Raw genomic sequence first — 130,889 nt, 5'->3', positions numbered from 1 at the left:
GTCCCTTTGAAATGCTGTACAGAATAGTCAAAGTGCCCCCTTCCATCCACCCACCGCCATTACTCCCTAGGGCTTGTACCTGCTAACCTGACCACCCTACACCCCAACTCCTTCCACGTCTTCCCTGCGCTGTAGATACTCACTGTTTTTAGAGCAGGTTAACTGAAAGAGGACTCCAACACTATTGTATTGTGACACATTCTGCATTTTGGTTCCTCTTTCCTTGAGTTCCTCTTTTTATATAACAATAGAATGGAGTTATCTGTGGTATTACTGGTCCTCGTGTATTATCATTACTATAGTATTATTGATTGATTTATATTGAGGAAAAAGTTGTTTTCTGACTGTTTGGTTTCACAGGAGTCTCCCAGCATTGTTTCTGTTCACAGAGATAGTAGGGTTGAATCTTACCTGCTTCGTCATAAAATGTGAAATGTAAAGTTGAAATATATGTACTGTAAGTGGTCTCTGTCGATGTATTGAACATGTAATGAAAACAAATAAAAAACTGTCAGTATAGTCACATGTTTAATCAATGCATTTCTTTGCAACACTGGTTTTATTAAAGAAATGATTGACAATGTGTTTTACTCTTGCTTCCACTGACGCTGGAGGTGGTAAAGATCTGCACACAACAAAATCCACACTGTCAAGTTGTATAAAGTTTACCCAAAATGAACCTTGTAGGAAACAACCATCGAATCACTGTAGGCATACAGCATGTGGTCAACGGGGCTGTAGTTGAGGGACTGGATGTTGGTGGACATCTTCTTGATCTCCATACCGATGTCATAACGCTCCCGGCCGCTCACAGTATCAAAGGAGTAGAAGATCTCCTCTGCTTCCTTACTCAGGTACCGCGTGGCGTAGAGCACACCGCACGCCATAAAGGTGTTGGTCACAGCACGCTTGTGAGCTGAAGTGGTCCAGGTCCGGCCCAGGGTGGGAGGACTGTCAGGGATCACCTCAGCGAGGACCAGGTTACCAAAGTTATCAGGGGTGCTGTAGATCACCCAGACACCAGACTCATCAGTAGCCAGGTCCATGTCAGTGTAACCATAACAAGCATCCAGATGGCAGAAGTTGAACTTGCTGTTGAACCCAGTACCTTTGGGCAGGCCCACGGTGGTGACTGTTTTTGCTGTGATGTTGAAGCGGCAGACAGAGTCCTTGTTGTAGCAGTTGTAGTAGAGGGCGTCCCCATACATTACAACGTTAGGCCCCTGGATGGTGTTGGTGGTGGGGTTGGAGGAGTGAATCGCCACAGTGCCTGGAACACTGACCCCCACAACCAGAGAGCTCAGGCTGCTATAAAGTCTCACAAAGTTAGAGAAGACATTGCTTGAAGTCAAAGGCACTATCCAAAACCAGCTCTCCTTCCCTGCAGCAGGTTTGGGGTCGCGACCCCAGGAGCCATAAGCATATGAGGCACCATATTCAGTGACTGAATATGTGTTGGGACCAGTCACGCTCCGGAGGTGTCCCAGGGGACAGTTTCCTACATGAGACACAGAATGAACATGATGACAGTGACACTAGAGTATCAAAAACTCTTCAAATGCAGAAGGTTTTAGATTTCAATACAGCGTTGCTGTAGGCATGAGAAGACGAACCAGGTGCAGGTTCAGGGGGTGGGGCAGGAGGATGGTGGCCGTTCTGGCACTGGTCCAAGTCCCTCCTCAGACGTTTGTTAACCTCCTTTCCCCTGACCACCTGCATGTTGTCAAATTTCTCCAGCTTCCCCATCTCTTCTTTGAGCTCCTGCAGCTGGGAAGAAGAGCACCTGGTCATCCCTCAACACATATAATCCAACTGAGCATTGACACTTCTCTACAACACCTCTAAACTCATACTGTATATGGTAGTCATACATGTTCATACAGTATATGATCTAACTATAATGCATTTTTAATCCGATGTGGCATGACCATTGCTAAGGTAAAGTATTTCAGGCAACTTCTAGAGTAAAATAGATTTTGATCTCCAGTAAGGCTCCTTACCTGTTCAGCAGTGTCTGTGTTGAGGCGTTGGTGGCTGTGAGTGGTACTGTTGAGTTTGGCGATGAGGTTCTGGATCTCCGACAGTTCATTCTCTATGACCTGAAGAGACACCGTCCCATACAGATCCCCATCGTCCTCCTGCTCCAGCACTGACACATCAGCCTCCAGCTGGGGTAGACGCCTCTTCAGACCCAGCAACAGACCCTCCACCTCCATAGTCTACAGGTGAACAGGAAATACACTCTTTGGAAAACAAGGTACTGTGTAGAATCTAAAAGGGTTCTTTGGCTGTCCCCACAGGAGAACCCTTTGAAGAACCCTTGTTAGTTCCAGATAGAACCCTTTTGGTTCAAAGTAGAACTGTTTGGGGTTCCATGTAGAACCCTTTCCACAGCATGGAACCCATAATGGCCCTACCTGGAACCCATAATGGTTCTACCTGGAACCAAAAATGGTTTTACCTGGAACCAAAAAGGCTTCTCATTTGGGGATAGCAGAATGACCCTTTTATAGGGAACATCCAATATTACTTGATTTACTTTTATACACAATGAAATGTGAAATATCTGCTTCTTCTTATTTGATTCACAATGAAATTATGTGAAATATCAGAGATCTGTTTCTCACTGTTTGTAGTAATTGTTTTAGAGAAAGTGGGAATTTAGAAATAGGATTTTCGAAGCATGTCTCTTACCTGCTGTGGAGTGATGTTTTTAGTGCACTTTGAGGCACTGTTCTCTACAGTCTGCAGCTTGTCATGAGGGAAGGTTTGCTCAGAGTTCTTCAGGTCACACACACAGTCACTGGGCGAAGACTGGGAGAAATGAGAGAGCAAACAATATTATTATAATATTATATCTGCAGAACAATATTGACATTTATTTTTGTAAAGATTTGCTGTTGCTTATTGTTCCTACATGTCATATAGAAAACATGTATTCTGGGCTGAGCAGGACAGTGTCCTTACCTGAGGGAAGATGGAGACAAGACCAGTGAACATCAATATGAACACCAGAGAGAACTTCATGTTTGGCCAGAGGACAGTGTGAATGTGAGACCAGTTGCTCTAAGAACCATGTAAATATGCAAGGGGATCTGTGACTCTCTCTTGTGCAATACACCACAAGGCATGTGGTGGGTGGTGCTGAGGAGAATAATGGTAAGAGAAGAAAAATAGGGAAGAAAAAATGATGAGAATTTCATTTTTGGAGTATGTCTTGTGTGTGGTAAGGAAGAAATCAGGAACGGAAACTAAACATGCTTGTGTGACATGACAGCTACTTCTGTTCAAGAAGACAACAGGAGAGATGATAACTTAAACCTGATTATTCAAGAGCTTAACATAACTTACTCTCAGTTCCACTGTTTGCCACACTTGATTTGTGCAATTCAATTATGGGCTCTTCAGTGCGGGCCGTTCTACTGCCAGTGTTCGTCTGTGGAGATTGGATGGCTGTGTGCTCGATTGTATGCACCTGTCAGCACCTGTCAGCACCTGTCAGCACGTGTCAGCACCTGTCAGCACCTGTCAGCACCTGTCAGCACCTGTCAGCACCTGTCAGCACCTGTCAGCACGTGTCAGCACCTGTCAGCACCTGTCAGCACCTGTCAGCACCTGTCAGCACCTGTCAGCACGTGTCAGCACCTGTCAGCACGTGTCAGCACCTGTCAGCACCTGTCAGCACCTGTCAGCACGTGTCAGCACCTGTCAGCACCTGTCAGCACCTGTCAGCACCTGTCAGCACCTGTCAGCACCTGTCAGCACCTGTCAGCACGTGTCAGCACCTGTCAGCACCTGTCAGTACCTGTCAGCACCTGTCAGCACCTGTCAGCAACGGGGTGTCCACATACTTTGCCTTCCATAAAATGAAGAATGCCTGTTCTTTATCAATCCCATCTGATCTTTGGAGATGACAGATTCTAGCTATACACTGTTGTGATTAGCTTTATGTCTAGGTTCAGTAGAGATGTGAGGCCATAAGAGCCATTTTAGTGTTAAAGGATTATCGCTTTTAAAATATGAGGTAGTAGTGGGGTTATCTTATCTGGAAACCATCTGGGGCTAAGGCCGTCCCACTACACGAGACACATAATGCTTGGGTGATTGCATTACTTGAGAATGTTTCCTCAAACTCTGCATCCAGCTCAGAATCACTGCAGATATGCTGGTGTGTAAATGTATCCACAATGCACAGCATGTTTCATACCATAATTGTGGTGAAATGTGGATCTCAGCAAAGCTGGTTGTGCAGTAAGGGAAATGTGAATTGCACAGAGGTAAAAATATGGAACATTGTTCCCGTCACTGATTCCACCACAAACCCAGCACATGTCCATATTTTGGTTTGATGGTTTCATAACCTCTGAATTGACATAAACGGAACTGCCTTCTACAGCAAAAGAATTAACATCTGTGAATGTGTGTTAAAAATACAATGTTGTTCCTTTTCATTTCAGTGTGTCATGGGAACTCTAATGCTGCAGTTCTGCTCTTTGTCCACACTGCCTGTCTACTGTTTTATTTTTCCTATCTCATCTAATACATTTTTTAAAACTTCCACAGGTTTATGTTCATTGTTACTAAAGAACCTCAAATGTTCTTATTCTTACGTGCCATGTATGACTTATTTCTAAAGGATTGATAGTGTTTTTGTTGATGTAGATGTTTTTATTTGGGTGTATGCAAATAGAATAGCATGCTTTTCTATGCATACTGTGCATGTGTACACAAAGGGTAATGGTGATGACCAGCACATCCCTGGCCTCCAACAGGATGACTTGTATTCATGCCAGGTGAACAGTGTCTTGGCCCAGGTTCTCCAACAGGACCCAAGCAATTCTGAAAGTACATGCAATTTTTGCATGTGTCCCATTGCAAACTGTCACAAACATAAAGCTCTCGGCTACTAGTGCAAGCCTCTCTACACTGGCTTCCTGTTAAGGCTAGGGCTGATTTCAAGGTTTTACTGCTAAGCATTACATGGGCGTGCTCCTACCTATCTTTACGATTTGGTCCTGTCGTACATACGTACACGTACGCTACGGTCACAAGACACACGAATCCTTACTGTCCCTAGAATTTCTAAGCAAACAGCCGGAGGCAGGACTTTCTCCTATAGAGCCCCATTTTTATGGAATGGTCTGCCTATCCATGTGAGAGGCGCAGACTCGGTCTCAACCTTTAAGTCTTTATTGAAGACTCATCTCTTCAGTAGGTCCTGTGATTGAGTGTAGTCTGGCCCAGGAGTGTGAAGGTGAACGAAAAGGCACTGGAGCAACAAACCGCCCTTGCTGTCTCTGCCTGGCCGGTTCCCCTCTCTCCACTGGGATTCTCTGCCTCTAACCTTATTACAGGGGCTGAGTCACTGGCTTACTGGTGCTCTTCCATGCCATCCCTAGGAGGGGTGTGTCACTTGAGTGGGTTGAGTCAACCCCCCTTGGGTTATGCTGTGGGGGAGATCTTCGTGGGCTATACTTGGCCTTGTCTCAGGATGGTAAGTTGGTGGTTGAAGATATCCTTCTAGTGGTGTGGGGGCTGTGCTTTGGTAAAGTGGGTGGGATTATAACCTGCCTGTTTGGCACTGTCCGTGGGTATCGTTTGACGGGGCCGCAGTATCTCCCGACTCTTCCTGTCTCAGCCTCCAGTATTTATGCTGCAATAGTTTATGGGTGGGGGGGGGGGTTAGGGTCAGTTTGTTATATCTGGAGTATTTCTCCTGTCTTATCCGGTGTCCTGTGTGAATTTAAGTATGCTCTCTCTAACTCTCGCTCTCTTTTTTCTCTTTCTCTTTTTCTCTATTTCTTTCTTTCTCTCTTTCTCAGAGGACCTGAGCCCTAGGACCATGCCACAGGACTACCTGGCCTGATGACTCCTTGCTGCCCCCAGTCCACCTGGCTGTGCTGCTGCTCCAGTTTAACTGTTCTGCCTGCGTCTATGGAACCCTGACCTGTTCACCGGATCTGTAGAGACAGCAGGAGCTGTAGAGATACTCTGAATGTTCGGCTATGTAAAGCCAACTGACATTTACTCCTGAGGTGCTGACCTGTTGCACCCTCGACAACCACTGTGATTATCATTATTTGACCCTGCTGGTCATCTATGAACATCTGAACATCTTGGCCATGTTCTGTTATAATCTCCACCCGGCACAGCCAGAAGAGGACTGGCCACCCCTCATAGCCTGGTTCCTCTCTAGGTTTCTTCCTAGGTTCTGGCCTTTCTAGGGAGTTTTTCCTAGCCACCGTGCTTCTACACCTGCATTGCTTGCCGTTTGGGGTTTTAGGCTGTCACGTTGTGACATCAGTTGATGTAAGAAGGGCTTTATAAATACATTTGATTGATTGATACTATCCAATCAAAGCCACTTTGACATGATCCCACTCTGCAGCAGTAGGCCTAACAGGAACATGCTCGACCAATTCCTCTCTTTCTAAATGTTCAACTAAAGGGGAAATACACAAACAAATCTAAAACATTATTATTTCTTACCTCAAAATTGGTATTCTGATGTGATTTAAGCATTGACATGGACTCAGAACACCCATTTACATCGTTTATCTATTAATAACCATAATATTGAGAGTAAAAAAACTGAAAAAAAAATAATAGGACAGCAAAATTGACACAGAAAACAGAATTCCAGAAAATACAAATAATAATGTTATGGGGCCCCTTATAGTTGTTTATTAACCATTGTTTTGATATGCATGTTAACAGAAAACACATATCTTGTACACCAAGGACCCGGGGAAGAGTTGCTGGGTCGAAGAATGTGCATATTTGAAAGATATTTTAAAAATAGTAGCTTGCGATGTGTATTTCTTTAAAAAAGTATCTCTCATGCTAGAAAAGGTTGGAGACCCCAGGTCTAGGCGTTCCCTGGCCTGAAGTTCGACGGGGTTATGCATCTGGTGCAGGACTGCGGAGACTTCCTGCAAAAACATCAGGCACTGGTAAGGCGTGTAACGGTGGGTTAGGTGTGTCACAGTGGGCTAGGTGTGTCACAGTGGGCGAGGTGTGTCACAGTGGGCTAGGTGTTTTACAGTGGGCTAGGTGTTTTACAGTGGGCTATGATTATGTTCTGACATGGTTTCCTGTTCCATAAACAACATAACCATGGACATATGATCAAAATCAAAACGTTGTTTTGCGGTAATCAGTGTGCATTTTAAGTTGATTGATATTTGTATTTCTCAACTGATTGTTAGGTGATGCTTTCCAACAAGAGGCTTCCTCAGATCCAGGCCACTATTGAGAACATGATTGCTAGCCAGGAGCCGTACCAGTACCTGGTCTGTACACCTCCCTGCACCTGCGTCAGCTAGCCAAGGAACTGAGGGAGCTGGAGGCTTCATACACCAAGACAAGCCAAGTGATCAGACTCAAAAATGGACCAAAGAGGTACATACAGTATAGTTCACTTTATTACACGTCATCTTGGCCAATCTCTTTTTGTACGATTTTATTGGACCTTTTATAAACAATACAAAACATTCACATCATACAAACATCAACTACATCATACCTGCCCAGACCCACTAGACCACACCCCTGTCTCCAGCTCCCGCATCACTTTCCGCCACAAAGCCTCAAACTGCACCATTTTGTTTTTCTCTCCGTCAGCCACACACTTGACATTTTTACATAATAAAGCATTTGACCTTTCCATTGCAATAACAACGGAGGATTGGTTGATTTCCAGTTTTTTAAGTATACTTTTTTTAAAGATCGTGGACCAATCTAACACATTATATCAACACCAACCCTGCCTCTCAACTTAAAATTATATAGATTTATTACAACATGTAATAAGCAGTTATCAATGCATCTCAGATGGGTAAAAAATGAGACTTGCAAAGGCCTTTCTCTGAATACTCTAATGTGTCATGTGCTAATAATGTCTCTTCACTGTGTGTCTCCCAGATCGATACGGTGTGTAAGGAGATAGATACTGTAGGATACATTTGTCAAACATCTTTAACATGAAGATAGTGAAAGAAAAGTGCAGCTTTCTGAAGAATGGCATGGAGTCCTGTAGGACAATCCCAGATCAGTTCATAAATGAGTGTAAATGTGTGTTTTTGAGAGACAGCACAGATACCTTAGGCCAGCATTTCCCAAACTCGGTCCACACCCCGAAGACCAGGAGGGTAGTGAGGACTTCTACTATATTCAGCCCCACAAACTGGGGAACATCGTTTGCCGTTACAGCCCCTATGACAACTTCATGACCTCTAAGAACCAGGAGGACGTGTCCGTGACACTGTCCCTCAGCCTTGCTAATTCCATCCAGGGCTTCGGCACCGTGGTATGGTGAGGCAGTGTTCTATAGCTGCTGCGACTCCGCTGAGCTGGCCCACTATGACCTACAGACCAAGGTCACAAGTCGTCTGAAGATACCTGACGTCGGCTACAACAACCAGTTCCCCGACTGCTACTACAGCTGTAAAGACTGGATCGACTTTGCTGCTGATGAGACTGGGTTGTCTACAGCACTACTGTGGCCATGGGGCTGAGCCAGCTAGACAGTTCCTAATATTCTGTACACTCAGTGTAGAAACCGTGTGTGTGCTGTTTTTCTGCTTATCTTTATAATGTTGACTTCTTCCCAAAGAAATTAAATCACAACAATGTTAAATAAGGGTTGGCAAGAAGTAGATTTGAAATGTCTTGAAGTGCTATAAACATGATAAACACACTGAATTGGGCTCTAAATGATTTAATTCAGTCAGGCATTCATTTTTATTTCCTCAAAGCTACTGCACATACAGTGCAGCACAACAGTCTGAATTAAATATGGTTAAATTACACACAGGCACACACACACATACGTACACACAAGCACCCTGTGTAGCCTTGAAGTATCCATAATAGTGCTCTTGTTTCCTGCAAAAAAAATATTTAAAAACTAGTTATGAGCCGTTTGTCCAAAATAGAAAGTAATATTTCAATAACTTTTTTCTCTAAATATTGTACCAGAATCTTCTTAGGCTTGACTCCATTTACAGCTTCAATCTCCTACATCTCTGCATCCAATGACAGGCCTAAAGGACTGGGAGGTGAGCTAATAGGTTCACAGGGAGATTCTGGGTCATTCTGGTCAGAATCATCTAAAAACAGAACACCCTTATAGCAAAGTAATACTGTATAATGTCACATTCAAACATAGGTATACAGTAATGTATAAAAAACTGCTTCTCAGTAACCGATATCAGTAACCTAGTATGGTCAGCAGAGGGTGCTGGAGGAACTAATAACAGGGAACAAAAGAACACACATGAGAACATGTATTCAAAGCTATAAACACTGACCTGAGTCGTAAATCACCTGCCTCTCTAGGAGCTGTCATGTCTTCCTTAGTTTATACTCCAACAACTGCTGTTCTATACACATAAACAGAACACATGAATGAATACCTTATAATTCTATACAGCATTGTGGATAAGTCTGATCACAACTACTAAAGTAGGGCCTGACATGACCGACACACACTACTGTGGCCAAGAAACCAATGTGAAACAGACCTACTCTGTGCCATCGCTCTCTCTCTCCTTGTCCAACTCATTGTTTAGGGTGTCCACTTCCCTTCTCTGTAGCTCCAACTGAACGTGTTAACACAGATGTATTGAATGTACAGTTAACTAGCAGGGCTTTATATTCCATAAAATATCCTCTTATGGCTGGTTACTCTCACCTGTTCTCTAAGGGTCTTGACCTCTCTGACCAGCCTTGTCACACACACTGCCTGCTGCTGGTAGGCTGCCAGGGCCTTGGTCCTCCTGACAGAGATAAAGACACAACAATTAGTATCTGACAGGGCACAACCCTGACAAGCATGGCGCATCGTAATGTGTGGTCTTATGTTATGATGACACTCTCTCAGTGTATGATGACACTCTCTCAGAGAAACATTTTTATTTTTTATTTTACGAGGCAGGTCAATTAAGCTCAAAGTACGGCCTGGCACAAGGCACAAACAAAGGCAGTAATAATACTGAGACATTTCTGTGTAATCTATGTGTTACTTTATATACTCTCTGCTCTAAGAAACAATGTTAACCAGGGGTGGTCTGTATGAGCACAGCGGGAGAGCTGTGTGCTCAACACACGCCATCTCCACCTCCAGCTCCAGCTCCAGCAGCATCAAGGAAAACCCTGGGTTACGGCTCTCTGACTCTGAAGAACGAGAGGAGAGAGGACATGTTACGGCTTCATTGATATGGCCTGTACTGAGATCCCTGTGTGGTTCATGTGAGGTGGCTCACCAGTGGTGGAGGGAGGTAGGTAACTCACCGGTGGTGGTGGAGGGAGGTTGGTAACTCACCGGTGGTGGTGGAGGGAGGTAGGGCTCACCAGTGGTGGAGGGAGGTAGGTAACTCACCGGTGGTGGTGGACTGGTGGTGGGGAGGTAGGTAACTCACCGGTGGTGGTGGAGGGAGGTAGGTAACTCACCGGTGGTGGTGGAGGGAGGTAGGTAACTCACCGGTGGTGGTGGAGGGAGGTAGGTAACTCACCGGTGGTGGTGGAGGGAGGTAGGTAACTCACCGGTGGTGGTGGAGGGAGGTAGGTAACTCACCGGTGGTGGAGGGAGGTAGGTAACTCACCGGTGGTGGAGGGAGGTAGGTAATTAACCGGTGGTGGTGGAGGGAGGTAGGTAACTCACCGGTGGTGGTGGATGGAGGTAGGTAACTCACCGGTGGTGGTGGATGGAGGTAGGTAACTCACCGGTGGTGGTGGATGGAGGTAGGTAACTCACCGGTGGTGGTGGAGGGAGGTAGGTAACTCACCAGTGGTGGAGGGAGGTAGGTAACTCACCGGTGGTGGAGGGAGGTAGGTAACTCACAGGTGGTGGAGGGAGGTAGGTAACTCACCGGTGATGGTGGGAGGTAGGTAACTCACCGGTGGTGGTGGGAGGTAGGTAACTCACCGGTGGTGGTGGGAGGTAGGTAACTCACCGGTGGTGGTGGAGGGAGGTAGGTAACTCACCGGTGGAGGAGGGAGGTAGGTAACTCACCGGTGGTGGAGGGAGGTAGGTAACTCACCGGTGGTGGAGGGAGGTAGGTAACTCACCGGGTGGAGGTAACTCAAGGTAGGTAACTCACCGGTGGTGGAGGGAGGTAGGTAACTCACCGGTGGTGGTGGAGGGAGGTAGGTAACTCACCGGTGGTGGAGGAGTGAGGTAGGTAACTCACCAGTGGTGGAGGGAGGTAGGTAATTCACCGGTGGTGGTGGAGAGAGGTAGGTAACTCACCGGTGGTGGTGGAGGGAGGTAGGTAACTCACCGGTGGTGGAGGAGGGAGGTAGGTAACTCACCGGTGGTGGAGGGAGGTAGGTAACTCACCGGTGGTGGTGGAGGGAGGTAAGTAACTCACCGGTGGTGGAGGGAGGTAGGTAACTCACCGGTGGTGGTGGAGGGAGGTAGGTAACTCACCGGTGGTGGAGGGAGGTAGGTTACTCATTAGCGTGGTGTTGGTCCATTCATCCCTCACTTCTCTGATGAAAGACAGAAAGAGGTGGATGTAAACAACACCTGCAACACCATGGACTGGTGGTGGTGATGTGTTTCAGGGTAGCCTAGTGGTTAGAGTGTTAGAGTGTTGGACTCATAACCGAAAGGTTGTGAGTTCAAACCCCCGAGCTGACATGGTACAAATCTGTCGTTCTGCCCCTGAACAGGCAGTTAACCCACTGTTCCCAGGCCGTCATTGAAAATAAGGATTTGTTCTTAACTGACTTGCCTGGTTAAATAAAGGTAAAAAAAAAAAAATTGTGCAGGGCATCGTCAGTGAGTCCACAGCATGAGAAGAAGTCCACCGTGTCTGTGTCAGCGTGAGCGAGGAACGCATCGTAGGCCCCACACACAGACTGGGTCTTTAGTAGCTAACCACCACAGAGGGACACAGAGAACAAAAGTAAGCTTTTGAAATACTGCACCATCATCACAAACAGATGGTGGTAGAACTGGGATTGACATTTACAACCAAGTGAAATATTGCTGTGTGAAAAGCTGTAAGCCCTCTCATGGCCAGCAGGGGAGCTCTAACCACACACAGAGACAGAGCAGATCAGAGATGCTGAGGGACTGTGGCGGCAGCCAGTGCGCTGCCCTGATTTGGCTGACACACCCTAGCTCCTGACATAATAACAGACTGCTGGTCCATAGTTCAAGAAAATGTACATTATGTATAGTTCACTCTCTATGGTTACAGTAAACTGACCTTTCATTATGTATCACTTTTAGTTAGTAATATTATTTTTAACTGGATTTGCCTACTATTCTTTCATCTTGCTCCTTCCTAGTTTTCAAACCATAGCCCAACATTACAGAGATAATATATTCTAATTTCAGGTTCTCACTAAAGCAGGGTTTTACATAGCTGCTGGGAAATGATATGTCCCACTGAGCTGAGAAACACATGCCCCAGCCCCACCCTACCTCTATGATGTGGCGACCCACTCCACAGTTCCGATAGCGCTTCCTGGTAGCCATTAGAGATAACTGTAGCACCTTCTCTCCTGTTGACCTGAAAGGTAAAGGAGGTCAGTCATTTTTTGTTTTTCAGTGTTATTTGTTGCTTTCACTCAATGTTGTCTTCCTGACTCATGTCCTTATTTTTGCCAATAGCCATTACTATAGCGGTAATGCACATGATGACCACTACTATCATCCCCATTACCAGTAATGCTCTTATTCTCTGTATCGTGTGCATTAGTAATGGTCATTAGCTAGCTAGCATCTATGCCTGAGTTGATCACTCTCTTTATGGCCATTAATGTCTCGGTTAACACTGATTGTTATGTCCATAAGTAACCGCTGGGGTAATACCAGGTTAAAAGCTTAATACTTCCACATTAGATTAATATTCCTGTTTCTATTTTAGGAGCACATGCAATGGACTGGTGAGGAGCTAAAGCAGCAGAGCTGAACCACTCCTAAGCTGCAAACTATATTTTTCTCTCTGTCCTCAGCATTCACTTTACTGGACAAACTGTGAATGTGTGGAGGCTGGGATCAGAATGGCAGAGGGGGGAGGTGGGGTGAGCTTGGCTGCCATGTTGAAGCCATTGGCACGGAGATAAGATGGGAGGGTGGGGGCAGCAGTGGAAAGGGAAGCAGTATGCCACTGCTGCTGCTGCTCTCTCATTGGGAGGTAATTACACACTACCTCCCTCACAGCGCAGCATTCAGTTCAGACATCCTCTGGAAATAGACACAGGCGAGCTGAGAGAGGGTGTGGGAGGGATGCAGGCCACAAAGGGTGGGACCCAGACCTGATTTACAGAAGGGGACTTATAATAACAAGGCCTCTTTCATTTTAAAGATATAAATAAAAAAAACTATTTAAAAAACCTGGAGGGAATCCACTCAGTCCAAGAGTAGAGGATGGATAGAAATGTGAATGCCTACTAGCTAGACACTGTACCCAGTCTGTTCCCTATCCTAACTGGGCAATTGTGTTTAAGGGCATTTCCCGTATGTCCTTGAGGCTAAAACATTCAGTTTATTATGTCCTGCCCGAGTCATAAAAATGTGGGTTCAAGTAGAATGTTTAACAAATGGTTTATATAGTAAGTACCCTGATGTAAATGCATTTTTTTACATGTAAAAGCAGAGACAGATTCTTTGGAATTGCTACGATGTTGACATAATACTGAAAAAGGAGAAATAACAGAAAACACATTTGGGGGAAGAAATGTAGATGAAGACACACAAGGAAATCATGTTTCTTTGACAAAACCTCAGCAAAAAGTTTAGTATCTCTAAGTTTGAGGTGTCACCTGGCCAAAAACCTTCATACTTGATCATTTTCCTCCATTACATTGTGACTGTAATCATATTCATTTTAGCACAGTACTGTATGTCCCTTTGTATCTGATATATTGCAGCTGCCTTCATTTCATACTGCTACTCACAATGTCTTTAATTTGTATGCTGCAGCCCCTACGATGAGTGACTCAGCTCCCATGGCTGTGGGCAAGATCTGCTGGTCGTCTCCTGGAGCCTCTCTCTGTGCCCTCCTCTCCCGTGCCCTGACCAGGAACTCCTCCAGCCCCGTACAGAAGGTCTCCCATGCAGACGCAGACCTGCAGGGATGGAACACTGAACAGTTTAGACTCACAGGGATGGACTGACTCTGCCAAATAATCCTTCTACCATAAGAGGAATAAAGGTATAGCTAGGTAATAAGATGCTTATAAGACACTCTTAGAAGCTAGGCCTAAGAGAACTGACACAATGAAGACAACGGACACTATGAAATACAGACTATTATACACGCTAATGAGACACACCAAGGCACACAAGATAGTAAATGAAAATATAAGGTTTTTCACTACAAAACACAACCCGATGTGAAGCCATGTCTCTGACATGTCTGCGGACTGATAATTAATCAGCAAAATAGTGTCTACACACACTGCATTGAATGTCAGGGTTCTATACCATAATACTTTCATTCTCTGAGAGCTCTGAGCAGTAGTACTTCAGCTCTCTGGGACATCACCTTAAACTCAATGGTATTTCAGTGCTCAGAAATTGTGTGACTTCATAATGATCGGTATGGGTTTGTTTCTGCCTATGATAATGCCATAATGCAGGCAAGAACTGGGAAGTGGGTGTTTTTACATGGGCTCTCCCTTCCAGGAAATGTCATCTCCAAATCATCAGTGCTGATGGTAGTGGCACAGAGTTTCTAAACCCAGAGGCGCAACATCGCAAGACTTCTGGGAAAGCTTCCAAAACAGACCAAACAGACCAAGCCGGGGTTTGGAGTTTGAGCAGTCAATGAGATAATTCATTAGTTGTTAATTTTCTCGAAATCTAAAGGCACAAATTAGATCTCAGCCAATGTCTTAAGTAGTTGAACATGTTATTACTCCAACCTCGTGAAAGTGACAAACTGACACATTTTAATTTTCGTCAAAAACAACTTTACATTGAAGGAATTCCTTTGATTTGACAGCCTGCAAATGCCCAGTTTGGTGCAAGACGACCATTAGACCCGATGACGTGTTTCTATGAATGAGCTTAGCTAGCCAACGTCGCCATGACATCGCCTACAAGTGTGATCGGGGATTTCTATTGGAGAAGCAGTTTTAGCCTATCTTCATACTGTACTGTCTTTGGTAGTAGGGTCTGGTCTGCTCTACTGCAGGGGTGGGATAAATTCTAGGCAGACAAGTGACAGCACTTGGCTGACAGCAGTGTCCTCACAGCCCTGTAATCTCATTATCGTTAATAGAGTAGCTCTTGTTAGCCAGGTCTAGCCTTGGGTTTACTTTGCCCTAATTTGTCATTCTTGTCAATTAGAATCACATCAAAAGGCAGTGACACAACCTTACAGCTACCAACACACTCACACATGCACTCTCTCTCTCACACACACACACACACACACACACACACACACGCACACACAACCATTCAAAAGTTTGGAGTCACTGAGAAATGTCCATTTTTTGTCCATTAAAATAATATAAAATTGATCCGAAATACAATGTAGACAATGTTAATGTTGTAAATGACTATTGTGGCTGGAAACGGCTGATTTTTTTATGGAATATCTACATAGGCGTACAGAGGCCCATTATCAGCAACCATCACTCCTGTGTTCCAATGGCATGTTGTGTGAGCTAATCCAAGTTTATAATTTTAAAAGGCTAATTGATCATTAGAAAACCCATTTGCAATTATGTTAGCACAGTTGAAAACTTTTGTCCCTGATTAAAGAAGCAATAAAACTGGCCTTCTTTAGACTAGTTGAGTATCTGGAGCATCAGCAATTGTGGGTTCGATTACAGGCTCAAAATGGCCAGGATCAAAACACTTTCTTTCTTAGGCAGAGTTGCAAAGAAAAAGCCATATCTCAGAATGGCCAATAAAAAGAAAAGATTAAGATGGGCAAAAGAACACAGACACTAGACAGAGAAACTCTGCCTAGAAGGCCAGCATCCCGGAGTCACCTCGTCACTGTTGACGTTGAGACTGGTGTTTTGCGGGTGCTATTTAATGAAGCTGCCGGTTGAGGACTTGCGAGGCGTCTGTTTCTCAAACCAGACACTAATGTAATTGTCCTCTTCCTCAGTTGTGCACCGGGGCCTCCAACTCCTCTTTCTATTCTCGTAGAGACAGTTTGCGCTGTTCTGGGAAGGGAGTAGTACACAGCGCTGTATGAGATCTTCAGTTTCTTGGCAATTTCTTGCATGGAATAGCCTTCATTTCCCAGAACAAGAATAGACTGACGAGTTCCAGAAGAAAGTTCTTTGTTCCTGCTATTTTGAAGCTGTAATTGAACCCACAAATGCTGATGCTCCAGATATTCAACTAGTCTAAAGAAGGCCAGTTGTATTGCTTCTTTAATCAGGACACAGTTTTCAGCTGTGCTAACATAATTGCAAAGGGGTTTTCTAATGATCAATTAGCCTTTTAAAATTATAAACTTGGATTAGCTAACACAACGTGCCATTGGAACACAGGAGCGATGTTTGCTGATAATGGGCCTCTGTACGCCTATTAAGATATTCCATTAAAACATTTTTTTTTATCAGCCGTTTCCAGCTACGTACAATAGTAATTTACAACATTAACAATGTCTACACTGTATTTCGGATCAATTTTATGTTATTTTACTGGGCAAAAAAATTTGCTTTTCTTTCAAAAACAAGGACATTTCTAAGTGACCCCAAACTTTTGAATGGTAGTGTATATGCGCACAGGGACACACACACGCACAGCATATTGACACAGCAAGCTGACAACTCACAGTCCTAAGAACACACTGAGACCATTCTACAATTTACAGTGCCTTGCGAAAGTATTCGGCCCCCTTGAACTTTGCGGCCTTTTGCCACATTTCAGGCTTCAAACATAAAGATATAAAACTGTATTTTTTTGTGAAGAATCAACAACAAGTGGGACACAATCATGAAGTGGAACGACATTTATTGGATATTTCAAACTTTTTTAACAAATCAAAAACTGAAAAATTGGGCGTGCAAAATTATTCAGCCCCTTTACTTTCAGTGCAGCAAACTCTCTCCAGAAGTTCAGTGAGGATCTCGGAATGATCCAATGTTGACCGAAATGACTAATGATGATAAATACAATCCACCAGTGTGTAATCAAGTCTCTGTATAAATGCATCTGCACTGTGATAGTCTCAGAGGTCCGTTAAAAGCGCAGAGAGCATTGTGAAGAACAAGGAACACACCAGGCATGTCCGAGATACTGTTGTGAAGAAGTTTAAAGCCGGATTTGGATACCAAAAGATTTCCAAAGCTTTAAACATCCCAATGAGCACTGTGCAAGCGATAATATTGAAATGGAAGGAGTATCAGACCACTGCAAATCTACCAAGACCTGGCCGTCCCTCTAAACTTTCAGCTCATACAAGGAGAAGACTGATCAGAGATGCAGCCAAGAGGCCCATGATCACTCTGGATGAACTGCAGAGATCTACAGCTGAGGTGGGAGACTCTGTCCATAGGACAACAATCAGTCGTATATTGCACAAATCTGGCCTTTATGGAAGAGTGGCAAGAAGAAAGCCATTTCTTAAAGATATCCATAAAAAGTATTGTTTAAAGTTTGCCACAAGCCACCTGGGAGACACACCAAACATGTGGAAGAAGGTGCTCTGGTCAGATGAAACCAAAATTGAACTTTTTGGCAACAATGCAAAACGTTATGTTTGGCGTAAAAGCAACACAGCTCATCACACTGAACACACCATCCCCACTGTCAAACATGGTGGTGGCAGCATCATGGTTTGGGCCTGCTTTTCTTCAGCAGGGACAGGGAAGATGGTTAAAATTGATGGGAAGATGGATGGAGCCAAATACAGGACCATTCTGGAAGAAAACCTGATGGAGTCTGCAAAAGACCTGAGACTGGGACGGAGATTTGTCTTCCAACAAGACAATGATCCAAAACATAAAGCAAAATCTACAATGGAATGGTTCAAAAATAAACATATCCAGGTGTTAGAATGGCCAAGTCAAAGTCCAGACCTGAATCCTATCGAGAATCTGTGGAAAGAACTGAAAACTGCTGTTCACAAATGCTCTCCATCCAACCTCACTGAGCTCGAGCTGTTTTGCAAGGAGGAATGGGAAAAAATTTCAGTCTCTCGATGTGCAAAACTGATAGACATACCCCAAGCGACTTACAGCTGTAATCGCAGCAAAAGGTGGCGCTACAAAGTATTAACTTAAGGGGGCTGAATAATTTTGCACGCCCAATTTTTCAGTTTTTGATTTGTTAAAAAAGTTTGAAATCCAATATCCAATAAATGTCGTTCCACTTCATGATTGTGTCCCACTTGTTGTTGATTCTTCACAAAAAAATACAGTTTTATATCTTTATGTTTGAAGCCTGAAATGTGGCAAAAGGTCGCAAAGTTCAAGGGGGCCGAATACTTTCGCAAGGCACTGTACGTAATATACTCTAACAGTACGATGCTACCCACCGGGCACAGACATCAGTTCAATGACTAACTTTGATTTTTGATTTACATTTGATTGAGTTGTCAAATAATGTGAATTCAAAGTGAAATCAACCCCAAAAATTATACAAATTCCAGAAATTCCTTTAGGTTGATGACTTTTTCCAAATCCAACCAGTTCTCCACGTTGCTTCAACCATATAATATAGATTTTTTTTGCTTCATTGACATGGAAACCATGTTAATCCAACCAGTTTGCGCTCAGTGGGTAACATCTTTAAACAAAAAGGGTATGTCTGCCATGCCCTGCTATTCCAGAGCAGGGCCCCTTTCTCTTTGTAAGTGTCTTTCAGTCGATCCCATCTAAGGCATCATCCCATCTATGCACCATCCCATTCTCTTAACTTTATGGTTCCCCTGAGGATCCACCTTTATACAGTATTCATCTCTCTGTGAGACTGGTGAACTAATTGAGTTGTTTGGAAATGGATGCCACAGAGCATTACTTATTAATAGACTTGGTGGTCACTTCAACCCTGTATTGAGAGCAAAAAATATAATTGTCATGGTACTCACGGCAGAAATGCATTTGTAAATGACTGCATTTTGAGTAAATCCTTTACTTCATTAATTTGTTTATTTACGCTAATTTGTTAATTCATTCATTCATTCATTCATTTGTTTGTTTTAAATGCTTGAAATGTTAATGGCTTAGTGCAGCGTTTCCCAAACTCGGTCCTTGTGACTCCAAGTGGGGCACGTTTTGGTTTTTGCCCTAGCATTACACAGCTGATTCAAATAATCATCTAATCATCAAGCTTTGATCATTTGAATCAGCTGTGTAGTTTGGGAAATGCTGGATTAGTGAGACTGACGTTGGCATTCTAAGTCAGTGCTATATGGATCCATTGTGTATTAGTGTGAACTCATGGATCAGCATCATAGAAAGAGCAGTACATCTGCCAATACCAAGAAGAGCTTTGAGAATTCAGCAGTACTATGGTAATATAAGCCAATGTAACAGTGGGTCAGCAGCAGTGCAATGTGATGCAAGAGCTACTGTAGTATTGTACCTGGGCTCTGTGCCCTCCTTGCCTTCTTCATGGTCATCCGAGCTGTCTGAACTGTCTTCTGATTCACTGAACACTTGGAGGTATGATGCTCATTGCAGGGACAGGGGAGCTCACAGGTTCCCCTCGAAAAGTGGGCGGTGTTCTGCTTCTGTACTCTCCTAAAACATCTGGAGAGAGACGAGCAGGGGGAGAGAGAGAGGAACAGGGAGAGAGAGAGGTACAGGGAGAGAGAGAGAGGAACAGGGAGAGAGAGAGAGGAACAGGGAGAGAGAAAGAGAGAGAGAGAGAGAGAGCAGGAGGAAAGAGAGAGAGAGAGAGCAGGAGGAGAGAGAGAGAGAGAGAGAGAGAGAGAGGAGCAGTGGAAAGAGTGTACAAGCAGTGTAAAGAGAGAGAGGAGCAGTGTCAAGAGAGACAGGAGCAGGAGGAGAGAGAGACACACAGATTATACTCCTTATTGACCCAAATGGGAAGTATATACAAGAAAACCACTTTTTCCCAAACACAGTTTCTAAACTCTGGTGTCCAAACACCCAGTGCACCCTAGACCTTCTGTCTGAGGACCAACTAGGGTCACCCAGCCACATAATAATACACACAGGCACAAACGATCTGAGAGCACAGTGATAGAAAAAAGTGATAGAAAAAAGGTATTCTACTTCCTCCAACGCATAAGGTTATCTCCAGCCTGGTACCACAAAAAGACGTCCACCCTGCTACCATACAGCAGGTAAACGCAACTATTTCCTGTGACTATGCCTCAAAACCAAATGTTTACCTGGCCCACCACTCCACCCTGGACTTGAACAGCCTTTATGACCAGGACCACCTATACAAGGCAGCAGTGCCCACTTTCGCCCGGACCCTAAAGGACATCGCTCTCAAACGCAGCCCCAACACTTCACACAGCAGCAACAGCTCAATAGACACCCCACCCAGACCGGCAAGAGAGTGTCTCTCCCAGACCTGCAATTTCATGTACCAGATGCTCAGCAGGCTCTGCTCACACTTACTGGCCTGAGGTCAAACCACACGACCAACATTGGACACTTTATAGAACACAAAGCTATCATTATCTCATCCTGGAATATCCAAGGCCTGAGGTCATCTGCTTTTGGCCTAAAGAGCAGAGCAGGAACCTGGACGTCACCAAAGAAATCCTATGGTAGGTACACTTATAACTCATCTCTTGGCAGTAGTACTGTTGACTATTTTATCACTGACCTCAACCCAGAGTCTCCCAGAGCATTCACAGTCAGCCCACAGACACCCCTATCAGATCACAGCAAAATCACAGTCTACTTGAACAGAACAATATTCAACCATGAGGCAAAGCCAAAGAAACTGAGTAATATTAAGAAACGCTATAGATGGAAGGATGGTACCAAAAAACAACTAGGCAACAACAAATTCAATCCCTTTTAGACAACGTCCTAGACCAAATGTTCCACTGTAATAGTGAAGGTGTAAACTTGGCAGTAGAAAATCTCAACCGTATATTTGACCTCTCAGCTTCCCTATCAAATAAAAAAAATCAAACAGAAAACCGAAGAAAATTAACAATGACAAATGGTTTGAAGAAGAATTGACAAACCTGTCCAACCAAAAACATAGAGACCCAGAAAACCAGAGTCTAAGCCTTCACTATGGTGAATCACAAAAACAATACAGAAATACACTACGGAAAAAGAAGGAACAGCACGTAAGAAATCAGCTCAATGTAATTGACGATCGATAGACTCTAACCACTTTGGAGAAAATTGGAAAACACTAAACAAACAACACAGAGTTATCTATCCAAAATGGAGATCTGTGTGTAAACCACTTCTCCAATCTTTCTGGCTCTAACAAAGAACAGCAAAACGTATATGATCAAATGCAAATCTTAGAATCACCTATTAAAGATTACCAGAACGCACTGGATTCTCCAATTACCTTGAATGAACTACAGGACAAAATAAAATCCCACCAACCCAAAAAAGCCTGTGGTGATGGTATCCTCAATGAAATGATAAAACATACAAACAACAAATTTCAATTGGCTATACTTAAACTCTTTAATAGCATCCTTAGCTCTGGCGTCTTCCCCTATGTTTGGAACCAAGGACTGATCACCCCAATCCACAAAAGTGGTAAATTTGACCCCAATAACTAACGTGGGATATGCGTCAACAGCAACCTTGTAAAATCATCTGTATTATTAACAGCAGACTTGTATATTTCCTCAGTGAAAACAATGTACTGAGCAAATGTCAAATTGACTTTTTAGCAAATAATCATATCACAGATGTAACGGTTTTCTTCCGTTGAAGGAGAGGACCAAAATGCAGCGTGGTTAGTGTTCAACATGTTTAATAAAGACAAACGTGACCACTACAAAATACCAAAACAACAAATGTGAAAAACCGAAAGAGTCCTATCTGGTGCATAGACAGAAGACAACCACCCACAAAATACCCAAAGAACATGGCTGCCTAAATATGGTTCCCAATCAGAGACAACGATAAACCCCTGCCTCTAATTGAGAACCAATCTAGGCAACCATAGACTTACATAAACACCTAGACTAGAAAACACCCCATAAACATACAAAACCCCTAGACCAGACAAACACATAAATCCCCCATGTCACACCCTGACCTAACCAAAATAATAAAGGAAACAAAGATAACTAAGGCCCGGGCGTGACAACAGAGCACATATTCACCCTACACACCCTAATTGACAAACAAACTAACTAAAACAAATTCAAAGTCTTCTTAATATTAAGCTTTGTTGATTTCTAAAAAGCCTTAGACTCAATTTGGCATGAGGGTCTGCTATACAAATTGATGGAAAGTGGTGTTGGGGAAAAAACATACGACATTATAAAATACATGTACACAAACAACAAGTCTGCGGTTAAAAATGGCAAAAAACACACACATTTCTTTCCACATGGCGTGGGGTGAGACAGGGATGCAGCTTAAGCCCCACCCTCTTCAACATATACAGCTCTGGAAAAAATTAAGAGACAACTGCAATTTCTCTGGTTTTACTATTTATAGTATGTGTTTGGTTAAAATTAACATTTTAGTTTTATTCTATAAACTACTCACAACATTTCTCCAAAATTTCAAATAAAGAAATGATCATTTAGAGCATTTATTTGCAGAAAATGATAACTGGTCAAAATAACAAAAAAGTTGCAGTGTTGTCAGACCACGAATAATGCAAAGAAAATAAGTTCATATTCATTTTTAAACAACACAATACTAATGTTTTAACTTAGGAAGAGTTCAGAAATCAATATTTGGTGGAATAACCCTGATTTTCAATCACAGCTTTCAAGCGTCTTGGTATCCTATCCACCAGTCTTTCACATTGATTTTGGGTGACTTTATGCCCTGGCGCAAAAATTCAAGCAGCTCGGCTATGTTTGATGGTGTGTGACCATTCATCTTCCTCTTGATCACATTCCAGAGGTTTTCAATGGGTTTCAGATCTGGAGATTGGGCTGGCCATGACAGGGTCTTGATCTGGTGGTCCCCCATCCACACCTTGATTGACCTGGCTGTGTGGCATGGAGCATTGTCCTGCTGGAAAAACCAATCCTCGGAGTTGGGGAACATTGTCAGAGTAGAAGGAAACAAGTTTTCTTCCAGGACAACCTTGTACGTGGCTTGATTCATGCATCCTTCACAAAGACACATCTGCCCGATTCCAGCCTTGCTGAAGCACCCCCAGATCATCACAGATCCTCCAACAAATTTTGCAGTGAGTGCGAGACACTGTGGCTTGTAGGTCTATCCAGGTCTCGCACCCACTGTGAAATTTGGTAGAGGATCGGAGATTATCTGGGGGTGCTTCAGCAAGGCTGGAATCGGGCAGATTTGTCTAAACATCAGCGCCGCAGGTAACTTCCACAAAGCTGTGAACGATCTGAGAGACAAGGCATGAAGGGACTTCTATGCCATCAAAAGCAACATAAAATTCAACATACCAATTAGGATCTGGCTAAAAATACTTGAATCAGTTATAGAACCCATTGCCATTTATGGTTGTGAGGTCTGGGGTCCGCTCACCAACCAAGAATTCACAAAATGGGACAAACACCAAAAATATCCTCCGTGTACAACGTAAAACACCAAATGATGCATGCAGAGCAGAATTAGGCCGATTCCCACGATTCCCACTAACCACCTAAAAGGAAGCGATTCCCAAACCTTCCATAACAAAGCTATCACCTAAAGAGATTTGAACCTGAAGAAGAGTCCCCTAAGCAAGCTGGTCCTGGGGATCTGTTCACAAACACAAACAGACCCCACAGAGCCCAAGGACAGCAACACAATTAGACCCAACCAAATCATGAGAAAACAAGAGACAATTGCTTGACACATTGGAAAGAATTCCCCAAAAACAGAGCAAACTAGAATGCTATTTGGCCAAAACAGAGAGTACACCGCTGTCATGACGTTGCCCTCTTTGGGTACAGCAAGCCCCATCCCCCTCTCCCTGTTTCCTACACCCAGGCTGCTGTGGTCAGAAAGAGGTCGTAAATTCCTGGAGGAGATTATCTCCTCATGGCCACAGTATAGAGAGAGAGTAAAGTTTTCATAGAAGAGAACAAAGGAATTTCTTCCACCTCACAGAACATTTATGTTCTGGAAAAGGTATAAAAGATCGGTGAAGAATCCAGCTATGAACTGGTCCATTTGGTACAATTTTGTGAAACTCATGGGAGACAATACAGCCACATTACCATAACGCTGTTTATAAAATAGCCTCAGATATGAGGTTTACATCTAATTGTTGTAAAAGATGAATGTGTGAAGATGATACTGTTTGTAAAATTGTGTAATGTGATTTTGGACTGTTTAATGAAGGAAACTCCAATTCCCTTTTGAGTTTAACTAAATCAGAGGACCGCCCATGAGCATAGTTAGGACCTGGCGTCATGAGACAGCTTTTTTCTGCTCTCCCGAATAAAAACCCCACTTTGAGAATTTCTCAACAGACCATGTTGCTCTCAATTACGAGAGGACAAATGTTGCAGACCAGCTTACCTCGATAACGAGGGGGCCAAGGTTTGAGACCAGACTGTTGAATCTTTAACCATCCCACGTGGTTAAACTCTTAGACTATCGATACCGACAGAATAAGAACAAGTCTTTGATATTAATTACTAGTCTGCAGCTCGGAAATCGGTATCATTGAACGCGAAGACCAACAACCGCCGAAACATCTATTCTATAATGACATGAATGAATGTGACTCTGAACTATCCATTCTAACCATGACAGAGAGAGAGGACGGACACTCTCCAACAGAAACAAACTTTTCAACAGAGACCCTCAGACGACACACTTAGCATAAATATATATATTGATTGCAATTCTTCCCGAATGAGTGAGCGTTCCTGTGCAAAGGATTAGCATTTCAATTGTTATAATTGTCATCTCTGTAGTGACTTCTCAGCTGACCCCACTCCCCTTTTGTCTAACAAGCCATGCCGGTTTAGCCCACTAGGGCACATGAGGATTACTATTGCAACAACACATCATCAGTAGGGTAAAACTAACCATAATTTCTTGTAACCATATTTACTTTGTTTGTTTGTGTGTGCACTTCTGTGATTGTTTAGTTAGGTAATAAATAAATGATTTAAGACAATTGATGAATGGATGACTCATAGTGAAAACGGGGTTCGTGCAGATAACCAACAATTTACAACGTTTGGAATGAGACTAACGTGAGGTAAAGAAGAATTCATTAATCAGAAGACTATTGATCAGATATGAAAATATCTGAAGGTTATATTGGGAAAATTATAACTTTATAATCTGAATATTTTCCTTGGTGCCCCAAACTTCCTAGTTAATTACAGTTACATGATTAATCAGTATATTTACGTAATAATAATTACAGACAGTTATTTGATAAAGATTCATCTTCAGTTTAATGATGCCAAAGACACGACACCATGTTAGAATACCTGACCACTGTGACGGACCAAAACTTAAGGAAAGCTTTGACTATGTACAGACTCAGTGAGCATAGCCTTGCTATTGAGAAAGGCCGCCGTAGGCAGACCTGGATCTCAAGAGAAGAGAGGTTATGTGCACACAGCCCAGAAAATGAGGTGGAAACTGAGCTGCACTTCCTAACCTCCTGCCAAATGTATGTCCCTATTAGAGATACATATTTCCCTCAGATTACACAACTCCACAAAGAATTAGAAAACAAACCCAATTTTGATAACTCCCTTAACTACTGGGTGAAATACCACAGTGTGCCATCACAGCAGCAAGATTTGTGACCTGTTGCCACAAGAAAAGGGCAACCAGTGAAGAACAAACACCATTGTAAATACAACCCATATTTATTTTATGAATTTTCCATTTTGTACTTTAATTATTTGAATTTGGAAGATTACCTACACCATAACCAAATATATTTAATCTCAGTTTTTCCCAATTCCTGATAATTAATCCTCGTAAAAATTCCCTCTCTTAGGTCAGTTAGGATGACCACTTTATTTTAAGAATGTGAAATGTCAGAATAATAGTAGATATAATTATTTATTTCAGCTTTTATTTCTTTCATCACATTCCCAGTGGGTCAGAAGTTGACATACACTCAATTAGTATTTGGTAGCATTGCCTTTAAATTGTTTAACTTGGGTCAAATGTTTTGGGTAGCCTTTCACAAGCTTCCCACAATAAGTTGGGTGAATGTTGGCCCATTCCTCCTGACAGAGCTGGTGTAACTGAGTCAGGATTGTAGGCCTCCTTGCTCGCACACGCTTTTTCAGTTCTGCAAAACAAATTTTCTATGGGATTGAGGTCAGGGCTTTGTGATGGCCACTCTAATACCTTGACTTTGTCGTCCTTAAGCCATTTTGCCACAACTTTGGAAGTATGCTTGGGGTCATTGTCCATTTGGAAGAACCATTTGCGACCAAGCTTTAACTTCCTGACTGGTGTTTTGAGATGTTGCTTCAATATATCCACATAATTTTTTCCCTCATGATGCAATCTATTTTGTGAAGTGCACCGGTCCCTCCTGCAGCAAAGCACCCCCACAACATGATGATGCCACCCCCGTGCTTCACGGTTGGGAAGGTGCTCTTCGGCTTGCAAGCCTCCCCCTTTTCCCTCCAAACATAACAAGCGGTCATTATGGCCAAACAGTTCTACTTTTGTTTCATCAGACCAGTGGACATTTCTCCAAAAAGTATGATCTTTGTCTCCATGTGCAGTTGCAAACCATAGGCTGGCTTTTTTATCTCAGTTTTGGAGTAGCGGCTTCTTCCTTGCTGAGCGACCTTTCAGGTTATGTCAATATAGGACTCGTTTTATTGTGGATATAGATACTTTTGTACCTGTTTCCTCCAGCATCTTGACACATCTGTTGTTCTGGGATTGATTTGCACTTCTCGCACCAAAGTGCGTTCATCTCTAGGAGACAGAACGCGTCTCCTTCCTGATCGGTATGACGGCTGCGTGGTCCAATGATGTTTATACTTGCGTACTATTGTTTGTACAGATGAATGTGGTACCTTCAGGCGTTTGACAATTGCTCCCAAGGATGAACCAGACTTGTGGAGGTCTACAATTTTTTTCCGCTGTCTTTTCATTTTCCCATGATGTCAAGCAAAGAGTCACTAAGTTTGAAGGTAGGCTTTGACATACATCCACAGGTACACCTCCAATTGACTCAAATTATGTCAATAAGCCTGTCAGAAGCTTCTAAAGCCATGACATAATTGTCGGGAATTTTCCAAGCTGTTAAAAGGCACAGTCAACTTACTGTATGTAAACTTCTGACCCACTGAAATTGTGATACAGTGAATTATAAATGAAATAATCTGTTTGTAAACAATTGTTGGAAAAATTACGTGTGTCATGCACAAAGTAGATGTCCAAACCGACTTGCCAAAACGATAGTTTGTTAACAAGAAAATTGTGGAGTGGTTGAAAAAACTAGTTTTAATGACTCCAACCTAAGTGTATGTAAACTTCCGACTTCAACTGTAATATGACATTTGAAATGTCTTTATCTTTTCGAACTTCTGTGAGTGTAATGTTTACTGTTCATTTTTATTGTTATTTCACTTTGGTTTACTATCTTCTTCACTTGCTTTGACAATGTTAACATATATTTCCCACGCCAATAAAGTCCCTTGAATTGAATTGAAATTGAGAGAGGAGCAGGGGGAGAGAGAGAGAGGGAAGCAGGGGGAGAGAGAGAGAAAGGGGAGTAGGGGTAGAGAGAGGGAAGCAGGGGGAGAGAGAGAGAAGCAGGGGGAGAGAGAGAAAGGGGAGTAGGGGTAGAGAGAGAGAGGGAAGCAGGGGGGGAGAGAGAGGGATCAGGGGTAGAGAGAGAGGGAAGCAGGGGGAGAGAGAGAAAGGGGAATAGGAGTAGAGAGAGAGAGAGAGAGAGAGAAAGGGAAGCAGGGGGAGAGAGAGTTGGTGAGACAGAGAAATGGAGCAGGACATTAATAGAACAGAGAATTCTGATGTCTATTTCCAAAGAAGGCCACTTTAACCGTGTGAATAATAACCATACTGTAGAAAGTCAAGTATACCTGACTGTTGCCTGAGCAGGATTATAGTGTGCGTTCCATGGCTGCGTACCGTGTCATGGATGTCTTGAGGGCCAACATCAGGGAGAGACACATCAAACAGAGCAACCACTGAACACAGGATATCCGTATTATCTACCTATAGAAAAAAACACACACATACACACACATAGAGTACTGTTACAAAACATATTATAGTCATATTCAGAAACAGGAATGAAGAAATAGCCATTGTCATATCCTCCCCTTCCAAGACACTGATAGTTTGCAGGATTTGAAAGCATAATCAATTAAGAATGAGAGTTCTAAGCCAAGTAAAGGCCAGAGGCAGGAGGAATATTACTGACGATGATATGACAAATATGCAACAAATTTGTGTAAAAGACAAAGGGGAGAAAATATGGAATATCATAATGAAAATCGGAAAGTATTCAGACTCATTTTGTTCCGTTACAATTCTAAAATTTATGAAATTATTTTTTCCCTCGTGAATCTACACACAATACCCCAAAATGACAAAGCAAAAACAGGTTTTTAGAAATGTTTGCAAATTAATTAAAAAATAAAACTGAAATACCTTCATTTCATAAATATTCAGACCCTTTGCTATGAGACTCGAAATTGAGCTCAGGTGCATCCTGTTTCCATTGATCATCCTTGAGATATTTCTACAACTTGATTGGTCCACCTGTGGTAAATTCGATTGATTGAACATGATTTGGAAAGGCACCTGTCTATATATGGTCCGATAGAGAGTTCATGTCAGCGCAAAAAAACAATCAATGAGGTTGAAGCAATAGTCCGTAGAGCTCTGAGACAGGATTGTGTTGCGGCACAGATCTAGGGAAGGGTACCAACAACTTTCTGCAGCATTGAAGGTCCCAAAGAACACAGTGGCCTCCATCATTCTTAAATGGAAGTAGATTGGAACCACCAAGACTCTTCCTAGAGCTGGCTGCCTGGTCAAACTGAGCAATCGGAGAAGAAGGGCCTTGGTCAGGGAGGTGACCAAGAACCCAATGGTCACGTTACAGAGCTCCAGAGTTCCTCTGTGGAGATGGGAGAATCTTCCAGAAGGACAACCATCTCCAAAGCACTCCACCAATCAGGACTTTATGGTAGAGTGGCCAGACGGAAGCCACTCCTCAGTTAAAAGCACATGACAGCCCGCTTGGAGTTTGCCAAAAAGGGCCGAAAGACTCTCAGACCATGAGAAACAAGATTCTCTGGTCTAATAAAACCCAAATTTACCTATTTGGCCTTTATGCCAAGCGTCACGTCTGGAGGAAACCTGGCACTGGCACCATCCCTACGGTGAAGCATGGTGATGGCGGAATCTTGCTGTGTGGATGTTTTTCAACGGCTAGGACAGGAAGTCTAGTCAGGATCGAGGGAAAGATGAACGGAGCAAAAGTACAGAGAGATCCTTGATGAAAACCTGCTCCAGAGCACTCAGGACCTTAGACTGTGTGTCAAGCTTGTAGCGTCATACCCAAGAAGACTCGAGGCTGTAAGCGCTGCCAAAGGTGCTTCACCAAAGTACTGAGTAAAGGGCCTGAATACTTATTTAAATTCTCCCTCTTAAATTGTTTTGTTTAATACATTTCGTGTCCAGAAGATGCACGTTCATTCTCCAATTTCTGTCCCTAATGGTATTTTAAACTGGCGTAATTGAACATGATACCGGAGAATGATCCGATATCACTATTTCATGAATTCTAGAATCCAGTAAATTGTTGAGTGCATTTTTTGGAAATAACTGTGCCTTTTTTATTACTGCATCCTACAATCTTATTGAATGTATAATTTAGATCACCTGCTAAAATCATAGTCCCTGTCTGGATTTGTTCTAAAATAATTATATCTGAAAACATCAGAGTTGCCCCTGGTGGGATATAGGAGGAAATCAATGTGTATTTTTCACTGTGTAAGGTACAATTCAACATTACAAAATTGCCTTGTTGGTCCATGTGCTGGGATGTAAGGGAAAATGGGGTTTTGTTATTTATCAGGATGCCTACACCTCTGCTGCTTCTACATTAGGTGGCAGCAAAAGCCTCTTCAACCCAGCTCCTCTTTAAATGTTCAATTTCTCTTTTTTTTATAAATGTAACTCATGCTAGAAAACCACAACTGCTGACAATATCTTTAAGTGTTCGAGAACCATATACTTTTTCTCCCATCATGGAGCCAGTGCACATTCCATGTGATAAGTTGGATTTCTGTCTATCATTGAAGAACCAAGTAAAACATTTTAGCAGACATTACATGCTTGGGCAGTGGGCATTCCATAAAATGGGAGGATCATCGTATTAATACATAGTTATTGCATACATTACATATATAGTGTGGGCATTTGAGAAGACATTTAACAAAAAACACACAAATAAATAAGAAAAGTAAGTCTTTGTACCTGAGGAGCTATGCCTTTTTAGGGCCAACTCCTCTCCTAATGTACCAAAACTGTGGATACATTTTGTACAATTGTACATACTTTTGAAAAAAACTGCCTCTTAATTACTGTGGTTTGTTTGTTTTACATTATAAATTAAAGTATAGTGGCTGGTGGGGGTCTACTTGGGTTTAGTGGGTCCTCCGATAGACTGAAATGGGATGAGTGGAGGCCCCACACACACCTCCCAGTCACCCCATCCCAATCCCCCAGACATAGACCCTCTCCATTCTCACCTATAACCACCATTAAAATACATATTTTCCAGATGTTGAAATCAGGTTAATTTCCGGTTCTGATTGGAAGTTGAAAATACGTATTTTCTAGACTTTGAAAATAAATATTTTTTCCAGACTTTGAAAATACGTAATTTCTGGATGTTTAAATTTTCAGTTCTGAATGAAAGTTGAAAATATGTAATTTATAGACGTCTATGTTTGGACCAAATCAAGGTCGGTCCGGACCGCAACAAATCTGAACCAAACACAGACGTCTAATGTTTGGGCCAAATCTGAAGTAAACATAGACATCTATGACTGGTTCAGATTTGGTCCTGAAGGGTCCAGAGAGGACCAAAAAAACTGGGGTGTAGCCTACAGTGTCGGCAGAAATGTCATTTTCTGAATGTCCATGTATGTGGTAGGCCTAATGTTTGTAAAACACCAACAACAAAAAAGACACCCGAAAAGACATTGACATCGGTCCATGCTTACTGGGATATAGCCTACAGTGTCAGCTGCAGTAGCCTAGTGGTTAGAGCGTTGGACGAGTAACCGAAAGATCGCAAGTTCAAATCCCCGAGCTGACAAGGTACAAATCTGTCGTTCTGCCCCTGAACAAGGCAGTTAACCCACTGTTCCTAGGCCGTCATTGAAAATAAGAATTTGACTTGCCTAGTAAAATGCATTCTTATGAATGCTTTGTAAAACAGGCACTTACATTGTCTTTTTTAATCCTGATTCCTGTGATCAATTACTTGGGCAACTTAATCTCTGAATATCAGCTACCCAACTTTACAGGAGTTATCCTGAGCCTATTTGCAATGAGAATCGATGTGTTTACACAGTGGGAAATGTATAAGTATTTTATTTTTGGCTATGATCAGCTCATTAAAAATGGATAGATACAAACTTCATACCACTGATCATGACATTTTAGCCCTTGGCGTGAAACTCTAGGACAGCAGTAGTTGAGTAGCCTGATGCTCCATTCCATATTGTCCAATTTACTTTGACCTGTCCTGTTTTCAGGATGTGTTTGTTAACATGTCAACACATTTTTTATTTGATTGTGCCCCAGGTTAGGTTATTTAGTTGGAGAAATGTGCCGGATGTAAAAAGTGTCTGTCTCATTACATTGTCATACATTTAGGCCACAGAAAAGTCCACATACTCTTTTTTACCATAGACATGTTTCTAGATTATTTTTTTACGGAGCGTTGGTGGATCGCCACATCAAGGACAGGGGCACTGGGAATGGAAAAGTGAAATATTTTGTGCCCCTGTCTTTACAGAGGAAGATAGATTAAGTATGTCTATGAATAGGATGAGGGCAAACCAAAAACAGTAACACATGTACTCGACCCACACACATATGCATGAGAATGCAGACTTGGTGTCACGCCCTGACCTTAGAGAGCCTTTTTCATGTCTCTTTTTGGTTTGTCAGGGTGTGATTTGGGCGGGAATTCTATGTCCTTTATTTCTATTATTTGTGTTTCTATGTGTTGGTCGGGTATGGTTCTCAATCAGGGACTGCGGTCTATCGTTGTCTCTGATTGGGAATCATACTTTGGTAGCCCTTTTTCCCTCCTTTCAGTATGGGTAGTTAACTTTGTTTGTGGCACTTAGTCCTGTAAGTGTCACGGTCGTTCTTGTTTTGTTGGCGACATTCAAATAAAAAGGAATATGTACGCTCACCACGCTGCAATTTGGTCTCCTTCCAACGATGGCCGTGACACTTGGCTACACAACCATACAGTATCTTCGGATGTGAGAAGAGCAGGTATTCTATATGTTACATCTTGGTTGCTCAGCAACACTACCGTTCACAGAGCCAGGCATTACTGTCCTGTTTAGTTGTCCCAGAAGAGTAGATGCATTTGGACTATCAATCTATAATGCATATGATTGCCTGTGACAGGAATTAATCATAGAGTCTAGGGTATGATGAGACTTCTGTTTCCAACAGAAGAGGAGTGCTATGGCGGGGAGGGGATGGGTAGAGATACACACAATATCTTCAATGTGATTGAGGTATTGTCTAGAAGGGCGCAGGGAGTGGATGGGGTTGCTAGCACCTGTGGAACAACCTCAGGGGCATCACTGGTTCCCAGCAGCTCGTGGAAGTCAACTTTGATGAGTTGGGAAGTGAAGTCACCCCTGCTGCCGTCTATTTTGGCCTTGAATTTCACTGTGTGGAGACGGACCACACAACTATCCATATTCACAGGCTCTTCATTTACCCTGCAGGAATACCTGCCATGTTACCATTCAAGTAGAAGCTTAGCTAACAGCTTACCTGGTCTCCCAGATCTGTTTGTGCTACTTTGCCACTTCTGCCAATGACCATGTGAATTAGCAACGCATCACAACACAGATCTGTGACCACTGGCTATCATTGTTTCCTACACTGTGTACTACGAGCTATGTCACTTACCTGCCTGTTGCTGGTAGCCTACAAAAAACGTCTCTGTTATGTTATGATAACCATGGAAACACTGTATTAACCTGTGCTTTCTGGGAATTGAAGTCTTGTATATTTTACACAGCAAATCATATGGTAAAAGATCGAACTAGAATCCCACTGAGAAGTGTCATGCTAGATTGAAGATGCGGTTTTAGAAACCGTACATATTTTACTGGGTTATCATGGGATCATATAATAATGTAGTCATGCAATAATAATGTAGTCATGCAAACTCACGTTTGCATTTTTTTCTTAATTAAAATAGCAAATGTATAAATGCAATATATATTGCCTCATTCAAAACAACTGGGAACGGGGAGCTCGGAAATCTACGACTTCCGACATCAGTGCGTTCAAGTCAATTGGGAGAAAATGTTTTGGACGGTCATCCACCCCGGAATTCTATGCCGGAAACTTGGGCATCTTTCTAGAGCGCCGACTTTCCAACCAGAAGATCATTGACCTATTTTTTTTGGAGTTCCTAGTTTTCTTGAAAGCACCATATCACAAAACCAAATTTCCCCAACAAGCACCAAAGTGATCGTCATGAGAAGTAACAAGGTTTGTCTCTTTGCCTTGCGATTGGCTGTGGTCGTTTTGAAAAGGGTGTGGCATCGAGCCTATGAGCGATGACGTCAATGGAGCTGTTCATGGAGTGGTGGTGCTGGAAGGAACCTCACGTAGTCCAACAGCTTCTGCGGGCAAGAACTGGACTGTACCGTGGATTTCAGAGCATCAGAGGTTATTACCACGGTTCATATGGGAAGAATACCGAAGCGAAATAGGGTTCCACCTGTTTGAATACATCTGCGGGATCTGAAAGAAGTGAGTAGCTATGCTAGATCGCATGGTTTGAAAGGGAGCATTAAAGGGTTGGGTTTAATGAGGATGTTGCGTTTTTTTAACATATTGAGAACGTTGCTCATATGAATTATCAACCGTTCACAAACGGTCCTGATTGGTTAGGTTATCTCCGGACTGTAATAGCTTTATGAGTGCTTTTTGTAGCATATTTATTATGCCACGTCTTTCACCTCAATGCCTACAACATGGGATGATTTGACTGTATTTGCATGAAACCCAAAGATCGAATGTTCAAGGCAGATTTTGTGTGTGTGTGTGCGTGTGTGCGCGCGCGCGCGTGTGTGTGTGTGTGTGTGTGTGTGTGTGTGTGTGTGTGTGTGTGTGTGTGTGTGTGTGTGTGTGAGAGAGAGAGAGTAAGAGAGAGAGAGAGAGAGAGAGAGAGAGAGAGAGAGAGAGGAGAGAGATAGAGGTTCTTTTACACAGGCCAGTCTAGTAAATCAAACCCATGGAAACAAATATTTTATATGCGCGCACCGTTTCCTATAGCCTAGCTTACATCTATCTCTCTCTTCTACATGGCTGAGGGGAGGGCTGCCTCAACATTGCAAAATACGCTATCAGACACGTTTTGTTTCAGGCGGCTAGGAAAAGTCACTTGGACCGAGTTTGAAAAATGTACCCTTTAATAATACGTCATAATAACAGCTTGCAATGAATTATTAGGCCTAGATATCACCACTGTTTGCACAGAATTGCAGCCTATTGAAATAGGCTAGTTTTGTTGACTGGACATGACTACTGATTTAGCAGATTCAGTGGAAACACGATCTTTGATTTCGGGATGGTGATCTTATTCCAATGATAGGCGTGGCACAACTGCGGCTGACCTGGTGAAAAAGCAACGTGGTCTCAGGGCATTTCGTATTATTCTCTAAATGTTTTTACATTTACAATTTTGGTCATTTAGCAGAGGTTATTTTCCAGAGTGACTTACCTTTTCATACTTTCTTTGTCATACATAAAGCTGTGACAGGCCATTTAGTGTGATATATTACGTTAGGTTACATTATGAATGAAAAAGCAGTTAAACAATATCATACGAATTATAGCATGTATAGTATCATAGTATCAGCATGGTCGTACAATAGCGTACAAACTGGATGAATTTATTTAGGCGTTTAGAAGAACTAATGACAAAGGTTAGGATAATTTATGTAAAAGGTTAGTGGAACTAAAATGACAAAGGTTACGATAATGTATGTAGTTAGGTGAAATGGGTTAATTTTAGAATAAGGGTTAGGGGAAGGGTTAGCTAAAATGCAACAGTTGTCCCCGACACACCTTGAACACGCAACCTTTGGATTCCTAGACGCTGCAGAAAGTAACTAGACCATTAATAGGTATCATACGTCTTGAAGGTGTTCAGAAATACGTAAAGTATGTTTTGTATGGCTCTGAGGCCAGGTTGGAAAAAGAGTCGGGCAATAAAACTCTTGCTCTCTCGCTCTTTCTTTCTCTGCCTCTCTTCTTGAGGATAGACGCTCAAAGCTGAGTTAAAGCTGACAGGACTAGGGAGGGAGCATGATGATGCTGGTAGCTGACACGTGTGTTCTGTAATTAAAAGACAACCTGCAATTCCTAAATGCTTGGCTACAATAGGAAGGGGTTGTGTGTTGACTGTCATAAGTGTGTGTTTAGCGTAGCCTATTCTCCTTGTGCAAGGTGAAAGTGCCTCAGAAATAGGCTTACATAATCACCTAACCCCAAAAAGGTAGTCAGACTGTACCCAGCCAACATGTGTTCTTAGCCACAAGGGCCCCAAGTTTAAAGCCAACATGGGTTAAAGAATGGTTTTAAGATGTGGGCCCCAAATAGGATAACCACTTAGGACCCACAACGTTTTGTCCATGTTGGCCCCACATGTGGTTGCTATGTTGAGCTTTATGTGGGCTTTATGTTGGGCTTATTAAGGGACCTCAGTGGGCAAATGTCTAATAACTAGGGTTGCAAAGGTTCGGAAACTTTCCGGTAAATTTTCAGAATTTTCCCAGGAATTTTCCATGGGAAGTTAAGCTCTGGAATTTGGGGAATTTAACTTAAATTCATCAATAATGTTACCTTATAACAGTGAACCTTTTTTGTGGGATACACATAAGACAATTCTAGGTCTTGTGGGATATCTTGGTTAAACCATCCCCAGTTCAATGGAATTGCAACCCTCTGCATGCACAGTGTATTCTTCCATCACATGTGCAGTGCACTCTTCCATCACATGTACAGCTGATTCTCAAGATCCCACACACTAATGAGATGCTATTGAGCCCACATTACTACACTGTCTGAGCCAAGGATGACATGCTTTCTGGTAAATTCTGATTACAATACCTGGTGGGGTGAACATATTTTATATGACATACATGATTTTTTGTTAACTAGTAAATAGTAGCCTACAGCAAAGTGTATTTTAATCCTTTCTAACTTGTTAACAATTTCTGCTTGTTAGTTTTTGCTACCATGTGGGTTAGAGCTTGATTGAGCCTGCTAACTGAGGAGTGTTAATTCACCTGTTTCCATACATGTTTCATTTTAAATCATTTATCTTACAAAGGAGTTGTTTAATCTAACTTATTAGCTATTTATCTATACATGGTATTGCCTTTGCGTTTTCTTTTACAATTTTTTTTTCTAATCTTTAAAAGGAAAATGCCACGGGCACTATCTGATGTGTGGAGACATTTCACTGCAGCTAATGTAGAAGGAAACCCTGTGTACATTTGAAAATACTGTGCCAAATCATATGTGAAGAATGCAACAAAGAAGCAGAATCATCTGGCCAAGTGCATAACATTCCGTCAGCACTCACAACAAGTAACCTCTGACAAAAGTCACTCTACTTCTATCCGAGGTGACAATGATGCATCAGACAGCTTATCAATAGCAACAGCTCATCGTCCTCCTGGAATCAGAAGTTTTTTTGACTCAATGGAGGAACGTAGTCAGAGAAATACTGCTGAATGTCTTGCCTGAGCTGTGTAAGCAACTGGTTCACCTCTGATGCTCACAGACAATGTGTATTGCAAAAGATTTCTGAATGTTCTCTACCCAGCATACACCCCTCCAACCACACATGCTTTATCTACTAATTTACTGGTTGCAGAGTTCAACAGAGTTCAAGTGAAGGTCAAGCAAATCATAGAGAAAGCAGACTGTATTGCAATCATCTCTGATGGGTGATCGAATGTTTGTGGGCAAGGAATAATTAACTACATTATCTCCACCCCTCAACCAGTATTCTACAAGAGCACAGACACAAGGGACAACATACACACCGGTCTCTACATTGCAGATGAGCTGAAGGCAGTCATCACTGACCTTGGACCACAGAAAGTATTTGCACTGGTGTCAGACAATGCTGCGAACATGAAGGTTGCTTGGTCTAAAGTGGAGGAGTCCTACCCTCACATCACACCCATTGGCTGTGCTGCTCATGCATTGAATCTGCTCCTCAAGGACATCATGGAACTGAAAACAATGGATACACTACAAGAGAACCAAGGAAATGGTTATGTATGTGAAGGGTCATCAAGTTATAGCAGCAATCTACCTCACCAAGCGAAGTGAGAAAATAAGAGCACCACATTGAAGCTGCCCAGCAACACCCATTGGGATGGTGTCATCATCATATTTGACAGTCTCCTGGAGGAGAAGTAGTCTCTCCAAGAAATGGCCATATCACAGTCTGCTGATATGGACAGACCCATCAAGAGGATCCTCCTGGATTATGTATTTTGGGAGAGAGTGGTAAGCAGCCTGAAACTCCTGAAACCTATAGCAGTAGCCATTGCACAGATTGAGGGAGACAATGCCATCCTGTCTGATGTTCAGACTCTGATTGCAGATGTAAGAGAATAAATCCATACTGCCCTGCCCACTTCACTGTTGCTCCAAACTGCAGTTCTGAAATACATAAAAAAACGTGAAGACTTCTGCCTGAAGCCCATACACGCCACAGCGTACATTTTGGACCCCAAGCATGCTGGCAAGAGCATCCTGCCTGGTGCAGAGATCAACAAGGCCTATGGTGTCATCACTGCCGTGTCTCGCCACCTTGGCCTGGATGACGGCAAGGTTCTTGGCAGTCTGGCGAAGTACACTTCCAAGCGCTTTGGGATGGAGATGCAATATGGCAGTCGTGCCAACATATCTCATAAGCCACCTGGTGGAAGGGACTTTGTGGATCTGAGGCTCTTTCCCCTGTTGCCTCCATCATCCTCCAAATCCCTTCAACATCAGCCGCCTCAGAGCGCAACTGGTCCTTATTTGGGAACACACACACCAAAGCACGCAACAGGCTGACCAATACAAGGGTTGAAAAATTGGAGCCTAGCAACGAGCCATCCTCAACAAGGTTGGAACGTGACAGGGAAGATGAGGCCTCAGAGTCGATGGGGATCATTCAATATTCTCTTTCTTTTGTTGTTCAGTGAAATCATCCCATGTGAAGAGTCAACTCATTTAATTAAAGTTCAATTCGTAACTAAATTGTTTTTTATTTAAAAATTTGCAATTCTGTCTATGATAAGGTAAAGGGTTTATGTTTCTGTCTCCATATGATATGGTAAATATATCCAATGCAAAAAACATCTACAGTTAAATGGTATTAATATTAATTTACTTATATTTATGTTAGTTCCCATATATTCCCGTTAATTCCCATATATTCCTGTTAATTCCTACAGAAAGATTCCACCTCTGAATATTTCCCAAAATGTGCAACCCTTGTTATAACCATATGGGTGTCACGTTCTGATGTTTATTTCCTTTGTTTTGTCTTTATTTAGTATGGTCAGGGCGTGAGTTGGGGTGGGCAGTCTATGTGTGTTTTTCTATGTTGGGGTTTTGAGTTCAACCGAGTATGGTTCTCAATCAGAGGCAGGTGTCGTTAGTTGTCTCTGATTGAGAATCATACTGAGGTAGTCTGGGTTTCACTTTTGAGTGGTGGGTGTTTGTTTTCCGTGTGTGTGTTTGTTGCCACACGGTACTGTTTCGGTTTCTTTCATTTCACGTTTATTGTTTTGTAGTGTTCAGATTATGTCTTTAAATAAACGTTATGGACACTTACCAAGCTGCGCATTGGTCCTCCGATCCTTCTCGCTTCTCTTCCTCAGAAGAAGATGAGGAACGCCGTTACAATGGGCCCTAGGTTTTAGCCCAGGTGTGTTAAAGAATGATTAACACTTGGCCCCACATGTAGGATAACCACAAGGTGCACACAAGGTTTGGACCTCAGCATCCACATTTGCCCCACATGTTGTTTTCATGTTGGGCTTGATGTGGTTTAAGGTTGGGTTGGTCCCCAGGACCATAAGTGGGAAAGACTGCAGTGCAGAGAGAAAATAGTGAGGCTGATGCAAATTATATGCATTTATCATTTTGCTAATTTGCATATAATTTGCGTCACCATCATCATCATCACACTTTTTGCTCTGTACTGAAAGTGCTCTACCTTGAAAACTTGATTGCTAAAAAGCACAATTTTGGGGATTGCATTAACAGTGGTCTAATGAAGAACATACTACAATACTTTGTTTTTGTAAAACATCCCTTTCGGAGTACCTACCACTCCATTCAGGAAAGCTGTGGGTTACTTTTACTCCATGGCCTCCACATCCTGGACAGTATTCATAGTGTATTCAGACCCATTGTGTAGTGCTGCTGTTGCCATGTTACCATTGTCAGGTGCTGACTCTTCTTCATCCATTTCTGAGTCCATCTGCACATCAGAAATCTTATCTGCCCTTTTAAGTTTGATTCGGGCCTGTTCATAGATACAGTGCCTTGCGAAAGTATTCGGCCCCCTTGAACTTTGCGACCTTTTGCCACATTTCAGGCTTCAAACATAAAGATATAAAACTGATTTTTTTTGTGAAGAATCAACAACAAGTGGGACACAATCATGAAGTGGAACGGCATTTATTGGATATTTCAAACTTTTTTAACAAATCAAAAACTGAAACACTGGGCGTGCAAAATTATTCAGCCCCCTTAAGTTAATACTTTGTAGCGCCACCTTTTGCTGCGATTACAGCTGTAAGTCGCTTGGGGTATGTCTCTATCAGTTTTGCACATCGAGAGACTGAATTTTTTTCCCATTCCTCCTTGCTCGAGCTCAGTGAGGTTGGATGGAGAGCATTTGTGAACAGCAGTTTTCAGTTCTTTCCACAGATTCTCGATTGGATTCAGGTCTGGACTTTGACTTGGCCATTCTAACACCTGGATATGTTTATTTTTGAACCATTCCATTGTAGATTTTGCTTTATGTTTTGGATCATTGTCTTGTTGGAAGACAAATCTACGTCCCAGTCTCAGGTCTTTTGCAGACTCCATCAGGTTTTCTTCCAGAATGGTCCTGTATTTGGCTCCATCCATCTTCCCATCAATTTTAACCATCTTCCCTGTCCCTGCTGAAGAAAAGCAGGCCCAAACCATGATGCTGCCACCACCATGTTTGACAGTGGGGATGGTGTGTTCAGCGTGATGAGCTGTGTTGCTTTTACGCCAAACATAACGTTTTGCATTGTTGCCAAAAAGTTCAATTTTGGTTTCATCTGACCAGAGCACCTTCTTCCACATGTTTGGTGTGGCTCCCAGGTGGCTTGTGGCAAATTTTAAACATCACTTGTTATGGATATCTTTAAGAAATGGCTTTCTTCTTGCCACTCTTCCATAAAGGCCAGATTTGTGCAATATGCGACTGATTGGGCCTGATTGGGACTGATCATGGGCCTCTTGGCTGCATCTCTGATCAGTCTTCTCCTTGTATGAGCTGAAAGTTTAGAGGGACGGCCAGGTCTTGGTAGATTTGCAGTGGTCTGATACTCCTTCCATTTCAATAGTATCGCTTGCACAGTGCTCCTTGGGATGTTTAAAGCTTGGGAAATCTTTTTGTATCCAAATCCGGCTTTAAACTTCTTCACAACAGTATCTCGGACCTGCCTGGTGTGTTCCTTGTTCTTCATGATGCTCTCTGCGCTTTTAACGGACCTCTGAGACAATCACAGTGCAGGTGCATTTATACGGAGACTTTATTACACACAGGTGGATTGTATTTATCATCATTAGTCATTTAGGTCAACATTTGATCATTCAGAGATCCTCACTGAACTTCTGGAGAGAGTTTGCTGCACTGAAAGTAAAGGGGCTGAATAATTTTGCATGCCCAATGTTTCAGTTTTTGATTTGTTAAAAAAGTTTGAAATATCCAATAAATGTCGTTCCACTTCATGATTGTGTCCCACTTGTTGTTGATTCTTCACAAAAAAATACAGTTTTTTATCTTTATGTTTGAAGCCTGAAATGTGGCAAAAGGTCGCAAAGTTCAAGGGGGCCGAATACTTTCGCAAGGCACTGTAGCTGTGAAAATAAAACATCATTAAGCATTTAGGCTACTGATCTACCCCAGCATCCTGGGGTCGATTCTTCACTGTAGACGTTGAGACTGTAGACGTTGATACCCCTCCCTCTATAAAAATAAATAAATAAATACATTTAAAAAATGTAAAAATCCAAATAGCTTCACAGATCTTAATTGTAAACGGTTTAAACACTCTTTCCCATGCTTGTTTAATGAACAATAAACAATTAATGAACAAGCACATGTGGAACGGTCGTTAAGACACTAACATCTTACAGACGGTAGGCAATTCTCGTCACAGTTATGAAAACGTAGGACACTAAAAGAGGCCTTTCTACTGACTCTGAAAAACACCAAAAGAAAGATGCCTAGGGTCCCTGCTCATCTGCATGAACGTGCCTTAGGCATGCTGCAAGGAGGCATGAGGACTGCAGATGTGGCACGGGCAATAAATTGCAATGTCCGTACTGTGAGACGCCTAAGACAGCGCTACAGGGAGACAGGACGGACAGCTGATCGTCCTCGCAGTGGCAGACCACATGTAACAACACCTGCACAAGATTGGTACATCCAAACCTCACACCTGCGGGACAGGTACAGGATGGAAACAACAGCTGCCCGAGTTACACCAGGAATGCACAATTCCTCCATCTGTGCTCAGACTGTCCGCAATAGGCTGAGAGAGGCTGGACTGATGGCTTGTAGGCCTGTTAAAAGGCAGGTCCTCACCAGACATCACCGGCAGCAACGTTGCCTATGGGCACAAACCCACCGTCGCTGGACCAGACAGGACTGGCAAAAAGTGCTCTTCACTGACGAGTCGCGGTTTTGTCTCACCAAGGGTGAGGGTCGGATTCGCGTTTATCGTCGAAGGAATGAGCCTGTACTCTGGAGCGGGATCGATTTGGAGGTGGAGGGTCCGTCATGGTCTGGAGGCAGTGTGTCACAGCATCATCGGACTGAGCTTGTTGTCATTGCAGGCAATCTCAACGCTGTGCGTTACAGGGAAGACATCCTCCTCCCTCATGTGGTACCCTTCCTGCAGGCTCATCCTGACATGACCCTCCAGCATGACAATGCCACTAGCCATACTGCTCGTTCTGTGCGTGAGTTCCTGCAAGAGAGGATTGTCAGTGTTCGGCGAAGGACGACGAAGAGCCCGGATCTCAATCGCATTGAGCATGTCTGGGACCTGTTGGATTGGAGGGAACTTGCAGGTGCCTTGGTGGGAGAGTGGGGTAACATCTCACAGCAAGAACTGGCAAATCTGGTGCAGACCACGAGGAGGAGATGCACTGCAGTACTTCATGCAGCTGGTGGCCACACCAGGTACTGACTGTTACTTTACATTTTGACCCCCCCCTTTGCTCAGGGACACATTATTCAATTTCTGTTAGTCACATGTCTATGGAACTTGTTCAGTTTATGTCTCAGTTGTTGAATCTTGTTATGTTCATACACTTATTTACAAATGTTAAGCTGAAAATAAACGCAGTTGACAGTTGAGAAGACGTTTTTTTTTGTTGCTGAGTTTATATGACACCCACATAACCACACAACACAACTATGTAGAGTTTTCTTATTGCAGGACTTTGTCAGTCTTGCTATGTCACGACTTCTGCCGAAGGTAGCTCCTCTCCCTGTTCGGGCGGCGCTCGGCGTCGCCGGTCTACTTGCCATCACCGATCCCTTTTTCCTTTTCCTTTTCTGTTTGTTTTGTCTTTGTTTCTTTTTCAGACCTGGTTTAATTTGCGTTAATTTCTGTGTGTATAATTGTCACCTGTTGCCTGCCTAAGTTTTTGCGGGATTAGTCTTTTATGGTGATGTGCTCGGTTAGATTATACCGTTATTTGTTTTCATAGATTCTTAAGTGTATGAGTGTCGGAACTTTGTGTTAGTCAGTGTTAGTCAGTTAGTTGTGTTAGTCAGTACCGCTTTCTGGTCGAATCACTCTATAGATTTCCAGCTCGATTTCCAGCTCCTGTTGTCTTGCCTGGACATACAGTTCCTTCAGAAAGTATTCATATCCCTTGACTTATTCAATATTTTGTTGTGTTACAGCCTGAATTAAAATGGACTAAATAGATGTTTTTCTCATTCATCTACCCCATAATGACAAAGTGAAAACATGTTTTTAGAAATATTTGCACGCTTATTGAAAATGAAATACAGAAATATCTCATTTACTTAAGAATTCACACCCCTGACTCAATACTTTGTAGAAGCACATTGAGCACCGATTACAACTGTGAGTCTTTCTGGATTGTGCAACATTTGCACATTATTATTTTCAAAATTCTTTAAGCGCTGTCAAATTGGTTGTTGATCATTACTTGACAACTATTTCAGGTGTTGCTATAGATTTTCAGGTAGATTTAAGTCAAAACTGTAACTCAGCCACTCAGGAACAGTCACGGCCTTCTTGTTAAGCAGCAGTGTAGATTTGTCCTTGTGTTTTAGGTTATTGTCCTGCTGAAAGGTGAATTAATCTCCCAGTGTCTGGTGGCAAGCACACTGAACCTGGTTTTACTCTAGGATTTTGCTTGTGCTTAGCTCCGTTTCTTTTTATCCTGAAAAACTCCCTAGTCTTTAATAATTACAAGCATTCCCATAACATAATGCAGCCACCACTATGCTTGAAAATATGTAGAATGATATTCAGTAATGTGTTGTATTGGATTTGCCCTAAACGTAACACTTTGTATTCAGGACAAAAAGTTAACTGCTTTTCCACATTGTTAGCAATATTACTTTAGTGCCTTGTTGCAAACAGGGTGCATGTTTTTGAAGATTTGTATTCTGTACAGGCTTCCTTCTTTTCACTCTTTCAATTAGGTTAATATTGTGGAGTAACTACAATGTTGTTAATCCTGAGAGGTGTCCTTCCTCCCCGGTAACTGACTTAGGAAGGACGCCTGTATCTTTGAATTTACTGGCTGTATTGATGCACCAGTGTAATTAAAAACTTCACCATGCTCAAAGGGATATTCAATGTCTGTTTTTTTAATTTGACCTGTCTACCAATAGGTGCCCTTCTTTGCAAGGCATTGGAAAACCTCCCTGGTTTTTGTGGTTGAATCTGTGTTTGAAATTCACTACTCGACTGAGGGACCTTAAAAATAATTGTATGTGTGGGGTACAAAGATGAGGTAGTCATATACAATTCATGTTAAACACTATTATTGCACACAGAGTGAGTCCATGCAACTTATTATGTGACTTGTTAAGCACACGTTTACTCCTGAATTGATTTAGGCTTGCCATAACAGAGGTTGACTAATTATTGACTGAAGACATTTCAGCTTTTTATTTTTTATTAATTTGTAGAAATTTCGAAAAACATAATTCCACTTCCACAAAAATCTCAATTGAATCCATTTTAAATTCAGGCTGTAACACAACAGAATGGGGGGAAGTCAAGGGGTGTGAATACTTTCTGTAGGCACTGTATACAATTCCAACGTTTAGTGCCTGAATTTGAAATTCAGTCATGTGCCCCTCCCTCCTCAAACTATTGAATGCACATGCACCCTTCAAAAGATGTGTGACAGCACCCACTAGCTAGTCTGAGTACTAGTCTCTTTAGCTAACATTCCACTCCTTGTAAAGGCCACATTTCTTTGTCACATGACATGGAGAACAGGGAGTGGACTAACTGAAAGACTAGTACCCAGGCTACCCACTGGTGTCTGTTTAGGCAAAAACAATGTTGAATGGATTTGAATCTGCTAGTTCACTTAGCATATTGGCTGTTTAGGTAAAAAAAAAAATCTTGAATAGATTTGAATATTCCCGGTCATTCAGCATATTTGCTGAGGAATTTCACAAGCATAATATAATATGGATTTCTCATGCCTGCCCCAGAAAGTATTCCCAACTGTGTCCCATAGACAATCCCTGACAATATTTACATCAGAAAGCCCACTTACAACCCATTTCAAGTAGATTCAGTGCCTATTTTGAACCTACGGGTTTGCCTGTTCGTGACCCAAATGGTTTACCCAATTGGGTCCCAGTCATTATTCCTGAACAAATAACACCAGATTGCTCACTTTCAACCCATAAAAAATGATTCAGGGCCCATTTAGGACCCACACTATAACCCCATATGGGTACCAGCTAAGATAACCATTTTGCCCTTGCCCAGTTGAAACCCATGAAGTCCATATAAAACCCAGGTGTGGCCCACCTGGATATGTTGGCTGGGTATAGGACAGGATTTGGCTATGATGTGCTTATGTCCTACAGAGGCATTATTACAGCACAGATGGCCACATGTGATATATGTGTAAAAGAAAATACAGGCCCATATCTATTCAATATTAAAGTATAAATAGGTCAAGCTGAGTGGGTCCGGTGATGACAGAAAAACATGAATGTTCAATGTCACTGTCATATTTCTATACAATAGTCTTCATTACATAGGTCTTTTGCCTGGTTTTTGTCTGTGCTGCTCTGGATGGGGTGCATGGAGCCCTTAATTGCTATCAAGTGTGAGGCTGAATACATTGTCACAATTCGGTACAACTAAATGCTCTTATCGTTGGGAGTGAGAAATAAGGTTCGTAGAGAATTGTGTATGCTGCCAAGCAGGCGATTTTCTCAGCAAGAGGCTGCACTCAGTAATCAAAGGCATTGTCTAACGAATGCTTTTAGTGAAAGAGCAGCGATACGACATTGGCCCAAGTGTGAACCTCTACAGTCGTGGCACCAAAGGTTGTGACTGAACACAATGAGAGGGTGGGGCTCTCTGCCATTCTAGACCTACACAGCTTTAACTTTTTATGACACTGAGCAAGTTGACAAGATTCTCTCTCCCTTTTTCTATCTTTCTATCTGTAGGCCTACTTCCTACCTTCTCCCTTTCATCTCGTACATTCTGAAAATCTGTCTATTTTTTAACATCATCTCTCCATCACTTTCTCAATTCTTCTCTTTCATACAACACTGTCCCTCTCTGTCTGTCTATACCATCTCCCTTTCCTTGCCATCAGTCTGTTTCCATTCATAGTGCCTGGGTTAGGTTGTCTGCCAGCATGGCCAGTGGTGTGTAGCCTGGTGGTCCTGTGGGTGTGTTATTATACAAAGTGTGGTGGTCCAAAACACAGCAAAGTTGGCTCAATTTAATCTAACCCATGTCACAGTATTGCCATAGCAAACTAAATCACATAAATAGATCATGTAAAAATGCCTGGAAGAAACACTCCTCTCATTGCCTCCACTTTTCAGCGTAAGACGTTAGCTCGGACAAGCAAATGCAAAAAAATATTTTTCAGTTAGATTTGATTGAATACTGAGGTAGAATTCTTTATTGATCCAAGTAGTTACCCAATCTCCAAACCTCACTTGAAACACGTACACGGAACCCAAACCAGCTGCACGCGTGCGCCTTCGTGCGCCTTCGAGCGCCATCGTGCATAAATATATTTTGTCCCCCTACACCAAACGTGATCATGACAAGTAGCTTAAAATATCAAAATAAACTCTGAATCAATTACATTAATTTGGGAACAGGTCGAAAAGCATTAAACATTTATGGAAATGTAGCTAGTTAGCTTTCACTTGCTAGCTAATTTGTCCTATTTAGCTAGCTTGCTGTTCCTAGCTAATTTCTCCTGGGATTTAAACATTGAGTTGTTATTTTACCGGAAATGCACAAGGTCCTCTACTCCGACAATTAATCCACACACTAAACGGTCAACCGACTCGTTTATAGTCATCTCCCCCTTCTAGGCTTTTTCATCTTTGAACTTATATGGTGATTGGCATCTAAACTTTCATAGTATTACTACACCGACCGACAACACAGTTTGTCTTTCAATCACCCACGTGAGTATAACCAATGAAGAGATGGCACATGGGTACCTGCTTCTATAAACCAATGAGGAGATGGGAGAGGCAGGACTTGCAGTGCGGGCTGCGTCAGAAATAGAAAGGAGTTCTATTTTAGCCCTTGGCAACGCAGACGCTCGTTGGCGCACGCGAGCAGTGTGGGTGCAATAATTTAATAACATAGTTTCTAAATGTATTTTGCAACGCACGCGATGCAAGCGGTGTGGTCAGCATATTAGGCCTAACAAAAGACACAGGATTTACTGAAGTTCTTCTATTAGCTGCACATGACCCCTCTGATTCTATGGCATTTAGAAAAGACTACAGACATCTCTGACGTCATTCAGAGTGAGCGCTCAAAGCACACAGGGAAGGAACAACAGCTTACACGTTGGAGTTCAATTGATGATCACAGACAGTATATAAGATGTGTGCTCAAAAATTGTATTTCTTCAGATTAAGTCAAAAACAATTGTTCATAGCTAAAAGCTTATAGGGATTTGAAATGTAAGGCCTGAGCTCAGAGAGTTGGAACATCGGGCAGAAATGTAGTGTATATGTGTGGAAAATGTCCTGTCATGTCAGTAAGGAAGAAGCCAACTATTCAGAAATATTTAGGGGTTATGGACTTGGGGATGTTAGTGGTCAGTTTCTGTGTAACTTGGTTCTTACTGTATTCAGAAGGATTTTTTTTAATGGTTTTGCTGGAGGATTTTCATTTGCTAAAAATATTTGTGTTTTCGCTATGTGCACATATGCATGTGTGTGTGACCACCAGCCCTCAACTAGTCCTGTCTGACTTTGCCGTCCACTCGTCCATGCACTCAGCCACCCGCACTGCCAGGCTTGACCCATGCCATCCTCGTGCCATCCTCATACCATCCTCTCTTCTACAAAGCCAGAGCAGAGCTGTGTCATTTGGTGCAGTATGCTGCCAGCTGCTGGTCTGTGTGAGTGTGTAATTATGTTGCTATATGGTTGCTCTGGGTGGTGCTGTGGGCTTGGGAGGCACCCAGATGGTCTGGTGGGCCAGCTCTGGTGGAGAGAAGTTTCCTCCTCAAATCCTGGCTACAGCCTGATCACAGGGGGAGAAGTCAGTGTGGGACCTGGGTCTGGGTGGGGCTCCATCCATCCCAACACACCTCCACCCTGCCTAACCTATCAGATTGTCTTTCCTTACATAGAGATCACGCTCTGACCTCAAAAAGCTGGGTGGGCATGTCATCTGTGTTCTGTACATGCGTGTGTGTGGAGTGGTGGGGTGTCGTGTTAATTAGCCTACTACACTCTGTTGGCATGTACTGTGATGAGATATGGGGTTTGCTGGGGTGGTGGGACACGTAGCAGACTGCCTGCGGTCTCAGATATACGCAGGCCTAGAGAGCGGCTGTACGAGGGCTGCTGTATTGCATGTAGGACATAGTAGTGCTCTCTGTGGAGTGTGTTTACACAGTCCTTGAATGTTTATACGTTCTGATTGATGTACCATAGTGGAAAAGGTACAGACACTAAATGTCTCTCTCTCCATCTATCTCCCTCTTCTATCCTGTCTCTCTCTCCTCTCCTAGGGGGTCTACTCACCTTTGTTTGCTGTTGCCTGAACTTTGGGCAGTTTACGTGGCAACCTTCACTTCACACTTCAGTGATTAAGTGAACATGTGATCTATATCTGTCTGTTCTTTCTCTTTCTGTGTTTTTCACCTTTTGTCACTCCTCTCTATATCACTGTAACTGAGTAACTTGTTACCATTTCATCATTTGATGTACTGATATGGCTATATCTCAATGCTAATGGGATCTTTCAAAAAATGGTAGTTCCTTCGAGTGGCAGTTGGTTTAGTTTGGAAAGACCATAGATATGGAAAGACAATCTCTGTGTGCAGCTTTTTTGTGAAAGTCCTTTACAATGACTTACAGTACATCTACAATGCACTGGTTGAACAACCAGAAAATATCACACTCTCTCTCAAGTTCCACACCTACTGTATATGACATGGGCCATTTTAACTGGCTGGCTTTTAGTCCAACACTGGCTTGCTTTCCACACAAATACATATTTGCTCGATCGGTATTATGAATAGAAATGTATTTGTTTTCACTGTACGCAAGTTATCAGACAGAAACAAGCAGTTTTGACATTTCAGATCAGCTGTTTCTTTGTACATGACAAATATGGAACAAATCAATGCGACAACCAATCGATATATGTTTGTAGAAAACCAGGGCAGGGTTTGAACTAGGGACCACTCTCTATGTGTTTGTGTGTGTGTGTTGTGTGCGGATTTGCTATGTTACTGTAAAGAATGTGAGAATGCATGATGTCTGCCTGTGAAAGTATTTCAAGGGCAGGGGAGTAGGCTGCATGTTTACAGAAAGAGGAAGCTGGAGTATATTTTTGTGGTACAGTTTGGGCGTGGGGGTTAAAGAATGAGAATGATCAAATCAAATGTTAATTGTCGCATGCTTCGTAAACAACAGGTGTAGACTAACAATGAAATGCTTACTTACAGGCCCTTCACAACAATGCAGAATACAATAACACATGTAATAATAATATTATTAAAAAATATGGTAACACAAGGAATCAATACACATTGAGCAATGATAACTTGGCTATATACATGGGGTAGCATTACCAAGTCAATGTGCAGGTGTGTGACGAAATTGAGGTAGATTTAAGCAATAAGGCCCAAGAGGTGTGGTAAATGGCCAATATACCACGGGCTGTTCTTATGCACAACACAACACAGAGTGCCTGGATACAGCCCTTAGCCGTGGTATATTGGCCATATACCACAACAACCGAGGTGCCTTATTGCTATTATAGGCTGGTTACCAACATAAGCAGTAAAAATACATGTGTCATACCCGTTGTATACAGTCTGATGTACCATAGTGTCAGCCAATCAGCATTCATGGCTCGAACCACCTCGTTTGTACATATACGTAGAGGTAAGGTGACTAGGCAACAGGATAGATAATAGACAGTAGCAGCAGTGTGTGTGTGGTGACAGTGTGCCTGTGTCTACATGTTATGTGTGAGTGAGTGTGTGTGTAGGCTCTGGGGTGGGTCCAGCTGTGTGGCTGGGGGACGGGTCAAAGGTCAGGAGTCGGGACAGGGAGAGAGGGGAGGTCAGTGTGCAGTAGAGGCACAGCAAAAGGGCTACGTAGCATGTAGTGTATGATGGCACATCAGCTCCTTCTTATTGATCCAGCATGATCTAGATTTGAAAGGATATTTAGGGCAGCTGCCCTGTGGCAGTATGAGCCCATATAGGCCACAGCCCAGAGGCATGCTGGGTAATTCTGAATCATCATTGTAATCCCCCATGTGAGTACATGCCAAGCAAAAGAGGCCTCTTTATACATTGGCCAGCTGTAATACTCCACAGCCCCACTGTATGATATTCCAGGATTCACTCTCTCTTTTCCTCGCTTTCTCTCACGCATCCCTTTTTCTTCTTGGTAACCCTTTGTATGGTACATTTCTACTGTATACCTACTCAGTAACACTTACATTAGTTAGAATTTAGTCATTCTGGATTATTTTGGATTGTTTGTCTTTCTCACTTAGTAACACAAACATACACAAACATAGACCAAGGAAAACATGAGGAATGATTGTTCCTTACTAAGAAGCAGGTGGCAGGACGGGCTGATTGAGTTATAGTGATGATTTCATTGTGGTAATAGTGATGGCATTATCCATATCCTCTAACAGTATTAAATCCCAAATTACACCCAGCCCAGAGCACACAGTCCTGTCTGTAATAGAAAGGGTGATGAATGAAAGAGGGGGAGAGAGGGTGGAGAAACTGAAAAAATTGAACAAATGACCCATTCTGACCCAGTCTTCGACCAGCATAAAGCAACAACTAGTGCTGCTGGGTAAAACCCTTGAGACTGTTTGTCCAGACACAACTTAAACTGCCAATGGAAATCCAGCAGTAACAAAACACTAATAGACTGACCCTCATATAATACAATATTCAGAGCATTTGGCAAAATATTCTTATCTGGCCAATACGCTTTCTGGCTTTGGAAAGGCATAATGATGGGTTGTCTAATGAGGCTTTCATATAACTGGGAGTAATTGTTTTCAGTCCGCTTTTCACTTAGGGACTTAGTCAAATAGTAGTAGCCAATCTTATGACATTTAAGAATAAGAAATGCTTATTTATACCACATATGAGGACAGACTAGACAGGGGTCTGTTACAGACAGCTGAGTAACTGCATCAGAGTGTACAGTATGTCTGTCTGTTGGGGTGTAGATTTGAATTATACTTGCATGCTCTACAGCTGTGCCTCAGGCTCAGGGTTATGTGACCAGGCGTGTGTGTTTGCCAGTGTGTGTACAGTATTTATTGAGCTTTATGTATATTTACAGCAGTGTGTGTGTGTGTGTGTGTGTGTGTGTGTGTGTGTGTGTGTGTGTGTGTGTGTGTGTGTGTGTGTGTGTGTGTGTGTGTGTGTGTGTGTGTGTGTGTGTGTGTGTGTGTGTGTGTGTGTGTGTGTGTGTGTGTGTGTGTTTGTGTGTGTGTGTGTGCAGTTGTGTTGTGTAAAGATTTAACACAAACGTGTGTGGTAGGAGAATTGGAGGTGGGCAACATTCACCACCAAACACCGACAGGCTACGCTAGTGCAGTTCCTAGGTGCATGTGACTAGGTCACCATGACAACCGAAATCCCTTGAACATGCTCGGAGTGGCATCACTGGCTGGCTCTGGCAGACACTCCTGGTTTGGCTCAGCAGTGGAGGAAGGACAGGAGGCAACTTTCAAAGCATACAGGAAAGAGATCCAGAGAAGTTCCTTCACTCTGTGAAGAGGGAAACAGCAACTCTCAGATCCTACTGGTCTATTTTAGTTCTATGCCCTGAACACAGACATTTGTTCAGCATATACAGTGCTGCCAGTGTCTCTGGTCATTACTCACAATGTAGCAGCAGCATACACTCATACACTTTCCACTATTCGGCACCATTAATAATGAAACAGAAGGAATCCACCACAGCCAACTGGATGGGCTACATCGGTCTCTGTGGTCACTGGATACTTAGCAATATATCACTCATTAGTCCACTCTATCACGTTTGGACACGAACAGCCACGCACACACACATGCACGCACACACAGACACACACACAGACACATACACAGTCACACACACAGGCACACACAAACAAACACATTCACCCACTCATGGTAGCAGGTGCTTTGACGTTATCAGTATTGATCCAATGGAGAGGGACATTTGGTAAACAGATCCATGGGGAGTGGTTGAGGCAGGCATCCCAGTTGTTTGTCATGTTCATCCCCATTGTCTGGGAAGCAAACTGGTGAATCTCACTGAGATTGGTTTTGCCTCAGTTGAGTGTGTATTTTTTCAGGCAGGAAGGCCCCTTGGGTCCTTTATGAAAGATGGAAAAGATGATTATCAGAGTCATGTTTAACTCCAAAACAAACACAGGGTTGGCTAGCGAGATGAAACAGATACCACCCTGCTCAGCGGGGGATACATCTTACACAACATTGGCCGGAGCCTCCTGTAAAATGGAAAGATACAGTATATTCCTAGATTCCCTCCAGTAAACAACAGATAAGAGTTGATAAGAGTTGACAGTGAAGAGCAGAGCTGACTGCTGAGCTGGCTACTCTGGCAATCAGACAGGAGGGCTCTCTCAGTGTCACTACCTAACAGAGGTCAGGGCACTGCGTGTGTGTGTGTGTGTGTGTGTGTGTGTGTGTGTGTGTGTGTGTGTGTGTGTGTGTGTGTGTGTGTGTGTGTGTGTGTGTGTGTGTGTGTGTGTGTGTGTGTGTGTGTGTGTGTGTGTGTGTGTGTGTGTGTGTGTGCACATGCTATCTCTGTCTGTGTTTGTACGTGTGCGCATGTGCATGCATGTGCGTTTGCCCACATGAAAAAATACTAGTTTACTATATGATACTAGAGTACTTACTATAGAATTATATAGAATTCTGTAGTAAACTGTAGTATACTGTAGAATATTATACTCCACACTGTAGTATTCCTCAATCATGTTTTGTTCTTACTTTAGAATTGTGTAGTTTTAGTGTAGAATCCTATAGTAAATAGTACAGCATTATCCACCAAAACACTGTGCAGTAAATACTACAGAAATGTCAGCAAAAACACTACAGCTTTTTAACTAAAGTAATACTACAGTATTTAATTTGAATATACCGTGCCTATTCCCCTCCTCCTTATCCCAACTTGTGCTACCCATAAGGACAAACCTACATGCCAAGTATAGATCATTTGTTATGTTCCCTATGGGTTATAGAAAAGAGCAGAAGCGCTGAACGATTCATCCAGACTCCAGTCCGATCTACCTACAGGTTATGGATAATTTGCTCTTTTAGTTTCTATTTGTTCAATAGGTTTCCTCGAGGAAAAAGACCCTACTTTTATGTCAAAGATAATAAAACAAAAACACTATAGTGAAATACTACAGTATACTATAGTCATGTCCGCAAAAACACTACAGTGAATCCTATACTATATAAATATCGTAATACTACAGTATTTTTTCATGTGGGTATGTGGTCTTAGTGGCTGCAGAAGCCTTACTGGCTTGAGAAGTATTACTGTAAGCATTACTATAAACTGCAGGGTCAGGTAAAGTTTTCCATCTCATACTGTGCTCAATCTCTCTGACTATAGCATACTTCACGTTGTGTTCTGCCAAGCACAAGTAGTGTGTTCAGGCAGAGGTCATCACATTCAGTCCTGGTCTGGTCATACTGTAGATACTGTAGGTGCAGCATCCTGCCATGTAGCACCAGGGATGGGCACAGCGGGCTACAGTGGTGCCCTGTCTTCCCTGTCATCAGCAGCAGTAGACCCAGCAGAGGAAACACATCAATAAAAGACAAGATTGTTTCTGACTGCAAAACTCCTCTCTGTGAGTGTTCTTCTGTGTTAGGTTGTGTCACTGTGTATTTATATCTCTGAGAAAACTACAGATGTAGGATCTTAATTTGAGACAGTTTGCTACAGCAGGAAAATAATCCAGCAGCAACAGGAAATGTGAATTGTTTATGCGGATTATAATAAATTTACATTTTTCATTGAGGCAAATCAAGTCTCAAATTTCAACGTGGAAATTACAAACTTTAGAAACCTTTTTAAAACTCAAATACACATTTCCTACATTGGTAGTGTTTGTGTATGTATGCTTTATGTTTGTGTATGTGCAAATATGTCTATGAAACTAAAAGTATGCATAGGATAGGATATTATACCGTTCATACCAGTGGCTGTTGGTGCTGTTTAAGATTAGCGAGGGACAATTTGTTATGAGCATGGCCTTTTTTCTATTACAGCAAATTGGATGACTGTCATTCATATTCCATTCACCCAGCTCAACATCGATAGGTTTAGGCTACTACATGATACAAAACTTTGCCCTATACCCATCATGAGGTTTCTACAACCTAGCCTACAAATTAAACTTTATAACTTAGGTGCACAGGTCGAGAGACAAATTGGAGTAATCAAGTTGACAGTGACACATTCAGTACCGCCTTGCACACCCTTGCCTGCATCTAGCTGATCTGGATGTAATCATTAGTCCAAACAGTTGCAAAACATTCTGTTCTAAAACAAAGGTTCCTATTGGACAAATTCAGGTAGGTCCACCCCCGTTTCATTCCGTTTGCTTCCATTTAAAGAAAACAGAATCAGCGGAATGAATACACCCATGATCACCCGCACACACAGTTAACTTTCATAGCAGCCACATACAGCATCGTCACAATGCTCGTTGTATAATTTATTCTTCAACTTTTGAAATGTTTCACTATTTGAATTGTTATGAAATTCACTGAGTAGGATGGTCCTCCCCTTTCTCCTCTGGTTCATACAGTTTATGCTATGTGGCACTGTGGTTTGCATGTATGTGTATTTGTGGGTTAGATACAGAGATAGAGAAGATGATGGTATGTGTCAGCTCTTTCACAATGCAGTGATATTTTTTCTATCATCCACACTGTTGAGGATTATGATTAGTTGAGTCTGGATAAGACACAGGGTTACTATTTGATAAAACAACTGGTGTTTTACTCTCCACTTGATCCTGCCATCTGTCACCCACCCCTCCGATGCAGAGGTCAGGAGTCAATCTGCTGCTGTGGGGAATGGGCTCTAGGTTGAAGATGACAAGGTTAAGACAACATAATACTGTAATTCCATGTGGCTGCATTCGAAAGTAAACAAATTCATTGGACCAGTGCTGTTGATAACTACTAGCGCCATTGCTAACTTGCAACGCTGGTCCCATTTTTGCAAAACATTATGGGATATTAGAATCGTGTTGTCTTAACCTTTGTCATCATCAACCTAGAATGGGCTGGGTGATGGATGATGATGAGGACTGGAACCGGTTCTGCACTTTCTCTTCCTCTCCATCTTCCTCTGCTCTTCTTTTCACGATATCTCTCCTTTGCTTTCTCTCCATCTCTATCTCTCCTCTGCTCTTCTCTCTATCTCTCCTCTGCTCTTCTCTCTATCTCTCCTCTGCACTTCTGTCTATCTCTCCTCTGCACTTCTCTCTATCTCTCCTCTGCATCTCTCCTCTGCACTTCTCTCTATCTCTCCTGCTTCAGCTTGTGCGTGCAGATTTGCTTTGTCTAATTTCATAAAAAGGTCCATTGTTGTTGTACTCTGTTTTGATCATCTAGACACAGCATTAACACATCACCCTAAACAGTGAGATGGATTAAGCATATTAGATATGATTAAAATATATTACGCTAGTGTCACGAATCGCTGTCGTCGTGGAAATGACCGGACCAAGGTGCAGCATGGTGGGCATACATTTCTTTTATTGATAAATGTTGCCAACAAAACAAAGAACAACGAAATGACCATGAAGCTTACTTAGGCTATAATGCCACTAACAAAGACAACTACCCACAAATACAAAAGGAAAAAAGGCTGCCTAAATACAATGATAGACAGCTGTCCCTGATTGAGAACCATACCCGACCAAAACATAGAAACAAAGAACATAGAGTTTCCCACCCAAGTCACACACTGACCAACCAAACATAGAGAATAAAAAGATCTCTACAGTCAGTGCATGACAGCTAGCTGATTCAAAGCTGGTAGCCAAAGCACAATCAAAATTATCATTGCTAAAACAGTGCCTATAGAGAGTATTCATGCTTATTCCAAATGTTGTCATGTTACAGACTGATTTCAAAATGGATTAAATATATTTTTCTCACCCATCTGCACATAATACCCCATAATGACAAACTGAAATCATGTTCTTAGACATTTTTGCAAAATGATTGAAAATTAAATATAGAAATATCTAATTTACCGAAGGATTCACACCCCTGAGTCAATACTTTGTAGAAACAACTTAGGCAGCGATTACAGATGTGAGTCTTACAGGGCAAGTCCCTAAGAGCTTTCTACACCTGGATTGCGCTACATTTGTCCACTATTCTTTTCAGAATTCTTCAAGTTCTGTCAAATTGGTTATTGATCATTGCTAGACAACCATTTTCAGGTCTTGTCATACATTTTCAAGTAGATTTAAATCAAAACTGTAACTCAGCCACTCAGGAACATTCACTGCCTTAGTGGTAAGTAACTCCAGTGTAGATTTGGCCTTGTGATTTAGGTTATTGTGCTGCTGAAAGATTAAATAATCTCCCAGTGTCTGGTGGTAAGCAGAATTAACCTTGTTTTCCGCTAGGATTTTGCCTGTGTTTAGCTCCATTCCTTTATTTTATCCTGAAAAACTCCCAGTCCTTAACGATTACAAGCATACCCATAACATGATGCAGCCACCACTATGCTTGAAAATATGAAAAGTGGTATTCAGTCATTTTTATTGGATTTGCCCCAAACATAACACTTTGTATTCAGGACAAAAATTATATTGCTTTGCCAAGTTTTTTTGCAGTATTACTTTAGTGCCTTGTTGCATGTTTTGGAATATTTGTTTTCTGTACAGGCTTCCTTCTTTTCACTCTGTCAATTAGGTTAGTATTGTGGAGTAACTACAGTGTTGTTGATCCATCCTCAGTTTTCTCCTATCACAGCCAATAAACTCTGTAACTGTTTTGAAGTCATCATTGGCCTCTTGGTGAAATCTCTGAGTGGTTTCCTTAATCTCCAGCAACTGAGTTAGGAAGGACGCTTGTATCTTTGTAGTGACTGGGTGTATTGATACACCATCCATAGTGTAATTAAAAACTTCACCAGGCTCAAAGGGATATTCAATGTCTGCTTTTTGTTTGTTTTACCCATCTACCAATGGGTGCCCTTCTTTGTGAGGCATTGGAAAACCTTCATTGTCTTTGTGGTTGAATCTTGGTTTGAAATTCACTGCTCGACTGAGGGATCCTATAGATACTGTGTGGAGTACAGAGATGAGGTAGCCATTCAAAAATTGTGTTAAACACTATTATTGCACACATAGTCCATGCAACTTAGTATGTGACCTAAGCATATTTTTACTCCTGAACTTATTTAGGATTGCCATAACAAATGGGTTGAATACATTGACTCAAGACATTTCAGATTTTCATTTTTAATTCATTTGTAAAAGTTTTTGGGGAAAAAATCTATTTTCACATTATGGGTAATTGTGTGTAGGTCAGTGACAGAAAATCTAAATGTAATCCATTTTAAATTCAGCCTGTAACACAACAACATTTGTAAAAGGTTAAGGGGTGTGAATACTTTCTGAAGACACTGTACAAGGGATTTTTGAAAGCCAATTATGTCGCCTCAATATGAATAGTAGTAATTACAGGTGTGATGCTGCATTGTCTTCTGTGTAAGCACATAAGGTTCAGAATGGAGAGCTATCTCTGTGTCATTTGCACATCAAGATACCAATATGATTGATCTGAATGCTATGCAGAGGGAAATTGATGGGAAATTACTTAGATTGTTGTATAACATGCATATACATCATTATCATCTTGGCAAAGTGGCACATACTCTATATTGAAGACAGAATAGTTCACAGTTATTAATGCTTAACTTCAACAAGCACTGACAGTTTCATATAGCAAAGAAAATATAAATAAAAGTGTAGATTTTTTATTTATTTTTTGTTTCTCTGTAATATTACTAGCCACCTAGCAATTTTATGAAGTTGACTTTAGCTAGCCCAGATAGGTTCCCAATTTCACAAACTCATAACCAAGAAGTCATTTCAGGCTATCAATCAAGTTTGTGTAGTTAGCTTGTCTAACTATCTGAGCTGGCATGCCTGCTGGCAAGGTTGTTGGACTTAAGAAAATCAAGCAATAATTAAACGTACTGAATAAGATTCAAATTGCTTTCAGTCTTTTACCCAGATTTTAGCATCAATGCAGCATTTTATTTAAAGAACCATTAGTCAGGAGGATACAGACAACTCAAGAGGTATGCTTAGATTTGCAGACACCTTTTTTTAGGTAGAATTAAGCGTAATGATTATGGCTCAAGATTGCAGGAAACGGCTGTTTCAGGTGTCTGCAAAATGCTACATTCTCCAACCCCATGTCATGATGCCCATGTCAAGACAGCTAAGAAGAGTTCACATTGTAATGGTTCGTCATCGGACCCAAACATACTCCCAGTCGTCCCCACTGCCATTTCAGCCCCGAGGAGAAGGTCACAAACAGCCCCTGGTGGGAGCTGCTACTGCTGCTGCCTGCACTTCACTCCAACATGGTCATGGTCATAGGTCCAGAGACAGATGCAGTTAGTGTTCAGCCAGCCTCATCATAGGGCATACTCCTTGTCTAGCAGACAGAAACAGGCTGGAATGGAATGCTATTCCCTGTATAGTGCACTATTTTTGACCAGAGCCCTATGGGCCATTTGAGATGCAGACAGGGGCTGCAGTCCAAACATGTTATTTTTACCCCCTCAGCCCTTGAGGTAGCCACTTTCCCTCGGGAGAATCCCCATCGTAACCGGATGCAGTTTGATTGCCATCTTCAGTGGAGGTTCAATTCACTAACGTTGCCCCGTCTGCCCTTGATTTAGCTCCAGGGAGCGAGTGAACAACTTGGTCACTTGCGGGGTTGATATGACCCTCAATTCAATGCAAACTGTAGTCACATGTCAAAATCTGGTGGCTGCGAAGTGTCAGATATAATCAACAAGGCCGAATTTTTGGCATGTCAGAAAAAAGTATGAAGCTAGCTTGCTAATACTGTATATATATATATATATATATATATAGGCATTGATTTTAGCATTGACAAATTGACTTAGTCTCGTAGTGAGGAGCCTGTAAAACGTAGCTAGATTCATAAACATATTTTGGGGGAATTCTGACATTTATTGGAATAAATGACCAAACTATAAAACTAGCTAGCCAGCTATGGGTAACTGTAGCTAGCTACCTGACAGGAGTGCTAGCTATATACGTTATCTTACTAGGTATATTAATAGCTTTAGGTTGGTTGTTTTTAAGCTCAACATCAAGATTTTCACTAAGGACGCTGCCTCTCAGATCATAACTCTCCCTCGCTTGGGCAAGGGACATTTAAGGCACTTGGATGTGACGATGTAAAACGTAATTCAAGGGCTGAGGGTTTAGGGCCGAGGGCTGTCTACTTTGAGTTTGAAACTCAGCCAGGGTCTATTCGGGGTTGATATGATAAACATAGCTGTATTTACACAGGCAGCCCAATTCTCATATTCATTTCCACTAATTGATCTTTTGACCAATCACATAGATCTTTTCACATCAGATCTTTTTCAGAGCTGATCTGATTGGTCAAAAGACCAATTAGTGAGAAAAAAAATATCAGAATTGGGCTGCCTGTCTAAATGCAGTCCATCTGTCCTTGATGACATAATGCATGACGTTACACAATATGACAGAAAGTATGGCATTAGCCATAGTGACAAACTGTGAGGGCACACATGATGACACAAACAGTGACCTTACACATAATGAGACACCATGTAACCAGAGATGGTTTATAATCTTGTAACAGGCTTTGATGTAACCTACATGACCTAATTAAGAGAGCTAATAGCATCAATATATCAATTTCTGATCTATTGACAGTTTTTCTTGGCGTCAGTCCTAAAGGGACTCACTATCTGCTTTGGATGTGAAAGTTGTTATCATCAAAAATGAATTGACAGGGGCTGCATAATTCATTGGCAGGAGCTGCACAGTGCTTTCTTAACACAATTACATTTTTACATGATCCTGATCGATTCAGAGACGGGCATCTGCATTTTTCAGCATGTTTTTACAAAAATATAGATTTTTCCGCAAGGACATACACAAGATTCTACCCTCCACAACCTAACCTTCACTCGAAATCAAAACTCCAAACCTACAACCTGGTTTTGGACAAAATTACCAGGAAGCATTCCTATTACCAATGATTCTTATTTCCAAGGTCTATACAGCAAATGCTCTGGCAAAACAATGACCAGCAAAAGAAGCAAAGAAACCTGAAAACACCGTCCAACCTGGACCTGAGTGAGTAATATTTAGTCTGAAGCTACTTTTAAAGCCAAGAAGAAAAACACATTACAATGATATATTTTACTTTATAAGGACTGAATGCTAAGTTGAGGTTGCCAAGCTTCCTAGGACAGAACAGATCAGATCAATTAGCGCTCAAGTGTGAAGTGAGAGGTGTCAAAGTCTCCCAAATGCAGAGGCCTTTGAATCCCCTCCATCTGTGCAGAGGTCATTACCATACAGCAGCCCCTGGATTCTTCTCTATTTTGAACTGACATGGTGCCAGGACACTTCAATTGTAAATGACTTCAATAAGAAACAGTATTGTTGCTTTGATCACATCAGAAGATATCCTCCTCGCAATCTCCAAAATACAACAGCCACAGGACAACTCTGTTTGGACGTCGTAAAAGACCATTTGCTGAAACTGAAGAGATATAGCTAGCTAGTGTCGTGGAGGATCATTACAAAATGTAACACTTACAAGAACTTGTGAATTCAATATAGGCTTTTAATACAAACATATCAGAAGCCTAGATGGTCCGCGGGAACACACACTTTTCCAGAGCACTGGCTCTGATTTATACACATATAACATATGAGTCCATCCCACATGCAAATGAAGTTATTTCCCTCAGTCCATCTGCCACCATTATATCCCAAAGAATTGTCATTCATTAGTTTATTTTTCATTAATTCATACACGCCCTTCGTTTTACCTAAAACGACCTATAGTTTTTCCTACTAACTTATTTCACTTCCTCAACATAAGCCGGAATTTATACTATAGGATTTTTCACGCATACCCTTCGTTTTACCTAAAACGACATATAGTTTCTTACCTACTGACTTAATTCACTTCCTCTACATAAGCCGGTATTATCCTATAGGATTTCTACCAATATGACGAGACTACTGCCTAACCGGGTCAGCCTGTCTTCATACCCATACCCTTCATAACCATACTTCACCCACCCAATACTGGCCTCTATTTCGTATTAGAGCAATATCGTGGCATGACCTACCGATTCACAGACCCCCGTTTAGCTAGACGGAGCGTTTTTATCCGCAGGATTTATTTTGCAGTTGAACCCAGCCAAATCGGGTCAGAGTTCTTCCGCTTCCTATATATTCACCCAAACAGACTCTCCTGTCGTGAATATCCCACCCAAGCAGACCCCTTTTCTAATCTCTTTTAATAACGGGCGGTATTCGTGGATAAACTACTTCTTTATGCAGATCTCTATTCTTTTAGAGCTGTATTCATAAGTAACCTGTCCATTCAGTCCTTCTACTAACTTTATTGAAGCGGTATTACAGGATTTTTCTAACTACTTCTTTATGCAGATTTATTCTTTTGCAGATCTCTCCATTCATTTTACTAAAGCGGTATTACAGGATTTTTCTAACTACTTCTTTATATTCTATTCTTTTAAGCTGTATTAACCTGTCCATTCAGTCCTTCTACTAACTTTATTGAAGCGGTATTACGGTACTTCTTTTACTATTCTTTTAGAGCTGTATTCGGTCCATTCAGTTTCTTCTTTATTGAAGTGTATTACTGTAACGGTTTTCTTCTGGTGAAAGAGAGGCGGACCAAAATGCAGCGTGGTTATTTTTGTACATCTTTAATAAAGATGAAAATACAACAATCTACAAAACAAGAAACTTGAAAAACCAAAACAGTCCTATCTGGTGCCACAAACACAAAGACAGGAACAATCACACACAAAACCCAACACAAAACAGGCTACCTAAATATGGTTCCCAATCAGAGACAATGACTAACACCTGCCTCTGATTGAGAACCATATCAGGCCAAACATAGAAATAGACAAACCAGACACACAACATAGAATGCCCACCCAACTCACGTCCTGACCAACACTAAAACAAGGAAAACACACAAGAACGATGGTCAGAACGTGACAATTACATGATTGTCTACCTACTTTATCTGTTTTGACCGTATGGGCTGTCCCACATATGGCATTTCAGCCATAGAGCGCAAACAACCGCACCAGTCAGGCCACACAAGGTCTCCAAATGAATGGTCTGGTGAGTGGGGCAGTCCGAATCACACACACTCGACCCAAGTCGCTCGCTCAGGTTGATTGGGCTGCGTTGTACGCACATCCCAAAACAAATCCCGAGACAGTCGGGCCCGGCCAAGCAGAATCAGACGGAACAACTCCCCTCAACCAACTCAAACACGTGAGTCCGTTCGAATGGACTGATCAGAACGAGTGCATGCCCTCTCCGCTAAACGCCCGACACCCACAAGGTTCACAGCCCCTAGTCACTTAGTCCTTACACCTGCACATATATGTTTATTTATTTATTTTTAACAACCCCCAAAATCACACATGCATGCAATTCATTGAATTCAAAATTTTAAAGAGAGACCTACGTGATGCCCTTCTCACTGAGACAGGATCTCTGAAGAAATATATACAAACATTTCAACTACGTAAGAAGAAGCTTACCTTTTTATAGGTATGTGGCCACATTTGTTTGCAAGATTATCCAAAGAAACTATCACCAGCCCGGAATGTCACTCCGTAGTCCCTGTCCCTCCTGGCATGCTCGCCAAGTTATGTTGTGGAGGATCGTTACAAAATATAACACTTACAAGAACTTGTGAATTCAATATAGGCTTTTAATACAAACATATCAGAAGCCTAGATGGTCCGCGGAACACACACTTTTCCAGAGCACTGGCTCTGATTTATACACATACACCATATGAGTCCATTCCACATGCAAATGAAGTTATTTCCCTCAGTCCATCTGCCACCATTATATCCCAATCTGTGCATCCTGCTTGTTCACACCCAATAACACCCATATCTGCTTTCAGTCAAGTTATAATGGTGACAGGACCTCTTCATGTCCCCAAAATAATACATGCCCATCTTATCCTATGGGCCCCTTATGTTCGGCTTGGTGTGGTCTTTGGTATGTCTGTCCTTATTAGGACTAGTAGACTATGTGTCCCTTCTCTTCATGTCCTAAAAATATATGCCCTATGTCTATAGTCCATCCGTTGGTCATTTGGCTGACCCCCTCCATTGTATGTCCCTCTGACCTTGGTATGTCCAGCTGTCCTATGCTCTCATGGCCTTACTTTGGTTTCCTGTCCTATACAATAGACAATGCATTTTACTAGAATGGCAAATGCACTCTAAGTGTATCTTTCTCTTGTGGTACAGTATTATGTTTCCCCCTATATGTACATCATTCTCCCACACTAGTACCTCCATTTACACATGGGACCAAAATGGTGGACAGAGACTTGATAGCTACGTTAGCTAGCTAGCTGGGGTTTTCTACAAGGAATCTGCCTCCCGAAAAAAGCTTCTCCCAAGTGGGTGTGACACCTACTCCCGTTGCCTGCTGCACTGTTGATTCCACCTGGCGATCTTTTCAAGTTGTTATATTTGTTTCTTGTGCTTTGTGCTATTTGCCTCATGACTATGAACTTGCTTATTTACCCAACCATGGGACAGGCTATGTTTGTTCCCACACTCTGGACTCTGACTCTCTATTGGCTGCATCACCGCCTGGTATGGCAACTGCTCGGCATCTGACCATAAGCCGATACAGAGGGTAGTACGTACTGCCCAGTACATCACCGTGGCCAAGCTTCCTGCCATCCAGGACCTATATAATAGGCGGTGTCAGAGGAAAGCCCATAAAAATGTCAGAGACTCCAGTCACCCAAGTAATAGACTGTTTTCTCTGCTACCGCACGACAAGCGGTACCAGAGCGCCAAGTCTAGGACCAAAAGGCTCCTTAACTTCTTATGGCTGCAGGGGCACTATTGAGTAGCTTGGATGAAAGGTGCCCAGAGGTGCCCAAAGTAAACGGCCTGCTCCTCAGTCTCAGTTGCAAATATATGCATAGTATTATTAGTATTGGATAGCAAACACTCTGAAGTTTCTAAAACTGTTTGAATGATGTCTGTGAGTATAACAGAACTCATATGGCAGGCAAAAACCTGAGAAGAAATCCTAACAGGAAGTGAGAAATCTGAGGTTGGTGGATTTTCAAACCAGCCCCAATTGAATTCACATTGGGATATGAATGAAGTTGCACTTCCTAGGGCTTCCACTAGATGTCAACCGTTTTTAGAAACTTGAATGAGGATTCTACTGTGTTGTTTGACTGAATAAGAGCTGAATGAGTCAGCTTACTGGCAGAGAGCCATTTCCTGGTCACGCGCATTCCACATGATATCGAGTTGCGTTCCATTCCTCCTCAAGACACAAAGGAATTCTCAGGTTGGAACTTTTTGGAAGATTTATGATAAAAACATCATAATGATTGATTCTTTACTTATTTTGAAATGTTTCTACGACCTGTAATATAACATTTGAAGTTTTTGGATATGTATACCAAACGCGCTAACAAAAGTAGCTAATTGGACATAAATAACGGACATTATCAAACAAATGAAGAATTTATTGTGGACCTGGGATTCCTGGGAGTGCATTCTGATGAAGATCATCAAAGGTAAGGGAATATTTATCATGTCATTTCTGGGTTCTGTTGACTCCAACATGGCGGCTAATTGTATTATATTTCTGAGCGCCGTCTCAGATTATTGCATGGTATGCTTTTTCCGTAAAGTTTTTTTTAAATCTGACACAGCGGTTGCATTAACCTCTCTGAACCACCCATACCAGATCTGGGATAATTGTCATCAGCAACGCTGAATAGCATAGCACCACAGTCAAATAATATTACTAGAAACTATTCATATTCATGAAATCACAAGTGCAATATTACAAAACACAGTTTAGCCTTTTGTTAATCCACCTGTCATCTCAGATTTTGAAATTATGCTTTACATCGAAAGCAATACAAGCTTTTGTGTAATTTTATGGATCGCTCGACAAAACAATAAGTACACTTAGCATCAGGTAACTTGGTCACGAAAATCAGAAAAGCAATCACATGGTCCATGCACACCAAGACAATCGTGAAGAGGGCACGACAAAACCTATTCCCCCTCAGGAGACTGAAAAGATTTGGCATGGGTTCTCAGATCTTCAAAAGGCTCTACAGCTACACCATCGAGAGCATCCTGACTGGTTGCATCGCTGCCTGGTATGGCAACTGCTCGGCCTCTGACCGCAAGGCACTACAGAGGGTAGTGTGAACGGCCCAGTTCTGGGGCCAAGCTTCCTACCATCCAGGACCTCTATACCAGGTGGTGTCAGAGGAAGGCCCTAAAAATGGTCAAAGACTCCAGCCACCCTGGTCATAGACTGTTCTCTCTGCTACCACACAGCAAGTGGTACCGGAGCGCCTAGTCTAGGTCCAAGAGGCTTATAAACAGCTTCCACCCCCAAGCCATAAGACTCCTAAACATCTAGTCAAATGGCTACCCAGACTATTTACACCCCCCCCCATTTACACCACTGCTACTTTCTGCTGTCATCTATACATAGTCACTTTAATAACTCTACCTACATGTACATACTACCTCAAATAACTGGTGCCCCCGCACATTGACTCTGTATTGGTACCCCCTGTATATAGTCTCACTATTGTTATTTTACTGCAGCTCTTTAATTACTTGTTACTTTTATCTCTTATTCTTATCCATATTTTTTTGAAGCTGCATTGTTGGTTAGGGGCTCGTAAGTAAGCATTTCACTGTAAGCTCTACATCTTGATTTGATTTGTCCCCGAAGGAGGCCTTTTGACTTTTGGTAGGTCGTCATTGTAAATAACAATTTATTCTTAACTGACTTGCCTAGTTAAATAAAGGTTAAATAAAAACAAATAAAGAAATAAACATAATCATTTATACTGTCACGACTTCTGCCGAAGTCGTTGCCTCTCCTTGTTCGGGCGGTGCTCGGCGGTCGACATCACCGGTCTTCTAGCCATCATTGATCCATTTTTCATTTTCCATTGGTTTTGTCTTGTCTTCCCACACACCTGGTTTCAATCCCATTCATTACCTGTTGTGTATTTGACCCTTTTTACCCCTCATGTTTTTGTCAGAGATTGTTTTATGTCAGTGTTGTTTTTATGGTTGTATAGGTGCGCGGCGGGTCCTCGTATCCATGTTTATTTATGTATGTACATTTAGTGTTTGGAACATGTTTAGTGGACATATATTAAAAGACTCCATTACACTCCATTTGACTCTCCTGCGCCTGACTTCCCTACCACCTATACACACGACTCTGACATAAACAGTCTTTGTAGCACAGTCTTGCCCCAGGGCCTCTGCCACACACACTCCAGGTTGTGCTGAATATGGTTTGGTGGCTCCGGGGTTAGGCTGCGGCCAGTGACCCTCCAGTGTTGTTAAACCCTCAACTGTTTCAATGAATGAATTAACAATTCAGGATTTATTTATACAGAGTGGATTGCTTCCCTTTTTCACTCAACCTCTATTCATATAAGGTTACCCCAATGATTGCCTCCTGTGTCTAAAGATCGTTTACAGCACTGTTATTTGCTATGAATTCTGCTGATTTATAAACCATGTTTTGTCACTAAAACCAATTGGGGTTTTTGTTGTGTTATAATAAAATCATGTCTCATTTTGACTGTTTCAACACACAGACACACCCATGAATCTCTGTTTTGCTGTAGTACATATTATGGCATGCACATGAGCCTATCAGAAACAATGTATCTGTGAAGCAGTATTTCTAACCATTGGGGGACATTAGTGAAATTAAGACCCATTTTGCTGACCACACTTTTCATTACAGTGAGTCATTGCACAGCTAATTCCCCTTCCATTTATTCTCTCCCTATTTCTCTTATACATTCTCTCTCTCTCTCCCTCTATCTCTCCCTCTATGCTTCTTTCCTCCATCTTCTATCTGCAGGTTCTGATGCTGAGATAGTGGTGAGACCCACTTCTTCATAGATCCGACTCCCTGATGTCCATGGAACCTTTGTGACTGCAGCATTTAGTTCCACGTCGTCAAGATGATCAGCACCCAGAGATTATAGTTCATCCTTCCTCCATTGGAGGGCGACTGTTAAGAGGGGAGGGGGAGGATAAAGGAGCCTCCTGTCGTCAGAGAAAGAGCTTCAGAGCCTGCTGGTGAAAGCAAAGGGAACCATGTAGTGTCTTTTTCTCCACTCAGGGGGGAGGGTAGATTTGAGTTTAGTTTTTTCCCCATTGATTTTAGTGTAAAAGTGTTTTATGTGAGCCAGAGAAGAGATGGTCCTCCACACCTCTCCCTACTCTAGTGCCTTCCTACGGTGCCTCAGCAGCCTGTCATGGGGCTTCATCTTCCCCTGCTACTGGCTGCTGGACAACCTGCTGTCCTCCTGCGTGGCAACCTCTCTGGAGAAGCGTCGGCGCTCCCAGGACCCCTGCTCCTTCGCGACGCTGTATGTGCTGGTGTCCACCCCGCTCTACCTGTTGCTCCTCCTAGCCTCGCTGCCCTTCGCTCTGCTGGGCTTCCTGCTGTGGGCTACCCTGCAGGCGGCCCGCCATCCCTATCTCTACACCTACCGCCGCCCAGACAAGCACCAGGCCGAGCAGGGGGGTGTGGCGTCACTGGCCGACTGGAGGCCGCAGGGCCGCAGCTTCTGCTTCGGCAGTTCCAACGTGTGCCTACTGCCAGACTCCTTGGCACGCTTCAACAACCTGTCTGAGACCCAGCGCCGTGCCCGCGAGGTGGGCAAGCGCATCCGTAATGGGGCCAGCCGGCCGCAGATCAAGATATACATCGACTCCCCCACCAACACCTCCATCAGCGCAACCTCCTTCAGCAGCCTGGTCACAGGGTTCCGACGGACATCCTCCCTGGGCCAGCGGCCCGACAACACACCCGAGGCCGAGACTGAACCCGTAACCGACTGCCCAATACACACTGCAGGTTCAGACTGCCCAATACACACCACAGGTCCAAACTGCCCCATACACTCAAAAGGGGACCAGGGCTCCTCAGATTGTCCCGTCCATGTAGCTGGGGGAGAGGACACACCAGAGTGCCCCCTTCACACTGCTGGTTCTCAGAACAGCTCTGACTGTCCACTGCACACCACAGGGGCCCAGAACTCCCCAGACTGCCCCATGCATGCCTCGGGGGTCCAGATCAGTATCAGTGCCCCAGAGCCAGACCCCCCAGAGGCCGGGACAGGGAATCACCAAGGGGAAGGTGATGCAGAGAGCCTGACAGGGGGGGTGCCTTCTAACAACACCCTGTCCCACCGCACCTCCATGTTCAAGAAGCACACGGGTCGCAAGCGGCGCCACGGCGACGACGGATTCGACCACGAGATCTCTGCCTTCTTCCCTGCCAACCTGGACTTCCTGTGTCTGCAGGAAGTGTTTGACCACCGGGCCATGTCCAGGCTGAGGCAGCAGCTGCACCACTACTTCCCCTACATCCTGAGTGATGTGGGCCGCTACGCCTGGAAGGGCTGCTGCTCCCGCTTCAAGTTCCTGAACAGTGGTGTCATGATGGCTAGCCGCTATCCCATACTGGACGCCCACTACGAGTGCTACCCCAACGGGCGAGGGGAAGACGCCCTTGCAGCGAAAGGAGTCCTCTTTGTCAAGGTGAGGTGTTTTTTCTCTGTCTATCCTCATGATAGCATTGGCAAGTGCTGTAAATAAATCTCTGTCAGTGTGTAAAAGGCTGAAGGAATAATAATAATTAGGCTAGTACTTTTCAACCCGGTGAGTTTTACCAATGTGTTACTGCCTCTTATTGGGACAGACTTTTGGTGAAGGACTGAAATGTCCTCCAGGCTGCATCATCACTTCTGGCTGCTTTTTGAGGTTGGATCTGTTCCCTCTTTTGTTGGACAGATATATTCAATCTCACTGTCGCAGAAACTGTGAACAAAGCGAAGTTGAATTATTTAGGCATAGTCCCCTGTACCCTTGGCTTGGGGGGGATTTTGAAATTGAACATCTCTCTTGAAATCCTGGCAGACACCAGGACAAAAATGAATGTATTTTTATTCCTTTTATTCGGTCTCAAATAAAACTGTAGGCCTTAGTTTTCATTTGAGGGTTGCAGATATGTGTCTACCCTCTGTTCAAAGGGTGGTGTCATTTCAGCAGTTTTTGCTATTCCCATATTTTTGTATTTGATTATAATTAGGTGGGCTGTCTTTTTATACGATGACAGTATTTCTGAAGTTCTCAAACAAGCAATGTCTCTTTTTGTATGTTGTAGTGACACTAAAACAGCTTCAAGAACGACATTTGAATTAGCACAGGGCAACAGGAGCTTATTGAGCCTATTTGATCTTCCTTTTTAAGGATCATCTTCTATGACAGCTGTCTTTGGGCTTTCGAGTTGCTCCAAAACTACAGATTCACAACTTTTCCTAAAACATACATTAAAACATACATTTGGGCTAGAATGTTAGTCACTCCCATTCCCAGCAGTGAGCTATGGTAGTCTGCTGCCGTAGCAGCGCTGTGCCGTGTGCTGTGGGTGACTGACGAGGCACTGTGTGTTGACTTCATTGGGGAGAGTGATGACAGGCAGATCGGAGAAGAGTTTTAGTTCAGTGATCACTCATCTGCGTGGCTGAGGCTGTGTGGCTGGGGCCTGGGGCTGTGTGGCTGGGGCTGAGGCTATTGTGGTTGGGGCTGGGGCCTGGGGCTGTGTGGCTGGGGCTGAGGCTGTGTGGCTGAGAATGGGTCTGTGGCTGTAGCGATGGCTATGTAGGGAATAGAGTGCCATTTGGAATGCATCCCTGGTTCTGGCTGGGCTTCAGGTCCTGCTGGGGCAGCTCAGCCTGAAGGTGGTGATGGATCTGAAAGACGCTAGGAGGTTGACAGGCCTGCTAGATACCTTAGGCACCAAGTAGTTCTACCACTCTGACACCCAGGTTTGATACCTGCCCATGCTAGCTATTGCTTCAGATAACAAGCTCACATGGTGTTGCCTCTAAGTGCCTCCCTCCCTCTTCCCCAGGGTCATTCTGGGTCACCATCTCACTGTCTCCAGAGCTGTAGTATTGACCCCTCGCTGCAGGGTTCTAATACAGCTTGATCCCACAGACTAGCAGGCTTCAGCAGTAGCAATGTGTGCGTAAAATCACAGAGGAAGCCAAGCCAGTAGAAAAGCCATATTACAACCTATGTTGTGATATTTGCATTGTTTGCTCTATAACCGTTAGTTCATATGCCACAGTGATATACAATAAGGCTGTGACAACAAAACGGCAACAGTCACACAGTGGCGGAATAAATTCAACTAAACATACATGTGTTTCATCACAAAACCTGAGAGCAACATCTTTCCGCTGAACTCCACAAAGCAAATATTGCATTTGACAAACTGTTATATGACCATCAGCATGGTCAAGCAAGTGAATGTTTTCGACAGTTTACTAAACAACTAGTGTGTGTGTGTGTGTGTTTGTGCTTGCACAAGTAAAAACATTTTTTTACTCATCCTACTTGTAGACTAGTTGAGCTCCAATACCATCCTCCACTCTCTATGGCTCTGTCATAGGCTACCTAGTTAAAATGATTGCTAACCTAACTTTCCCGCGTGGGTAACAATGAACCAGCTAAGTTAGCGAGCTAGTTAACCTGAGCCTACTCGGCTAGATATTGAACTTCAAACCTCTCAGGCCAGTTAATTTATGATTAGATCATAATCATCATCATAATCATTGGCCTGTACAGAGGATTAAGTCAAAACCACATCTAAATCCCCATCTCCATCCATGGTTTAGGAAAGTGCCGATTTAGCAAGCTAGCTACTGCAGGACATCAACACAAGCAGGCCAGAAACTAAAATTACGTTTTGCTTAAGATGTGATTTGATTGTTTTGAAGCCAAATCCAAACTGGCCTCCCTTGGGGGCATTTCGCTGCACCAGGACAACCCACAGTTGAGCTCAGCTCAACACTGATTGGCTAATTAGTTTATAATTCTTTTATCAACCGAGGCCAAATGCTTGCTGGCATCAATCATCAAATGCTACGGCCGCAACATGTCATACTCTTTTGGTCCAGACAGCATCAGATACATGGACTACACATACTGAGACAGAGAGGTGCTGTGATAAAAAAATATATATATTGGTGAAATATTTGGGGATGCCTGGCTTCCCTTGGCATCCATGAATACATGCCACTGGGCTTCAGAAACAATTATGTATCCCAGGGATCTTTCTCTCTAAGCTTGGGAGTCTTGTGACCAAATCAATATTACATGGTCATTTCCTCCAACAGTCTATGGTGTAAGCAGACGTACATGAAGTGAAAGTGGCAGATTTCACTTCCAATACAAAGTGACAGACTCAAACATTACAAAGACATGAGCTCTGGAGGCAAAAGGAAGGAGGGAGGGAGGGAAGGAGGGAGGAAGGGAGAGATATGGGGAGGAGAGTGTGCATAGATATTAACTTAATTAAAAATGTCTCCCTGAAGAGTGAGCAACCCAGTAATTAAATAATTTGAGTCTCAACAATTAGCCCTCTATTTATTATTTAAAACCGCAAAGGACAAGGGTGAAGAAGTGTGTGTGTGTGTGTGTGTGTGTGTGTGTGTGTGTGTGTGTGTGTGTGCGTGTGTGCGTGTGTGTGTGTGTGCGTGTGTGCGTGTGTGTGTGTGTGTGTGTGTGTGTGTGTGTGTGTGTGTGTGTGTGTGTGTGTGTGTGCGTGCGTGCGTGGTTTGAATTACAGAGAAAACCTCAAAACAGGGCCAGGCCCACTCAAAGCTCACATCAAATGGAAATCAATTAAATAAATAAACCCGTAGCTTCTCCTCTCAGTGCTGAGGTCGACTCCATTTGTTGATTTAAATCACCTTCCCTCCTAGTGGATAAAGGGCTTTGCTGTTACTTTGCATGTGTCAATGTGAAAGTCTATTTAAGCATTAAACACAGTAATGGTGTACTGTAGAGGTATTGCCCCCTCTCTCTAGCCTCCATGATGAGAGAGACAAAGGTCTGGGTGCAGGGGAATTTAAAGTGGGTCACATATCTAGTCCTTTGGAATCACATGGACCTTTTACTCTGCTACTAGTTTAGTCAGTTCCAATTATAATAATCATCATTATAATATATTTATTTTCTCACACAGCCTACGTAAAACACAAACACACAGCGACACACACACATGTGCACACACACACATTTAAGCGCGCACACACACACAAGAGGCCCGAGACACATACCCCTGATTCCCTTCAGGCCTGTTGTCAGTTTCAGAGCACACACTTACCCAAGCATGGATAAGCCTCTGAAATATTCATACACAGGGATACAGTCAGGGAAAGAGAGAGGAGATGAAAGAGAGAGGGGGGGGGACATGGTGAGAGGGTTGGGGAGGCTGCAGCTCCAGCTCTACAGACGGGTCAGGGACAGTACAGTGTGTCAGGTTATGGCTGGACATAGAGTTTACTGCATCTTAACTGAGTTAATGTTGCAAATCTCTGTGGGGTGGAAATGTCACTGAATGTATTATGTTTGAGATCTAAAATGTAAAGCTTGCATTTCATATTAAAGTCTAGCTAAGTGGGTTAATGCTTTATTGGTCCTCAGCATTTACTGTGAGGGCCTTGATGGTGAGACCAAGCCAAGACTGCAATTCAGTGATTGGATGACTGCACAGTGTCTGAACAGAGAACTTGAATACACTGTAATCAAATCTAATCCAATTTACAATAGCCCTGATCACAGAGGAGACCTATTCAGAGATCTCCTCATAAAGGTCTTTAAAGAGACCTTTACTGATTCTGCGCGAGACTTCAGAACACTGTGTTTCCAACCCACACAATCAAATACTCTAATCGGCCCCTATACCCTACACCCCTCTGTGTAGTCCACCCATCCCTTACCCTCAAGAGCACCAGTCCATCCATTCAGTATCCATTTTTGGCCCAGTCTCACAGACCCAGTGTAATCTGCAGTAAAAGCCTCTCCATTCATTCCACGCTCATCATAGCCAATTCAGGGCTGTAAATCAAGACAGTGACGGACAGACTGTCTCCACTGAGGGGATTTCAAAGAGGGACAATGTCAGAGAAAAGAGTGTTGGAGAGGGGAGACGAGAGGGAGAGAGAGGAGACAGATGGAGGATGAGAGTTTTGGGATTGGGCCAATGACAGAGAAGGTGGTGTAAATGCGGTATTAAATATTTTCTAATTCAATATTTGATCAACTTGTTGACAGAGATCTTTAACTTCCTCTTTGTCTCTCCCTATTCTCTACAGGTGCAGGTAGGCACCTCCCATCAGGAGCAAAGAGTTGTGGGATATCTCACCTGCACTCATCTGCATGCCATTGAAGGTACGTTGAGAACAATACACATCCACAAAGCAATACATTTTGAGCTGCTTTTTTAATTGGATCCCAGCCGTAACACTTATTCTCTCTAGTGTCTGAATGGGTCTATTCTGGCTCTGTGGTCTAATGTGAATATCAGAGAGAAATAGGACAAAAGTTAGAGAATAAAAAAAGGGTGTGAGTGTGATTGTACCTTTACAGGTGAGTGTGTGAACACAACAGTCGTAGGCAGATGGTTTAAGGTGGTTAGTGTGTAGTAGACTACTCAGCTTTCTACCTCGGTGTATAAGATAAATGGATGCATCAAACCCGCACACATCCTCTGTTCCCATGGAGACAAGCTCAAGCTGTTTTAAGTGTCAGGCCTATTTAAAGCCTCTGGTCTCTGGGTCTAATTTTTTACCAAGATAGATCTCTCTGCTATTTCTGGAGCCTCCCATGTCTCTGAGAGTCAGCTAATTATAGAACTATGGCTATTTCTAAAGACAACTTAAACATATGGGAGAGAGTACAAGAAAAGCCTCATTATGTTCTGGGTGATGCTGCACACTACAGTATACATCTTTGCAATGGGGCACATTTTATTGCTGTTTGTTTTTCATGGCCCATTTTTCCCTTCTTACTGCTTGTTGTGTGTGTGTGTGTGTGTGTGTGTGTGTGTGTGTGTGTGTGTGTGTGTGTGTGTGTGTGTGTGTGTGTGTGTGTGTGTGTGTGAGTTTGAGTGTGTGTGTGTGTGTGTGTGTGTGTGTGTGTGTGTGTGTGTGTGTGTGTGTGTGTGTGTGTGTGTGTGTGTGTGTGTGTGTGTGTGTGTGTGTGTGTGTGTGTGTGTGTGAGTGTGTGTACTTGTGCATTTTACTTCTGTTTATTTTGGCCTTTGCTGCTTGTGCAGGCAGAGGCAACTATTATTATCTACATTTAGAACACATGTTTGCATTGTCTTGTTGACTCATAAATGATCAGCATTGAATATACGTCATCCAGGGTTCCTGACAATCCCTGCTCTTCCCCCATACAAATATGTTTAGTAGCATGGTCATCCTCGCTGGCTTAGCTAAGCCACTCAATTGTTTTATTTCCATCCCCCACACCCTCCCCTCTCTCTCCCTGTCTCTCTCTCTCTCTGTGTCTCTCTCTCCCTGTCTCTCTCTCCATCTCTCAGGAGATGCAGCTGTGCGTTGTGAGCAGTTGGATCTGCTCTTGATGTGGGGGGCGGAGTTCCGCAAGATGACATCCCGCCCCTCGGAGGAGAAGGGTCTGGAGGACCAGGTGGCCTTTGATGTTGTCCTCGGCGACCTCAATTTTGACAACTGCTCCTCAGGTAGCTAGCTGTCTGACTGCGTGAAAATCTTCTGTTCTCTGACATCCTGCAGAAATTTTACTTGTGGGTGTTGTACATATAATTTTATGTATCTAGACCAATGTCTGGTGGATCTGTACAGACAAGCACCTCTTTGTTTCTCATTGCACCCCTCTATTTCAGAGGATAAACTGGAGCAGCAGCATGCCGTCTTCACCCAGTACAAAGACCCATGTCGCCTGGGGCCAGGGGAGGACAAGCCTTGGGCTCTGGGTGAGTGGATAGAAGTTTGGGCTGGTACTGGAGGAAGTGGGTGTGCTCGTGTCAGGGTACTAGACTTTGCCTCTTTAGAAAAAGCTTGATTTCCTATAGCAGCCAATCTGGGCACACACTGTGCAGACCAAAAATAAGTACAATAGATGCTGGCATAAACCTGGAGAATTATGGTCTGGAACCGAATCTAAAGGAGATTATCTAGGACACAGTGATGTTTGGCAAGTGCTATATGCTGTGAGAGATGGTAGGATGGATGTTGGCGTATATTCAACCAAGCCAAGTTTATTGTGCACTAGAGCCAATGTGCAGATATATAGGAGTTTACAGTCCTTCAGAAAGTATTCCTACCCCTTGACTTACTCCACGTTTTGCGGTGTTACAGCCTGAATTCAAAATTGATTCAAGCAATGTTTTTTCTTACCCATCTACACACACGATACCAGCTAATGAAAAAGTGAAAACATGCTTTTGGAAATTTAGCACATGTATTGAAAATGAAATACAGAAATGCTTTCGCTGGTCCAGTCAAGGAACTATGTAGGTCTGTTAGAGTGGTCATTTGGGTTCTTGGTCACCTCCCTGACCAAGGTCTTTCTTTCCAAGTTGCTCAGTTTGGTTGGACATCCAGCTCTAGGCAGAGTTTGGGGAGTTCCATATTTGTTTTATTTAGCCATGATGGAGACCACTGTGATCTTGGAAACTTTCAACACTCTAGAAATGGTTTTATACCCTTTTATACCCAGATAAACACTACCATTCAAAAGTTTGGGGTCACTTCGAAATGTCCTTGTTTTTGAAAGAAAAGCACATCAGAAAAACAGTGTAGTGTGTGTGTGTGTGTGTGTGTGTGTGTGTGTGTGTGTGTGTGTGTGTGTGTGTGTGTGTGTGTGTGTGTGTGTGTGTGTGTGTGGACACCAGTGAGCTTTATGTGTATGAGGTCAGTGTTAACAGGTACACTACTGGACACCAGTGGGCTTTATGATGAGGAGGTCAGCTCACCAGAGAGTTTACAAAAGTAAGTAAAACAACGAAAATCAGCACACACACACACACACACACACACACACACACACACACACACACACACACACAGGTGGACAATACATATACACATATTAATATCTGTTGAAATTGTATGGTATTTTTAAGTTGTTTATTGGTTGTTTTTGTTGACAGAGTGATGGAGAATGAGGAGGGGAGGAAGGAATACCTGGTGTTTCCCACCAATAAAAACCACTGTCCTAATCAGAAGGGCAGAAAAATCCCCCTGAAAGGCAATGGGAGGAGGATTGACTACATCCTTTACAGAGAGGAGGTGCAGCAGGACTGGAAAGTGGTAGGTAAACCCTGGCTAAAGACCCTGTAGATACCAAGGAGGTTGTGACGTAGAAACATGCAAAGAGAGGAGACTGAGCATCAAGACCAGATCAAACAAACTGGGAAAGGAGAGTTATGGTTAGGTCAATGTTTTCATCATTAGAAAACCAAATTACTTTATTTGCATAGATTGCAAATCTGTGCAGGACAACATCTCGTACTACTGCTGTAGTTTTTCTCATTATCAATCGTTGCACTGAACTGCCCCCTTGTGATTGAACTTGGCTATGGCAGGAATTCTGGTCGACATACATTTTCAGATACACACAGTGGTGCAGAATATTATGATTTCAAATGCACTGTGTTGTAATCTAGTATTATGCTGACTTTATATAATTAATCTGTAATCCCATAATGTTGTATCATGAAATTATTGTGGTGATGTCATGAACCTTCTCTCTGTCGCCACCTGCAGGACATTGAAGAGTTCAGCTTCATCACCCAGCTAGCCGGCCTCACTGACCACCTGTCTGTGGCCATGCGTCTGGCTGTGTCCACGGGAGAGGAGGAACCTTAGAATGGGGAGGGAAGAGAGAGAGAGAGAACGAAAGGGACTCAGGTCTGAGAAATACAGAGCTTGACAAAGAAAATAAAGATGGATGCAAAGAGGAAGAAAGAGAAGAGCAGATACAGAGGAATCATGTGATCCAGATGGAACCTGATGGAGAGAGAAAGGAGTGGTTGTTGTGTGTGTCAGAGGTCTGGACTGGGCCTAATGTGGATCTGAGAGACTGAGATAAAGACTTAAACACACAGACAGTTTCAGTTTGACTCACGCACCTACAGGCCACCGTACTGTATCACCTCTGGTCCTCGTGGACTATCAGCTCCCTGATGATGGAGTCCCAATGATTGATTTACTATAAATAATTTCCTGTATTTAGGGACTATTTTGTTTTTAGGCCTCATTTATGTCTGACCTTTTTATGTTTTTACTTTTTGGGCTCGGAAGTGTCAAATCTTTGTTCTTCATTTCTATGATAAAAAATGGCAACATTTGTATGACTCATGGAATCTAGAGTGTAGCCTGGCTTTCTATGGCCCTCTGTGTTTCTCTGTTGGTGTTTGTTCTTGTCATTTGAAGGAACCTCAGCAAAAATGTGCTTTTTTTCTAACTCTTTCTAAAGGTTTCTATGGTCACTGCACCATCTTTGTAGGGAGTTTAAACACCTGCATTTAATACTTTACATTTATAATGGAGGAGTTGTATAAAAACCAACATCTTTGACTGAAAAGGGATGTTTTTGGGGCCACCACTTACAGGCATCTCATGTTTCAGTGGAGGTTGGTTGGTAGGTTGTTTGGCAGAGCTGAGAAGTGAGGAACACCTGATATGATTAGATAAGAGGAACATAGTTAGGAAGGCCTGGGTGGGGAAGTGGGGGGGTTTCTGCATGGAGAGGGGAATGAGGATTTCAGACTTCAATCCCTCGATAAGAGACTGTTTAGGTTGGAAGCCTGGTCTCCAGGGCGATAAGCATGTTCCCTTGACGATACAACCTCAAATACTGCCAATGCAATGTTTCTGCATGAAATGCCGCCCTGCCAATAACCCACAAACACACACATTACAGACACAGACACAGACGGCACTCCTGCCTGCCTTGTTTGTGATCACACCTTTTTACTCTCTCACCTGTTCTAGCAGTATAGTATTGACTCTGTTGCTATTGCTGGCTGTATCACAGAACGATAAGGGATGTGCCTATGTGTGCAGGGCTGGCTTTGGGATATGTGATGACCCCATGTCCACCTTTAGCATGGTGCAGTTTTTATAAAGCTTATTCCTGGTTGTGGCCACAACAGAGGCGAATGTTTACACACCTGATTATTCGTTTCTGGTCAGTGAGTAAGCCTGGTCAGTCAGAATATCTCTGTACTTTACTAGCTATGTAAGTATAGTACCATTCAAAAGTTTGGACATACCTACCCATTCAATGATTTTTCTTTATTTTTACTATTTTCTACATTGTAGAATAATAGTGAAGACTTCAAAACTATAAAATAACACATGAAATCATGTAGTAACCAAAAAAGTGTTAAACAAATCAGAATATATTTTCTATTTGAGATTCTTCAAAGTAGCCATCTTTTCCCTTGGTGACAGCTTTACACACGCTTGGCATTCTCTCAACCAGCTTCATGAGGCAGTCACCTGGGATGCATTTCAACTTACATATGTGCATTGTTAAAAGTTAATTTGTGGAATTTCTTTCCTACTTAATGCATTTGATCCAATCAGTTGTGTTGTGACAAGGTAGGGGTGGTATACAGAAGACAGCCCTGTTTGGTTAAAGACGAAGTCCATATTATGACAAGAACAGCTTAAATAAGCAAAGAGAAACGACAGTCCATCATTACTTGAAGGTAACTCTGGGTCTTCCATCATTACATGAAGGTCAGTCAAAAACCATCTAGTTCTATGATGAAACTGGCTCTCATGAGGACCGCCACAGGAAAGGAAGACCCAGAGTTACCTCTGCTGCAGAGGATAAGTTTATTAGAGTTAACTGCACCTCAGATTGCAGCCCAAATAAATACTTCACAGAGTTCAAGTAACATACACATCTCAACATCAACTGTTCAGATGAGCCTGCATGAATCAGGTCAATGATGGTCAAATTGCTGCAAAGAAACCACTACTAAAGTACACCAATAAGAAGAAGAGACTTGCTTGGACCAAGAAACACGAGCAATGGACATTAGACAGGTGGAAATCTGTCCTTTGGTTTGGAGTCCAAATGTGAGATTTTTGTTTACAACCACCGTGTCTTTCTGAGCCGCAGAGTAGGTGAACAGAAGATCTCCGCATGTGTGGTTCCCACCGTGAAGCATGGAGGAGGAGGTGTGATGGTGTGGGAGTGCTTTGCTGGTGACACTGTCAGCGATTTGTTTATAATTCAAGGCACACTACCACAGCATTCTGCAGCAATACGCCACCCCATCTGGTTTGTACTTAGTGGGACTATCATTTGTTTTCCAACAGGACAAAGACCCAACACACCTCCAGGCTGTATAAGAGCTATTTGACCAAGGAGGAGAGTGATGGGTGCTGCATCAGACCGGGCGTCCACAATCACCCGACCTCAACCCAATTGAGATGGTTTGGTATGAGTTGGACCGCAGAGTGAAGGAAAACCAGCCAACAAGAGCTCAGGATATGTGGAAACTCCTTCAAGTCTCTTGGAAAAGCATTCCAGGTGAAGCTGGTTGAGAGAATGCCAAGAGTGTGCAAAGCTGTCATCAAGGCAAAGGGTGGCTACTTTGAAGAATCTCAAAAATAAAATATAATTTTATTTGTTTAACACTTTCTTGGTTACCACATGATTCCATATGTGCTATTTCATAGTTTTGATCTCTTCACTATTATTCTACAATGTAGAAAATAGTAAAAATAAAGAACAATCCTTGAATGTGTCAGTGTCTCCAAACTTTTGACTGGTACTATGTGTTCTGTATGTATGCCCACCTGGAGTTTCTACTCATCTACTAACGTTATCAGCTGGTTGCTTTTATACTCTCTAAAGCCTCTTTATTATTATCATTATTATTATTATTGGTAGGGTTTATATTTTTTATCGATCTGCTAGTTTCTTATTTAGAATGCTGCAGTTCCCTGGTTTAGTACACAAACTCACAGAGATAAAATCCCTGTTGTGCTTGTCTGACTCTCCAGTGCCTCAGCCTCTCTGGGGTTGGGCCTGCTTGAGTCAGGGATTGGGGGTCAAAGGGCAGGCAGAACTGCTGTAGCTGCATGCAGTGTGTAATGGCTTCTAGTCTCTCCACAGAAAATACATCACCTTACTATTGTTTTGATTTTGTTTTCTATAATAACTGTTACAGATGGGTTTTATTTCATTTTACTGGGAATTCTGCTTTGGTGTAGCCTTGTTTTCTGAGTGATGTGGCGGGGAATTGTCTTCCTCTTTTTAAGCTTCTTCGACAAACAGCTTATTTTCTTCTGCTTTAAAACAATTATTTTCCCCCTTTGAATCGCTGGCTCTTTGTGTGTTAATTTGAGTGTGGAGTGTATGTCTAAAGTAGTCTCATTCACCAACGGTCATTCTCTGCCAAACCTCCAGCGGAAAACACCAGAGAAACCGCTTGTCTCGCTCTGCGTCCTCTGGGACTTAGGGACTGTGTGTGTGTGTGTGTGTGTGTGTGTGTGTGTGTGTGTGTGTGTGTGTGTGTGTGTGTGTGTGTGTGTGTGTGTGTGTGTGTGTGTGTGTGTGTGTGTGTGTGTGTGTGTGTGTGTGTGTGTTAACAGGTACACTACTGGACACCAGTGGGCTTTATGACGAGGAGGTCAGCTCACCAGAGAGTTTACAAAAGTAAGTAAAACAACGAATAAATATCTCTGAATAACAACAATACACTCTTATAGAAAATTCATGGCAGTATCACATTGGGTAATCCAGCATACTACAGCATACCACAGCTCACATCGACCTAGACATTACATGGAACTTCCTCCAATCAATCTTTCTCCCAGAGCCAGGATGGAAGCAAAATGGCTGTCTGCAGATTCAAGTCATTTATATGACTGTGTGGGTATACACTGAGTGTATAAAATATAAGGACCACCTGCTCTTTCCTTGACATCAACTGACCAGGTGAATCCAGGTGAAAGCGATGATTACTTATTGATGTCACTTGTTAAATCCACTTCAATAAGTGTAGATGAAGGGAAGGAGAAAGGTCAAATAAGGATTTTTTAGCCTTGAGACATTGAGACATGGGTTGTGTATGTGTGCCATTCAGATGGTGATTGGGAAATACAAAATATTTAAGTGCCTTTGAATGGGGTATGGTAATAGGTGCCAGGCACACCAGTTTGAGAACTGCACCATTGCTGGGTTTTTCATGCTCAACAGTTTCCCGTGTTTATCAAGAATGGTCCATTACCCAAAGGACATCCAGCCAACTTGACACAACTGTGGGAAGCATTGGAGTCAACATGGGCCAGCATCCCTGTGGAAGGCTTTTGACACCTTGTGAAGACCAGGCAGGGTAGCCTAGTGGTTAGAGTGTTGGACTAGTAACCGGAAGGTTGCAAGTTCAAACCCCCGAGCTGACAAGGTACAAATCTGTCGTTCTGCCCCTGAACAGGCAGTTAACCCACTGTTCCCAGGCCGTCATTGAAAATAAGAATTTGTTCTTAACTGACTTGCCTGGTTAAATAAAGAAAAAATAAAATAAATAAATGCCCTGACAAATTGAGGCTGTTCTGAGGGGAAAATGGGTGCACTCAATATTAGGAAGATGTTCCTAATGTTTCTTACACTCAAGAGTATATTCAATGATATTTAATGAGCTTCACTGTCTTTGAAAGCTTGGCCTTACAAAGGGTAATTGTGGTTAGCTCTACAGTATATAGGACTATGTAGGACTATCATGAACTTTACTCAGTACCAGGATATTCACCTGGGCAGCAGGTAGCCTAGCGGTTAGTAACGGAAAGGTTGCTAGTTCAAATCCCCAAGCTGACAAGGTGAAGAATCTGTTGATGTGTCCTTCAGCGAGGCAGTTAACCCTAATTGCGCCAGGGTCACCATTGATAATGGCTGACCCTGGCAGTGACCCACTCTCCGAGGGTGTCTCAGGAGGGAGTTGGGATATGCAGGTATACAGTACCAGTCAAAAGTTTGGACAAACCTACTCATTCAAGGGTTGTTCTTTATTTTTACTGTTTTCTACAATGTAGAATAATAGTAAAGACATTAACACTATGAAATAATACATATGGAATCATGTAGTAACCAAAAAAGTGTTAAACATATAAAAATATATTTTACATTTCAGTTTCTTCAAAGTAGCCACCCTTTGCCTTGATGACAGCTTTGCACACTATTGGCATTCTCTCAACCAGCTTCACCTGGAATGCTTTTCCAGCAGTCTTGAAGGAGTTCGCACATACTTTGAGCACTTGTTGGCTGGTTTTCCTTCACTCTCTGGTCCAGCTCATCCCAAACCATCTCAATTGGATTGAGGTTGGGTGATTGTGGAGGCCCGGTCATCTGATGCAGCACCCATCACTCTCCTTCTTGGTCAAATAGCTCTTACACAGCCTGTGTGTTGGGTCATTGTCCTGTTGAAAAACAAATGAATGTCCCACAAAGCGCAAACCAGATGGGATGGCGTATCGCTGCAGAATGCGGTAGTAGCCATGCTGGTTAAGTGTACCTTGTTTTCTAAATAAATAACATACTGTACAGTGTCACCAGCAAAGCACCCCCACGCCATCACACCTCCTTCTCCATGCTTCATGTTGGGAACCACACAAGCCGTTCACCTACTCTGCTTCTCACAAAGATACGGTGGTTGGATCCAAAAATGTCAAATTTGGACAGATTTCCACCGGTCTAATGTTCATTGCTCGTGTTTCTTGGCCCAAGCAAGTCTCTTCTTTTTATTGGTGTCCTTAGAAGTTGTTTCTTTGAAGCAATTTGACCATGAAGCCCTCAGTCTCCTCTGAACAGTTGATGTTGAGATGTGTCTGTTACTTGAACTATGTGAAGCATTTATTTGGGCAGCCATTTCTAAGGCTGGTAACTCTAATGAACTTGTCCTCTGCATCAGAGGTAACTCTTTGTCTTTATTTCCTGTGTATGTCCTCATGAGAGCTAGTTTCATCAAAGTGCTTGATGGTTTTTGTGACTGCACTTGAGGAAACGTTAAAAGTTCTTGACATTTTCCGCATTGACTGACCTTCATGTCTTAAAGTAAGGATGGACTGTTATTTCTCTTTTCTTATTTGAGCTGTTCTTGCTATAATATGGGCTTGGTATTTTACCAAATAGGACTATCTTCTGTATACCACCCCTACCTTGTCACAACACAACTGATTGGCTCAAATGCATTAAGAATAGAAAGGAATTCCACAAATTAACTTTTACGAGGCACACCTATTAACTGAAATGGATTCCAGGTGACCTCCTCATGAAGCTGGTTGAGAGAATGCCAAGAGTGTGCAAAGCTGTCATCGAGGCAAACGGTGTCTACTTTGAAAAATCTCAAATCTCAAATATATTATATATTTTTTTTTTTATTACTACATGATTCCATATGTGTTATTTCATAGTTTTGATGTCTTCACTATTATTCTACAATGTATAAAATAGTTAAATTAGAGAAAAACCCTTGAATGAGTAGGTGTGTCCAAACTTTTGACTGTTACTGTATATTTGATGATATTTAATTAGCGTCACTTTCTATGAAAGCTTGGCATTACATAAGGTAATCGTGGTTAGTTACACAGCATATAGGACTTAGAAGGGAACGAAACCACTTGTGTATCAAGGAAAGAAAAGTGACAAGGAAGTTAAACCTTGTGGGTATTTTCCTCGTATGACATATACTTCTTCTTTTTAATATCAGGGGAGAGGAGAGTTCAATGTTACACTTGAATACTTTGTGAAGAACCACAAATAACTCTTCAGTGGTAGAACACTCCATTGTATGAGCTTTTTTGAAAACTCCAACGAGGGGACTCCCTATAAACATAAAGCAAAAGAATATAAACATAAAGACACCTTTTCATTTTGGCATCTTTTACCAATCAAGGGTCAATATCCCCAAATAACATTCCTCCAAACTAGTCAATTACACGTGCCTTGTAATTTGTATCTAATTTCGAGGTCTAGATTGTTCATTTGAGCTTGATGATATGCCTGATATGCCGATGAGTTAAGCAAATTGCTTGTCCAGTCAACCATAAACAGCAATTCTCATTTATAATGGCAATATTCAATCATGAATACAGTTAATTTGTGCCAACGGCCATGATGCATTCTCTACTAAAGACGTTGACATGCATGACTAGAACCACAGTTTTAAAAAAACAGTGATAGTATGACTTTTAATAAAGAGGGGAAATCACCTACTTGGGTAAAAATGTACATACCAGAATATACTGTAAGTCACAGAGCTACATGTATACAGTGCATTTGCAAAGTATTCAGGCCCCTTGACACATTTTTTACGTTACAGCCTTATACTAAAATTGATCCATATACACACACAATACCCCATTATGACAAAGCAAAAACTGTTTTTTAGACATTTTTGCAAATGTATAAAGAACAAAAAGCAGTAATACCTTATTTACATAAGTATTCAGACCCTTTGCTATGAGACTCTAAATGATTCTCAGGTGCATCCTGTTTCCATTGATCATCCTTGAGATGTTTCTACAACTTGATTGGTCCACCTGTGGTAAATTCAATTGATTGGACATGATTTGGAAAGACACACACATGTCTATATAAGGTCCAACAGTTGACAGTGCATGCCAGAGCAAAAACCAAGCCACGAGGTCGAAAGAATTGTCCATAGAGCTCAGAGACAGGATTGTGTCAAGGCACAGATCTGGGGAAGGGTACAAAATAAATTCTGCAGCATTGAAGGTCCCCAAGAACATTTTGGCCTCCATCATTCTTAAATGGAAGAAGTTTGGAACCACCAAAGACTATTCCTAGAGCTGTCCACCAGGCCAAACTGAGCAGTCGGTGGAGAAGGGAGGTGACCGGGAAACCGGTGGTCAGTCTGACAGAGCTCAGTAAAAGGCACATGATAGCCCGCTTTGAGTTTGCCAAAAGGCACCTAAAGGACTCTCAAATTACAGAGAGGTCCTTGATGAAAACCTGCTCCAGAGCACTCCTACCTCAGACTGGGGCGAAGGTTCACCTTCCAACAGGACAACGACCCTAAGCACACAGCGAAGACAACGCAGGAGTGGCTTTGGGACAAGTCTCTGAATGTCCTTGAGTGGCCCAACCAGAGCTCAGACATGAACCCGATCGAGCATCTCTGGAGAGACCTGACAATTGCTGTGCAGGTACGCTCCCCATCCAACCTAACAGAGCTTGAGAGGATCTGCAGAGAACAATGGGAGAAACTCCCAAATACAGGTGTGCCAAGCTTGTAGCGTCATACCCAAGAAGTCTCGAGGCTGTAATCGCTCCTGTGCTTCAACAAAGTACTGAGTAAAGGGTCTGAATACTTATGTAAATGTGATATTTAAAAAATTCTAAAAAACTTTTTTTTCTTTGTCATTATGTGTTGTGTTTAGATTGAAGGGAAAAAAACATTTAAATCAATTTTAGAATAAGGCTGTAACATAACATAATGTGGAATAAGTCAAAGGATCTGAATACTTTCTTAATGCTCTGTATGTACAGTTGCGCCCACAATTATTGACACCCTTGATAAAGATTAACAAAAATTACTGTATAAAATAAATAACAAAATACTGAGCTATTGTATGTCACACAGCTATATGTACAGTATATTATAGACTATGTCCAGTATATAAATCTCATGTGCTAAGTCACTAAGTGCAAACTCTCCTTCTCTAAGTTTCAATAACTCTAAGAACATTTTTGTTGATGAACAGATGAATAGAATCTAAAAATCCCACCAGGGCTTTTCTTCATTATAAATTCACAATCATATGTATACTTCTGATGTAAAACCCAATGCTGAAAAAGAGAAGTGAAATACAGTCACGTCATAAAAGAATCATGACACTGATGTATGGGATGACACACACTCAAATTCACACGACTTAAATGTTTAACAATTAGATGGGAAAAACCTGACCGAGACAATCGTTAGGGGGAGACCCTTGTCTGGGTCTCCCCCTAACTCCACCATTATAGTATAAAGACTGGTCCTCTGTACACCACAACAACGCAGAGAATAAAGCTTGACACCTGAAGTCACAACACTTTACTCCTCATTCACTCTCCACCCTCCCTGGACCAACTCTAAGCCAGCATGTTCACCCCTCGTCTTGCTATGCTGTCTGCGCTTGTTCTGGTACTCAGTGCCATCACTTTTACCGAAGGTAAGCGACTGTAACTGTAATGTTTGTAATTTTGCTCATATTTTTGAGTGTGTGTGTGTGTCCCAATCTGACCTATAAGTGTGTGTTCTGTGTGTTGTCTAGGCCTGCGTATGGCAAGCGGACCGAAGAAATGTTGTTTTACCTTTGCTGATCGTCAGATACCCAGAGGTAGAGTGGTGGGTTACACCAAGACCAGCCAGCAGTGCTCCAACCCAGCCATTCTGTGAGTAACCTTACTGTTATTTAGCTGTTACTGTCTGAGAGTGGACATGTGGCGATTTGTGCTTGAGGGTGATTTCTAAGTTAGTGTGATCCGAACACTCAAGGTCCTGAAAGAATCAAAGAAAAGTGTTATGTTGTAATATTACAGGTGTCAGACAGACAGAGAGCCATTGATTCAATCATACTGTGTGTAAGAGTAAGAGACCGCTCCACAAAGAGAGAGTGAGCTTCTTCTTTTTGGTGACTATCCCTCTGTTGTAAAAACCCAGCATGTGTTCCTCTTTCCTGTGATCAACTTTCACTACCTCACTTTCATGTTGTCATGCATTTTCCTTGAGAACAAAAGTCCTCTGACATCATCATCTAAAACTAGGTTAAAAATCTAACATAGATCTAAAACAGGATGTCATAAGTCATGAGTGAGCCTAGGATGTCTTGCATGTGATTGTCCCTATGCAGTATTGTTGCTGTTATGCTGTGCTAATAACCCTGTTTTTCTATGTCCAGGTTTAAGACTCAGGCGGGGCGACAGGTGTGTGCCAGGTCCTCAGACAGATGGGTGAAGGACTACATCAACTTCCTGGACAGCAAGAAGTCTGGGGAGCAGACACCACTCCTGTAACCATGGTGATCGGACCGTCAGCTGCGTCAACATCAAAGCAAATCCTTCAGAACCTCTTTTGTACCTCTATTTCACAAGGACATGGCCAGTGATCTGCCTCAGAGAGAGCAGTCATGGTCCTGAGCCAAAACACCACCTGGGTCTGGGGAAATAGATAAGCTAGATGATCTCTATATAACTGTAACACTGTGAGCTGCCTGTAGCCCTTTCTCTTTAGCATTTGATGCCTGTGATCAAATGACAGAGATTGATTTGACAGAACGATTGTCAATATTTATTTTTTAAATTAAATTCGATACACACATCCATAAAACACATAATTGTGTAGAATTTGAGTGTAGTTCCAGGTTATGTTACATTTAAGTATTATTGATTACTGAATTGTAGGATATAGGCCTATATTCTGTTTTACTGCCTTCAATTCATTAAAATGCATGTAGACAAATAATTTGTTGGTTTCAATGCCTCGCTCTCTGTTTTAATGCTTACCTGATTACACAGGACTGTAAAACATCTCTAAACCACACTGAATATTCAGATGCACTCAATTGTGTAAGTGTGTCAAACTGTCTCAGCGTGAAGGAGATGACAGTTTCACTGGCCAGCTCATTCGTAAGCTGATATATCACCTGTAAATGAACTGTAGTGGTGGATTCCTAACTATTGTATCAGTCATAGGCTCATAGTGTGTGTGTGTGTGTGTGTGTGTGTGTGTGTGTGTGTGTGTGTGTGTGTGTGTGTGTGTGTGTGTGTGTGTGTGTGTGTGTGTGTGTGTGTGTGTGTGTGTGTGTGTGTGTGTGTGTGTGTGTGTGTGTGTGTGTGTGTGTGTGTGTGTGTGTGTGTCATTGCCTCATCCGCATGGCAAGCGGTACTGGAGCACCAAGTCTAATACATTTTGATTGGATCCTAATGCTCGAATGCACAGCCACAAAAGAGCACAACTAGCCTTGCTGGTGTTCTCGAATCACCGTGTGGAATGAACTCATGGTTGTTTCTGGATTATCCTGTTGACAATATGAATAAAGGAGGCCAGGAGACCACATGTATGCGATATTGGACCTGTGATCAATGCAAATCCAATGGCACGTTTATGAGATGATGGTCTGTCCAAGACCTTCATGAAAGATTCGTAACAGATTCAAGATAAAAGGCTCGGCTTACCACAATGCAGTTCGTAGACCAACTGAAAAAGAAGATTCCCAGTGTTTGTGATGCTAGTTGTTTGGTGCGACGCAGACAGGGTGGCGTGAGTGGTGAAAAAGAAGAGTCATTGTCTGTTCTTTTGAGTTTTGATCAAACCAAATCCAATTGTATTGGTCACATACACATGTTTAGCAGATGTTTTGTGGGTGTAGGGAAATGCAATAATATTGATGTTGAGTCTTTTCCCAACAAAATGATGTTCGTATATATAAGTTATCCTGTATGAGCTTTTGTGCCGAAAACACTACATTGTTATAGTGAGATGTGTGCAGAAGGGCATGAGACAAAGGAATGTGTAGCATTGGAGAAATCAAATCGAAGTTTATTTGTCACGTGCTCCGAATACACCTTACAGTGAAATAAAAACTGTTGAGAAGCCTTGTTGTCCTAGACTTGGCACTAGTGGTATGAGGTATGTGTTAATTGTAGGGGTGCCCATGGGGCTGGGGATCAGAAATGTCCCGTGCTAGAGAGGCAGGTTCAGGTTTCCAGGGTTAGAGTAGTGCAGAATTTGTCATATGCTGAGGCAGTGAAGAAAGTAGAGGAAGATGGGTCAAGGGGGAGGGATCCTGAGAGGAGTGGTGTGAGTAGTACATCTGTATCAGTACAGAGGGATAGACAAACAAGTGTTATGTGTTTCAGTAAGATTGGGTTTTTAGCATTTATAGCAATGGTTATCAACTGTACTGCAGAGATGGAACGTAAGTCTCCAAAACTTGAGGTTGTGGTGGCAGCTGCAGAGAAGTATTTGGGTGTGAGACTTGACATCAGAATAGTTACAGGGTGTATTAAGTGGTGGTGTCCCATCCTTTCAGGTTGTTGGAATGAGCTAAGACTAAATAGATTTAAATAGTGGAGTAGGGTGGTGTTATTTTTTATAATAAAAAAAGTATATTGTGAGTGTAGTGTTAGATGGTAGGGTATTTGTTTATTTTATTTTTTCAAGCGAAGTATAAGGGAGTTGTACTCCAGTATAGTAGGTGGCAGTAACGTAACGTACATTGGATGCCAACCGCCGTTAAACCTAATCGAATAAGAATGCAGTTCGTATTAAGAACCAATAGAATTCGGTAGTCCATCGAATCTGATGTGACATCACAATTTCAGCTGTCTCTAGCCAATAGGCATATACAGTAGTTCCAAAGGAGGAGACAATCGCCTTTCGAGATTGCAACACAAACATTTCCCCACTTGTGCGGTTTGTCAACGGTCTATTCTTTCTAGTCGTCGTAACCTATGTTGATGGTCTACCACCAACCCAATTTCATTCATTTGGGCCCGTTGAGAGGCACAAGGGTTCTGTTGCTACTCGTAGGCTACATACAAACGTTGCGTTGCAGGAAGAGGACGGCCCTTTTTTTAAAGCAGTGTCTCTTGACGCTTTTGTTCCGTGTTTAAAAAAAAAAAAATGTATGTCTGATCTATTCGTCTCTAGGGTGGGTGGTGTCACAGTAGTACTACAATGATCGAACGACCAGAATCTGCAGTTGCCAGCATTGCAGTAAGTGTTATTCTTATCACATCAAATCATTGATATTTTCTCTCGTGTGAACTGGACACATATTTTCATTGATTAATTGAAACCGATACTATGAATGCATCCCATGTTGTCTTATCCAACGTTAAAACCCCACGATCGTCCGAGGCAATAGGAGAAAGAGGAATGTAGCCGAAAATTAGGATTTCTCTCATAGCTCTTGGCCTTAGTATGTTTGTTCAACTCCATTCTCCCGTATTCACTAGAAAACCAGCCTCTGGCAACGGAAGACTACGCATGAACGTTTTATTATCGGCCTTGCCTTAGGTTTGAGCATCTCGACTGCTACTCCGCTTTGTTGTACCCATTTACGTTGTGTTATTACGCGTTGTATCATTGTATTACGCAGCATACATTGTATATATATTTTGTCTTTATTATAAAGGTAACAATTGTAACCTGCTCTTGCGAAGTGCACTTGTCGCTTTAAAATCGGCTCACGCACCGACCGATCAAATTGAATAGTGCCAATGACATCCCACGTCCAATCGTGGAAAGGCATGGCCATGCATGCATAATAACGCGTTGGAGAGGCTCACCCTAACATTGCGAATGCACTATGGAATTTCTGAGGAAAATCTTATGTTTCCATGCAGATATCCGAAACATCCATAGGCTATATGAATATGGCAATTTTAGATTTGCGCACGTGATGAAGATTATTGGATGTAGTGGAGTCTTTGATTTCATTCTATAGAGCTCCGGCTTTGTAGGCCTAAAAAAAGGAGTTACCTCTGGTTCATTTAGCCATTCCTAATAGGGAACGAATAGGGTTTTGGGATAAATGCTGAAAATAAGGTCTGAGGTTAACACAGGCTTAGGAGCTCTTATATGTTTTGTTCTGAGATATCAGTCAGTTAACATGACCTTTATCAAATATGAAGCCTTTATGTGCGTTATGCGTGTGGGGGGGTATGTGATGTTTCATGATAAAGATTATCTCATTAAATAAACATATACGATCTCCTACGCCTGTGTTTACCACAAACCTTATTTTCAGCATATATACAACAACTCTTAAATTTCCCTATAGGATTTGTCCAACGAACCATGGTGTAGTTAGTGCCTACAAAACGACGCCAGTACTATTTCTCTCTATAGGCTGTAAGTGGGTCTTGTCAATCAAAATTTGACAAGGCCTATGTTCAGTTCAATATGCAGAAACACATAATTTGACAAATTTGCATTGGCAAACAAGAGAATCAGATGCAGATGTCATCCAGAGGGGGTTAAAGAGCAACACATGGACTTGGACTGCCTCTTCTAAACCACAGACACCGCTTTATTCACAGGCCTCAAATCTCTCTCTCTCCCTCTTCAAAACATCACCAATCATTCTAGCTGCTATCCATCTGGTACGTGTAGGTCTGTGACAGTCATGGCATTTTGGATGACAGTTATTGGTCAGCCAAATGATCATAGTCACCATTTTAAATAGCAAAAAAATATATATTTTTGAATACTAACATTTTCTCCTCTGCTCCTGACTGCATGTTTTCTCCGCTCCTGACTGCATGTTTTCTCCGCTCCTGACTGCATGTTTTCTCCGCTCCTGACTGCATGTTTTCTCCGCTCCTGACTGCATGTTTTCTCCGCTCCTGACTGCATGTTTTCTCCGCTCCTGACTGCATGTTTTCTCCGCTCCTGACTGCATGTTTTCTCCGCTCCTGACTGCATGTTTTCTCCGCTCCTGACTGCATGTTTTCTCCGCTCCTGACTGCATGTTTTCTCCGCTCCTGACTGCATGTTTTCTCCGCTCCTGACTGCATGTTTTCTCCGCTCCTGACTGCATGTTTTCTCCGCTCCTGACTGCATGTTTTCTCCGCTCCTGACTGCATGTTTTCTCCGCTCCTGACTGCATGTTTTCTCCGCTCCTGACTGCATGTTTTCTCCGCTCCTGACTGCATGTTTTCTCCGCTCCTGACTGCATGTTTTCTCCCTCCTGACTGCATGTTTTCTCCGCTCCTGACTGCATGTTTTCTCCGCTCCTGACTGCATGTTTTCTCCGCTCCTGACTGCATGTTTTCTCCGCTCCTGACTGCATGTTTTCTCCGCTCCTGACTGCATGTTTTCTCCGCTCCTGACTGCATGTTTTCTCCGCTCCTGACTGCATGTTTTCTCTGCTCCTGACTCTGCTCCTGACTGCATGTTTTCTCTGCTCCTGACTCCGCTCCTGACTGCATGTTTTCTCCGCTCCTGACTCTGCTCCTGACTGCATGTTTTCTCTGCTCCTGACTCTGCTCCTGACTGCATGTTTTCTCTGCTCCTGACTCCGCTCCTGACTGCATGTTTTCTCTGCTCCTGACTCTGCTCCTGACTGCATGTTTTCTCTGCTCCTGACTGCATGTTTTCTCTGCTCCTGACTCTGCTCCTGACTGCATGTTTTCTCTGCTCCTGACTCTGCTCCTGACTGCATGTTTTCTCTGCTCCTGATTCTGCTCCTGACTGCATGTTTTCTCTGCTCCTGACTGCATGTTTTCTCTGCTCCTGACTCCGCTCCTGACTGCATGTTTTCTCTGCTCCCGACTCCGCTCCTGACTGCATGTTTTCTCTGCTCCTGACTGCATGTTGACTCCGCTCCTGACTGCATGTTGACTCCGCTCCTGACTGCATGTTGACTCCGCTCCTGACTGCATGTTTTCTCTGCTCCTGACTGCATGTTGACTCCGCTCCTGACTGCATGTTTTCTCCGCTCCTGACTGCATGGCTGTCATGGCTTTAGAAGCTTCTGATAGGCTAATTGACATCATTTGAATCAATTGGAGGTGTACCCGTGGGTGTATTTCAAGGCCTACATTCAAACTCAGTGCCTCTTTGCTTGACATCGTTGGAAAATAAAAAGAAATCAGCCAAGACCTCAGACAAAACATTGTAGACCTCAAGTCAGGTTCAGCCTTGGGAGCAATTTCCAAACGCCTGAAGGTACCACGTTCATCTGTAAAGACCATGGGACCATGCAGCCATCATTCCTCTCAGGAAGGATACACGTTCTGTCTCCTAGAGATGAACGTACTTTGGTACAAAAAGTGCAAATCAATCCCAGAACAACAGCAAAGGACCTTGTGAAAATTCTGGAGGAAACCGGTAAAAAACTATCTTTTTCCACAGTAAAACAAGTCCTATATCGACATAACCTGAAAGGCCGTTCAGCAAGGAAGAAGCCACTGCTCCAAAACTGCCATAAAAAAAGCCAGACTACGGTTTGCAACTGCACATGGGAATAAAGATCATACTTTTTGGAGAAATGTCCTCTGGTCTGATGAAACAAAAATAGAACTGTTTGGCCATAATGACCATCGTTATGTTTGGAGGAAAAGGGGGAGGCTTGCAGAACACCATCCCAACCGTGAAGCACGGGGGATGAAGCACAAAGGCCCTATAGCAAAGCCCATATCTATGTGATGGACAGAATAGCCTAGGTGTTTTTGTCTCTGCCACTACTTGTTATCTGGTTTAATATGCCATTTCTCTTTGACATGATGTGCCCTGATTTAATGATACACACACACACACAGATTAAGGTAAATTCAGCACACACAGTGTATCAGAGCTTAAAACTCCAACTCCTTTCCTCAAAGGGAAATTACCTGTACTCAGACACATCAGACAAATAAAATCAAATACAATTGTATTTGTCACATGCTTTGTAAAAGCAGGTGAATGCTTTGAAGTGACAGTGAAATGCTTATTTACGGGCCCTTCTCAACAATGCAAAAAAAGGAAATAGTAGAAACATTTAAAAAATAATAACACAAGGAGTAAATACACAATGCGTAATGATAACATGGATATATACACAAGTTACCAGTACCTGGTTGATGTGCAGGGATATGAGGTAATTGGGCTAGATATGTACAGTACCAGTCAAAAGTTTGGACACACCTATTCATTCCAGGGTTTCTTTATTTTTACTATGTTCTACATTGTAGAATATTAGTGAAGACATGAAAAATATGAAATAACATATATGGAATCATGTAGTAGCCAAAAAGGTGTTAAACGAATCAAAATATATTTTATATTTTAGTTTCTTCAAAGTAGCCACCCTTTGCCTTGATGACAGCTTTGCACACTCTTGGCATGCTCTCAACCAGCTTCATGAGGTGGTCACCTGGAATGCATTTCAATTAAAAGTTAATTTGTGGAATTTCTTTCCTTTTTAATGCGTTTGAGCCAATCAGTTGTTTTGTGACAAGGTGGAGGTGGTATGCAGAAGATAGCCCTATTTGGTAAAATACCAAGTCCATATTATGGCATGAACAGCTCAAATAAGGAAAGAGAAACGACAGTCCATTTTTTTTTTTTTTTACCTTTATTTAACCAGGCAAGTCAGTTAAGAACAAATTCTTATTTTCAATGACGGCCTAGGAACAGTGGGTTAACTGCCTGTTCAGGGGCAGAACGACAGATTTGTACCTTGTCAGCTCGGGGGTTTGAACTCGCAACCTTTCGGTTACTAGTCCAACGCTCTAACCACTAGGCTACCCTGCCATTACATGAAGGTCAGTCAAGTCTCTTCAAGTGCAGTTGCAAAAACTTCAAGCGCTATGATGAAACTGGCTCTCATGAGGACCAACACAGGAAAGGAAGACCCAGAGTTACCTCTGCTGCAGAGGATAAGTTCCTTTTGAATTATCAGCCTCGGAAATTGCAGCCAAAATAAATGCTTCACAGAGTTCAAGTCACAGACACTTCTCAACATCAACTGTTCAGAGGAGACTGTGTGAATCAGGCCTTCATGGTCCAATTGCTTTAAAGAAACCACTACTAAATGACACCAATAAGAGGAAGCGCCTTGCTTGGGCCAAGAAATACAAGCAATGGACATTAGACCAGTGGAAATCTGTCCTTTGGTCTGATGAGTCCAAATGTGAGATTTTTTGTTCTAACCATCGTGTCTTTGTGAGACGCAGAGTAGGTGAATGGATGATCTCTGCATGTGTGGTTCCCACTGTGAAGCACCATCTGTGATGGTGTGGGTTGCTTTGCTGGTGACACGTGATTCTGTGGTCAGTGATTTATTTAGAATTCAAGGCACAGCACGGCTACCACACCTCCAGGCTGTTTAAGGGCTATTTGACCAAAAAAGAGAGTGATGGAGTGCTGCATCAGATTTCCTGGCCTTCACAATCACCCGACCTCAACCCAATTGAGATGGTTTGGGATGAGTTGTACCGCAAAGTGAAGGAAAAGCATGATTGTTGGAAAAGCATTCCAGATGAAGCTGGTTGAGAGTGTGCAAAGGCTGGCTACTTTGAAGATTCTGAAATATAAAATATATTTGGATTTGTTGAATCCTTTTTTTTGGTTACAACATGATTCCATATGTGTTATTTCATCGTTTTGATGTCTTCACTATTATTCTACAATGTAGTAAAAATAAAGAAAAACCCTTGAATGAGCAGGTGTGTCCAAACTTTTGATTGGTACTGTACATATAACTAGGATTAAAGTGACTAGGCAACAGGATAGATAACTTTAACAGCAGCGTATGTGATGAGTCAAAAGAGTAAGTACAAACAGGGTCAATGAAGATAGTCTGCATATATTGCTTGGGGGTAGAAGCTATTCCGGGTCCTGTTAGTTCTAGACTTGCTGGCCATGTGGTAGCAGAGAGAACAGACTATGACTTGGGTGGCTGGACATACCACAAAGTGTTTGCTATCTTAGCAGCCCTATTGTTTCCTGATTCTGTAGGATAAGTGAGAGGACACATGTTTTCAGGGTGGTAGACAGTGGCCCACTGGGTTGCTGTGTAGGAGTGACTAGTGTGGCCCCTCTCTCTCTCTGAGTTTTCCATTGGGACACACACGAGAGCCGTTAGCAGGGGTGAGCAGCAATCAATTGTACTTGCCTTGTGTAGCGTGCATGACAACGCGCTGGGAGAGGATGAGATTACAGCAGGCAGGGGGAGAGGGAGGAATGGAGAAATACAGTACCAGAGAGAAGGAGAACACACAACTTGGGAAGGCCTTGGCTGTCATCTGGTGCGAGATCCATGGTCTCCATGATGACGTCTCTCAGATGATGGATATGATGGATATGATACAACTGGTAAATAAACAGGGGGAGCAGTTAGACTACCTTACCCATTTTACTCACCCCCCCCCCCCCCCCCCAAAACCCTGTTCCAGTTTTACCCCTCTCCTTCAATGGTGATTTGTCACTCCCGGCCAGAGAGATTTGAATCTAAAACCAACTCTTTGTCTCCGTGGGAGTGTGTACGCACATGCCGTGTACACAATCTCAAGGTGTTTGTCCCCCCCGGAAGATTCCAGAGTAACTCTGTGTTTTCTTCCAGCAGAGGAATCTGGAGGGGTATGTGGGGTTCGCCAACCTCCCAAACCAGGTGTACAGGAAGTCAGTGAAGAGGGGCTTTGAGTTCACACTGATGGTTGTTGGTGAGTCACTTTGTCTGCTTATTTTTTTTTATGTCTGTCTGTCTGTCTGAAAAAGGAATGTAAACCATGCCATTTGAGGTTTAATATTTAGTTTGAATGGATTGTGTGGATCGGTGTGTTTTTCCTATGTCTGCATGGAATTGAAGTTGAAATGTCATTGGACATTTTGAGTTATGACAATGTGTTAATTATTTGTACATCTCTATACTGGAAAACTTGTGGATTGAAGAATTAGCAAACCACAAAATGTATGAATGAACTTGTTGGAATCTGGTGTCTAAGAAGATAAGATGGGTAGAGAATGTAGGCTTGATGGGTTATACACATTCAGACACACAATCACATGTTTATTGAATCATCACTCTGCATGAGGCAATTGATGTCAGGGTATACAGTATTCAAATCAAATTTTATTGTTCACATACACATATATTTAGCAGATGTTATTGCTGGTGTAGTGAAATGCTTGTGTTCCTAGCTCCAACAGTGCAGTAGTATCTAAAAAAAGATTCACAACAATCCACACATCTAAAATAATGGACTTAAGAAATATATAAATATTAGATTGAGCAATGTCGGAGTGGCATTGACTAAAATACAGTAGAATAGAATACACTATATACATATTAGATGAGTAAACCAGTATGTACACATTATATAAACATTATGAAAGTGACAAGTGTTCCATTATTAAAGTGGCCAGTAATTCCATGTCTATGTATACAGGGCAACAGCCTCTAAGGTGCAGAGTTGGGTAACCGGGTGGAGGCCGGCTAGTGATGGCTATTTAACAGTTTGATGGCCTTGAGATTGAAAAACAGCTTCTGTCTCACTGTCCCATCTTTGATGCACCTGTACTGACCTCGCCTTCTGGATGATAGCGGGGTGAACAGGTAGTTGCTTGGGTAGTTGATGTCCTTGATTTATCTTTTCGGCCTTCCTGTGACATCGGGTGCTGAAGGTGTCCTGAAGGTGTCCTGGAGGGCAGGCAGTGTGCCCCCGGTGATGCATTGGGCAGACCACACCACCCTCTGGAGAGCCCTGCGCTTGTGGGAGGTGCAGTTGCCGTACCAGGCGGTGATACAGCCTGACAGGATGCTTTCCATGGTGCATCTGTAAAAGTTTTAGGGGCCAAGCCAAATTTCTTCAGCCTTCTGAGGTTGAAGAGATGCTGTTGCACCTTCTTCACCACACTGTCTGTGTGGGTGGACCATTTCATATCGTCAGTGACGTGATGTGCCGAGGAAATTGAAGCGTTCCTCCTTCTCCACTGTGGTACTGTCTGTGGATGGGGGCGTGCTCCCTCTGCTCTTTTCTGAAGTCCACAATCTGCTCCTTTGTTTTGTTGACGTTGAGGGAGAGGTTATTTTCCTGGCACCACTCTCCTAGTGTCTCGTCATTGTTGGTAATCAGGCCTACTACTGTTGTGTCTAGAGGTGTACCGATTATGATTTTTCAACACCGATACCGATTATTGGAGGAGGACCCCCCCCCCCCCCAAAAAAAAAGCAGATACCGATTTAATCTGCCGTTTAAATTTTTATTTATTTATTAATTAATTTTTAATGAAGACAATTACAACAATGCTGAATGGACAATTTTATTTTAACTTAAATAAAATAAATTTAGTAATAATGAAACATTCAATTTGGTTTAAATAATGCAAAAACACAGTGTTGGAGAAAGCTTTTAAACATGGCACATAGTGCACTAACGTTCAAGTTCCTTGCTCAGAACATGAGAACATATGAAAGCTGGTGGTTCCTTTTTTAACATGAGTCTTCAATGTTCCCAGTTAAGAAGTTTTAGGTTGTAGTTATTCTAGGAATTATAGGACTATTTCTCTCTATACCATTTGTATTTCATTAACCTTTTGATTATTGGATGTTCTTATAGGCACTTTAGTATTGCCAGCCTAATCTCGGGAGTTGATAGGATTGAAGTCATAAACAGCGCAATGCTTGAAGCACAGTGAAGAGCTGCTGGCAAACGCAGGAAAGTGCTGTCTGAATTAATGCTTACGAGCCTGCTGCTGCCTACCACCGCTTCGTCAGACTGCTCTATCAAATATTAAATCATAGACTTAATTAGAATATAATAAACACACAGAAATATAAGCCTTTGGTCATTAATATGGTCAAATCCGGAAACTATCATTTTGAAAACACAACCTTTATTCTTTTAGTGAAATACGGAAGGGTTCCGTATTTTATCGAACGGGCGGCAACCCTAAGTCTAAATATTGCTGTTACATTGCACAACCTTCAATGTTTTGACATAATTATGTAAAATTCTGGCAAATTAATTAGTCTTTGTTAGGAGGAAATGGTCTTCACACAGTTCAACGAGCCAGGCGGCCCAAAATGCTGCATATACCCTGACTCTGCTTGCACAGAACTCAAGAGAAGTGACAATTTTCCTAGTTAAAAGAAATTCATGTTAGCAGGTGATATTAACTAAATATGCAGGTTTAATTTTTTTACTTGTGTATTGATTTTAAGAAAGGCATTGATGTTTAGGTATATTGGTGCAACTACAGTGCTTTTTTTCGCCAATGCGCTTGTTAAATCATCACCCGTTTGGCGAAGTAGGCTGTGATTCAATGATCAATTAACAGGCATCGCATTGATTATATGCAACGCAGAACACGCTAGATAAACCATGTGTAGTTAACTAATGATTATTTTAAGATTGATTGTTTTTTATAAGATCAGTTTAATGCTAGCTAGCAACTTACCTTGGCTCCTAAATGCACTCGCGTAACAGGTGGTCAGCCTGCCACACAGTCTCCTTGTGGAGTGCAATGTAATCGGCCATAATTGGTGTCCAAAAAAGGCGATTACAGATTGTTATGAAAACTTGAAATCGTCCCTAATTAATCGGTCAACCTCTAGTTGCCTCGCCTGCAAACATGATTGAGTTGGAGGCGTGCGTCGCCACGCAGTCATGGGTGAATAGGGAGTACATGAGGGGGCTGATCATACTTCTCTGATGTAAGGACTGCTTTCCATGGGAATAAAGACTGGGTATGTTGGTTTTTGTCTTTTTCATGTCTGCCAACTGTACACACACTCTCTCTTCCTAACAAGACTAACAGTGTCTCTCTCTCTCATTCATTCTGTCTCATTCTCTCTCACAGCCAACCAGCATGACATGTCCCACATATATCACCCTCTGGTTTGGGTTTCCTGTTTGGTAAAGTGGCACTGGGAAAGGGCTGCATGTGGCAGCATTCAATATCAACAGGATTGGATTTCTCCTTACAGCACAGATCGATACGCATGTAGATATACAGTACAAGTTAAAAGTTTGGGAATATACAATGTATAAAATAGTCAAAATAAAGGAACTCTGGAATGAGTAGGTGTGTCCAAACTTTTGACTGGTGCTGTATACGGACTCCGATGTGATACTTTTAGTTTGAATTTGTTTGGTGCGATTCTATTTGATTAGTGGAACAAATCGATACAAATCGGTTCTATATGATTCGATTCACGAACAATTGTTTTATGAACACTTTCATTTTTACATTCTAAATTCATACTTATGGCGCTCAGGAGCTGAGCTGAGCGCGTGTGTGTGTGTGTGTGTTTGAGCCGAGCCATTGGGCTGACTGAGCATCTACCAATATCAGATTACGGGGGAAATGTATGTTTTTGTCCCCCACTTTTAATCTGAAATCCTAATCACCACTAATGAACTTTTCATAGAGCAGATTAAAATGTTTTGAGGTAGTAATATCAATACTTGCCTTTAGAAATGAGCTATGACATTCTCTTTTTCACTCAATCTCAAAAGTGAATGGTTTTGACTGTTTGGAACTTCACGCCTTGATCACACCGACAGTGTTATTGCGCAAATGGTAGGCAGCGTCATCTGGATATGTGTGAACAAAAGTTCAACATTAACATTCTGCTACCATTTCTGTCAAGCTGTCTACGCATTCATTTTGACACATGCGTTCGATAAATCCAACGTATGCACCACACAGAACGCACTGAAACTGCCTCTCCAACGCAATGAGTTTGAAATGAATGTTAACTCAGCAAAAAAAGAAACGTCCCTTTTTCAGGACCCTGTCTTTCAAAGATAATTCGTAAAAATCCTAATAACTTCACAGATCTATATTGTAAAGGGTTTGAACACTGTTTCACATGCTTGTTCAATGAACCATAAACAATTAATGAACATGCACCTGTGGAACGGTTGTTAAGACACTAACAGCTTACAGACGGTAGGCAATTAAGGTCACAGTTATGAAAACTTACGACACTAAAGAGGCCTTTCTACTGACTCTGAAAAACACAAAAAGAAAGATGCCCAGGGTCCCTGCTCATCTGCGTGAACGTGCCTTAGGCATGCTGCAAGGAGGCATGATGACTGCAGATGTGGCCAGGGCAATAAATTGGAATGTCCGTACTGTGAGACGCATAAGACAGCACTACAGGGAGACAAGACGGACAGCTGATCGTCCTCGCAGTGGCAGACCACGTGTAACAACAGCTGCACAGGATCGGTACATCTGAACATCACACCTGCGGGACAGGTACAGGATGGAAACAACTGCCGAGTTACACCAGGAATGCAAAATCCCTCCATTAGTGCTCAGACTGTCCACAATAGGCTGAGAGAGGCTGGACTGAGTGCTTGTAGGCCTGTTGTAAGGCAGGTCCTAACTAGACATCACTGGCAACAATGTCGCCTATGGGCACAAACCCACCATCCCTGGACCAGACAGGACTGGCAAAAAGTGCTCTTCACTGACAAGTCGCGGTTTTGTCTGTGATGGTGATGGTCGGATTCGCGTTTATCGTCGAAGGAATGAGCATTGCACAGAGGCCTGTACTCTGGAGAGGGATCGAGGTGGAGGGTCCGTCATGGTCTGGGGCGGTGTGTCACATGTATGTATGTAATGTAATGTTATGTAATGTTATGTAATGTTATGTATAACTTGTTCAATTTATGTCTGTTATGTTCATACAAATTTTTACACATTGTTAAGTTTGCTGAAAATAAACACAGTTGACAGTGAGAGGACATTTATTTTTTTGCTGAGTTTACTTCTGGTGTACCAAAACACAAGACACTGTCAGTGTGATCAAGGCGTAACATCCTCTGCAATGCAAACACAGAGTTCCATTGGTGTGATCAAGGCGTTACGGAGGAGAGTCCCGACCAGTGCGAATCGCAAATAATTATTCCTGTCCGTGTTATTAAATAACACCTTTACCCTGTTCATGTAAAAATGACCAAAAGCACTGACAGTTGTCATTTAGTACGGTGAACCTGGCAATCAAAGTCCCAATCAGTAGTTAATGTGCAATCAGCAAGATGTGAAATGTGACCCCTCCTGTATCCTACACAGCTCTTCTGGTAAAAAATGCATTTGGTAACAGTGACCCAGCAAATTACATTGGTTGTCCCTCAATTAATGAAGCCTATTATTTAATATTTTGTGAAAGCCATTTTACAAACATCTGAATGCTGAAGGTGCTGTGTAGATGTAGCCTACGAATTTTCGAACAGGGATCGGGTAGGCCTACCTGTCGTTGCCGCGAGCAGCTGCGTCTAATGCAAAGTGTACACAGTTGTTATCTGACTTGTAGATCAACGTCATACTCCGTTACATGCATGAGTTTGATAGGCTGAAGAAGAGGGAGCATCAATTCAGTCACAACAGATTAGATGTATTTTCAGAATGAGGCCGAAATGAATGAGTAAAACATTTGAATTGGTTTTCTTATGGATGCATGCTTCCGCGGACCAATGCACTCGCATGTTACGCATCGGTTCCCGGTTCAAATGTTTATCTGTGAATCATTCCATCCCTACTTTCAGCCTTGTTACATATGGGCCTCTCTTTAATTCTTTAATTCTAACCACTGCATACCCCAGCTGGGCCAAACGTTACACGTACAACATGTGAAGTGTGGAAGAGCGAACAAGCACAAAAGTGTTTGAGAGAGACAGTGAGAGACACTGAGTGTACAAAACATTAAGAACACCTGCTCTTTCCATGACACCGACTGACCAGGTGAAAGCTATGATCCTTTATTGATATCACTTGTGTCAGTGTAGTTGAGTGGGAGGAGACCAGTTAAAGAAGGATTTTTTTATGCCATGAGACAGTTGACACATGGATTGTGTATGTGTGCCATTCACAGGGTGAATGGGCAAGACAAAATATTTAAGTGCCTTTTGAACGGGTTGTGGTAGGAGCCAGGTGCACCAGTTTGTATCAAGATCTGCAATGCTGCTTGATTTTTCACGCTCAACAGTTTCCTGTGTGTATCAAGAATGGTCCACCACCCAAAGGACATGCAGCCAACTTGACACAGCTGTGGGAAGCATTGGAGTGAACATGGGCCAGCATCCCTGTGGAAGGCTTTTGACACCTTGTAGAGTCCATGCCCTGACGAATTGAAGCTGTTCTGAGGCCAAAAGGGGTGCAACTCAATATAACACATTTAGATGCACACTATTGCGAAACTCTACCTCTATCACTGTGAGAGTGTTAGAGAGTGCACTTTCAAGCAAGTAGAGTGAGCTGTAGCTGTGTGAAGATTGGCTGTAATGGAAGCCAGCTGGGTTCACTGTTTTGACAGGCTAGGGATCTGTCTGGGTCTTGACAAAGTGAATCCACTCGCTTGTTAGAGCCCAGTCGCTTGGAAGTGTCTCCACTGTTCCGCTGTCACTCTGAGACTGATGCCACAGAACTTTTGCTCGGGACAATTTTTTTCCCTCCAAAAATCTGGAAAGGATTTAAACCTGTTTCCTGGCTTTTTGGCCAGCTGGCAGTTTCTGTAGCTAACTTTGGAAAGATTGGAAAGATCCGTGCTGCTGTACAAGGTTATCCAAATCCATGATCTACTGTAGGAACAAAGTGGAGTCTAAACAGCCCACTATAACAACTCACCTCACAAGACCTAAGAATTTACAACCCTGCACAACACTTGGAAGTGTAGCTTCTCTTTACTCACAGTCAGTGCCTAGCAGTGGATCCCAGTCTGTTATCTCCTGTCAGCCATTATGTCTGTCTACTTGCCTGCCTGCCTGTCTGTCTCCTGGTTGTGTGTAAGCTCTCTGTGTGCGTTCTGATAAGAAGGTCTGACAGGCTTAGCTCTGACTGGCTTGCTTGCTGACCTGGCAGGGGACCCAGGCTTTGGCTGAGTAATCTATGGGATTAACTGTAGTTTTCTTTGTGTAGTTCACTCACCAGTGTTTGTACTGAGGCCTTGGCTTGGCCCACATCTCCTCTACTACCCATTCATCTTCCCCTAGCCTATATAACAGTCCTCCACCATCCCATATTCAATGGCAGTCTATTTTCACCTATTGGTTTCATCCAACTCATCTTTTTACTGTCATCTGCTAACCCTTGTTTACTGTTCACTGACCAAAAGGATAGCATTACCTTAGAAGCATAGAACCATGAAAAGAAAGGATGTTTTCAGAAATCGATGTTCCAGGTGAATCGTAAAGGAAGTCTCATCACATTACATTACAAGATGACAGAGCCACTAAGAAAGTAATTGAGAAATGTATTTCTCAATGATTTATTATGGCCCTTGGCAGTAAGACACAGCAGGATAATGTGTGTGATCAGTGGGACTGCTGCTGGGTGTGTGAGTGACTGTGTGTGGGAGGCGCTGCTGCTACAGAGTGTGCACATGTCCTGAATGACCTCACACGTGCTGTTTCTGTTTAGACTCAGAGGTTCAAAGTTAAACTTTTATACATTACTCACTCTCTCTCACATCTCTAGAAACTGGCTCACATTGTCTATTTTAAGATCAGGTCTTTATAGTCAGTGGAGTGTAGCCAATCTATCTGTAAGGCTACCAGAGTATTTCTCTTTGGACTCAATACACTTGCTAATCATTTATAACAGTTTGAGGTTATCAAGATTGCCCTATGTCCATCCTTGTGAGTTGCAGATCTTTATCACAATTGAGATGACCTTTGACCCTACTGCAGCCATCCCTTTTCTCCTGAACAATAGAGTTTATCTACTGAATTCAGTCCCACTGAAACATCCCCACTCACATTCTCTCTCTTCCCTTCCCCCTCTTACCCTTTCTTGCCTCTCCCTTCCCCCTCTTTCTCCCTTCTCTTTTTAGTGTGTGTCGGCCAGATGTCTCAATTGTCTCCGATTCAAGCCCACATGTCTGTTAGTTAGGGGAGGAGAGCTCTGTGTTTGTCATTGGTAAAGAGCTACAGGCATACCGACTATAAGCACCAGGAGCCCCTTTCTGTTGGGTGAGGAGAGGAGAGAGGAGCAAGGGGTCTGGCCGGGCACGGGAGGGGCGCTGGGTAAAGGGGCCTGTCAGGATGTCGAGGGCCAGCTGCTGCCCCATGGGTAATTTTTGGTTGGCCATTAGTATGTTGACAGGAAGAAAGTAGAGATAAAAAGCCAGGAATGTTAATAATCTCCTGGGAAATGTACCCTGTGTGTCCATCTGTATGTCTGTCCCCATAGCCCTTTCAATCAGTCGCTCTCTAACGGTTCTTCACTACTCTACATCCGCTCCCTCCCTATCTGCATTTTCTCTTCACCTGACTCTTAGTCTCTCCCTCTGTCCCCCTCACACTGCTCAGTTAATGTTCTTGTAATGAAAGAAAGAGGGGGGTGAAAGGGGGTTCAACCAGCCATCCATCCATGCAGCTCTGGGTCATCAGGGACAGGGTCTATTTATGGAGAGTGTGTTTCCAGAGATCATGTGAACCAGTATTTAATTAACCTCTTGAAACTCCCCATCCCGGATCCGGGATTGTGACTAAGCCTCAGGCTCATTAGCATAACGCAACGTTAACGATTTCTGAAAATCGCAAATAAAATTAAAATAATGCGTTTGCTCTCAAGCTTAGCCTTTTCTTAACAACACTGTCATCTCAGATTTTCAAAATATGCTTTTGAACCATAGAAATTGACTAATTTGTGTAAGAGTATGCAAAGCTAGCATAGCATTTTGTGTAGCATGTAGCACGCAACATTTTCACAAAAGCCAGATAACCAAATAAATAAAATCATTTACCTTTGAAGAGCTTCTGATGTTTTCAATGAGGAGACTCCCAGCCACATACCAAATGCGCAGTGTTTCCTGAAAGCGTCTGTGTGTAGGAGAAATCGTTCCGTTTTCTACATTGCGCCTGGCTACCGAAACGAACCGAAAATGCAGTCACCTACAACGTGAAACTTTTCCGGATTAACTACATAATATCGACCGAAACATGGCAAACGTTGTTTGGAATCAATCCTCAAGGTGTTTTTTCACATATCTCTTCATTGACATGCAGTTCATGGAAGCTTGCTTCTCTCTCTGTGCCCCATGGAAAAATACTGGCAGGTGACTTTTGCGCACCAATTTCGGCGCAGGACACCGGGCGGACACATGGTAAATGTGGTCTCTTATGGTCAATCTTCCAACGATCTGCCTACAAATACGTCACAATGCTGCAGACACCTTGGGGAAACGACAGAAAGGGCAGACTCATTCCTCTTGCGTTCACAGCCATATAAGGAGATCATGAAAGACAGAGCCTCAAAAATCCTTGTCATTTCCTGGATGCCAAGTCATCTTGGTTTTGCCTGAAGCTCACGTTAAAGGGCACGCACAGAGAAGATATTTGTATTTCTGGACACGTCAGAGTGTTTTCTTTCGAACAGTAGCAATTATATGCATAGTCGAGCATCTTTTTGTGACAAAATATCTTGTTTAAAACGGGAACGTTTTTCTTCCAAAAATGAAATAGCGCCACCATAAGTGTAAGAGGTTAACTGAGAGGAAGGCTAATTCATTTGGACTTGCCCTCCGGGGGGGGGTGTGAGGTGAGTGAGACTATCATTGGTCAAAGCTGTCAGCTAGTTTGTACCACAGAACAGCCACTGTCACAACTAACTGTATGTGGTATGTCAACTGTTGTTGTACCATGATTTTGACCCCCATGAGTTACCATAGGGTCAGGGGAGACTGGTGGGAGGCGCTATAGGAGGACAGGCTCATTGTAATGGCTGGAATGTAATAAATGTTTGTTTGAAACCGTTCCATTTTTTCCATTCCAGGCTCTGCATTAGGTTAATGCTGATATCTGGCAAACCAAACTAGTGTGCTCGCTTGAAAAATGATAAAAAAACACAATAGTACTGTTTGAGACACCATAGCCAGTATAGCCAGTATACACTTCCTCAAAATAGCCAGAATCTAAGATAACTCAATAAATCTGTCATTAATTTTGACGTTTTTGCCGAGGACATTTTAGTCGTGCAATTTTACATCCAACTAAAATATTATTCCAAGATGTCGTAGCAGTGCAGATGTGTTTTGTTCGTCCTCTCGTGTACTTTTGTATTTTTTGTATATATTTCAATTTTATGTTCAATCTCTTCTCCATTTTAGTTCAATTATACCTTCCGGTAACCTGCCTCACCCAATGTGATACGGAACCGCTATTATTTTACATTTTCTTTAGACCTTATAGCAAGAACCACCTAGCCATCAGAAGCTAATTAACTAAAGCTATTTAGTCATTGTTAGCCACTGCTAGCAGCCTTTACCTTCTGCACAGATACCAGCCCTTTTTTTTTTAGCTTGGATAATACTCGCCAGCCTAGCAGTAATGGACTGTCTCTCCACTACAACGCCGGATTCATACCGTAAACCCTGGACCATTACTCCTGATCTTCACAGCTATCTAGCACCCACCGAGTTACCCAGTACCGAAGCTATCTCGGCCTACTCAGTTGTTCACCCGGACTCGACCCAAACACGGCTAGAACATACTACTCCACCAGATAATTGCCGTAAGCTCTGGACCTTGGCACCGGATCACCGCTGCTACCAAGTGGCAATAGTGGCTAAAGCCCCTGCCCCGAAGCTAGCACCAGTTAGCTGTGAGACAGGCGCATCTCCCGGCTAGAACACTAAATTACTACAACTACAATACCTCTTTCGCCATCTGGCTTGGATCCTTAGTCGACACGGCACCCAACCGCACCACTACGACTGGTCTGTCGACGAATATTCCATCCGCTGTGCCTTCAACTGGCCTCCGTCGGAGCAGACGCATCTACTAGCCCCGGGCTACTAACTTTAAACGCTGTGTCGCTAATGTAGTAGCGACTACTCCGCGGCTTCCCTGTTCCATCTATTGCTGCCCCCTGGACCCTATGATCACTTGGCTACATAGCTGATACCTGCTGGACTGTCCATTAATCACTGTACTCCATTTTGTTTATTTTAACAACCCTCTCTGCCCATTCATCGCCATTTTACCTGTTGTTGTTTTAGCTGACTAGCTGTTGTTGTCTCACCCGTTGTTGTCTTAGCTAGCTCTCCAAATCAACACCTGTGATTACTTTGTCTCGCTGTATGTCTCTCTCATATGTCAATATGCCTTGTATACTGTTGTTTAGGTTAGTTATCATTGTTTTCGTTTACAATGGAGCCCCAAGTTCCACTCATTATACCTCCTTTGTCCCACCTCCCACACATTAAAGCCAGCTTATCCAGAGATACAACTTCTCTTATCATCACTCAGTGCCTGGGCATCCTCTGCTGTAGCCACACCCCACCATACCCCTGTTTGCACATTATGCCCTGAATCTATTCTACCACGCCCAGAAATCTGCTCCTTTTATTCTTTGTCCCCAACACTCTAGGCGACCAGTTTTGATAGCCTTCAGCCGTACCCTCATCCTACTCCTCCTCTGTTCCTTGAGTGATGTGGAGGTAAACTCAGGCCCTGCGTGTCCCCAGGCACCTTCATTTGTTGACTTCTGTGATCGAAAAAGCCTTGGTTTCATGCATTTCAACATCAGGAGCCTCCTCCCTAAGTTTGATTTACTCACTACTTTAGCACACTCCGCCAACCCTGATGTCCTTGCCGTGTCTGAAACCTGGCTTAGGAAGGCCACCAACAATTCTGAGATTTCCATACCCAACTACAACATTTTCCATCAAGATAGAACTGCCAAAGGGGGAGGAGTTGCAATCTACTGCAGAGAGAGAACTTTGCAGGCTGTCATACTTTCCAGGTCTATACCCAAACAGTTTGAACTTCTAATTTAAAAAATGAACCTCTCCAAAAATAATTCTCTCACTGTTCCCGCCTGCTATCGACCCCCTCGCTCCCAGCTGTGCCCTGGACACCATTTGTGAATTGATCGCCCCCCCCATCTAGCTTCAGAGTTCGCTCTGTTAGGTGACCTAAACTGGGATATGCTTAACACCCCGGCAGTCCAACAATCTAAGCTAGATGCCCTCAATCTCACACAAAGCATCAAGGAACCCACCAGGTAGAACCCTAAATCCGTAAACATGGGCACCCTCAGACATTATCCTGACCAACTTGCCCTCCAAATACACCTCCGCTGTTTTCAATCAGGATCTCAGCGATCACTGCCTCTGCCTGTATCCGCTATGGGTCGGCGGTCAAACGACCACCCCTCATCACAATCAAACGCTCCCTAAAACACATCTGCGAGCAGGCCTTTCTAATCGACCTGGCCCGGGTATCCTGGAAAGATATTGACCTCATCCCGTCAGTCAAGGATGCCTGGTCATTCTTTAAAAGTAATTTCCTCACCATCTTAAATAAGCATGCCCCATTCAAAAAATCTAGAACTAAGAACAGATACAGCCCTTGGTTCACTCCAGACCTGACTGCCCTCGACCAGCACAAAAACGTCCTGTGGCTGATTGCAATAGCATCGAATAGTCCCTGCGATATGTACCTGTTCAGGGAAGTCAGGAACCAATACACACAGTCAGTCAGGAAAGCAAAGGCTATCTTCTTCAAGCAGAAATTCGCATCATGTAGCTCGAACTCCAAAAGGTTTTGGGACACTAAAGTCCATAGCGAACAAGAGCACCTCCTCCCAGCTGCCCACTGCACTGAGGCTAGGTAACACGGTCACCACTGATAAATCCATGATAATCGAAAATTTCTATAAGCATTTCTCAACGGCTGGCCATGCCTTCCTCCTGGCTACTCCAACCCCGGGCAACAGCTCCCCTCCCACCCCACAGCTACTCGCCCAAGCCCTCCCCAGCTTCTCCTTCACCCAAATCTATACAGCAGATGTCCTGAAAGAGCTGCAAAAACTGGACCTGTACAAATCAGCTGGGCTAGATAATCTGGACCCTCTCTTTCTAAAACTATTTGCCGCCATTGTTGCAACCCCTATAACCAGCCTGTTCAACCTCTCTTTCGTATCGTCCGAGATCCCTAAAGATTGGAAAACTGCCGCGGTCATCCCCCTCTTCAAAGGGGGTGACACCCTAGACCCAAACTGTTACAGACCTATATTCATCCTGCCATGCCTATCTAGTCTTCGAAAGCCAAGTTAAAAAACTGACCATTTCGAATCCCACCGTACCTTCTCTGCTGTGCAATCCGGTTTCCGAGCCGGTCACGGGTGCACCTCAGCCACGCTCAAGGTAATAAACGATATCATATCCGCCATCGATAAAAGACAGTACTGTGCAGCCGTCTTCATCGACCTGGCCAAGGCTTTCGACTCTGTCAATCACCGTATTCTTATCGGCAAACTCAATATCGTTGGTTTTTCTAATGACTGCCTCGCTTGGTTCACAAACTACTTTGCAGACAGAGTTCACTGTATCAAATTGGAGGGCATGTTGTCCGGACCTCTGGCAGTCTCTATGGGGGTACCACAGGGTTCAATTCTCGGGCCGACTCTTCTCTGTATATATCAATGATGTCGCTCTTGCTGCGGGCCATTTCCTGATCCACCTCTATGCAGACAAACCATTCTGTATACTTCTGGCCCTTCCTTGGACACTGTGCTAACTAACCTCCAAACAAGCTTCAATGCCATACAACACTCCTTCCGTGGTCTCCAACTGGTCTTAAACACTAGTAAAACCAAATGCATGCTTTTCAACTGTTTGCTGCCCGCACCCGCCCGCCCGACTAGCATCACCACCCTGGACAGTTCCGACCTAGAATATGTGGACAACTATAAATACCTAGGTGTCTGGCTAGACTGTAAACTCTCCTTCCAGACTCATAATAAACATCTCCAATCCAAAATCAAATCTAGAATCAGCTTTCTATTTCGCAACAAAGCCTCCTTAACTCACGCCGCCAAACTTACCCTGGTAAAACTGACTATCCTACCGATCCTCGACTTCAGCGATGTCATCCACAAAATAGACTGCATCCAGTTTGCTGAGTAGTGATGGAAGCTATCACAGTGCCATCCGTTTTGTTACCAAATCACCTTATACTACCCACCACTGCGACCTGTATGCTCGAGTCGGCCCTCGCTACATATTCGTTGCCAGACCCACTGGCTCCAGGTCATCTATAGGTCTATGCTAGGTAAAGCTCCACCTTATCTCAGTTCACTGGTCACAATAACAACACCCACCTGTAGCACACGTTCCAGCAGATATATCTCACTGATCATCCCCAAAGCCAACACCTCATTCGGCCACCTTTTCTTCCAGTTCCCTGCTGCCAGTGACTGGAACGAATTGCAAAAATCGCTGAAGTTGGAGACTTTTATTTCCCTCACCAACTTTAAACATCAACTATCTGAGCAGCTAACTGATCGCTGCAACTGTACACAATCCATCTGTAAATAACCCACCCAATCTACCTACCTCATCCCCATACTGTTTTTATTTTATTTACTTTTCTATTTTGCACACCAGTATCTCTACTTGCACATCATCTGCTCATTTATCACTCCAGTGTTAATCTGCTAAATTGTAACTATTCGCTCCTATGGCCTATTAATTGCCTACGTCCTCATGCCTTTTGCACACACTGTATATAGACTTTATTTTTTCTACTCGGTTATTGATTTGTTTATTGTTTACTCCATGTGTAACTCTTGTCTGTGTCACACTGCTTTGCGTTATCTAGGCCATGTTGCAGTTGCAAATGAGAACTTGTTCTCAACTAGTCTACCTGGTTAAATAAAGGTGAAATTAAAAATAATAATTTTGACGTTTTTGCCGAGGAGATTTGTCGTGCAATTTTATTTTTCATATTTTTTTGTTGTTGCATGAAACAAGTGGTTTCTTATTCAATGACAACAGACTTTATTGAAGAATCCCTGCTGTTGACCAATCACCGGCGAAGAGGTGTAGACTTCGGCCCCGAACTACAGCTTGCCTCCAGAAAAGATATTGTGTGCCCGAACAGCTCAAAAAAAACTCAAGTCTAAAATGTCGTCATAATATATGGACCAACTTGTAATTTGTGATGCATCCTCTTTGGAGCAGTTCTATTCGGTGTTTGGTTAGTACCCTGTGTTGTGGCTGGGCTGTTGTGGCTCTCTTGCTGCTTTTCCACTGAAACAGTGTTACACTAGTGTATACACCATTATGTTGTGCTAGGGAAGTTGTTTCCATAGCTAGGGCTGACAGTGAGCAGAATCAACAACCTCTGCATAATCAAAACAGTTGCTTTGTGAAAAGGCGTAGCCTAGTGGATAGCCTAGTGGTTAGAGCATTGGACTGGGTAACTGAAAAGTTCAAATCCCTGACAAGGTACAAATCTGTTGTTCTGCCTCTGAACAGGCAGTTAACCCACAGTTCCTAGGCCGTCATTGAAAATATGAATTTGTTCTTAACTGACTTGCCTAGTTAAATAAAGGTAAAATAAAAAATAAATGTAAATTCAAGCTGAAAAGTACCAGTTGCCTGGCTTTGGCCCTAACTGAGAGCAGGTTCTCCGGAGCCATGGCCCAGAGAGAGACTGGTGCCGGCCCGCGATATAGAAACAGAAAAGTCTGAGCCTTTTGGGTAAAACACCATGGTAAATCCTGACTGGAAATGCACCATTTAAGTGAAGGGTTTGGGGAGATGGGGGCCAGGGTGGTGTAATTGATCTGGGACAGCAGCATGAGGGGGATGGAGGGAAGATGAAGTAGGGGTTGGTTTTTAGATGGTAGGAAATGGTTCAAGCTCTTTTTGGTAATAATAGGCATACAGAGTCTAGGAAAAGTATGTGAACCCTTTGGAATTTCCTGGATTTCTGCATAAATTGGTCATCAAATTTGATCTGATCTTAATCTAAGTCACAACAATAGACAAACATAGTGTGCTTAAACTAATAAAACACAAATTATTGTATTTTTCTTGTCTATATTGAAAACATAATTTAAACATTCACAGTGTAGGTTGGAAAAAGTATCTGAACCCTTAGCTTTTGGAGAAGTCATTAGCCTACTTGGAGTCAGTCAGCTAACCTGGAGTCTAATCAATGAGATTGGAGATGTTAGTTAGAGCTGCCTTGCTCACAAAATGTGAGTTTTCTATTCACAAGAAGCATTGCCTGAAGAGATCTCAGAAGATTTAAGATGAAGAATTGTTGACTTGCATAAAGCTGGAAAGTGTTACAAAAGTATCTCTAAAAGCCTTGATGTTCATCAGTCCACAGTAAGACAAATTGTCTATAAATTGAGAAAGTTCAGCACTGTTGCTACTCTCCCTAGGAGTGGCCATCCTGCAAAGAGGACTGCAAGAGCACAGTGCAGGATGCTCAATGAGGTTAAGTATAATAGTGTCAGCTAAAGACTTACAGAAATCTCTGGAACATTCTAACATCTCTTGACGAGTCTACAATTCATAAAACACTAAAGAGGTTTTCATGGGAGGACACCACGGAAGAAGCCTCTGTCGTCCCAAAAAAAAAACATTGCTGCAAATCTGAAGTTTGTAAAAGTGCACCTGGATGTTCCAAAATATTCTGTGGACAGATGAAACTACAGTTGAGTTGTTTGGAAGGAACACACTGTGTGGAGAGAAAAAGGCACAGCACACCAACATCAAAACCTCATCCCAACTGTAAAGTATGGTGGAGGGAGCAGCTTTCCTGCCTCAGGGCCTGGACAGCTTGTTATCATCAACAGAAAAATGAATTCCCAAGTTTATCAAGACATTTTGCAGGGGAATGTTAGGCTGTCTGTCCGCCAATTGCGTCACCCAACTTCTGTTGAGCTTCAACAGGGCAACGACCCAAAACACAGAAGTAAATCAACAGCAGAATGGCTTCAACAGAAGATGATATGCCTTCTGGAGTGGCCCAGTCAGAGTCCTGACCTCAACCTGATTTGAGATACTGTGGCATGACCTCAAAAGCAGTTCACACCAGACGTCCCAAGAATATTGCTGAACTGAAACAGTTTTGTAAGGAGGAATGGTCCAAAATTCCTCCTGACTGTTGTGCCGGTCTGATCCTCCACTACAGAAAACGTTTGGTTGAGGTTATTGCTGCCAAAGGGTCAACCAGTTATTAAATCCAAGGGTTCATGTACTTTTTCCACCCTGCACTGTGAATGTTTACACGGTGTGTTCAATAAAGACATGAAAACATATAATTGTTTGTTATTAGTTTAAGCAGACTTTGTTTATTGTTGTGACCTATACGAAGATCAGATCAAATTGTATGACTAATTTATGCAGAAATACAGGTATTTCCAATTTCACATACTTTTTCTTGCCACTGTATAAAGGATAATAGATATATTATTTCTCCACGTATCAGTGTTTGGTTATTCATTTGCTTTTCTCGCCAACATCAGCAAGCGGTCACACTCACCCTCAAACTAACAAAGGATGAGGAGGCTCTAGGCTAGTGACCAGAGCTGAAAGCTCTTCAGCTGCATTTCTATGCTAGGATTCCAATAGAGTTAATATTGCATTTCTGAAAGTTATTATTTTATTTTTAAGTATCCTGTATTTTATTTTTTTCTAATCCAGTGATCCTAATTCTGTTCTCCGCAGTGACTAATTAAACCCAAAACGCAGATGAATGTCCCAGGACCCAGACTCAGAACAGGGTCTCTCTCTATCTGGGTGTTATAGATCCATGCTGCATGCATGAGAGGCAGAGAGAAACAGATGATCCCCAATACCAGATTTCAAGGCCACAGAGAGGGGAGGGTGACTGGCTGTGTGTGACTGGCTTCCATTAGAATGCCTTTGTAACTTCTATCGGGCTCCAGGGCATGTCTTCTCTGCTTTAGCTGCACACTCCTGACCCTCTGTGGTCCCCCTCCATTCCCCTCAGAGAGACGTAGGAGATGCACTTACGTCCCACCCCCCTTCTGGTTTGGAAGGGTGACCACCTCCAGCATGGGCGAGGGGCTGGGATGTGTCGATTTACCCAGCAGTTACAGTGTGTCTGTTACCTCCTGGTTAAACAGTGTGTTTAAAGAGCCAGGGATCCTGTAATCTAGTGCTGTTTATCAGCCAGCAGTGAGCTGAGAAGTGTCTTGGTGCGGAGGAACCGCCCAGAGTCTGCACCTCAAAGAGCGGGTCTGTGTGAAGGTTAAGAGAAACACTGGAATCTGAGGATTTCACAACTGTTCAGGACAACCTGATAATTATCTGGGATTCAGTCATCATAATTTGTGGTGGCAGATGATTTGGTTGTAAATGTAATGTAGTATTGTATGCAGAGATGAACACATACAACCCCACTCATCTTAACAGTCAGTCATTATCAGGCAGTATTGATGGAAGAGAGAGGGCCCCATGAACCTCCCCTCAAGTTTGTTTTATGTTGTGCTGTTACAATTTCCAATAAGTGATCCCCTTAACCCCAAGAACATGTCTTGGAGCAGTAGTATGGGTTGACTTGTGGTGGGGTGCCCCCTGCTGGGACCATAGTGGTAGTGCTGCTGTTGCTCAGCTGCTAGTGGGTTGGTCCTGCTGGAGCATGCCAGGCAAACTTCCTTTTACCATCCCCTACCCCCTGAACACTGGAGCAGTCACTCCCCAGCACAGTTTGCCAGATGCCCACTCATTAGTCACTGTAACATGTAAGTGGGAGATGTGTGATCTGTAAACTAATGGGTCATATAGTCAAACAGTCAACATGCCGAATGATTCCAATGTCAGGGTGGGAAGAAAGGGGAAGGAACATTGGGAAGAGAGATGGTGTTTTATTCCCTCCGACTTCACGCTGACTCTCTGGCAGATGCACTTTTGACCTTTCCCAGTGAGACACGGAATCAGCTTTGTATATCCTGTGCTGCAGTTCTTTGGGACAGAGATTAACTTCAAACCTTAGACTGTGACTGTGTCACTACAGGGTGTGTATGATGTTAGTAAGTGTGTTGAAGTGTATGCATAGGCAAATGAAGGCTTAACTGTATGCTGAAACATGTTGGTTTTACCTATGTTATTTTAGCTATGGTGTTGGTGGATGACATGGATTGACAATGTAACTGATGTCTGATCTCCTTAACTCCTCCCATAGGTGAGTCAGGATTGGGGAAATCCACTCTCATCAACTCCCTCTTCCTGACTGACCTGTACTCCAAGGATTACCCAGGGCCATCCCTACGGATCAAGAAGACTGTTCAGGTAGCCCACATCCCTCTCTCATCGACCTCTCACCCCTGACCTAACCTACCTCTCATTCATGTTTGTCTCGCTTCAGGACTGGCACTACTCCCAAAAACCATCCATTCTCTCTCTAGCTGGTTCCAACTCCCCCTGGGCTCAATCCTCCCTCCTCACCTCTCTAACCATCCCCCATATCCAAACACATGTGGGAGTTCAACACAACCAAAGGCCAGAGATCACACAGCAAACAAACCTAATTACCACTGGATGGTTACGGTGGCCAGGTCAGAGGCAACGCACCCAGAGAACCAGCAGCCTTATATGGCCTTGATAAAAAGGAGATGGACAGGTGAAGAGGCTGCATCTGGAGGACCAGGGGAGGGGAGGGAGGGGTGTAGGCTAGTTAAGGGTATTTGGGGAGGTTTGTGTGGTCTCGATTTAGAATGGGGACAAGGAGGGGAGGGGAGGGGAATAAGTTGGACTCAGGCGTGCTGGTTCCTCTTGGTGCCTGAAGGGGTCAGTAGGAGGTTAGGAATGTTCCCATGAAACTCAACACCCAGTGGTGACTTTCCCACCAAACACTAGACTGCCATCTGAGGCATCCTGTAATAACCTCCTGTCTTTATGACACATATGCAAAGGCACACACACACACAGGGGTGGTGCTTGATATTTGGGTTCATACTGAGAGCACTGATGTGTTGGGCGTTAGTAACCATGGCAGGCACGTGCACAGATCGGGGTCTACCTGTTCAGAGCACCTAGCCCTTTGCTCTACCACTCGCCAAGTGCCCTTTGTGGGTGGTGACATTTTTTTAAATTTTGTTCTGAATCCAAGGTAAGTCGCCTTGACGTCAAGTTCGCCACCCCCGGCTGTTGGTTGGTTGCACCTGTTGGTCTGCCCTGTACGGAGCTCGCACGCCCCCGGTATCCAAACACTCATGTCTTGAGAAGCAGTCACCGGTCAAGTGTGTGTTGTTGGCTACCTAGTTTAAATATCAACAGTACTGCCGCAGCAGCAGCATAACATTTTATTAACACTTGATCGTGTAACTGAAGTGTTATCAACAGTATTGGGTCTGGTTGTCTGATGGCCTACCCACAGTAGAGGGGCAGAGAGACCTAGAGAGGAGCAGCTGCATCCACGACCCTCTGACCCAACTCATCCCTTCTTCAGTCAGGAGCTGCATCCACGACCCTCCGACCCAACTCATCCCTTCTTCAGTCAGGAGTTGCATCCACGACCCTCTGACCCAACTCATCCCTTCTTCAGTCAGGAGCTGCATCCACGACCCTCCGACCCAACTCATCCCTTCTTCAGTCAGGAGCTGCATCCACGACCCTCCGACCCAACTCATCCCTTCTTCAGTCAGGAGTTGCATCCACGACCCTCTGACCCAACTCATCCCTTCTTCAGTCAGGAGCTGCATCCACGACCCTCCGACCCAACTCATCCCTTCTTCAGTCAGGAGCTGCATCCACGACCCTCTGACCCAACTCATCCCTTCTTCAGTCAGGAGCTGCATCCACGACCCTCCGACCCAACTCATCCCTTCTTCAGTCAGGAGTTGCATCCACGACCCTCTGACCCAACTCATCCCTTCTTCAGTCAGGAGCTGCATCCACGACCCTCCGACCCAACTCATCCCTTCTTCAGTCAGGAGTTGCATCCACGACCCTCTGACCCAACTCATCCCTTCTTCAGTCAGGAGCTGCATCCACGACCCTCCGACCCAACTCATCCCTTCTTCAGTCAGGAGTTGCATCCACGACCCTCTGACCCAACTCATCCCTTCTTCAGTCAGGAGCTGCATCCACGACCCTCCGACCCAACTCATCCCTTCTTCAGTCAGGAGCTGCATCCACGACCCTCCGACCCAACTCATCCCTTCTTCAGTCAGGAGCTGCATCCACGACCCTCCGACCCAACTCATCCCTTCTTCAGTCAGGAGCTGCATCCACGACCCTCTGACCCAACTCATCCCTTCTTCAGTCAGGAGCTGCATCCACGACCCTCCGACCCAACTCATCCCTTCTTCAGTCAGGAGCTGCATCCACGACCCTCCGACCCAACTCATCCCTTCTTCAGTCAGGAGTTGCATCCACGACCCTCCGACCCAACTCATCCCTTCTTCAGTCAGGAGCTGCATCCACGACCCTCCGACCCAACTCATCCCTTCTTCAGTCAGGAGTTGCATCCACGACCCTCCGACCCAACTCCATCCCTTCTTCAGTCAGGAGTTGCATCCACGATGTTTGGGTCAGCCAGATCCACAGTGTAAATGTGGAGGGGTAGACTTGGGGCAAGTGAGCTGTGATGTAGCCACTGAGGGGTAGACTTGGGGCAAGTGAGCTGTGTGATGTAGCCACTGAGGGGTAGACTTGGGGCAAGTGAGCTGTGATGTAGCCACTGAGGGGTAGACTTGGGGCAAGTGAGCTGTGTGATGTAGCCACTGAGGGGTAGACTTGGGGCAAGTGAGCTGTGATGTAGCCACTGAGGGGTAGACTTGGGGCAAGTGAGCTGTGTGATGTAGCCACTGAGGGGTAGACTTGGGGCAAGTGAGCTGTGTGATGTAGCCACTGAGGGGTAGACTTGGGGCAAGTGAGCTGTGTGATGTAGCCACTGAGGGGTAGACTTGGGGCAAGTGAGCTGTGATGTAGCCACTGAGGGGTAGACTTGGGGCAAGTGAGCTGTGTGATGTAGCCACTGAGGGGTAGACTTGGGGCAAGTGAGCTGTGATGTAGCCACTGAGGGGTAGAAACGGGAAGAGTATTTACATTCCAATAAATCTCTTAACAATCTCTTATGTTTGTCAAATGGTCACATTCTGTCTACTCAGATTTAACTGAATTGATGGGTGTGTATTTTGGGGGTTTTCTTTGTTTTTCATTCACTGAAGTTGATTTTTAAGCAGATATGCTGACACACACACACACACAGTCAAACACTTACAAAAGTGTTTTGAATGCTTGATATATGCCCAGCTTTTTGAGTGTTTAGAGAGACTGAAAGGGATCAACCCTAAATAACTACCCTTGTGAAACGAAAGTATGCAGCCAAACAGCGAGCCGCTGAAACTAACAGCAGCAGGGAGAGAATGATATATTAGTCTCCTAAACTGAGAAGAAGAAGAAGAAACCAACACTATATCACTGAGTCCCAGCTGCCACTCTGATCAAGAGAACGTGATGACACTATTGATGAACTGTAGTGTGTTGAGGCGGTGAGGGATAACATGGGAACTATAGAGTGCTGTTTAGGAGAAACTGTGTTGCTGTTTTACAGGTGGAGCAGTCCAAGGTTCTGGTGAAGGAAGGGGGGGTCCAACTCACTCTCACCATCGTCGATACACCGGGGTTTGGAGATGCAGTGGATAATAGTAACTGGTGAGTATTGGGAGTAATTGTGAGCATGTATGAATGACAGTTTGTATGTTGTGTAGGAGTGAATATATGCTCTCTGAGTCAATGAGAGCCTACATGTAGAGTAAACAATATTTTCCTATTTTCTCTCTCTCTCTCTCCTTAATCATCCCCCTCTCAGCTGGCAGCCTGTCATTAACTACATTGACAGTAAGTGTGAGGACTTCCTGAATGCGGAGTCCAGGGTGAACCGAAGACTGATGCCAGACAACAGGGTTCACTGCTGCCTGTACTTCATCGCCCCCTCTGGCCATGGGTGAGTACTGACACTGACAGGCCTTGTAAGGACAGGCCCTTTGTCCTGGACCAGTACTACAATGATGCCGTAGAACATACAGTATGTATGTATGATGCCTATGCTACCCACCTTGTCTCTTAAAGAGACTCGTATGAGCTGAAGCACACTTGTTATACAGTATGTGTACTGGATAACATGGATCATAGAAATTCTAGATATAAAAACATTCCCTCTATATAATAAAATATGCCATTTAACAGACGCTTTTATCCAAAATGACTTCGTCATGGATGCATTGATTTTACCTATGGGTGGTCCTGGGAATCGAACCCACTACTCTGGCATTGTAAGCGCCAAAGCCAAGCTCTACCAACTGGGCTACAGAGGACCTCTTCCCTGTGCTGCTTCTGAGTTAGAGTACCCACATATTTGTATGTGTATTACACTCATTGTTATATAAGCCATGATGCTATTGCTTCTATAAGCTTTTGATCATGTGCCTTTGCCTTTATCTATGCTTCTCTGCCTGCCTATGTATGTGAGGCCGAACGTGAACATGAGTGGACTGGATTGTAGGCGTAGCCGTGGGTCCACATATGTGAGTGGGAAGTGAGAGAGAGATGTAGGCTGCCAATGTTGTGACCCACAAGGTTGCATAACACCCACTCGACTGAGCGTGCTCTGTGGAAGATGAGCGTTCTCACCATCACTGAGCCAGCTAATCAGGAGGCAGCAGCTCGCTGAGGAGCCCCAGAGCTCAGAATCCCTGGGAACAGGAGGTTTTAGTTTCAGCCTAGAAAATTGCCTCATATCATAGCACACCCTATCCAACTTCACACCTTTTAACAAACCATGATTGCTGTAATTATATGCAGCAATAAGGAGTAGGGACACATGGTTGCTGTAATTATATGCAGCCATAAGGAGTAGGGACACATGGTTGCTGTAATTATATAAGAGAGGTCAGAGGTCATGTCAGCCCTTGCCTCTGACCCCCTGCTCCTGATAATGTGGAGAGAAATTCAGAACATGACATTTAATCTTTGTCAGGTCTGTCTCTGCCTCTCTCCCCACACTTCATGAGCCTCCTTTATTCCTGTGACCTGTAAACAGCTGGACTGTTGCTCTGTATCTCTACATTCATGGAATACTCAGCACCCCCCACCACCCTTACTGCTCTGCCCCCTCCAGGCCTTCCCTCCGGTCCCTGGACAGAACTCACTCTCTCAGGCCACTGAGAAGAATAGCCCCTTTGTCCACCTACTCCCTCACCAGCCAGAGTGGGAACAAAGAGAATCCCTCATGAGCCCACCATGACATAATTATTAGTGGTCGCTGACTGTAAAAAAAGAAGATACAGAAAAATAATTCACACTGTTTCTTTGATTCCTTTGTATCCCCACTGTGTTTTCATGCCAGTGACCCTCTACCGGTGAAATAATGAACTGCATCAGTTTGAGCATAAAGTGTACGTATGGTGTTTGTGATATGTCGGAAACTCTGACATTTTCGACTTGCTAACCTAGGCGGAAGAGTCGGATCCTGAGTTTCCCAATTGGGTGGTATCAAAATCAACCAAAATGAAGCTCTACGCAAATAACTTGCGTTCACTTTCACACAGAGGTTCTGAATTTCCAACATGGTGTGAATGCGGCATAACTGCAGAGAATTATTCAGGACGATGTGACATCAAAGCATTGATCAGCCTTCCCTGCCTGCCTGTGTTTGTCTGACTGGATGACTGTAACTGTATAATTGTGCAACAACAGAAACTCAGAATAGATTTTTTCAATGTGTGAATTCCCCTTTAGGCTGAAGCCCCTGGACATTGAGTTTATGAAGCGTCTCCATGACAAGGTCAACGTGATCCCTCTCATCGCCAAGGCAGACACCCTGACACCTGAGGAATGCCAGCTATTCAAGAAACAGGTGTGGGTGTGGGTGTGTGGTAATTATTTGTGTTAGCACAAACCCATTGTGTGTACCAGTATGTGTGTGGCAATAACTCATGTCATTTTGACCTTCAACTCATCCTCAGATCATGAAGGAAATCCAAGAACACAAGATCCAGATCTACGAGTTTCCTGACATAGAGGACGATGAGGACAGCAAGCTTATCCGGAAGATCAAGGTAGTGTGCAAAGAGAGTGAGAGAGACAGATAGGGACTAGTGTGAACTGATACAGGTTGACTATCTGCCCAGTTTGGTTATCTAATATATTGTGGATACTGTACAGGCTCACTGATTAACTGACGCTGGTCCCTGTGTGGCAGGAGCGGATGCCTCTGGCAGTGGTTGGCAGCAATGTAGTGATCGAAGTAAACGGCAAGAAGGTCAGAGGTCGTCAGTACCCCTGGGGCGTGGCAGAAGGTAGGTTCAGCATGTTCCGGGCTGGGTTCTCTGTTCTCTAGCTCAGATGAGACGAGATATTGGCATGATGTTGAGGGTTGTACTGCTCTTTATTAATGTCACTCACTGTGCCATGCTTTTGAGGACGGAGTACAGGAGTGTGGAGATCCAGTGTAGGGAGGCTGCATGGTCTCCCCCCCCCCCCCCCCGATAGTGTGTCTGACAGGGATTCTGGAAAAGGGGGACAGGGATCTAATAGGGTGTCATGGTCCCCCTGACAGTAAACACTGTACTGTACCGCCCACTGACATCAGAGGGAAAGACTGTCACCCTGGGTTTTTCATCATTGGCCACAATGGATCGTTGTTGTTCTCCACTTGATTTTCTTTTGTTTTAGTCCCCTAAAATACTATTTTCTTTTCATTTAAGTGTTGCTCTGTGGTTGACCGTTTATCAGTCTTTCACTTTTTCATTCTTTCTTTTCTCTTTTTCCTTTCCATCTATTCTTTTCCATGACTGACAGAGGGCATTTTTGGTAAACAAAACCATCTCTCACTTTTTCTACTACTCTCCCTCAGGCCTTCCTCCCCTCTCCACCTTTATGTTGCTGTGACATTAGGTTGATGGTCAGTGGAGAAACTAAAGGCTGTTCAGTGCTGACGCGACTCCTAGAATAAAGCAGAATCACCCTCTAACTTATGTTTATAGGGGCCTAATTATCTTAATATAAAAAGTCATACATTTTCCAAAACTCTGAGCCACCTTTTCTGTTTTTGTCATCATTTGGCCACTCATGAACACTCATACAATTATAGACATGTTAAGAGATAAATGCGCATTTGCACAAACTTATTGTATACATAATGTCAATGTATACACATTTTGCATGCATGCTCTACAAACATTCGCTCATGTATATAGCTACACACTCTTGCTCTAAATCCTGGTGCCATGATGCTGTTTGCTGGCACTCCATACCTGTAGTTGCACTCTGTGTCCACAGGGGGTCACTCACATTAGTATACTGAACAAAAATATAAACTCAACATGCAACAAGTTCAAAGATTTTACTGAGCTGCAGTTCATAGAAGGAAATCAGTCAATTGAAATAATAATTATAATAATTAGGCCCTAATCTATGCATTTCACATGACTGGGCAGGGGAGCAGCCATGGGTGGGCCTGGGAGGGCGTAGGGCGCTTTGGACCCTTACCCAGCCAATCACAATTAGTTTTTTTCTCCACAAGGGCTTTATTACAGACAGAAATACTACTCAGCACCCCTATCCCCCTCCTCAGACGATCCGGCAGGTGAAGATGACTCCCGAGTGGCGCAGCAGTCTAAGGCACCGCATCTCAGTGCAAAAGGCGTCACTACAGTGTCTGGTTCGAATCCAGACTGTTTCATATCCGGCTGTGATTGGGAGTCCCATAGAGGGCGGCGCACAATTGTCCCAGCGTCGTCTGGGTTTGGGCAGGGTAGGCCGTCATTAAAAATAAGAATTTGTTCTTGACTGACTTGCCTAGTTAAATAAAGGTACAAAAAATAAATAAAAAGATGGCGGATGTGGAGGTCCTGTGCTGACGTGGTTTACAAGTGGTTTACAGTGTGAGGCCGGTTGGATGTACTGCCAAGTTCTCTAAAATGATGTTGGAGGTAGCTTGTGGTATAGAAATTAACATTTAAATTCTCTGGCAACAGCTCTGGTGGATATTCCTGCAGTCAGCATGCCAATTGCTTGAGACATCTGTGGCGTTGTGTGACAAAACTGCACATTTTTGTGGCATTTTATTGTCCCCAGCACAAGGTATGTAATGATTGTGTTGTTTAATCAGCTTCTTGATATGCCACACCTGTCAGGTGGATGGAACATCTTGGAAAAGGAGAAATTCTCACTAAAAAGGATGTAAACAAATTTGTGCGTTCAATTTGAGAGAAATAAGCTTTTTGTGTGTTATGAAACATTTCTGGTATCTTTTATTTCAGCTCATGAAACATGAGACCAACACTTTACATGTTGCATTCATATTTTTGTTCAGTATACATTGCATTTTACAATAAGTACCTGGTCATGAGCTAAGACATTTTTCACTGCTCTTGGCTCATTCAATGGAAACGTCCATGCATGTATCATAACCTAACAAACATTCGTAGCTAAAGCACTCTGGCTTAAAACTCCAGATGGGCAGCTGACCTCTTGCTCGTGATATTTCTGTTGTTTTAATGTCAGAGCACTGAAAACCGTGAGGGGGCAACAACCATTCAGTCCAGTATACATCAGGAGTTTTCAGCCAATCGGCCGAGGGTGTATCTTTCCATCAGCGCTACAACCCTGCTTTGTTGTGTCCCTATCACCCTTTGAACCCAACCCTCCTCCACTCCCGCCCCATCACTGAGGCTGGCCTGCCCTGCCAGTCATCATACCCCCTCATGTAAACCCTGGTTCAGTAGACAGTCAGGGTGGACAGACACGGGTTATGGGGGTCACCTGGGCTCCTGTGTGCCCTCCCTTCATCAAAGTCACTCAGGTAGGTGACATCTGGGGATTGGTTGGCAGACAGGCCTCTATGCATGCACCTCATGGTAAGGTGTCCTGAGATCCACAGCTGACAGCGGGATGCAGATTAGGTTTAGCCCTATAGGAGGTGGGGCCTGGGGAGAGGAGCCATGTTTTGATCAGGAAAGAGGAGGAGTCCACATCCTCAGCAGCAGCACAGCGTCTCTGCAGTCCTTTTCCAGAATCCCATGTGATCTTCTAACCGTGTGTTTGTCTGAGCAGAGAGACTGTATGGCCATCTAATCAGCTGAAATGAATGGCTTAGGGCAGTAGTCTGTCTGATCGGTGAGATGTTTGTCTATCTGACTGTTGTTGTTTACTCCATGTATACTACTGAATGTCTGTCTGAACAGTGGTCCAGTGAGATGTCCTGTCTCTGTGTTAGCAAGCAGTGATAGGTTTGACGGTGTCTGTGTAAACTAAATAATGTGTCTGCTCAGTGAACAGTCCAACTGACTGAGCATGGCTCCTTTTGGCTCATGCATTTGTGTGTTGACTGTGTCTGTCTGTGTTTGACTACCTAACTGTCTCATCAGCTAATAGGCTGATTGTACACTTGACTAGCTGAGTGACCCAGTGCTTTTTGACTCCAGAAGTAGAGATTGTCCCGTTTGATCTGAGAGCCTTTGTAATGTCGTTAGACACCAATTATTATTGGGAACTCTGGGAAGTGGTGTGTATTCTACCAGTAGACACAGGAATGATGAGATTAATCTCAAAAGGTCTCTGACATCTCTCTCTCTCTCTTCCTGTTTCAGTGGAGAACGGGGAGCACTGTGACTTTACTGTCTTACGGAACATGCTGATCAGGTGAGAGACAGAGGATGCATGCCAAAGTGATTTATACCGCAGCATTTACAGTATGTACAGTGATATCGTTAGAATTAGTGATATCGTTATTTGAGATAACATTAGCAATTCCCTCCTGTAGGACCCATATGCAAGATCTGAAGGATGTGACTAACAACGTCCACTATGAGAACTACCGCAGCAGGAAGCTTGCTGCCGTCACCTGCAATGGAGGAGTGGACACCAGCAAGACCAAGAACCAAATGACCAGGTAGGAGAGAGACCCGAATCATCAGAGGAAATGCCACAGATCTGATATGTTGAATAGTATTCAGACAGTAATAATCTAAATGACGGTAAGAGAACAAATGGCAATACAATTCATTTGCTATGAAGCTTATTTCATAGATGAACCTTTGGTTTGATACTTGTCATACTGTCGTTAAGTGACAGTTGACAAGACTATATTAGATGTGATTCATGAATCACTGGTCACTGTTAGTGATGCTTGTTGTCTGGTCTCTCACCTTTGACCTGTAGGAGCCCCCTGGCCCAGATGGAGGAGGAGCGGAGGGAACATGTCATGAAGATGAAGAAGATGGAGACTGAGATGGAGCAGGTGTTTGAGATGAAAGTCAAGGAGAAGAAACAGAAACTGAAGGACTCTGAGGCTGAGGTGTGTGTGTGAGAACCAATGGGGACAGGAGAGGTAGAGAGAGTGTTTGTCCGTGTGGGGGGGTATTTGGGTCTTAGTAAGTTTTTGCCACCCTTCCCTTCTCAGCTGGAGCGACGCCACGAGCAGATGAAAAAGAACTTGGAGGCTCAGTATAAGGAACTGGAGGAGAAGAAGCGTCACCATGAGGAAGAGAAGTCAAACTGGGAGGCACAGCAACGTATACTGGAGCAGCAGAAACTTGACGCTTCTAAGTGAGTGTCTGACACATTTACTCATCCTTGCTCTTTTTCCCTCAGACAAACATATAGTATGCTTTATCTATTTCTCAATGTAATGCAATGCTGAAATGTGAAATTTCCCTTTGTCTCTTTTTACAGGACCATGGAAAAGAACAAAAAGAAAGGAAAAATATTTTAAGAGTTGAACCTATTCCTCCAATGAAATATTACAAACTTGTTTTTACATCCTTTTAGATAGTCACACGATCTGTAACCCGCAAACCACCACACACACACATATTGTACTATACTAGACATTCCATACCAATATTCCAAATGTATGTTTCTCTTGCAGTACATGTCAGACATGGACCTCACACATCACTAACTCACTCTCATACAGTACATACAACACACTCCAATTACTCACTCTCATACAGTACATACAACACACTCCAATTACTCACTCTCATACAGTACATACAACACACTCCAATTACTCACTCTCATACAGTACATACAACACACTCCAATTACTCACTCTCATACAGTACATACAACACACTCCAATTACTCACTCTCATACAGTACATACAACACACCCCAATTACTCACTCTCATACAGTACATACAACACACCCCAATTACTCACTCTCATACAGTACATACAACACACTCCAATTACTCACTCTCATACAGTACATACAACACACTCCAATTACTCACTCTCATACAGTACATACAACACACTCCAATTACTCACTCTCATACAGTACATACAACACACACACACAGCCACATCGCTCTCTTGGAGTCTCTGCCAAAACCTTAACCTTTTATGTGGGAATGCATGTGAATGTGAAAGTCTATGCCTATTCTTGACATGGAGGAAATGATGTCCCTCTGATCTGAGTTTTACACATGGCAGGAACCATGCATAGTCATCCTTTACACAAGTGTACTACAGACTGTTTTCTAGATGCTGCTCTGGCCACTTAACTCGCCTGTTTCTTCCAGTAGAGGCAGCTCAAGTCTTAGACTATCCGCAAGCACACTCCTTGTGACATGTGTAAACACATAATCATATACAGTCTGAAATTCCCCGAACACCTGGTACATGTGCATGTTAAACACCACACTTGGGAGTGTGTGTCCAGGGGGGGACAATGTAGGTGGTCATTAAGGGTTTGAGTCAGGTCGGAGAGTATAAGAAAAAAGGAAAATAATTGTGTGGAATGATGACAGTGAAAAGCAAAGTCAATATGAATAAGCCAAGTTCAGGAAAAGGGATGACCTATCTCAAGTGTGTGTGTGTGTGTGTGTGTGTGTGTGTGTGTGTGTGTGTGTGTGTGTGTGTGTGTGTGTGTGTGTGTGCGTGCACGTCTGTGTGTTGTGTATGTGTTGTGTGTGTGTGCGTCTGCCTGTGTATGTATAACTGTAAACTATGTGTTTGAGGTCCTAGATAATGCCTGATAATGCAATCAGAACCATGCCTCCGATTTTTACTAATAGAACACACATGTAACGTTAACAGGAACATTGTCAGTGTTATAGCAACATTATCTGGATACTGAAGTAGATAATAATTTCCCTATTATATAGACGATATTACACAAATCGCATGGGTGTCTAAAACAATGATAACCGTGACAATGTTTTATGTGAAGTGATGGATTTTGTGGAAGCCCTGAACCTAAAGCCCTATCTATCCCTTGTCCTCGCTCTCCCCGTCTCGTCCTCGCTCTCCCCGTCTCGTCCTCGCTCTCCCCGTCTCGTCCTCGCTCTCCCCGTCTCGTCCTCGCTCTCCCCGTCTCGTCCTCTGTTCTAAAGACTGTGCTGAAAGCTCTATATGCATGGGTTTGTCCCAACGCATGGTGAGACTAACACTAAGCCGCACTGTGTGACACCTCAAAACCCTTACCTCTCTGAGGATCGTCAAGTTTTATTTTAATATATAATGTATGGTTGGAGAACTAAGATTTCTTAAACCCAGTAGGATCATTACTGTAAGTGGTTCATAAGCCAATATTTTAGCCTAGTCTTGATTTTACAAACCTGTAGAATCTTAACAGATGCATCGAAGCCATGCAAAAGGGACAGACTCAGACAACACACATCTAGTATCTAACCCCTGTACTTCTTCTCTGGTTTACATTCATAATGGAAATGACTCAATTGTTATATAATTCACAACTGAACACAAACTCAAAATCGCTGTGAATTAACAGAAGACAACCTTTGACCCAATCTACACTGGTCAGTAAAAGGCTCAGTTGAGCGAAGTTCTGAAACAAACTTTTTTTAAATAGTATTTTAACCAATCCCTTATCCTAGAAACCCCTTAAAAGGTAGTCATAACTTTCGGAGGAGTTTGTTGTTTTGTATTGTTTTTTTATATGTACACTGTTTTCAGCTTTATTTGGTTCTTCCTTGTATCATCTGTTCTCTATCTAACTGTACATTATTATATTAAAGATGAGACTTATGTTTAAGTCAAATGTTCTCATTTTATTTAAGCAGTGGATTCTCACAGTATTCACATAAACAAAAAGGTGTGTACATCCTAACACTCCTTCCCCAATTCCACATGTCGCAAAATAGTAATTGCTGCATTCTAAGTGATAAACATGTCACTTAGAATGCATTGCCTGCATGTTAATGACGATATAGTCTTGTTAGGCTTGAGTCATGATGAGGAGGTTATCAAGGATGACTGGAACCCTCAATGCCGCTACTTGTGGCCACAGCTGCTGGCTGCTTGACCCGGTTGAAGGCTTTCTGTACCCACGGCACACTTGACTGGAAGCAAATCACTCTGCCCTCAACAGTGCTGACCCTGTTGTAGAGGGATAATGGTACAAAGGAGAAACATCAGGCGGGTTCTATTGCTTGTATGATTGTTGCAAGTTAGTGAAAGTCAGCCGTTCTTCTGTCTTCCATAACGGAGACAATGCAAGGGCCTCAAACTAAGCAGTTGTCCTTTTGGACTGTGGCATCAGAGGAAGAGGAACAAACACTTACACAAATGCTGGTCGGGGGCATCCACTGTGAGTTTTCTGGATGGAGTCGATCTTCTTGGGGGGCACTCTCATCTTGGAGAAGCTGAAACAGCAGCTGTCAGGTGATGACTCCAGTCCAAGTGCTGTGGGGGAATAAGATGTCAATTAGAACATCCTTCGATTACTATTTCTTAGCATAAGCCATAAGGCAACCGACCCAAGATAAGTATGACAAGCTCTTTACAGGTATATAATCAAAATCATGAAAGGAGTCGCCTAGCCAAGTTATAAAAGGGCATATAAGCGCACATTGGTTACAGTCCTCATGAAAACTTAATGAACTTACGGATAGCATAGGACTGGGATACTGTCAGAAGCAATAACCCAAGAGCCAAACAGGTAGTCTTCATGATGATTTGAGATGTCAAAAGTCTGGCGTTTGACCTGTCTTTGTTTTGGTTCCTCTGTAGTCTGAGTCCATAAGGGTTGCATCTCCTCATATAAATACCCTCAAGATGTATGATGGAACTTCCAGAGTTATATTAATATTTCCTAGAAGAGAATGACATTACGATGTCCAATTTCCATACACCCCCATAGCCTGCCAACCACTACAATATCTATCATCTTTATATTCTACTTCCTTGTCACTTCCTTTTTGAGAGGCAGGGGACTAAACATGAGGCGATTGAAGATAAGATTAAATGCAGTGCCACCACAGTTCTTGCAAATTATCTCTAGCAAACCTTTGTCACCAGAAAGCGAATGACGAATCATCACAAAAAGTGGATGTAGCAGTAATGGGTCACACTGTATCAGCTATATGAAGCTATGCAATCATCAACCATCATTCATTTAACAGTCTTCGAAGAAGCTGAAGGTTCTATTGTCCTCTCCCATTATTTAGTTCAAAAATGACTATACAATTACAATCACCACAAGCCTTAATAACAAACAATATTGAGATGTACAGTGCATTTGGAAAGTATTCAGATCCCTTGACTTCTTCCACATTTTGTTACGTTACAACCTTATTCTAAAATAGATTCAATTGTTTTTTTTTCATTATCAATCTACACACAATACCCCATAATTACAAAGCAAAAGCCATTTTTTAGACATTTTTGCAACAAACAAAATAAATTAATGAAATATCACATTTGCATAAGTATTCAGACCCTTTACTCAGTACTTTGTTAAAGCACCTTTGGCAGCAATTACAGCCTTGTGTCTTCATGGGTATGATATTACAAGGTTGGCATGCCTGTATTTGGGGAGTTTCTTACATTCTCTGTAGATCCTCTCAAGCTCTGTCAGGTTGGATAGGGAGTGTCGCTGCACAGCAATTTTCAGCTCTCTCCAGAGATGTTCGATCAGGTTCATGTCCGGGCTCTGGCTCGGCCACTCAAGGACATTCAGATACCTGTCGAAGCCACTCCTGTGTTGTCTTGACTGTGTGCTTAGGGTTGTTGTCCTGTTGGAAGGTGAACCTTAGACTGGGGCAAAGGTCCTGAGCGCTCAGAAGCAGTTTTT

At 43.0% G+C, this 130,889-nt stretch overlaps 6 protein-coding genes, 1 long non-coding RNA gene and 1 pseudogene across 12 annotated transcripts in view; 5 read left to right on the top strand and 3 right to left on the bottom strand.

The window, feature by feature from the left end:
* LOC135524503 (protein NDRG4-like) overlaps nt 1-523 on the top strand; it is a 36,062-nt gene extending 35,539 nt beyond the window's left edge. For all 5 annotated transcript variants that reach the window (XM_064952089.1, XM_064952088.1, XM_064952090.1 and 2 more), the window contains one exon: nt 1-523. This exon is cut by the window's left edge and continues 2,332 nt beyond it. The gene's annotated coding sequence lies outside the window, so the exon portion shown is untranslated.
* LOC135524502 (olfactomedin-4-like) lies at nt 516-3,079 on the bottom strand. Its single transcript, XM_064952087.1, has 5 exons — nt 2,968-3,079; nt 2,695-2,814; nt 2,001-2,219; nt 1,614-1,767; nt 516-1,498 (listed from the first exon to the last, which is right to left on the bottom strand). The coding sequence occupies exons 1-5, from the start codon at nt 3,025-3,027 to the stop codon at nt 666-668; spliced, it is 1,386 nt and encodes a 461-aa protein (XP_064808159.1). The 5' UTR covers nt 3,028-3,079; the 3' UTR covers nt 516-665.
* A 316-nt stretch (nt 3,080-3,395) lies between these two features.
* Nucleotides 3,396-8,689, top strand: LOC135525024 (uncharacterized; annotated as a pseudogene).
* Nucleotides 8,690-11,744: 3,055 nt separating this feature from the next.
* On the bottom strand, nt 11,745-28,205 carry LOC135525297 (uncharacterized). Its single transcript, XR_010453116.1, has 5 exons — nt 28,083-28,205; nt 19,517-19,683; nt 13,915-14,085; nt 12,437-12,524; nt 11,745-11,880 (listed from the first exon to the last, which is right to left on the bottom strand). It is a non-coding gene; the product is annotated as an uncharacterized LOC135525297 (long non-coding RNA).
* Nucleotides 28,206-33,853: 5,648 nt separating this feature from the next.
* On the top strand, nt 33,854-78,304 carry LOC135524501 (sphingomyelin phosphodiesterase 3-like). The gene is made up of 8 exons (XM_064952085.1): nt 33,854-34,044; nt 67,602-69,292; nt 73,921-73,996; nt 75,153-75,311; nt 75,474-75,563; nt 76,518-76,581; nt 76,743-76,902; nt 77,359-78,304. The coding sequence occupies exons 2-8, from the start codon at nt 67,943-67,945 to the stop codon at nt 77,458-77,460; spliced, it is 2,001 nt and encodes a 666-aa protein (XP_064808157.1). The 5' UTR covers nt 33,854-34,044; nt 67,602-67,942; the 3' UTR covers nt 77,461-78,304.
* An 8,338-nt stretch (nt 78,305-86,642) lies between these two features.
* Nucleotides 86,643-88,096, top strand: LOC135525296 (C-C motif chemokine 4-like). The gene is made up of 3 exons (XM_064953004.1): nt 86,643-86,790; nt 86,893-87,013; nt 87,520-88,096. The coding sequence occupies exons 1-3, from the start codon at nt 86,721-86,723 to the stop codon at nt 87,632-87,634; spliced, it is 306 nt and encodes a 101-aa protein (XP_064809076.1). The 5' UTR covers nt 86,643-86,720; the 3' UTR covers nt 87,635-88,096.
* A 1,876-nt stretch (nt 88,097-89,972) lies between these two features.
* On the top strand, nt 89,973-128,849 carry LOC135524499 (septin-7-like). Of its 2 annotated transcripts, none has more exons than XM_064952083.1 (13): nt 89,973-90,338; nt 96,679-96,775; nt 116,018-116,124; nt 119,393-119,493; nt 119,651-119,785; nt 121,579-121,696; nt 121,806-121,898; nt 122,042-122,138; nt 125,433-125,484; nt 125,606-125,734; nt 126,004-126,139; nt 126,245-126,390; nt 126,517-128,849. In XM_064952083.1, exons 1-13 carry the CDS (start codon nt 90,300-90,302, stop codon nt 126,554-126,556), a joined length of 1,290 nt encoding a protein of 429 aa, XP_064808155.1. In that variant the 5' UTR covers nt 89,973-90,299; the 3' UTR covers nt 126,557-128,849. The 2 variants fall into 2 exon arrangements, with proteins under 2 accessions (XP_064808155.1, XP_064808154.1); XM_064952082.1 differs by having other exon boundaries at nt 89,974-90,338; nt 96,676-96,775.
* Nucleotides 128,850-128,855: 6 nt separating this feature from the next.
* On the bottom strand, nt 128,856-130,006 carry LOC135524500 (C-C motif chemokine 4-like). Its single transcript, XM_064952084.1, has 3 exons — nt 129,703-130,006; nt 129,379-129,499; nt 128,856-129,193 (listed from the first exon to the last, which is right to left on the bottom strand). The coding sequence occupies exons 1-3, from the start codon at nt 129,854-129,856 to the stop codon at nt 129,061-129,063; spliced, it is 408 nt and encodes a 135-aa protein (XP_064808156.1). The 5' UTR covers nt 129,857-130,006; the 3' UTR covers nt 128,856-129,060.
* Between the last annotated feature and the right edge of the window lie 883 nt (nt 130,007-130,889).

The sequence above is a fragment of the Oncorhynchus masou genome, chromosome 31 (assembly GCF_036934945.1).
Source record: "Oncorhynchus masou masou isolate Uvic2021 chromosome 31, UVic_Omas_1.1, whole genome shotgun sequence".
Lineage (NCBI taxonomy): Eukaryota > Metazoa > Chordata > Actinopteri > Salmoniformes > Salmonidae > Oncorhynchus > Oncorhynchus masou.
Note: the sequence above shows the minus strand (reverse complement) of the source record. Positions and strands in the feature narration are given on the sequence as shown.

What these genes read in the sequence shown, in the direction of transcription:
- LOC135524502 (XM_064952087.1), bottom strand. Translation starts at nt 3,027, where the DNA reads ATGAAGTTCTCTCTGGTGTTCATATTGATGTTCACTGGTCTTGTCTCC. An exon ending in TTGTCTCCATCTTCCCTCAG is followed by an intron (nt 2,815 to 2,967) that starts GTAAGGACACTG and finishes CATTTCTCCCAG; the next exon opens with TCTTCGCCCAGTGACTGTGT. An exon ending in AAAACATCACTCCACAGCAG is followed by an intron (nt 2,220 to 2,694) that starts GTAAGAGACATG and finishes GTTCACCTGTAG; the next exon opens with ACTATGGAGGTGGAGGGTCT.
- LOC135524501 (XM_064952085.1), top strand. Translation starts at nt 67,943, where the DNA reads ATGGTCCTCCACACCTCTCCCTACTCTAGTGCCTTCCTACGGTGCCTC. An exon ending in GGACAAGCCTTGGGCTCTGG is followed by an intron (nt 75,564 to 76,517) that starts GTGAGTGGATAG and finishes CAGTGTTAACAG; the next exon opens with GTACACTACTGGACACCAGT. An exon ending in TGCAGCAGGACTGGAAAGTG is followed by an intron (nt 76,903 to 77,358) that starts GTAGGTAAACCC and finishes CGCCACCTGCAG; the next exon opens with GACATTGAAGAGTTCAGCTT.
- LOC135525296 (XM_064953004.1), top strand. Translation starts at nt 86,721, where the DNA reads ATGTTCACCCCTCGTCTTGCTATGCTGTCTGCGCTTGTTCTGGTACTC. An exon ending in TGCCATCACTTTTACCGAAG is followed by an intron (nt 86,791 to 86,892) that starts GTAAGCGACTGT and finishes TGTGTTGTCTAG; the next exon opens with GCCTGCGTATGGCAAGCGGA. An exon ending in TGCTCCAACCCAGCCATTCT is followed by an intron (nt 87,014 to 87,519) that starts GTGAGTAACCTT and finishes TTCTATGTCCAG; the next exon opens with GTTTAAGACTCAGGCGGGGC.
- LOC135524499 (XM_064952082.1), top strand. Translation starts at nt 90,300, where the DNA reads ATGATCGAACGACCAGAATCTGCAGTTGCCAGCATTGCA. An exon ending in GTTCACACTGATGGTTGTTG is followed by an intron (nt 96,776 to 116,017) that starts GTGAGTCACTTT and finishes CTCCTCCCATAG; the next exon opens with GTGAGTCAGGATTGGGGAAA. An exon ending in CCCCTGGGGCGTGGCAGAAG is followed by an intron (nt 122,139 to 125,432) that starts GTAGGTTCAGCA and finishes TTCCTGTTTCAG; the next exon opens with TGGAGAACGGGGAGCACTGT.
- LOC135524500 (XM_064952084.1), bottom strand. Translation starts at nt 129,856, where the DNA reads ATGAGGAGATGCAACCCTTATGGACTCAGACTACAGAGGAACCAAAAC. An exon ending in ATCCCAGTCCTATGCTATCC is followed by an intron (nt 129,500 to 129,702) that starts GTAAGTTCATTA and finishes ATTCCCCCACAG; the next exon opens with CACTTGGACTGGAGTCATCA. An exon ending in TGCCCCCGACCAGCATTTGT is followed by an intron (nt 129,194 to 129,378) that starts GTAAGTGTTTGT and finishes CCTCTACAACAG; the next exon opens with GGTCAGCACTGTTGAGGGCA.